This window comes from Microtus oregoni, unplaced genomic scaffold (genome assembly GCF_018167655.1).
Source record: "Microtus oregoni isolate MIOR12 unplaced genomic scaffold, Mior012 000043F_ref0000047, whole genome shotgun sequence".
Classification (NCBI taxonomy): Eukaryota; Metazoa; Chordata; class Mammalia; order Rodentia; family Cricetidae; genus Microtus; species Microtus oregoni.
The window spans coordinates 8,489,796-8,609,071 of record NW_024543210.1 but is presented as its reverse complement, the minus strand read 5'-3'; the positions used below and the strand labels follow the sequence as shown (position 1 = coordinate 8,609,071).

The 119,276-nt window shown below is 49.6% G+C and overlaps 1 protein-coding gene across 4 annotated transcripts; it reads right to left on the bottom strand.

The window, feature by feature from the left end:
* Nucleotides 1–2,863: 2,863 nt before the first annotated feature.
* On the bottom strand, nt 2,864–103,126 carry Clmn (calmin). 4 transcript variants are annotated; one of them, XM_041633427.1, is made up of 14 exons: nt 102,940–103,126; nt 42,636–42,697; nt 38,066–38,161; nt 35,380–35,463; nt 30,326–30,418; nt 29,021–29,211; nt 26,523–26,716; nt 25,501–25,583; nt 19,767–21,440; nt 15,754–15,950; nt 13,400–13,460; nt 12,721–12,791; nt 12,197–12,289; nt 2,864–10,915 (listed from the first exon to the last, which is right to left on the bottom strand). In XM_041633427.1, exons 1-14 carry the CDS (start codon nt 103,019–103,021, stop codon nt 10,744–10,746), a joined length of 3,153 nt encoding a protein of 1,050 aa, XP_041489361.1. In that variant the 5' UTR covers nt 103,022–103,126; the 3' UTR covers nt 2,864–10,743. The 4 variants fall into 4 exon arrangements, with proteins under 4 accessions (XP_041489361.1, XP_041489362.1, XP_041489364.1 ...); XM_041633428.1 differs by having other exon boundaries at nt 19,803–21,440; nt 102,940–103,124; XM_041633430.1 differs by lacking the exon at nt 12,197–12,289 and having other exon boundaries at nt 102,940–103,124.
* Between the last annotated feature and the right edge of the window lie 16,150 nt (nt 103,127–119,276).

Sequence of the window (119,276 nt, the reverse complement as noted above, 5' to 3'; positions counted from 1 at the left end):
AGGGGCTCCAAAAGCACATTGGTTTGCCAGGAAATTCCTGGGGCCTCAGATTTTCACTTCAGTTCTGCCCCTTCATTGCCACTCATTTATTTCTTTTACTCTTTGCCTCTTGCAGGATGATGCAGCATCCACCATAAAAGTTTGAATATTGAGTTGGGTGCTTCATAGCCTGGCACCTGGGAGAGGGCCCAGCACATGGCAGGCGTGTCCTTCATGATTCTCTCCCCTCCCGGGATGGTTTTTGTGCTCCATCAGAGGGAATGTAGCTTTACCACCTTCTGACCTCTGTCACCAAATCCAACCAGAAGGCTTGCGTGCTGAGGTAGCCAGCTGCCACAGCTGACCCAGCCCCTGACACATACTACCCAGGGTGCTTGCTGCTGTCAAGTACCCATTCCCCCCAAAGTTCATGAACTGAAGGCATGGTCCCCAGAACAAACAGTGATTACATATGTGGGTTTTGGAACATGGTTGGATTGTAAGTGCTCTGATTTCATCAATGGGTTAATTTATTGGTCTGTTCATAACTGGTGGCATTACTAGGAGGTATGGAAATGTCAGGAAGTAGAACCCCCCGGGGGGAAGCAGGTCACTGGAGCTGTACCTTTAAAAGAGTATGTCTGTGCCCTGCCCCCCACCCACTGCTTCCTATCACATGGTCTCTGCCATGATGCTCAGGCTTACTTCAGGTCACCTCAACGCAGCCATCCAGCTAAAGACTGAATAGAGACTGATGCCTTCAAGACTGTTAAAATAAACCTTTCACCTTGTGGTGGTTTGAATGGCAATGACCTCACAGGCCCATATGTTGGAAGGCATGGTCTTCAGTCAGTGGAACTGTTTGGCAAGGATTAGAAGGTGTGGCCCTGTTGCAGGAGGTATGTGACTGGGAGTGGTGGCTTTGAGCTTTCAAAAGTCCACACTATTCCCAGTTAGCTCTCCATGGATGAATTTGGGATGTAAGTTCTCAGCTATGGCTTTAGTGCCATGACAGCATGCTGCCATGCTCCCTGCCATGATGGTCATGGACTCGCCCTCTGAACTGTGAGCTCCAAATATATTCTATCTTCTGTGAGTTGCCTTGACCATGGTGTCTTTACGGCAATAGAAAGGTAAGTAAGGTAAGTTGTTCTCATGGGTATTTGTCAAAGCAGTGGGAAGCTGATTAACACACCAATCTTCACTGTAACTCACCCAACCCCACAACCAGCCAGTGAACAGTCTCCTTCCTCCTTGGTAGCTGTGGCCAGTGGCTTCACCTAGATAAAGAGACAAAGGAAGATATGGGGTGTGGTCCTTCTTGGACACCTGCAGTGGTGGTTCACAGCTACCTCTCCCTCCACTCTGCAGTCTAAGCTGTCTAAATATACAGCCTCCATTGTGGAGCATGGGGATGGGAACTACAGTTTAGAGATGACACAGCCACGAGAGATTCAAAAGTGGCTGGAAGAACAGGTCAGTTAATAGACGAATGGAGGCTGAAGGCCTCTCCAGACGGAAGTGAAAAATCAACCTTTTAAATATTTTTTCTATATGTATGCGTAGCACATGCGTGTGTGCACATGTGTGTGCCTGCAGCGTGAAAGCCAGAAACTGACATCAGGTGTCTTACACTATTGCTCTCCACCATATCATTTGACACATGGTCTCTCTCATGGAACCCAGAGTTCACTGGCTAGATTGTCTGGTCATTGAGCTCTGGGGATACTTCTGTCACTGCCCATGCCCCACCCTGAGTCACCTAAGATCACCAACAAACATATTTACATTATGATTCATAACTGTAGCAAAATTACAGTTATGAAGTAGCAACAAAAATTATTCTATGGTTAGGGATAACCACAACATGAGAAACTTTATTAAAGAGTTGCAGCATTAGGAAGATTAAGAAGCACTGCTATAGATCATAAACTAGATTAAAAAAAAATAAAAGGTTGGGGAATGCAGGCCTAGCAGTCTATCCAATCTGAGGATTGGATCAACTGGGGAACACACACACACACACACACACACACACACACACACTTGAATCAGTATTGCACATAGCATGGGCAGACTATCTTTCTGCCATTATTCCCCAAATAATATGATAACTGTTTAAATAAGCACACATGTCACAGTATCATGAGTATTCTTGAGGTGACTGAAGAATAAGAATGTGTGTAGCTCACATGACAGTATCACACCATTGTATTTTCAACCTGTGCATCTAAGTTCTGTGGCCTCTGACCAAACTCGGAGAATCAGCCTCATGTGGAAACTTGAGGATGATGCACTGCTGTCATTCCTTCTTGGGTCTTTGTTAAAAAAGACTCAAGGCAAGTGGTCAAAGCTGAGCAGGGTTTTTATTGCTGTGAAGAGACACCATGACCACAGCAACTCTTATAAAGGAAAATATTTAACTGGGACTGGCTTACAGCTTCAGAGGTCTAGACCATTATCTTAATGGTGGGAGGAAGCATGGTGGGTGCAGACAGACATGGTGCTGGAGAATGAGCTAAGAGTTTTACATCTTGATCTGCAGGCAACAGGAAGTGAACTATTTATCACACTGAGCAAAGCTTGAGCATAGGAGACCTCAAAGTCCAGCACCACAGTGACATACTTCTTCCAACAAGGCCACACCTACTCCAACAAAGCCACACCTTCTGACAGTGCCACTTCCTCTGGGGGCCAATTTCTTTCAAACCAACAAACCAAGGGAAGAGGGTGTTTCCTGTGAAGGCAGATGGTAAAAGTGGGTAAAAGTATTTTTAGGAAAAGAAGGACAGTGTCATTTCTGGTTGGAAAGAACACATACACACATATGCACATACATATCCCCCCCCCACACACAGAAATTAGTTATCAGAGAAAAGTGATCAGTTCAAGAAATTTATTTTGAAAATTTTTCTTAAGAATACACGTGATTTTACAAGGTCATTCATCATAGCACCAGGCCCAAAGTTCCGTGATAGAAAACTGTCGAGTAACAAACACTCCAGGGGTTTCCCACAGGTATAAATTATGCAAGTATTCATTTATATCTCCATTTACAATAATCAATAAATAAGAGTGCACATTCACACAGCGTATTTTTTTTACAAAGATCCCTTTGTTTTCATAAAGCTATAGCTCTACACACTAAATAGACAAAATACCCTTGTACCACAAAATAACACTTTGCTTTTGTCCCCAATAGTTCTGCAACTTTCAGGCATAAGCCATGAGATTCTCTGCCATGCCATTAAGAAAATATTAATTCTGTTAACGATATCCCAGGCCCCAAAGGAACAAAACACCCATCCCCATCCAAGGGGAATTCAAGACAGAATACCATCCTGTCTCCAGGCTTCACAACCTGTCCCAACAGTGCTTGGGAGGGAGGAACATTTTCCTGTTTGTCTTTGGCCAATATTATCAGTACAGAAGTAAATAATGCAGGTAGTTTGTAAGGTCCAGTTTCAAGGGCAGAACGCAGGGGCACCTCTCACTGTAGAGCCCGCACCCTCCTTACCACACCCTCCCCAGGGATGCTCTACAGAGCTCTCTTTGCTAGAGTAAGAGGAAAAGGCTGGGAGGGATGGAAAGATCCAGGCAGTAGCTAAATATTCCAAGAGCTAAATTCTTGAATTTCAAAGACATTCCCCCTGGGACACTGTCTGGGGTGCTGACTTAGAGCTCCAAAGTTTCACTTCAAACCTTGTAACTGTCAGGCCACCCACCTACACACACAAGGCACCTTTTTCAGACATGCAGCCTAATGCAAGCTCTAAGTTTTGGCAATTCACTCCTTGACACAAGCGCACTTATTAAGCGAATAGGCCACTTACAGAGATAAAAACAAGCAAGACTTTGCTAAGCCTGGAGCTTTAAGCCCTGAGAGGACCTTTGTTTGTGGTTCTCCAACCTTCCACCCTGAGAGGTAAGTGCATTGTCCGAGGTGTGATTCCCAGGCCAGGGTTGTCTCAAGAGTGGGAACTCCCCAACTTTCCTTTAAGACATTGTTTCTGTCCTCACCTGACATTCGAGAGCACAGGCATTCTGTGGCTGCTCTCCCCACACAGCCTTGCAGTCTAGGTGCCTACAGACTTGATGTGCTGGGAAAACAAGCATTCGCTGTCACCAATGAAACAAGCCTCGACTAAATGAGGTTTCTCTATTTCTTTCTTTTTAAATGATGCAAAAATTCGTGACTTTTAAACTTAAAGAAAAAAAATGATTCTCATGTAAGAGAGGGTGGTGATAACTTTATTCCACTCCTGTTTTAACGCTTGAAAATGTTTATTTGAGGGGCTTGAGAAATGGCTCCCATGACTCAGAGCACTTGCCACTCTTGCAGGCAACCTACATGGCTCGAAACCATCTGTAACTCCAGTTCCAGGGGACCCAGCACTCTACGCTGGCCTCTCTAGGCAGTGCACACATAGTACAAATACACACATACAGGCAAAACATTCACACACATTAACATACAAATAAAATCTTTTTTAAAGTTTATTTTGTGGGGATTTCTTTCTTTTTTTTTTTTGTCCATTTGGTTTTTTTGTTTGTTGTTTTTATTTTCTTCTTTTGAGATAGGATTTTGCTCCTTGAGCCAGGCTGACAATCTTCCTGCCCCAGGCTCCTCCATGCTAGGATTCTAGGTGTGCACCACTATGGCTGGCTTTCAATCCTCACTCTTCACTATGTTCTCCTAAACCCTTCTTTCTCTAGGTTTATGTTTGAAGGAAAAAGCCTGAAGCATGCATTGGAGGTGGAGACAGGGAGCAGTTGGAGGTAGGGCTCGGTGCTGGCTGAAGCTACTGAGGGGCTGTGGGTTTGGAATAGTGAGTTTTTGCTGCTACAAGCTAGAGCCAAACATATATATATTTGCTGTAAATTTACATTTGTAGGTTAACCATAGATTTCATGGGATTTAAGTAGCTATGCACAGGTTGGATCAAAATGGGCAAAAACCTGGTGGGAAGACAGTGGGCAGGGATGAGGTAAAGAAGGGCTGGCTCAGAGAATCCCACCCACTACTCCCAAGTAGACTAGAGCCCCCAAATCAGAATCTCCTTGGATTATCGCTTCATTTTTCTTCTTTTCTGGTGTGTGTGTGGGGGGAGGGGCAGATGTTCAAGACAACACAGGGTTTCTCTGTGTGTAACCCTGGCAATCCTAGAACTCACTTTGTAGACTAGGCTGCCCTTGAACTCCCAGAGATCCTAAGCAGTGAATCTCCTGCCAGAGTTAATTAGCTGGAGGCTGTGACCACCTTATCTCTGGAGCCAGTCTTTTTGATCCTCCCATAAGGAAATACTTCCCTGGACAGTTGGCCAAGTGAGTTTACAAGTAGACAATGGCTTAACACTTCCTCTTGTAAAAGCTGCTGGAAGATGAGGCAGAGTGGGCCTCTCGAGAGAAGCAGGCAGAAGCCATAGTCAAGTCAACGTCAGGGAGGAGGTGCAGTCCAGGCAAGGCTGTTCTGTCTCACTTTGGCTAACGGGTAAGGGAAAACCTCCACAGCAATTTTCAGACAATGATAGAGACACCAGCACCATGTCTTCAGTCACTCACCCAGATCCGAGATGTGCTCATGAGAGCATCCCCTCTCCGGGATAGACTAGAAGACTCACGGGCTACTCGGACGGAGACCCTTGGATGTTGCACCTGCCTCACCTGGAGTCCGATAGGAAAATCAGGGGTGATTCCTAAGGACAGTGTCTCTAAGCAAGAGAGAGAGGGAGGCTGGGCCTCAAACTGCACTCAGCCCTCTGGAGTTTGAGAAGATGAAATCTCAAGGAGGAGTCCATGTGATCATGACAATGACATTCACGGAAAGAGACTGCTCTCACCATGGAAGGCAGGCTATGTTCTTCCGAGGTGTCTCCTACTCCATTGGGTGACTTCTGGTGGTGAGATGCGCTCCACTGGTGTTCGGAGGCCTCACTGAGGGTGGCTGCAGTGTTATACAAGCCTTCCTTGGGAAGGAATGGCCATCCCAAAGCCACCGGCTAGAAAAGCAATGGGGCTGTGTGTTCTCGTTTTTGCTTTCTTCAGGTTTGGTTTATTTGCTTTTTGTTTTCGGTACCATCTTACTGTACTGCCCGGACTGATGGGGCAGCTATAGACTCACATGATCCTCCAGCTCAGCTTCATCTCTAAAGAGGACACTGAACCTTCACATGGTCCCCAAAGCCACCAAAGAGATTGTGACTTAGAGAATCCCTGCCTTCTCAATGCCACTGTTTACAGTGCAGGTGAGCACTGCTGACCGGGCTGAGCCCTGCAGTGGACAAACACAGGTCCTGGGTAAGAGAGCGTGTTGGAGTACATTTCTCCACTAAGGACACATCTGTCCAGCAGCCTCTAGACTTTGTCACTAACGCTAAGGAAAACCACAGCTTCTAAGGGGAAATTCTGCCCAAACTCCAAGCATAACTAGTAGAGAACCTTGTCTGCAAAGGCCAGTGTGGACAACCTGTTCCCTGCATGGGAGTTGGGGGTGGGATGGCAGGTATAGCAAGGGTAGAAACCATGTGACCTCTCAAACTACATCTTGTGAGGATTTTGGAGATCTAAGTGTTCTGTGAGAACAGGCAGCAAAACTAGAAAGGAAGGGAAGAGGAGGAGGAGGAGAAATGCTTCAAGCCACGACCTTCAAACAGAGCTTTCTTGTGCCACCTGATGCTCTCCCACCCTTGCTGTCTTATAGCTTCAGAAGATTCACCCAGGACACCGAATTTAGCAGGACAATGAGCCACCTAACCCACTATCAAGAAAACCCAAAGGCATTTATGGATCAAGATCACTGAAGCTGAGCAGGGTAGTGCATGCCTGTATCCTAGCACGTAGGAGAACGGGGCAGGAGAAACAAGAGTTCAAGGCCAGCCTGGGCTACTTAGCAAGACTATGTCTAAAAAAAAAAAAAACAAAACAAAACAGCAATGAAACTAAGTATACAGAACATATTGCTTACTTATTTTGTCAGTCAGAATGAATGTAAAGTAAAGAAAGTTCCGTAACCATGGACAGGAAAGAGTAGACAGGAGGCCACATACACCATCCATTCAGAGCTGCAGTAGAGTCCACTAAGACGGAAGGAGGGAAGGGTCCTCACACCATGTGCCTGCAAGGGCAACACTGAGGAACCTCCCACTTTGGCACCTAAGAAGGGCTTGTGCATAGGAACAGTGAAGGTGGGCTAAGACATGGTGCTAATTCTTGGGCCTCCTGCCCCTCCCATGCAGCCAGACAAACGCTTTGCCTCTCTAATAGAGAACAAGAAAAAAAAAAAAAACGCAACCTAGGCTCACAAGACTAAGCAAGGCAGGAGCAACTTCAGGTTCCATGGTGATTACTGAGACAGATTCTTCAAGGCCTGGACTTAGTACTCAGGGGTCTCTGGGTCCCACCCTATGGCTTATGCACCTGGCCAGGGGAGCATCTGGGAGATAAAACCCAGCCTCTGTCCTAGTTGAGGACTGATCTGCTCAGAGAAAAAGAAAATTGCCTACCTCTGCCAGTGAAACCAAGCGTGTATGGGTGGGTGGCTTCTGCCCAGAGGAGACAGGATTACTGCCCACAACTTAGCTCAGAAGCTGCAGTCCCCACATGCCCAAGACAGCATTTTCATGAAATAGGGATGCATGCATCACATGATCTAAATATACTGAGGAAACCCCGTATGGTACTGGTGAGAGCGGAATTCTCATCTAAGGTATTAGTAAGCCTGCTGTATGTCACACAGAAGCACAGAGGGGAATAGAAAAACAGCTTAAAGTGATAAAAGGGACTACCAGCACAAGCAAGCCTCAGGGGCAGCTGTCCTCATTTCAAACCTACAGCATTTTCTCATTTAACAGATGCTAAGCAAGGGTGGAGACATGACCCGTGGTGACAGGTGCATGCTGCTCTTGCAGAGGACCCTGCTTCAGTTCTTAGCACCCACACAGGGATCTGATACCTTCTTAGGGCCTCCATGGTACTTGTACTTATGTGTGCGCGCGCGCGCACACACACACACACACACACACACACACACACTTTAAAGTTAATCTTTTAAAAATGTCAAGGGATTGGATGGCTTGCCCAGCGGCTTTCCACAGTCACCTCTTCTATTCACCCCTACACTCCATGAGATTGCTTTCCCTTTTAAAGTAAAGCCGACTTCCTGCCAGCCTGAACCCAGCGACTCTTGAGCATCTTACCTGAAGACATTTTAAAGGCTGTTAGCAACTGTAGGAGGCGAGAGAAGCAGCGTGCAGACTTCTGAGCCAGGTCTAGTCCCATAAAACACATGATTCACATCTGGGCCAGCTCTTCTTTGGTACCTCATCTGGGAGAGAACTGCTGTGTGCGAGGACATAAAACATCTCACACAGAACCTTTATCATCTGTGCTTTTGAACTTCCAATAGGACCAGGGAGCTCTTTAAGTAAGTTCTCTTTCTAGGGAGCTTCAGGCCTTCAACCTGGAATTGCTCCAAGCTCAGAAGAGCTTTCCCCCTTGGAAGGCCTCAGTTCTTTCTGGGAAGGGAGGCAGATGTCAATTAAAATGGTTGAGAGGCCAGGTTTCTGGCCGTCATGACTCAATGTGCCACATAAATTGTTTTAATTTTATTTAAAAACAAGCAAGTCTTTGGCTTGCTTAAAGAGAATGACTCCTGGACTAAGAACAATGTTCACATACCAAAGGCAAGACGTGATGCTCCACCTTGTCGATTTGATGGCGTTTAGTATCACTATGGGACCACACCTCTGGATGTAACGCTAGAGGTCTTTCCAGTAGGTCTTAACTAAAGAGACACAGCCCACCCTGAATGTGGGCAGCACCATGCCATGCATGGGCTGGGCATCCTGGGCTGACAAAAAGGAGAAAGCGAGCAGCGTACCAGCGTTCGTGTCTCTCTGCTTCCTGACTGAGCGGTGTGACGAGCCAGCTCACAGTCCTGCTGCTGTGACCCCCTTTATCATGGACGGTGACCCGGGTACAGTGAGCTCCAAACCCCCTTCCTCAGTTGTTTTCTGCCACTTATTCTGCCACAGCAACAAGAGAAATGAGCAGTGCACAAGCCTTTACAGCTGTCAAGAACACTCTAGAAGGAGCTAAGGATAAGCCTGAAGGTTAAATAAAAGGTCGAAAACTGATGGCTTTGTTTGAGTGAGAACATTTTACTTAGCTTAGTTTTTTTTTTTTTTGCTTCCAGGACATTTGTGTACCTTGCTGGAAGTTTTCTCAAAAAAAAAAAAAAGGCGACAGTTCTAGACTGAGGGTCATGTGGTCTGTGAGCTCACGTCCAGTCTGCTTCTGGTGGGCTGTGTGACCTTGGGCAGCCTGCTTTGCCTCTCTGAGTTCAGCTAAATAAGATGTTCCCTGAGGCCTCCTCCTGACTAACAGCTTGTGGTTTTTATTATTACTTTTTTCTTTCTGTTTTTTTCAGACAGGGGTTGTCCGCATAGCCCTGGCTGGCCTCAAACTCGGAGATCTGCCTGCCTCTGCCTCCCAAGTGCTGGGATTAAAGGTGTGTGCCACCACTGACCGGCTCAGTTTACAGTTTTAAAAAGGGCTTTGTAGTATGTGCTTTTAGAGAGGGATGACAAGGGGAGGAGGGACCTAGAATCTTCTAAGACCTGAGCCTTTGCACAGAGAAGAGGGCAAGAGGATGCTGGGGCGGGGGCTGAGGACAAAAGTGGGGGTGAGAAAAGAAGCCACTCCTTTCACAAGCTGCCTGCCCTGGCCTATACACCCTGGTGCTTCCCACAAAGTCTTTTCAAGGTCTCCGTTATGGCTGACTATGAAGGATGCTGGTGCCAAGGTGTGCATCCTGAGTTCAGAAACCTGCAGAAACTCTTCCAGCTCCACCATGGGAGTTTATTCTGACCCCGGCACGTCCAGCACTCTGGGGCCCCACATGCAGCCTCATACGGACTTCAGATTCTGTACAGAAAACTCCGCAGGATAGGAGGAAGTCTCAGGGCTATCCAAGACAGCCAGAATCTTGCTTTTAACGCAAATCTAGACTGACTCCTTCTCCTCCTTCATCTGATGGGAGGTCCTACTGGTGGAGAAGGATTGCAAAGTACAGCTCCTCCTCAATCCAATCAATGCAAAAGTGAATTAAACACACAACCCTCCAAGAACACCAAGGTGAAAGACTGTGCCGTGGCTCACAACCAAGCTGGCAGAGAACCCTCTTCTTTGGAGTCTGCCAATGCCCAGGTGTAATTTCTGGGGAGCAGGCAGATGTGTGCCAGTGAACACAACAGGTCGTCAGGCTGGGAGAGGATCACGGGAGCCATAGCATCGTCACTCAAACACTCACATGTGGAGAACAGGGTACCTTCCTTCCTAGTATGGACTCTGTTCTTTCTTGAAATCAGGCAGACCCTCCCCTGAGATAAAAGTAAGTAACTCAAGCTCCTCCAGGAGCTTGGAAACCTACATGTTCACATGCTAAGCCCCAGGTTTGGGGTACACATTAGTAAGGACGCACATCGTTCAAACAAGGCACATAAGGAAGAATCCCGTTCACAAACCTAGTCACCAACCTGAGCTCAGAGCACACAGTCAGGGAGGGAAGCATGCTCTCAGGTCTTAGAGAACCAAGGGGAAACTGAGCAGAGACTGAACCAGACAGCAACAGGAGGTGGGGCCTGTGCTCCCTCTGAGGTCCTCCATCTCTGTAGAAGGGGCTCGACCCCGAACAGACAGTTAAGATGCAGGAGGCAAACTCCACCCGGGTTAGGGTCCTGTCTTTTTATTCTCCAGACACACGTTTCAGAGCCGGCTGACATCAAGTTGGGGGAAGAGCAGCAAGCAGTAGACCAGGAGCCACAGGAAAAGAATGAAATAGACCACGTCGGGCTGCTGTACGAACTGTGTCAGGGAGTCGTTGGGTGGGCTCTGGCTCCCCAGGGGCACGGCTTCTCCAGAGGAGTTGGTGCCAGTCCTGCAGAGGGACAGATAGGGGACAGGACGGTCACTGGTGAGGTCCCTAGGAGGAGCACATCCCGAACCTCAACCCAACTGCCACCCTGCAGATGCATCAGAAGGTCCCCATCTGTGTGTATGCTTCCGTCCAGGAAGCCCTTGGAATACCCACACAGATTCCATCTGTATCCATGACCCCTAATAGAAGGAGCTGTGCGGCCCATTTCACAGATGACCACAGTGATAGTCATGGGGCGGTAGTTGTCACAGGCCACACAATGACTCTGTGATGGAGCTGCTCCTGAGCCACATCTCCTGGGACACCCCAGAAGGAGGAGGTAGGACTACCAGCTCTCAGCTATGCCTCAGGTAATAAAGGAACTTAGATGATTTCAAAGCAGCCACCAGAAACAAAGTCACCCCAAGCCTTTGAGATATCACCTTCAGAGGAACTGCTAGCTTTGATTCGGGGTCAAAGTTACCTTTCTTTTATGTGGTGGGAGGCAGTGTTTAACATGCCATTTTGCTTTTGCCTGGCAGGTAATAAACGGTGCTGGCAGGAGAGTTTGGGTGGTGGTAAAAACCAAACCTCAGACCCAAATGTACCAGGGAAAAGGTAGAAGTGGTGGGTGGGGGACCAATACACAGAAGCCTGAAACATGAGCTTCTTGGGGCCATTTCCAGGCCTTGGATGGGGGCTGTGCGAAGCCTACGCCATCTCCCGACAATGACGGGTTAGTCTGTGACAGCTCCCATAGAGGGATTTACACCCGAATAACAGACACTGGGCACAATTTCTCTGGCTTAAAGTTGTCTGTAGGGAAAATATGAATGATATTTGTTTATATTTCCTAGCTGGAGGTAGGAAAAACTCCTGCACATGTCAAGTTCTTGTTTCTTTTCAGTGCCCTCCCTGATCAAAGCTAAAAGCACTCTCCCTAGCTGAAGGCTTTCTTGGGCAGAGAACTGAGATTAACATTTCTCTTTTAGGCCTGGGAAGAAAGCAGAGTGTCTTCCTTGTATTTGTCTTTTAGGAGCCAAAAGAGTGGAGGTCTAAAGGCCCCATTCCCGGGGTGTTGGGTAGAGACTACCAACCCCCATCATCTAAATCCTTCCAAGCCCATGCAAACCCACAGGAACGGGTCAATACGATGAGGTACTTCTGTGACTTAAAGGGCAGGGCCGCGTCAGCACTAAAGATTCTGTTCCCATCTCCAGGGTTCTAGGCGGACTGGTTGTTACGATAATTCGAGAACAATCAACTAGACAATCTAGCTCTCCACCAGTAACAAATACTTTCATAGACAGCCTGGCATGTTTGTATTCCCGCTTCATGTCTGCTCTGATGCCGTAAAACTGTAAAATCAGCTCAGTGAGCTTCTGAGAATTGTACCTGCAGTGGGACAGAAGGGACACAGGGTCAGGTGCTGTAGCTCTACGCAGGCGACTGGACTCTACCTCTGAAGTACTCCAGCACAGGTGCAGACTCAGAACCTACACCCATCTTCTCACTCACAGATTCCGAGCTCTGTTCTACCCCTCCGCCCTAACTCAAGATCTAACTTCCCCCATCAATTTACATTCATTTCATTTGGAATTAGCTATTTTCCCAAATAACTAATAGCATGATAAATAAGGCATAGTTTTTTTTAAAGGCCCCATGAGGTAGGACACACACACACACACACAGACATATGCACGAATATATATCCCCCCTCTCTATATATATCTATGTACAGATATATACATGTATCTAAATGAAGACATATGTGTATGTAATATATACACTTAAACCCCACAAACTCATGGAATGAGTTCACCAACCTGTTTAACACTCTGTTTCTCCGCTCATCCAGATCGGCTGCGTTCCTCAATTGAACATAGCTAAAATGGTCCTACAGTGAAATTTATAAACAAAACCCCGCAACCCAATTAGTAAAGATGAAATCTCTGAAACAGAAAACAAGGTGAGTTTAAGCTTACAAAGCCGACCGTGCCACGCTTTTCTCGATACTGCAGACATCTAGTTTCAAAAATCAAATTGCCAAACAAGAGATACCGCCCTGCCTCCCCCCCACCCTTGCCTCCCTGCCCGAGGGTGACTGGGAAGAGACCCACCCACCTCCTGGACAGGCTCTGAAGTAAGAGCCACTGCAGGTCTCAGCACCTGCAGATGTCATGAGGATCCTCTAGTGACGGGGCACCCTTAGTTTGACTGTGATCTTTCTAGGTGTGGGTGTAGAGTTGGGAAAGTGTCTTTTTTTTTTTTATGACAAAGAGGCCTTTGGGCTTTGAAATCAACGCTTTATTTACACCTCTTCTTGCCCCAACTGGATATCCAATTGGACTGTGCTTAACATGGTTTCAAGTGTGTCTGTCTTCTATCCCAGTGTAAGGTTGGTGCAGGTCAGTAATCCCAAAGCTCAGGGCTGGGAGGAGGGAGGATGGGCCGATAGGTACCGATTAGCAGGGGCCATAGAGAAGGAGAAATTCACATACTAACCAATTCCAAAGACCTATTAGCATGTCGCCGAATGTAAATGCTGGAGTCACTGTGGCTATTCCTGAAAAGCAAAAACACGTGGTGAATGGGCACCGCCCAGGGCACAAGGGGCCCAGTCACACAGTTACCCCAGCTGGATGCACAGTTGTGGCTTCAGACCCAGAGACAGCTTGTACCTACTCAGCCACACTGTTGAAGCACACAGCCAGGTGTTTCCGCAGACACTGGGCCTTCATCTATACCCAAATGCAAATCAGGGTTTTTAATAGAAAGCAGACCACATATTTCTAAAAAAAAAAATCTAGGATCTGGGCCAGGACTGGGGTCTTTATATACAAAAATTCTGAGGTTTGGGGCTTCACCTGCAGTCCCCTGCAGGTTAAGGGCAGGGCTGGGCCCAAGGCCCGGAGGCTGGACTTTCTCTTGCGACGTGGTGTTCCTTGCTATGTGGCTACTTTCTGACAATACAGTTCGAGGGAATACCACCATTTTTTCCTTTCCTACAGAAGGAGACTTTACGCCCAAATCTTTGAGGCCAACGTGGAATGCCCCTTGGTCTTCTGAGCAGAGCTGACGCCCACAAAGAGGGGCAGAAGAATCCTGGGCCATCAACTGTGGCTCCCGCTGAGAGCTGTCGACGCTAGTCGGGAACTGACATCCCTGTTCAGTGTTCTTCCTCTGCGGAATAATGGATCACGCCATCTGCTTCAGGATGCATTGGGTCTTGGCTTGCTGCCAAGCAGAACTAGGTGTCCGGGCTGTGCTATACACCTGACGACAATGTCATCTCACTTTCCTTTAAGCAATTTCTCACTACATGGCTTCCAGGAGCCTGGCCCTGGGCCTGAGCATATAATCTCAGAAAGTCCCTGCAAGTCAGCCTTGGTATCTTTCAATCCAGGTAGTATGACATATTCCGCGTTGCCACCGTTGTACAGGCATGAAGCAAAATGCAACCTCAGCGTCAAAAGGGACCCAGGGGTCCAGATCTCAGCAGTGTCCAGAGTAACCAGATCCTCCAAGACGCAGTGCTGGGTGCTGTAGAGCCCCTTCTTGCCCTCATGTGTGGGTAACGCTTCCTAACTCAACAGCGCATTCCTGGTGGGAGGGAACAGTGTCTCTGCTCTGCTTTAGCACACTTTCTCCTGGGTATTTTTACATTACAGCCCATCAATGTGAGCCTTGTAGTGAGTGTGAGCACTGCCCTTCACTCTCCCACGAACCAGGGGCTGAGGATCCATCTCCTGACCTCCAGAAGACAGGCGGAAGCAGGGCCAGTCATTCATACATTCATCTACCCAAAGAGTTGGGTGCCCGCTGCAAGTCAGGGCCATGCTAAAGTGAACTCCACGCCTTGCCTTTGCCTGGGCTGGAAAGTGAGTTCAAAGCCAGCCTAGGCAACTTAGATGCTTCCTCAAAATAAAAAGCCTAAAGAGGGCTGGGGAAGTAGTTCTGTGGTAGCCTAGCTTACTTGCCTAGCATCCATGAGGCTATGAGTTCAATCCCCAGTGCAGCGCAAAATGATAAAAAGATGAATGTTCTATTAAAAAAAAACACACAGGTGCTATGATACAAGAGTGTATCAAAAATAACCCATAAGAATTCCAGGACATCTGCTTGGAGGAGGTGTAATGGAGTTGCCCCCAGAGGCTGAGCTGGAGCAATCCAGGGAACAGAGTTGAATGCAGAGCGACAGTCCTCCAGTTTGAAGGAGCCTAAAGCAAAGTATGAACCCAACGGAGGATAGGAGGCCAGGACCAGAGGTGTGGAATACATGCATGAATGATCAGGGGGTCCTGTGGGTTCCTAGGCCAGAGGAAAGCTATGCAGGGAGTCCAGCTGAGTTGTGACCAGAAAGGTATGTATAGGAGAGAGGCACCCTGAGAATGGTCCCACGCTGTAACCTTGAGCCAGGTGACAACCTCCCAGAAGTTCTGTTTACCCTGGGGCCAGCAGGTAGAGGCTTCAGGATGCCCTCATGTAAGCTCACCTCAGTGCTACCTGTTACAATGGAGTTGCTGCAGAGCCCTCTGGGCTAACGAAGTTTATTTACCCACACCACAGCATCCTTAACCACAATGTGCCTGAGTGCGCTGGGGCGCAGGAATTGGGAGGTAACTGCTACCTGTTCTGTGACCAGTGACCAGACTCTGTGTAGGGTGTGTGGCCAAGCCGACGTCACACCCAGGGACACGGACACTTCTGTCTGTTCTCCTCAGCCAATATCTATTGCTTGGCTTTCTTGCACACACCCCCCCCCCCACAGTGATGTACTGTCTATTCAAGATGCTCACTCACCCTAAGAGAGTAAGCCCCTGCCTCAGTTTCTCAGTGAGAAGATCTCAGTGACGTACCTGGAAGGAACCTTGTGTTCACAGGGGTTTTCTTCAAGGTCATCTGAGGAGCGGACAGTCCCAGGGGCTATAAATAATGAGCTCTCTACTTGGTCCACATGTTTCCTTTTTTCTTTCTTTTTACTGCTAGTTGAGACTTCCATTGACTTTTCTTCTAATGGCTTTTCAGGGAGTTCCGGGTTTGGGGCTTCTTGGGGCTAGAATACAAAATAACCAAAATACAGGTCAGACTCCCCACTGAAGCAGATGGCATCATTGCCCGGGCTCTACTCTAAGCCACCCAGTGTCAATCCCTTCCGATGTGGATGGCCCAGGAGAGAAGCCCAACCCATCCCTGCTCCTTGTGCAGAGATCCAAGGCTCAGAATCGATGGAGGAAAGGCAGGGAGTTTTGGAGCCAAGAAGCTCAGTGATATGAAACCCTGCCCAACTCAGCTCCTTAACCTTAAACCACTGACGGTCACTCTTTGACCCTCACCCTCCCAGCTTTCAGATGGGTATAGTCACCATCACCCTCTTCCCTCTGCAGCACATCCCTTAGAGGGCAATGGCTTACAGCAGGCAATGGCTGAACTTGAGCCAGCTGGCCAAGTGCAAATGCAGAGTCTGTGGGAGAACACTGACATTGTGCCTTTGGTGGAAGGACCACAAGGCCACATCTAGTCCTTACTGGGAAGGGGACTATCTGGCCGCAGTCACACTGAGCACCTGATAGCCATCAGCCATGCCCCCCTGAAATCTAGAAGTGCGGGAACAGCAGGGAGAACCTGCTCAGCAGGGGCCAGATAAGGGATTTGGAGGCCAGGTCAGCTACCCTGAACAAAGCTCCAGGTAGGAACTGAAAGTGCTCTTAGCCACACGAGACCAGCATCCTTCATGGCTGAGCAGAGACCTTTCCTAGAGGGGAAATGATAAGAGGATCTTGTTTATGCTATTATTATTTTTTTAAACGATCAGAACAAGACAAACTTGCCATTTTCCCAGTCTTTGGCTTGCTCAGACAGTCTTTCCTTTTCTGGTAGGAGACAGACATGGGGCTCTCTACCACTATGGACTTTGCACATCCCCAGGGTAAAGTAGGGGCTGCGCTTGGGGATCAAAATGCCAAATGGGGTTGGAAGCAGCAGGCAAGCAAGGCTATGGGTCAGAGCCATGATGGTGTCAATATTGCCCCCTCTGGATGCAGGGCTGTGCTCAGAGCTGGGGACGGAAGCCTGAGCTGCTCTCCCCCTTCGCCCTCCCACTGGCCACCAGTAAGACATGGGGCAGGACGAGATTCTAAGTATTCGGAATGACCATATGGTTCCAACCCAGGGCTGCCCCAACCACCCTTAACTACCCATCGAACACTCCGCACACAGCAGGCGCTCAATCTGATTTCGGCAACTACGGGCAGAAAGCCTATAAAAATGAAGGGCCAGGCACTGAGGATGTGGCTGTGTTAGTGGAGAACTTAACAAGCAAGAAAGAAGCCCTGGGTTCTGTTCCCAGCACTGCATAAGCCTGGCAGAATGGTACTCAGAGGTGAAAACAGGAGAGTCAGACATTCAAGGTCATTTTTGGCTATAGAGTTAGTTTGAGGCTAGCCTGGGGTACCTGAGAGCCTGTCACAACCAGTAAAACAAAAAGAACGAAGGACCGGACTTGCATTTCCATAGGCTGCTCGCCCAAGGCCAAGGCCAGGATGTGATCTGCACGCTCACCCACCTACCTGCCTTGCCCTTCATAGCTTTTTGTCCCTGAGCAACCTGGAGAATTAATTATTCCAGTTGTCCCGCACATCTCCAGCCTAGACATCAGATCTCACTGAAGGCCAGGTCCAGCCCTGCCGGCTTCTGCCAGTTTCCCACAGGAGGCACTGCTGGGCAGAACTGGCAGCCCACGTGTGAAGAAGTGTGTGGATGGAGTGGCTTTCAGCACCAGGGAAAGGAGACAGCTGTGTCGGGCACCTCTGGAACCACCCACCAGCCCTCTTCTCCATCTGCCTTACAGCTGTGGAGCACATTGTTCTCTAATTCTCCCCGTTGTCCCAGATTGACAAACTGAACCACAGCAAGCTCTGATGATGGCAGTGTGCCATCTCAATCCTAAGCATCTCTGGGGGCTCCCCACACTCTCTTGCCTGCAGCCACGCCCCCCCCGAGTGTAAGGTTTTCTCAGCCCTCCCAGTACCACTCACGAGCCCAGCTATGTCTCCCCATTTATCCTCTTGTTTCATTCCCAAAGCGATATGCACTTGACCCCTGCATTTGACAGACTTGTCAGGCACCACACTGGTCTCTAGAGTCCAAGGATGAATAACAGATAGCTACTTACTCTTGGGATGGAAAACCAACAACAACAACAAAAATCCCAGCCCAGTGATGGAGGTGCACACCTTTAATCCCAGCACTCAGGAGGCAGAGGCAGGTGGATCTCTGTGAGTTTGAGGCCATCCTGGTCTACAGTGAGTACCAGGACAGCCAGGGCTGTTACACAGATAAACCCTGTCTCAAAAAACAGATAAACCCTGTCTCAAAAACCCAAAACAAACAAACAAACAAACCCCCAAAACCAAAACCATGGAAACAGGAAAGAACCGGCAGAGTGTGATTGGCCCCAGCTAGGGCAGCAAGATCTCTGCGAGGGCAGGACCTGGGAGGAGGCGACCATGGTACAGAGCTCTGAAGGGTGAATGGCCACTTAATAATGCTGCGAGGGGAAGGACCACACAGGGCATGGGTGTCTGAGAACCAGGAGAAGCTGGCTTTGCTGGAAGGAAGGCAGAGAGGGGTGGAGAGTCAGGTGGGAGAGGAAAGCGTGTCAAAGGTCATGTTAAGGAAGTGGGGGTGGGGAGAAATGAGATGACACTTGGGGTCTAGGGGCCCCTGTGTGGGACACTCCAGACTAACTGGGAGAGATAAGAAGTGAAATACAGAGGAAAAGATGAAGACAGAGACGGAGCTGATCTGGAATAAGCTGGTTCCATTCCTAGGCTGGTTCTAGCACTCAGGGAATGTCCCCCACCGTGTAGCTTTCCCACACTCTCCAGCCTCTCTGGGTCTGAGGAACCCTTTGCAGGGTTACCTCCACATCAGGTGCCATTCTGTGTGCACCGCTCTAGGCAGTGTGGCACACCTCTCTTCCCTCACTTTGCCATGACGCTGGTCATGATGGTTCCTTCAAAGGGCTGAGCCAGTGGTTCTCAACCTTCCTAATGCTGGGAGCCTTTAACAGAGTTCCTCATGTTGTGGTGACCTCCCAATCATAAAATTACTTTGTTGCTACTTTATACCTGTAATTTTGCAACTGTTATGAATTGTTACGTCAATATCTGATCTGCCGGATATCTGATCTGCAACCTACGTGAAAGGGTCATTTGATCCCCCAAAGGGGTTGCGATCCACAGGTTGAGAACCACCGCTGAGCTGACAGACAAGCTGCTGGAGCTGAGCTCAGGTCATCTTCCTCCCATCCATCTCTACATCCCAGCAGGGCTTAGAGACACCCCCTCCCCCACCCACCCAGGGTTCCCTGGGCTGCAAGGTATTTCTTTGTATGAAGACCTTCCCTGCTCCCCGGGAAGTCAGGCTAGGGCTCTGTGCCCCTGTACCCTCCTTGACAGAGTAGAGACACAAGAGGCTGACAAGTGTGTGCTCAGCTGCTTGAGATTAGAATCAGTGGCCCCCTGCCTGTCTATGCCACCCACAGCAAGTCACCAGAACACAGCCGAGGCATCTAAGAAGCATACCAATCAATGTGAGTTTGCCCTGTCCCCCGGGGGCCTTACGAGATGACCTGATAGTTCACCGTTAATGGCTGTTTTTAAATGATCACCTGCTGCTCTGCTGGGCCCTCACACACAATCTCATTTGTCCTCTTAGAAGCCCTTTGAGTAGGGTGTGGATTGGAATAAGATCAGTGGTTGCAAAATTTTAGCAGTAGCTCCAGTTTGGGTGTCAAGGCAGTACCTGCTGGAGTCTCGTGGAAGAAAAAATTAATTCTATGCTTATGGGATCATAAGGGAAGACTTACAGAGGGAGAAGCTCTTAGTTCCCAAACCTCAAGTACCTGCTGGCTCTCCACGGGGCCATTCTCTTTGGTTTCCCTCTGTTGTTGGTCCTCATAAGAGGGTGGAGAACCAGGTCTTGAGGTTGATGTGGGCCCCTCAGAAGTCCCATCAACATGAGACGCCTGGTCACCGGTGCTGGGGTGGCCGTTGTCAATAGGCGAGGAGAAGCTGCAGCTGCTTTGGGAGCTGTGGGCCTCCTCCTCCTCCCTGGAGTCCTGGAGATAGCCCTCTTCTGGCTCCCCTAGATCTTCGCCTTTCAAATCCTCCCCACCTTCCGCATAAGCCTCCAGTACTGCAGCCAGGGGCACCTCGTAGTGCGGGTAATAGAACAGGTCATGGGGGATGACGGAGATCTTCGAGAGTGGTGGAGAAGGCTTGAAATCCAGCCCTTCTTCACTGTGACTCCTCAGCGTTTCCAGGCTGACGCTGGTACTTGGAGGGTTGGATGGCACTTCTCCGCCGACCCCGGAGAGGCCTTCTGCTTCGCCTTCTTCCTCGCTGCGATGCCGGGTGGACTTTCTCTTGGCCTTTTCATACACTTCGGGTTTCTTATCTGTAGGCGTTTCTTCTGGGGGCAAAGGATGGTCTTGATCTTGTTCCGGGCCCTTGGGAGGAGGCTCATGCTTGTCAGCCTCCGACTGGGATTCAGGTGACTCTGTCTCTGCGTGGGGAGACTTTGATTTCCTTTTCCCCAGTTTCTCAGTGTTATTCTCTAGCCCCTCTTCCTCCCCAGGGGTCTTCTCAGGGGGTGAGGGATCCTCACCAAAAGCCTGGCTGGTGGAGGCAAAATCTGCGAGGTCCCTGTTAAACTTGGAAGCCTTCAGTGGGATGCCTTCAAAATAGTCATCTTTATCCATAGGCTCGACAGTAAGCAGCTGAACCTTGAGTTCTGTGGAGTTGGCCAGGATAGTATGATCTGCAGGAGATGAAAGAGAAGGGCCTTTCTCACCTTGGCTAGCTTCTACACTGCCATTACAGAATGAGGGGTCCTGAGGAGGCTGATCATGATGGGGCACACCATCCACACCAACAATGTCTTCAGGGCCCCTGTCTGAGGCAGTTTCAGGCACTGGCCTGGCTTCCTGTTCTGTCTTCTTTTCCTTGGCAACCTCAGCCAATGAGCCATGATCATCCTCCTTCGGCAGATCCTTTGCTGCCCTTGGGCTCCCCTCAAAGCGGAAGTCTGAGTTGTAGAAAGGGTCTTTGCTACATGAGGCATCCTTGTGCAAGTCAGCCTCAAAGTGGACGGATTTCTTGATCGGCAAAGAGTTGGACCTCCGGCCGTCCTTTCTTGTTGATAAGATGGAAGATTCTGGAACTGGCTCGGTGCTGGATCCGGTCTTTCCTGGGCTCCCCTGGAGGACTTGGTCAATAATCTGGTGCATAAACTCAGTCGCGCTGTCCGACAACTCGTGGCTGGGCACGACACCCAGACAGAAACCCTTCGTGCTCTCAGGCTGGTCACAGACGAAGACTTTGGCAGGAGGCGGGTGGCTGGTTTCATGGTTGACAGTGTAAGCTCGCTCTCCATTCTCGCTGAGGAGGAGGACCCGGCTCTCCTGTTCAGAAGGGCTTTCTTTGATTCGGACAAAGGTGGACTCGATGGGAGCTTCTTTGTCTGGATTCACAAACTCTTCCTGCCAAGAAACCCAAGATAACATGAAATCACAGGTTCCACCTTCAAGTACAAACCCAAAAAACAACAACAAAGCTACGTTAACCAGAGTTTTCCCGCTGAGATGCAAAAATCTCAGGTCAATAAAAACATGAAATACGTTTTTTTGAAACTACAGGTGCAAAGAGACTATCAATGCACTCAGTGGGGTGTTGGGTATACTTCAGTGAGCAGCACCTCAGCCGCTTTACCCTGCCAGAGAAGGAGCTAGTCTGCCTGAGGTAAGGAGAGACCAGTCACCTTTCTACTGACCATGTGGGTCACTAGGAAAGCCTGAAGCTAAAAGTGGTCCAGCAGTAACTCTCACCAGAGTCTCGTGATTGATTCCCCCCAGGGGCGTCTTCAGTGGGAGAGCCCAGGCAGGACTGGGAAGCAGTCCCTGTGGGGACTGCAGGGCTGTCTGGGGTTCTGGTGAGTGCAGGGATAGAGTGGACTGACCTCAGAACGCGAACCCAGACAGCAGAAATGAACTAGCACCAACACGCGTCTAGGTTCCTGAAAACGGTCAGACCGAGCAACTGCCATCTCGGGTTCAGGAGGAGGCTATATCCCTTGCTTGGTTGTATTCCCCAAGGGTGCATGTGTTAGAAGTTTGGTATCTAGCGTGGCTATAGGAGGCACGGAGGGACCTTTAATGGATGAGGCCTAGTGCAAGGTGATTGGGCCACAGGGAGTTCTAACCTCAGAAGGAACTGACATCCTCCTCATAGGACCCCAGTTCATTGTAGAGGAAGCTGCTTTCAGAGTGAAGAGCCAAGTGGCTCTCTGGCTGCCTGTCTTGGCTATGTGACCTCTTTGTCTCACACACACTTTGACTGTAATGCCCATGAGGTCCTTTCTAAGGTGCTGGTGCTAACTCAGACTCTCTGAGAGTCAAATCTCTCTCTCTCCAGGTTTATATATTTTTATTTTATGTGTATAATGTTTGCGTGTGTGTGTGTGTGTGTGTGTGTGTGTGTGAACTGTGTGTGTGCCAGGTGCCTACAGAGGAAGAAGACGGTGACAGATCCCACCCTGGAACTGGTTGCAGATGGTTGAGAGTTGCCATGTGGATGCTGGGAACTAAACTTTGTAAGAGCAGCAAGTGTATTTATCAGCTGAGCTATCTCTCCAGCCCCAAATCTCTCTTCATTATATGTTATCTAGCATCTGGCATCTTGTTGTAACAATGGAAGACAGAGCAACATAGAAAAAGAAAGCCTCAGTAGCTACTCTTATTTTGCATACTGTCTCTGCCAAGAAAGAAAACCAAATTAAGGAAATAAGCAGGAGAATGAAGCCTACAAACAAGGGAGGCAACAATCACCAAAAGTAGACCCACCTATAGCTCAGGATTGGAATTACAAGGAAGGCTCTAGAACAGCCAGCGTATGCTGCAAAAACTACAAAAGACATTCTTTAGGAAATGATCACAGATAGAAACCCAGACCTGAAGAGGGGCAGAAAGCACTCTCAGAGGGTAAAGGTGCTTGCCATGTAAGTCTGACGACCTCAGGCCCATCCGCTCCCACAAGCTGCCCCCTGATCTCCACGAGCTCACCATGCAAGCACACACTCCTGACCTTCCCCTACAATGTATACAACAACCAAAACAACAGTAATAATAAAATATATTTTACAGTTTCCCTTAAAAGCCTACTCCTACTGACTACTTAAAGCAGAAGGAGGAGGAGGAGGGAGGAGGAGGAGGAGGAGGAGGAGGAGGAGGAGGAGGAGGAGGAGGAAAAAGCCCAAACACAAGTATTAAAGACTAAGAAAGGAAAATCAATAACACAAAAGAATGTATCACACACACCACAGGCTGAAACAGGCTGCTCTGCGTGAACCAAGACCCTTGCTCCTGCCATCATGTCCTTCTCAATCTCTCTAGTCCTAGGCCTGAAGAAGCCACACTTAGATTTGCTGAATCTTGACCATGACCTTGAATAATCATACTGTCAACTTTTAATTCAGTGCTTCACAACCTTGGGTCATAACCCCTTTGGCAAACCTATACCTCCAAAAATATTTATTTATTTATTTTTAAATATTTATTTATTTATTATGTATACAATATTCTTTCTGCGTGTATGCCTGAAGGCCAGAAGAGGGCACCAGACCTCATTTCAGATGGTTGTGAGCCACCATGTGGTTGCTGGGAATTGAACTCAGGACCTTTGGAAGAGCAGGCAATGCTCTTAACCACTGAACCATCTCTCCAGCCCTCCAAAAATATTTAAATCATGATTCATGACAGTAGCAAAATTACAGTTATGAAGTTGTAATGGAAATAATGTTATGGTTGGGGTCACCACAGCATGAGGAACGGTGTTAAAGGGTCACAGCCTTAGGAAGGTTGAGAACCACTGTTTTAATTGTTTTTCGATTCTGCCTCTGGGTTGGGAGCTCAGGCCTAGTGAAAACCCTGCTACCGAAAGTGGAATTCTATAGCAATTACTGCCACCACCTCTTGTTGAATGTTCATTCTAAGCCACGAGCAAAATCAGGTTTTTCACACAGGTAGTTACTTTTTGCACAAGCCTAAAATGTGGGTGATGCTTTCCACGTTTGAAGGCATCTGATACAGATGTCAGAGAGGCCAAGGAACAAGCCTAGGTCACAGAGCTTCAAGTGGCAGCCCAGAAACTCCTCTTCAAAATATCATGGTGCCGGAAGAGGTGGGAACCACACATAAGGGTCCGGCAGTAATCTAACCCACGGCTCAGAGGGCCACTGGGAGTCTCTGCTGTATAGCATAAGGCTCCAGTATCAGTGGTATTTTTACGAGAGCCAAGAACATGAACTTGGGAAACACAGAGCTCCGCAGTCTGCCGTAATGCTGATTTAGATGACTGTGTGACCCTGGAGAGACCTTTAGGACTCTCTGGACAGTGGCGTTCTCATATGTAATAAGAGGATAAAGGAGGTGAACCATACAGGACCTTTGGAATGATAGCTGCGGACACAGCCTCCAGCTACAAGAAGGTCCCTGTCCCCTAACATTTTTTATTTCTTTAGGCGTGTGTTTTTTTTCTACCAAGCACTTAAGTCTCCTGGAAACTGTGATCATCTACCAATGTGTTAACTGCCTTCTTTGCTAGGTCAAAGTTGCATCACCCTAAGCCTCACCTGTCCAACTGACTTTGTCCTAATTTTTAACTTGTTTTTTTTTTTAAATGAAGTTTTGCATAACTGGAGACCAAACCCAGAGCCTTGTGAGCACTAGTCAACGTCGTAGCACTGAGCTATGGCCAGGTCCGGTTCAATTACTTGCTGAGTTCCCTGAGCTGGTGCTAGGTATGCAGTAAGTGGAAGATGGCTCCCACCATAGGCAATGGTTTTTGTTCTTATTGTTACTATTGTCTCAGGGTTAGATGTACACATGTGTGTGTTCAGTGAAACCATGACAACTTCATCCCTGTCCCAAACCTATCTTCAAGTATGATCTGGGATTCTAAACAGTAAAAGGGGTGGCCAGGGAACAGAGGCACATAATTGTATTCCCAGAGTGAGGAGATGAGGCAGGAGGATTGCTACATGCTCAAGGCCAGCTGGGGCTATAACATGAGATCCTTCCTCAAAAATGCTACCCCCCTCCCCCCCAAAAAAAATTCCCCCTAACACACACACACACACACACACACACACACACACACACATACACACCACACACACACAAACTCCACAAGCATGCTTTTGAATGGTCATTCTCTATTATAATTTTGAGCCTTGGTAAACATTGGTGAACTACTGGGCTGTTCCAGTGGGCATATTAGAGTGAAGTCTGGATGACAGGGAACTTCTGTCACCTGAATCAAGTTTGGAATTGGAAGAAGTATGTGTGAGATATGACTGGCTTTCTGTCCCATCGGAGAGCCTGATGTATGTCACAGATGGTTTAGAAATTCAAATAAGGCAAGGAACTTGAGGTCACTTTGTTGCCACCAACCACATAGAATGACACAGCCAAGCCCCTGCAGTGTCCCCTGGGGACCCAGTGAAAACGCACAGTTTTGAATTAAAAGTAAGGGAAAGAAACGTACAGGCTCCAACTCTGGAAAGCGTTCTAGAAACTGGGCCACATACGTCACAATGGACTGTTCATCCGGCATGTCAACCATGATGTCTGTTGAGAGAAACACAGCATTAGCAAAGACACATGCTTTCTCCATAGGACCACAGGGCGCTGGTGAGGAAGGCACACACGTGAAGAAATTTAGGCTCAGAAAGAGCACGATGCCTTTGGCTAAGGTCCCACAGCTGTCTGAAGGACAGATGAACTGACGTGGAGAACCTGGGATCCTACACTCGGGACTTTGCCCTCTTTCCTTGATTCCCTTCGCTGCGAGCAGTCAGCTCATTGCTGGGCCCATGAATAAGCACATCTGGTGACCATGCTAACCTGCTGCAGAGAGTCCCAAATTAAACACCCAATGTGGAGTGCAGAGTGACAAAACAGAGTTGTGCACCTTCGAAAGGAGTGTACTCCCCTAACTCTGTCATTCTGCAGGTGGGAACTGGTCCTTGAGGTATAGGCAAAGGCATGTTGGGTAAGTAAGATGTTTACGGTCATGTTGTATTAAAAAATGATCCTTCCTGCTTCCCTTCTCTTCCTCCATTTATTCTTTCTCTCTCCTTCCTTTTCTCCCTTCTTTCTTCCATCTACTGAATTGGAGATCTAAGCCATGGCCTTACGCTTGCCACAGAGCTATGCCTTCAACCCCCCTGAAAAGGTCACTTCTGAAGTAACTTCAGTGACTCAAATACGGAGGTCCTACAGGTACTATGCAGCCAATATAAATATATAACCAGGAGATTATAGAAATATACTAGCTAAATATCGATATTACATTTGATGAGTGAAAAAAGAGATAAAATTATATATATCCTAAATTATACCAATTATGTAACGATATTATAATTAGATGCACAGAAAAAAGACTATAACATAAAAAGTATTTTTTTCTTCATTAGGCTTTTATTTTTATTTTCTGAGTTTTCTACCTGGAAGAGCAGATGGCATATTTGTAATAATAATAACTAAAGGACAGAGAGGTCACTGTACCTTCCGGCTCCAGGAGCCTAGGGATGTGTAAGGTATCGTGTGCAATGCTGAAGGCCTTCTCCAGATTCTCCCGGGTGGAATCTTCCAGAGCCTGCTTCATGTCCACCAGGCTGGGATCAATGGCTTTGATGACAGCCAGGAAAGCCAGCCCACTCCTCCAGCTGCCCGCAAAGTCCTGGACCGCCACACCATACCTGATGGAAAGTAGCAAGATAGCAACCACCCAGACCAGGAAAGGAGCCTGATGAGGAGGTCTGCACGCAGCAGCCTCACTAGCTGACCTGAGAGGGCTAGGTGTTGTTCTGTGTCACCCTGAGAAGACACCCCGGCCCTGACCATCACGAGGGCCACCCTGAGAATCTTCCAATGGAGCAGGAGGTACACATTATCCCAAAAGGCAGCCAGACCCTTGGTTCCCAAGTCTCTAAAAACATGAAAGAGATTTTTTACGCTGCACCCATCACATGATGATGGAAAGCGGGCACAGGGGGATATGCTCTATTACAGACAGAGCCAGGAAGATCCAAGTGCCTATCTCAGCTGTCCCTCCATGCTTCTGCCTCAGTGACCTTGACTGGGCGCAGACCCTTTCTGAGCCTCTAACACTTTAGTTAGAAAACAGAGTGAACACAGGATGACCTTGTGGGGTACTGTGATTTGGAAGGGTGAAGTTCCCACAAGAATGTCCTCATCTAAAGCAGAACTTGGTGTGTGGAGCAGGAATACAAAAGGCACACGATGAGTGTCAGCCAGCAGCACCATGAAGATACATAAAATCACAACCTTTTTCCTTCGTGTGTGTGTGTGTGTGTGTGTGTGTGTGTGCGTGTGTGTGTGTTTGCATGTGGGGGAGGGGCACATGTGTGAAAGCTTGAGACCAACATCAAGGAGTCTTTCTTAATTGTCCTCCATTGTATTCACCGAGGCAAGGTCTCTTGCTCAAACCCGGAGCATACTGATGTGGTTAGCCTGGCTAGCCAATCTGCCCTGGGGATCACTCATAGTCCTCTGAGCTCTAGTATTACAGACGGGCTGCCGAGCCTGTAGACACTGTAAATATGAACATTCTTCCTCAGGCTCACCCAGCAAGTATTTTAATCACCGAGCCATCTCCCCGGCCCGAAAGCCGTACCTTCGAAAGAGAATGATGCCAGGTGCGGGTTCTCTTTAGACTCCATCCTTTCATGTCTTATTATGCTCATGGAATTAACAAAAATGTAACACCTTCCAAATGCTTCCAATGTAGAAGCTTCAGACCGACCCCTAACAGGTTGCAAACTCCCTAGGCAGAGCTCGTGCCAGCCTTGGCCCAGTGACCTGATCAGAGGACATTCTCACAGCCAGGCACCCAGACAATCTTCAGTAGGACTGTCAACCAAGCCAAAGTCACCAGCTGCCACATGCACTTGCCCAAGTGCAGGGACGCATGGGTAGCCACAGTGGGGCCATAGAACACTCCCATCTCCCCAGCTGCCAACTCTCGTTCACACTCACACTGGCCCCGACAATGAACTCTTTGGCTTGATTTATTTTTAAACATTTCCTGTCTTTTCATAGTAACCTATTCTAATTGTTTACACTCAACTCCCTCCTTCAATTCCCCAAAGGTCTAGCCTCTTCCCAGTCCCCGGGAGGTGTGCAGAAATGTATGAAGTGGCTGTCAGGAGAGGTACAGCTGCTCTCCCCAGTTCTGTCACAACTGTCTTGGAAGGCCTCTCAACAGGGGAAGCTTGAACAAGTAAGTGAGGTACCAGCAACTACCACCTAGGTTGTACACAGATGAGCTGTCTCCGAGTGGGTGTGGCTTCCTCTACACTAACTTGGCACCTCTGACTAAGGCCCAAGATCTGCCAGTAAAAAACCTGATAGAAGACTGCTATAACCAGGCTTAGAAAATAGCAAGAGTGCTGACTGCACAAAGCTGGGGACCTGAGTTTGAATCCCCAGTGCACACGCAAAAATCCAGGCACCGCTGCCAGTGTATGTAAGCCTGTCCCTGGGGAGCAGAGACCGGAGGATGCCAGGAGTTTGCTGGCCAGCCTAGTGGAAATGGCAAGCTTCTGATTTAGTGTAAGACTCTGTCTTGTTTTTTTGAACTTATAGAGGTCCACCTGCCTCTGCCTCCCAAGTGCTGGGATTAAAGGCGTGCCCCACCACTGCCTGGCAAAACTCTGTCTTAAGAGAATAATATGGAGAGCAGTAGAAGAAGACCCCTGATGCTTGCTCTGGCCTCTACATGCTCATGTGTGTGCGTGTCCCATACGCTTACATGCACACACCACACACAAACTGGAAAAGCACATCACATCCCTGTTCTGATGGCTTGTGAGAATCATAGGACCCGTGGATACCTAGCACCTCGGCAGATGGAGTTTGATGCACCTTACCCACCCAGGTCCATGTGTACCACTCCCTGGGCCTGGAAACAGCCTTATGGGGTAGGGTGTACCCATGGTGGACACCGGTGGGCCTGAGGCAGGTGATAGACGGCAGCTTACTTTCTTGTTTTCCGCTGCACCCACGCCAGCAGGGTCTTGATGGCCTTCCTCTGGTCTTTCACTGATACCGCCATACTCCTCTCTGTGGTGGGGGTGGGTGGGTAGGAGGAGTCGGAGTCTGTGCCCCCCGAGCCAGGTGACAAGCTGGAAGATGGGGAACTCCTGCTGAGGTTGCCCGTGAGCTCCTTTATCTAGAGAGGAAAGGGCAAGTCAGACCCAGTGATTCATAAGGGACCCCCGGCCAGTAGGTCACTCTGACCTGCATCCACGAGACCCTGGTTAGAGAGTCCAGGTTGTGTAGACATGGTTCTCAGTATATGAGAAGCTTCTCCTGAGATTCCCGTGGCTGTCACCAGCCTAAGCACACACACCCGTCTTTTGACCAGACTCTCTCTGTTCCCCTATAGCCTGGCACTCCCAGAATGCATCATGCTTCTTCAGGCTTCACCGTCCCTGTTCACTCTGGGCCTGTTGCTGGCTGTCCCTTTCTCCAGCATTGACATGGGGGGAAAACAGAAGCTCAGGCCTGCTCTACAAATTCAGACAGCATCTCAGCACCATGTACCTGCAATTCGTATGCACAGAACATCTGAGAAGCATCGCTCAGTGCACACTCCTATCCACACTGCAAAACACTATCTGGTCACTTCCTCGTGTTTTCCTCATTCTGGTCATCCCCTTATGTTAGCTGTCCCTGCTCAGAGCTCTTACAAAGCCCTGCTCACACCTCAGTTGTGACCCACATCCTCTAGTAATACAGCATCCACGTATCTTTGTGACTCCCCCAAGACGACAGAGTCCTGTCTTTCTAGCATCTGCAATACTGAAGAAACTCAACAGATGTTTACTGAATGAGCAAAGGAAGCTCTGGGGTGGATTTAAGGCATTTAACACATTTCCTGATGTTCCCGGCATCTCTCAGGAAGTCAGGTTAGAGTGACCGAGTCTTGTGCAAATCTCTCACATGGAGCATGTCTTGTGACCACTGTTGCATTTGCGGATGTGGGAACCTAGGCTCAAGTTTAAGGCTTAGACAGAAAGGGATTCATAGCTTCAAATAGTGCTTGTGCATGCACCTCTCTGGACAGCAGCAGCCCTAATGCCCCTGGAAACCTTCCCCTTATGGACCGCCTTTATATCTAAACCATGAACCTCAGTCTCCACTTCTTGGTTCTCACTCAGAAAATGGCCAAGTCTGACTCCATGGAAACTAAGCCTTATGATGTCCCTCGATGTGTGCATGCTGTTCTGTGGTTAGAGCAACGTTCAACATGACAACCACGTGCCAGAGAATAGCGGGTTTACCTGGAAGAAGAGAATGATGTTCCATATCAACCCGAGAACCAGCGAGGGGTTGCCATCCGCTATTTCTGCTGCATCGATGCTAACCAGCTTGACCTGGAAAGAAGTAGTTGATGAACGCAAAACCCCAAGGAGTCTGATCTACCACCTCCACCACCACCCAAGGCCTGACGCTGCTGACTGCACAGTTCTATTTGTCTTGGGGGACACCCAATATGTAAAACTGTATTCCATAAAAACATACAGTGCTTACCGTGGGTGGACGCCACCCTAAAGCTTTACAAGCACTTATGAGGACGGAGTCAGTTTACCCCAACCACAAGCCTATCATGTAGACACTTCCCTTACCGCTGTGTGTCAGGTGTCAGCAGGGCATGCACTGACATGCCCAGATAAATACAATCTGCCCAGAGCCACAGAGTGTGCAAAATTTCCACCATTCTCTTCCAAAAAGGGAAGGCAATAGCACAGGAAGCCTGTATGTCACACGAATACCACCAAACCCCCTGATTGAGCACACCCTTGACCAACTCAGAGCACCAACATCAGCCATCAGAAAGACAGAAATAGTGAGCCCACCACAGCAAGGGACTCTGCATCTCTACAGAATGCTCTACACGCCAGCCTGAGAAACTGTCCGGAGGTGGCTCATTTATTTCACCTGTGTCTGACCATGCAAAGATGTTCCCGATGAACCCCTAAGGCTACCTGCGGCCCGTGAACCTGCAGCATCCCAAGGATGTAGTCAGGGAGGTTCAAGTCCCTGACACCCACAGTCTGCACTTCGCATCTGTGCATGCGGAGGCTAGAGGCTGCTGTCCTGTCTTTCTCTATCAGGCTCCACGGCGTTTTTAAATTTTCATTTATTTACTTACTTACTTTATCTTATCTTATGTATCTTTTTGAGACAGGGCCTCACTGTGTTGCAATGGTTGGCCTAAAACTTGCTCTGTAGACCAGGCTGTCCTTGAACTCAGAGATCTGTCTGCTTCTGTTTCCCAAGTACCGGAACTAAAGGTGTGTATCACCATGCCGGGCTCTCTGCCTAATTTGGTGTTTTAAGTCAAAGTCTCTCAATGGACCTGGAACTCACTGATTTGGCCACACTGAGCTGTAGGTGTCTTCCTGTCTCTGTCCCCATTTGCCCCCTGGGTTGGGGGGGAAATGGAAGTGCAGACACAAACCACTGCACCTGTATTTTTTATACAAGTATTAGCTATCAAGTATCAGAACTCAGGTCATCTTAAGCACCATGTGTTTGACCCTTAACCAAGCCTATTCTGCATTTTAACACACATAGGGTTTCCTGTGTGGGCTCAGGATGGAGGGAGAGCGCCTACAGCCAGCATTTCATTCTGTGAACAGCATCTGATTCTGCATTTCAGCCTTCTGCCAACCTCTCCGGAAAGAGCCACGGAGTGAGTGCGGTGAGTGAGCCCATGCAGGCTGGATAGGTCTCTCTTCCATTTTCCTCTCCTTATTGAGCAACACTTCCCAAATGTACATAGCTGTCTTCAGGGACAAGGGGGATGAAGAGAGCCAATCAGAGCCACCTTTCAAAACCCACACTGCAAACTTCATCCTAGGACACTTGGGGGAGGAAAAACATAGAGACATTGTCATCCAGCAGTTTCTCTCTCCACTCTCCCTCTCCATCATGGGTTGTTAAACTGCTCTGGCTTAGGTCTCTGATCTTATCGGTTTATTGGGGGCTCTGACAACCCCAGTTAGGCCTGGGGTAGCCTAATTGAGGCTGACTGCCCAGCTCCCTAGTTGACGGGCCGTTCACAATCGCTGCCAAGAAGGTAATTGAGACAACACGGGCTCATCGCCGGCAGACTGGAGGCCAGGAAGGAAGTTGTCAATACTGAGAGGAACATAAGCCATCAAACTCAGGGCCAACATTCAGTCCGTGCTCCTCTGCCATCACTTGCCCCACATAACCAATCACTTGTTGAGGCTCTCTTGTCTGCTCTCCTACCCCCACGTCCCTTCTGGAAACATCCTCTGGTTTGCAGGTTATAAACCATTCCAGTCCGGTGAACCACAAGTGCTTAAGGGACTGCCATCCTCATCCTCAGTGTGGAGCCCCCCTTGGAGGAAAGAGCCTTCTTCCATTCTTGGGGATGGCCAGACGATAGAATCACCACTCTTCAGATCTCCAGGGACAATGTCCCCTCCTCTTCCCCCTAACCCAGCCTGTTCTGCCACATTGAATACCGATGAGTCCACTGGGTTATGCGATCATCCTTTCTGTTCTGGGAGCCAGCAGGTTTAGAGAGAGAGCTGACTTGGGATCTTTCATGACAATGAGCATTAACTACTGCAGGTGGCTTCCCAAGTTAGTTCCATCAATGATCTCAATGTCCCCATTTCTGAGGTGGCAAAACCAAGGCTTGGCCTGAGTAACTTAGTGGAGGTTCCAGAGCTGGTCTTATAATGAGGTTATCTGCAACCTACGATTGAAGGGAGGGAAGGAAGGGTGCATGCTGGCTGGTCCTGGGACTCCAGAACAGCAGGTTGGGTTGCTGTCTGCACCTACTTCCCAGTTCTGGGCACTGCCACCAAGGGTCCAGCAGAGCCACTGAGGCCTGCTCTTCCTGGAATCCAGGCAGTGGCACAAAGCAGGACAAATAAGGCTCCCTAAGTAATTCTGTGTATTCTGGGAATGGGACACAGCATGCCTTTGGGATGTTATCCTGCCCCCTCTCCATCACCAGCTTCCTCCTAGGAAATGGAACCAACGAGGGACTGAGCCAACAAGCATCCATGTTGGGATACTTCTAAACGTTGTTATAAAAAATTAATAAAAGGGAAGATGGGGTCAGTGCTCCCAGCTGCTGCTAGAGCAGACGGCCTGGAAAAGGCTCACACGTGGAGTACAGGAGGCCAGGTCTTCTCAGTCTCAGCCATGCTGTCCCATGGTACCATGGCAGGAACATCGCCACCCCCCATGCAGATCCTCAGTCCACATAGCCCCATCTCTGTGGGGCTGAGGCCCTTTTCATGCCCTGGAGTGTATGTTGCCTATGTGAACTTCATGCCCTGGAGTGTATGTTGCCTATGTTGCCTATGTGAACGCTCTTTCTTCTGGACTCCAACCATCTCCAGGCCTAATAGGCATCTTACATAACTTATTACCTGAATCTCCCCAAAGCTAGGTATAGCCCAGGCCCACAAAGACACTCAGATGAAAGCCTATGGCGTGCCTGGGTAACTGTGACCAGGCTCACTTGTGTGGCATTAACAGTAGGAGACCATCTCACGGTCAACTAAGGCAGAAGGGGAAGGGGTAACCTAGGCAGTTGCTCAAAGACCTCACCCATCTCCTCAGAAGTTCAGAGGAGACACTGCTTCAGGAAAGTAAATGCTAACAATGGAACATGGGTGAGCAGCGTCACAAGTTAGTCACCCAGGGAAGTGGCAGAAAATGCCCGCCCAGCCCTTAACAGGGGTGGGCACACCACTTCCTCGACAGCCCTCTGAAGAAAGATCTGTTTCGGATCCTTCTATTTAGAGAGGTATATGACTTTCCCACAGTCCCTAGAGATGAGTAGGGAGGCCAGGATTGGAAACTTAGGCCTGGTCACACTAAGGCAAGGCTGATCCTCACTCAGGTAATGGCTGACAGTGTCCCTGAGCCCAAAGAGGGAGCCCTTAGGTGAAGCTAGGAAGGGCTTGTGTTTTAAACGGCTTCACTGCATTGAGGCTGACATCGTTCAAGCCTCCCACTAAGAGCATTCGGTTCAGTGGGTCTGATGCGTTTGCCTACTTGTGTGAGCACCACTGCAGCAGACCGTGGACCACAGTCATGATTTCTGGACCCACCAATCATCATCCTGCATCCCTCTGCCTCCTCCAGACCTAAGCCACCGCTGATGTCCTGCCTCTAAAGCCGTTTCTGCATCACGGAAATTTCACATGGATGGAATCATGCAGGAAGCGCTCTTCATGTCAGTCTGCCTCTGTCACTCTGTACCCTGTGCTAGAGGTCCTATGCCATCACACACTCCAGCGCCAAATTATTTTTCACAACCAAGTTATATTCCTCGGGAGTGCTGATAAATTATGGGTCTGCTTCCATCTTTAGGCTCTGATACCAAAGGTACACCGGAGTGTTTTGTGGTCACCATGCTCTGAACCTTTCACATCTAGGACTTTCTCTACTGTGTGGTGACTGGGAGACAGAGCCCACCTCCTCTGTGGTGGTGAATGCGCTCCCCGTTCCACTTGCCTCTGGGCTGTGGCTCAGCCCAAGGCTTGACACCTACATCATCTTGCGTGGGATGACGCTGCAGTGATGGGCATCTTCCCAGACTCCCTGAAAGCAGCTGGAAGCAGCAGGGAAGGAGAGCAGGGTCACACCTCTTCCCACCCTTCAGCGGATTCTGAGATGATGCAGGCTTTCCCCAGGCTCCATCTTAGACTCTCTGGGTTCCTTCATGAGCTACTGGACATCCCTCACCCAGTTCCCTTTCTGCTGAGATAGCGCACAGCTGCCTGTCTTACATACAGAACCTCAAAGGAGACACATCTTGGGGTGATGCTTCATTCTGTGTCGACAGGTCAGACAAGCTGAAGACTTTTTACTCAGATCAGTTCAGAAACAAACCTAGTGAGAGAGGGCTTTAGGGTTGTCACCCCTGGGACTCCCCTTCCTACTTATGAAGGACAAGAAACAGTTCCAAATGCAGATCCAGAAATCTCCAAGACAGAGCCAAGCTGCTGCCTTTCCCTCTGCCACACTGACCGCCATGTCCTCGAGTCCCAAGGCTATGTATAGTTTAGCAATCAACCCCAAAGCTCTAGAAACCAAATAGCTGCCGGTCTTCTCTCAGACTGCCTATCCATAGGCACAAGCAGGGTGGGCAGGACGTTGGGGCCACATCCCAGAATGTAGCTTCTCCAAGTGACTTCCCTAAGCTTGGGAGGGGCTGGCTATTTCTGCTTTTAAGCCTTTCCATACACCCCTCAACACCACACCAAACTTGAAAATTCTGCCCTTTCTCCACAGGGCAAGCTCGCATTGCCGAGACAGATGGGCTTCAAACACTTACATTGCTATCTTCCAGAAACTTAAGTGCTTTTGCTATGTTGTTCAACCGAAAAATACGATGTGATGAGGATTTGTATTCATGCAGCTGAAAAACAAGAGAAGACAACACTAAGTAGGTGCTAGCAAGACAGCAAGCGCCCAGGACCACAGTGGCTTTCATTTATCACTTGCTCTTTGGAGAAGGTTAGCGATGGTGTTGAAAACACCCACAGAGGAGACATCCAAATGCCTGTGACACTGGGATCCTGGGACTTGACTCACTGGAGCTAGGGAAGAAGCAATCTCCACACGGGACAAATGTGTCCAGTGTTCTCCCCAGCCCTCCTCCTCTCTAGGGACCTGCAGTAACATGCTCTCATAGCACATGTGACTCTTTGCTTAGGGAAGCGAGCTTGCTGTCCTCGTCAAGGCTTGGCTCAGCTTCCCAGCAGCAGCAGACATGGCTGGTTTCTGGCTAAGAACTTTTGCAGCTGGGGCTTTGGGGAGGATGCACAACGGCCAGCTGCAGATTGGAGCTCCATTCCTGCCAGAGCGAGCACACAGCGAGCTCATCTCCAGAGCACACACGGGTCAGTTCCACCAGAAAGGACCTACTGATGGGCAGTAGAGGACTCAGCTTTGCTGAGCTGCAGGGCCAAAGGTCAAGGCTATGGAGGTTGTTGCCATGTGCCCTGGCTTCAAAGTGGGAGTCCGTCTACCGGGAACACAGAACAAGGGGCTGAAGTGTGCTTTCTTACAAGGCCTTTGGGGGCCCCTGCAGCTTGACTGAGACCTGCCAAGAATGCCTCAGCCCGCTGTGAACAGCTTCCAGGCCTGAGTGCACTCAATGGCATCTTTTACTTCCTGAGTATGAATGGGGATGACAGGCCTCTACCATGCATTTCGGAGTAGCGCTATTTGTGTGCTTGGTTGGTTGGTTTTCGAGACATGGTTTCTCTGTGCAGCCCTGGCTGTCCTGGAACTCACCATGTAGCCCAGGCTGGCCTCAATCTCACAGAGATCCACCTGCCTCTGCCTCCCGAGTGCCAGGACTAAAGGAGTGCGCCATCATGCCAGGCAAGAAGCCATGCTTTTAAAGTCAGTTCCAGAGCCAGCATGGGCTGTGTTGTGCGGTATGTGCCACGGCGTGTGCAGACAGGCACAAGGTCAAATCAAACACTCAAGATGGAGCCAGTTTCTCAACTTAAACACATCTGGCATCTAAAAGAAGGAAGATTTTATTGTTGTCTATATGGGCATGTGTGCACAGGTGCAGATGCCAGTGGAAGTGGTTGTAAGCCACCTGGTGTAGATCCTGGGAATCCAAATCCAGCCCTCTGTGAGAACCATAATCTCTGTTAACTGCGGAGTCATTTCCCAGCCCCTGTGACAGGCATCTTGGACTGGACCATTGGCCACCTTGTGGGGGAAGAGGAGGTACATCTGACAATGCCTGGGAACATTTTGGTTACGACACTAATGGGTGTTCCCAGCATTGAGAAGTTACCTCTTCTTAGCTAACAACCATGGATGGTTTTCCCTAAGTCTCAGCTGTAACTCCGGTTAACACAATGCTTAGTCCGGTAACTTGATCCTTCGGTTCCAATTCTGAACCATCACAGACTGTCCTCTGACCTCTACATATCCACTACATACTATTACATGTGTACCCTTTCCACACATGTGCGCACAAATACACAGTAATAAAATATTAAGAGAAAAAGATACTACTCAGTTACATATGTTCATATGTAACTCATTTTAAGATTCACTTATTTTTATTTTATGTATATGAGTGCATGTATGCATATGTACCGTGTGTGTAGTGTCTGCAGAGGCCACAAAAGGGCATCAGATTGGCCTTGAACTAGAGTTACAAATGGTTGTGAGCTGCCATGTGGTGCTGAGAATCGAACCTGTGTCCTCTGCAACAGCAGCCAGTGTTCTTTAACCGCTGAGCCATCTCTCCAGCTCTCATATCACTCTATTTATTTTAAATTTATTTGTGCATATGTGTCTGTCACATTGTGCAAGTGGCCTCAGAGGACAGAGAAGAATACTGGGACCTTCTGGAGCTGGAGTTAGAGGCCATTGAGACTGCCTGACGTCGGGGCTGGAAACAGAACTCAAGTCCTCCATAGGAGTAGGAAGTGTTCTTAGCTACTGAGCCATCCCACCAGTCCCACACTTCACATGATAAAGGATGTCACCCTCCAGCATTTCCTGAAGCTGAGGTACACTCTGTCTAGATGTGTGCATATATTTATTTCCCGATGTTATGGTTACATCTGGGATGTTCCCCCAATATCTACACACTGAAGACTCCAGGTGCTGCTGGCCGATACACACCAGCCTATGCGGCTATTGGCTGGTGATGGAACCTTTAGGGGGTGGGGCTTGGTGGGAGGAAGTCAGGTCTTTTGAGGTGTGCCCTTGAGAATAACGTTGGAATCCCTGGTCGCTTTCTTTTTGCTGCCATGAAAGGAGAAGCTTCCCTGCTACACATTCGTGTGATGTTCTGTCTTTCCTCAGGCCCAAAGCAACAGGACCAAGTGGCCATAGCCACTTCCAAACCCACGAGCCCAAACAAACCCTTCTTCCTTTAAACAGTTGACTTGGGCACTTTGTCACAGTGATGCGAAGCTGATGCCCAGATGAAGACGAAGCCTATGATGTACTTCCTTTTGTACTTTCTCCAACACACATACCAGATTTCGCCCGGAGAGGACTTCTAGCAAAGCCATTAGGATTTTTCCATCTTGAATATCAACGAATAGGTCCGTAACTTCTAGAGGTGGATCACACTGTAGGACAGGAGGAAAAGAAATCCGTTAGTGACCTGGGTGGTCAAGAGAGAAACTTGCAGGGCTGTAGACATGGCTCAGCAGTTAAGAGTAGTGGCTGCTCTTCCAGGAGGGCCCAGGATTCAATTCCCAGCACCCACACGGCAGCATGCAGAAGTCTGTGGCTCCAGTTCCAGGGGATCTGACACCCTCACAACAATGCACGTAAGATAGTTAAATAAATTATCTTTTAAAATAAATTATCTTTTAAAAAAAAGAGAGAAACTTGCAGGCAGAAGGATCACCTGAGAGCCAGAAGCCCTGGAAGGGACCTCTGGCCAGCAGGTGTAGGACTGCTTGGCATGAGAGCTGTATAAAGGAACGAATTAAGAGGCTTTGGAGGACCCCCTAACATGAGATCTCAGACCCCAAGGCTGGATCACAATCAGGCTTCTGTCTAAGGAGAGTAAGAAATGGCACGCCCCATATGTTTCCAAAGCATAAGGGAATTTGGGGTCCAGGGTGATGATAGCTCAGTTGATAAGTATCCGCTGTTGTACCAGCATGAGGACCTGGGTTCAAGCCTCCAGTGCCCACATAGACAGCTGTTATCCCAATGGCAAGAGGTTGACACAGGAGGACCCCTGAAGCTTGTTGGTCAACCAGCTTTGCTGAATCAGTGAGCCCCAGTCCCACCCAGTAAGGGATGCTATCTACAAAAAACAAGGGGGGTGGCTTCTAGAAAACACAACTGAGATTAACCTCTGGCCTCCACAGGCACTCATATTCTACCTATCTACATACATCAAAATAACACACACACACAGATACACAGATACACACACACACACACACACACACACACACACACACACACACGACTTCTGTTACGGCTCATGGAAAATTACCTAGTGCAAACACTCAGTTTTGATTTGGGGAAAGGGAGGAGCTAGGAGGCTGGGTGATCATCAAATAGCTATTTGGTAAAATCCAGTGTCCTGCATCTGGCCTTGAACAGTCGGAATGAATGCAAACGAGATCCAATGGGTCAGAAGCCTGCATTCTTGAGCTCCTGTGGCCTTGGAGAGAATTTCCCCTTACCTTTTGTCCAGGTTAAGGGAGTGATTGGATGCTTCATGAACCCTCAGGGACAATGGGAGGCAGTGCCCCTAGCTAACTGGGGCAGTGCAACTCTTCCCAGCACACACCCGGGGTGAGGAAAATCTCAATACAATGTTAGCTGGGCCAGCACCTTCTCTTCTGGGAAAGCTTCCTTCCTTCTGTGGCCCCTTGGTGGGATCATGTTTTACTGGTTAAGGAAGGTGGCATTTCCTCATCCTTTATATGAGTCCTAGTCTGCTGCCCCAGTTAACCAAAATATAGGCTGAGGCTATCTACAGGTGCACAGAAAAGGGCACGCTTCAAGGGTTTCAGGGAGTTTGAACCAAAAGGCAATGTGTTTTCTTTGCAAATCCTGCAGCCTCAGCCACATTCCATGCCTGGCAGACTGCTTCCTTTTAGGAGACCCCAACCAAACACCCCTGATGAATGGGCTAACAAAATTTCCAGTTAGCCGCCTGACAGGGGTAGAACCTGGCCTGGGGCTAATTTCCCTCGGCTGTTCCTGGAAGGGCCTCAGCATCAAACAGGACCTTGGCCAGAGTCCACCGCTGGACGGCAGGGGGTTAGGCTGAAACCACTCCAGTCCAAACACTCCCCGGACCAACATTCCCCAGGCTTCAGGAGTCTGCTACGGCCGGAACCACAGTACCCCTCACCTCCCCAGGGCTTTCTGCATGATCGAACTCCTTCTGTAAATTAAGGAATTTTTCCAGAAGCCAGAGACTCAGTAAATATTCCTGACAGCCTTCAAATTGCAGTTAAGCCCAATTCACCAAGGACTTCCTAGGTTTCCTTTGCATGAAAGGCTGTTTTTAAAAGTCTCGGGGCTGGAAACAGGGCCGTTAATTTCTCTCTGCTTATTACACATCGCTTTCAGGTGCTGTCTGATTTATCCTCAGAATGGGTGCTACATGCTACCTACCTGCTCCTCCCTCCCCCCAGAAAAGGGACAAGAGCAGGCCTGGCCAAAGAGAGTGTCCTTGACATGACAAATGCATGTTCCAAGAGGTTCACACTGGGTGGCAGGTAAGTGTGGGGCATTTGTTAGACGACTCTCGGCTCTTTTCAGTATTTATTTATTTTTACTATAAAAAAAAAAAGACTAAGAAAGACTTTCTGGCTCTACCCTGTCCCCTGCTAGGAATTCTCAAGCAGGCCGACATGCATCAGGCATTAATTTAGGGGCTTGCCAAACTCAAGATTGGGGACTGGTTTTCTTTTTTTGTCCTCCCGAAACCCCAGTAATGTTTTACTTTATGCGCAATGCCAAAAATGCGCCCTCAGTCAAAACAACCAGCAAAGGATTTATCATGCTTTAAGTGTCATCCCTTGTCGTTTTCCATCTCGTGTCCAAGATGCTCATGGGGGATATGACAGCACCATGCTATCCATTCTGAAGGAGGGACGGGGGCTCAGGAGGGGCGGGACACACATGCCTGCTCAGGACACAGGCAAATGTGAAAGAGAACCGCCTCAGTCAGGAGTTCCACTTCCTGCTTTCTAATAATGGCACGGGTTTCTTCCAGGCCAGTGGTTCTCATCCTTCTTAACGCTACGACCCTTTAATATAGTTTCTTGCACTGTGGTGACCCCCAACCATAAACCATTTTCATTGCCATTTCATAACTATAATTTTGCTAATGTTATGAATCATGATATAAACATCTGATAAGCAGGATATCTGATATGTGACCCTTGTGAAAGGGTCATTCAACAACCACGTACGTGGGGTCGAAGGTGGGGGTGGGGGTGCAACCCACAGGTTGAGAATCACTGCGCCAGGCCAGCAGTGGCTATGCTTTTACCTTTGAAGAGGAGAGAAACACTTTAAATTTCCTACAGTGGTGGGACAGCCAGCTTCCAGAAGACAGGAGAGACTGGGGGCGGGGGGGGGGGGGTGCGGGTGTAGATGGAGAACAAGAGAATGTCCATAGGGGAGAAGAGGTGGTGTTGGTACAAGAAACATCAAATTATCTGGCTTTCTCCCAAGATAGTCTCATGTAGCCCAGGCTGGCCAAGGACAACCTTGAACTTCTCATTTCCTGCTTCCATCTCCCAAATTGCCCTGATTACAGGTGGGTACCATCACAGCTGGCTTATGTGGTGCTGGGGGTCAAATCTAGGGCGCTGTGTATAAGCAAGCACTCTCCCATCCGCTCCCCATCCTCAGCTCCACAGATCAGCTTTCCTGAAGTGTGAATTTTCTTGCAGCCTCGGGGAACTTGGGATAACATATTCCTGGGGCCTACAGGTCCAGTCTCACGGGCACGGGGAGCTCGCATTTCTGCATGCTTTCTTCTCTTTCCTCACTGAGTGTTGATCACCTGCTCGCCCCTCCTCAGCTCCTCCTGCCTGAGACTGCGTCAGCTGCCTGGATGCTATGTGTGTGCAGCAGACGCAACAGAAAAGTCAAGCTGCATGACCAAAGAAGGTGAGAAAGGAAGGGACAGAGAAGAGCCCCTGAGACGCTGTAGAAGAACTCAGGGAGCTTGGGATGTCTGCGCACCTGGGTCCTCATTATAACAGTCTACTGTGGGCTGTGGGAGGACTCAAGGAGACCTGGCTGGCAGTGTGCGGCATGAGGCAGGCTGCCTGATGCGGAGCATGGCTCTTCACCAACCACGTTTAAGAGGCTTTGCTAAAGGATGTTCAGAGCTCTTGCTCGTGTCAGTTCAATGATGGCTGTTAACACCCCCAGAGTGGACAGCTGGATTGTGTCTGATGTAGGGTGATGGCCTTCTGCCCATGGAAGCCCTGAAATTGCTCAACATGGAATAGTTTCCATTGTCCACTCATGGATTTTCTTCCCCGGCTACGTGGGTAATCACAGAACAGCTGTGTCTGCTCTCTGTGTCTGCTCCATATACTGAGAGTGGAGAGTAGTGAGAAGACCCATGAAGATACAAATGCACAGAGCCATGAGTGCACTTAAGCCATGGGGATGGCTTAGTCCACGAAGCCTTTGTCATAGAAGTACGGGGACCAGAGTTCCAACACCTAGAACCCAGAAGTGGTGGCATGCATTTGTAATCCAGTGTACCTCAATTGAGACAGGAGGTGGAAATGGGAAAAGTCACAGAAGCTCATGGGATGGCTAGCCTGGTGTGTATAGCAGTGACCAAGAGACCCTGTCTCTATAAGGTGGAAGGCAAGGACTGATACCTAAGTTGCCCTCTGATTTCTGCATACTTACATATATGAACATAGACATGTCCATACACATACATACTATACAGTACACAAAGTCACACACATACACACACACACACACACACACACGGCAGGGATCATGTCTCCTCCATGCCATTCTACAGAACCACCAGTGTAGCTGCAGGTGAATCTGTGACTTACCCACTCCCAGACCCCCACTTGCCTTTTCCAGGTGTAGGTTTATCCATCGCGTAAAAGTCCTCTTCTGCACATTTTCCCTCTCAACTGCAAACAAAGAAATGCCGTTAGCCAGGGAACAGAAGAAACATGGGCAAAATCCTGGCCCCCTTTCCGGGGAAATTCCATATGGACAGACGACAGACTGAACCCTGCAGGGTCCCTGGCATGAGCAAAACCCTTCACAGAAGGGGCCCACCGGGGGCTTATGTAGTACCTGATCCCCGTTTTCCAGCCCAAGATTGAGCCTCTACGTAACCCCACAAATTCAGACTGATTTTGAGTGTCCAGCTACCTGGCTAGAAGGCGAATAAGCTCTGGTGGGAAGTAGTGTGGTCACAGTGAATCTACACAGCTGCCTAGAGGTGGAGGTACAGAGCCGTGGGATGGGGAGATGGTTCAGTGGGCAAAGCCCTTGCCAGGCAAGCGTGAGGACCAGAATTAGAATGCCCAGAACCCAGGAAAAGTCAGACACAGCAGAGTGCATCTCCAATCCCAGAGCACCTGTCTTCATCCCAGGCTGGAATAAAGACAGTGTTAGGGATTCAGGTGGGAGCTCTGGGATGTGCTGGGGTGTTGAAGAAATAGTCTCCCAGCGTTAGGGTCAGACTCCCTGTCACCTTCCAGTTCCTTGTGTTCAGGCCTGTCTCCCACCCCTACTTCCGCTCAGCAAGCTGAGGATGAAAGGCCCACTCCCAAGTTCACGGAGGAAACCTGGGGTCCTGCATTCCATGGTAATGCAGGTGTTTTTGAGATAGGGTCTAGGATGGCTTCTAACTCGGGACCCTCCTGCCTCGGCCTCCAGAGTTCTGCATGTGTCATCGTGCCCAGTTTTGTAGCTCTCACTTTTAGAGCTAGACTAGAAGATTCTGCAGGCACCTGCTGCCTAGCCGTGGTGAAAGGACAACCCTAAACCACAATGACAGCAGGGGACAGCACTCCCTCACAATGTTCCTTAGTAAGAAGTGCTCACTGTGCTGGGGGGGGGGGGGCACTGCCACCCATCAGTTACGATCTGGGCAGCTTCTGTTCATTTGTTTATCAAACTGAGACCTTATAAACCCTGCCCCTGCTAAGGAAAAACTGTCCTAAGGATGGGCGAAAGGAAACAGAGCTGGGAATCATCTCAGGTCCGCCCCACATCCGCTGTTGCCCTGGAGATAGGAAGTGTGTTTTCAGCTCCATCTCTCCCAATAACCGGTAACAGCAACAATGACTTATAAGAAATTCACTCAGCAGGGCTGGAGGAGATGGCTCAGTGGGTAACAGGCTTGCTCTGTAAGCATGAAGACCTGAGTTCAAATCGCTGGTGCCCGTGTAAAAGCGAAGTGCATCAGTGTATTTCCACAACCCCAGTCTGGAGAAAGGTGGATCCTGGGGGTCCTTGGACAGCCAGCCTAGATGGTACAGCAAGCCTCAAGTTCAGTTCAGTGAGATTGTGTCTCAAATAGGGTGGAGAGCAATAGAGGAAGATATCAAACAACCTCTGTCCTCCACATGTGCACACCTGGGTGGGTACACACCTACCTACATACATGTTTTATACATACCCTCATATATATGTGTGTGTGTGTGTGTGTGTGTGTATAATATATATATCTATATATATATAATATACACACACTTGTTTTATACATGATACTGACACATTTATATGCACACAGGTTTTTTACATACACATACAGATGAATAAACTGGGTCTAAATGCCCCATGCTTCTTCCCCCTCCCTCCTGAGCTCTGTGGTCCAAGCCATCCCAGACCCATGGAAGACCTAGGTTGTGTACCTCTGAGGGCCATGGCACTAGAATCTGTATCTTGATACATGGTGGCCTACGGTGGCTGCCACCTCAGTGTCCAGCCACCATGCCTCTCAGGAAACTTCCCTGAGGTGCTGAGGCAGACAACTCCTAATTTACCTGCAGATTACTAAGCTCTGGATTTCAGCACAGTAGAACATACTACAGACGCCGGAAAACACTTCATATTCCTTTAGCAAGGAGAAAATGAGAGCCAGTTTGTCTGCTGCCGGAGAATAAGGCTTCGCTTTTGCTTTTCCATAACGACTACAGTGCTTTTTTGGCCCTTGGCCACATGGTTAGGTAGATAGTGGCACCCATAAATCAGATTTTAATATTGTGCCCTTTGTGCTTTTTAATTGAAGAGCCAGCAGACAGTAATTACGCATGTGACTGCCTTCCTCTCCTTTGTCTCCTTCTCTAAAGAAGGTCACTGACAAGTAGGCATGCCATTTAAAGCTGTGATCCCAGCAGGCTGTGCTTCCAGGAGAGGGAAAGGACCGGTTGACAGCAATAAGAATTGAGACAAGGAGGCACTTGCTGATGTGACTGAGTCCCAGAACCCCAGAGACTCCTGAGAGCTGGAGTGGCCCATCTCAAGCGCCAGTTCAGAAATGTCCACCTCTGGACCTAGCTCTGTCTTGTTCCTTTTGATGGCTGAAGTTTTCCAGGGTACTTACTTGGTTGCCAAGCCCTGCTCAAAGGACGCAGTGACTACTTCTCATCTGCCACTAATAGGAGTGACACACCCATGTGCAGCTTTGCACCAGCAACCCGGCACACAGCTCTTTATGCACAAGCAAGCAAATGCATTTCTCATCCTTGACGGCTCCAAGTGGGGCTGCTGGGTCTTAGTGGTAGGCACATTTAAAATTTTAATAGCCACTTCCAAACTGCCCTCCCCAAAGGCTGCCCGAGTTTATACTTTCACCCCCATCTGTCTTTAAACAAGTTTATGGGGATTGTAAAGTATTTACACGCACACATTCAAACACCCAGGTTTGCTTCTCCAGCTGGCCTCAGAAAGAGCAAAGCACAGACCCCGAAACAGAGAAGCATTTAGTAAGAAGGCTGAGAGAGACCTCACAGCTGAACTGCGTGTGGGAATGCAAACGTGAACATGGGTGTTCATGCCCTACATACCTACCCACCTACCGTCAATCTACCACCACACAACCTCCTCATTCATCCATCCACCCAACCAACCACTTACCTCTTCCCATTCCTCCATCTATCTCTTCACCTACCTGTCACCTACCTCCCCACCTATCCACCTGCCCAACATGGCATCCACTTACCCACCCAGCCATCTATCTGCCCGTCCATATCCACACACTCGCCCATCCACACTCCCAGCTGATATTTATGCAAAGATGACTAGACGTTGGAACAACGCCAGGCCCTGTGGGTAAAACCAGCAATGAATTAAGTATTCACAGAATCTGCACTCCAAGAATCCCGGCAAGTGGGAGGGAGGAACAAAGATGGCATGTGGTACGAGTGAAAGCGAGAACGGAGTAGAAGAGCCAGGCTTACAGGGATGGAGAGCGCTGACTTTGCATCCCATAGGGTACTCTTCTGGGGCCCTACAGGAGAAGAGGGACAGAGGGACTCAGGCTGTGTATGTATTCAACCCCTGCTCTGATTCAGAACCAACCTTGAGTTGGCTTTGCTTCTGTCCCCAACAATCCCTGTGGGGAACACTGAGCAGAAACCATCTTTTACAGGAGGGGTTTGGTGATGATGATGGATAGCGGGAGACAGACAGACACAATCACAAATAGCGGACAGGCTCCAAGCTAAAACTGGGACACATCACCCAATCCACAGGACAGAATGTGAGGGACTCCAGACTGCCACACAACCACGTTGTGGCACACTGTACTGTACAACTGTGGGCCAAGTTCTCACTCTACGGAACGAGGACAGCCATGTCCACCTCCGAGGAACGCTATGGGAGCACATGAGGTCACCCTGAGATCATCCTGGCAGCCGCTGCCTCCAGGCCAGTTTCCCCGGCCCCTGGCTCACACAGCACACCCTGGACTTAGGGATTTTTGTCTGGTGTCCCGACAGAGGCCCAGTACACTTGCACGGCAGTCTCCATTTCAAAATGTGGCCCCCTCCTGCAGGCATTCCTACTTCGGGCCTGCCAAGACTCCATAAACTTTATATAGTTTCCATAAATCCAACGGCCCCTTTTTTCCTCTCACGTTGTAAAGGTGTAGGAAGCCGTTTCTCTGGAAAGGTCTGGCCTGAGCACGGAGTGGCTGTGGGGCCCAATGTGGGCAACAATGAAGTAATAACAACGCTGTAAAATTGCCATCCCAGCTCTGCCTGGCCTGTGGGGGTGCAGGAGGAGAAGGCAGGGGGCAGAGGCCCAGGACCCCAAAGACTAGGCAAAGGAGGGGCAGGAGACTGGGGAGGCCCTGCTGTCTAGCCCAAGGCCACAGCCCCAAATTCCCAGATACCAATTCTGCCTCCAGCTTGGCTAAAAACAGATTTTCTGAAAACGGAAGATGGGACATCCCTCCCGTCTGCAGGCACCGAGGGGTAGGCAGGCTTGGGAGCTGGCCATCACTGAGAAAGGGACACGTTCTGGGAGTTAAATTCCTTCAGATATAAGTGTGGTCCTCACCCCTCCAAAGGAAATTTCTCTTGGCAACAGACAGAGAACCACAGAAAACCGCAACCAATCACAATGCAGAGCTGTGGAGTCCAGACCCAATGGATACATCTACAAATCACTTCCCCACCTAAGGCCCAGGGACCGCTGTGCGAGAAAGAACAAGAGTGTGAGAGGCAGCGGGTCATAGAGTGTGCTGTTAAATTGTCTCCTAGGGACATGGGAAGCTACAACCATAAAGTCTCGTTGCCATGACTGCCAGAACATGAATAGAACAAGGATATAACATAAGACATGCTTACAATGATATGGGGGTGGGCCTGGGGGAGCCCAGGAGGCCTTAGCCCTACACAAAGAACTACAGACAACTAACAAATGTCAAGAGGGAGGAGAAACAGTCTCCCCCAAGGTAGAGCACACCAATTGGTTATCCAACACCAAATGGTCAACCCTGAAAACACACAGACAAATAATATTATACAGACTGAGAAAAAGTTGTCTTATGTATTTAAAAATCTCTCTCCCCCCCCTTTGTGTGTGTGTGTGTGTGTGTGTGTGTGTGTGTGTATGCAATAGCAATTAATGAAAAAAGAGGCTACGGATTTGAAAGAGGGAAAGGTGAGGTATTGGGAGGGTCTGAAGAGAAAAAAGGGAAGGGAAAAATAATGTAATTATACTAATCTCAAAAAATAAAAGAAATAATTAAAACAAAGAGATTCCTTTGCATTTATGGTCTTTTTGTCTCCGTGGTCATATGTCTCCAAAACTTACTTCACATTTCCTCTGTAACATATCTGTTCTTCCCAACCTGGGGGAAACACTTGAGAGCTTTTGCTACTTACAAAAAATTACATGATCTTGAAAGTGAAAATCTCTTTAAGTTTCATTATGCCCAGAGAAAACATAGACACACGCTATGTGCACACACAGCTAACATGTGGATCCACATTTAATCTCAGTGTGATGAGGGATGATTCAAAGTACTGCCTACGCTCACGGACAGGGCCCCTGGGTGACGGTTAAAATGATAATTTCTGAGCTCCGTTCAAAACTTAAAAAACATTTTATTATTATTTTTAATGTATAGTGTCTGTGCACATGTGAGTATGGGTGCCATTGGAGACCAGAAGAGGGCATCAGATCCCCTGGAGCAGAGGTTATAGGCAATTGAGAGTCAACTGGCTTGGATACTAAAAACCATTATGGTCCTCTATAGGAGCATCAGGCACTTATAACCTCTGAGCCATTTCTCTAGCCCACGTTGATTTTTTTTTTGAAACAGAATTTCACAGATCCCAAATTGGCCTCGAACTTCCTACGTAAGATAACCTTGAACTGAGAAAAAGGGCATTTGCTGCCTCACCTGACACCTGTGTTGCTAGAGGTGGAACCCAGGGTTTCATCCACGCTTGACAAGCAATCCACCAACTGAATAACATCCCCAAACTCTGTTCAAGACCCCCAGACTCACATGCTCTGAGGCAGGGCCTGGGAATCTGCACATCACATGTTCAGTGGCTAAAGAGTCTGCATCTTGGAAGAAGAGATAATCACAGATGGCGTCTTGGTTTTTGGGTGATGCAGACAATGCTAATAGGTGTGATGATGGGAAAGATCGAGAAGTTTCGTACCTGGTAAGTTGTACCAGGGCCTTTAAGGCCATCTGGCTCTCCCAAGCCCATAAGCTCAGGCTTAATTGCCATTTAAGCCAATCCAATATGAATTGCACTTGAGGAACGGCTTGGATGCACCAGGCAAGAGTCTTATTATTCACCCCTGAGCTCTGATGATGATGAAGATGGATGTCTTTATTGGTGAGTCTGAGAGGTTCCTTGGCCTGGGGTGAGGGGCGGTGGACCTAAATAATTTGTAAGGAGATAGGCTTTGAGGTCAGAGGCACTGCTGGACAGAAGGAAGGAGATAAAGGGGACCAGCTATAATGTCCTTGCTCCACTTGATGTCTTGAGCGACCTCTATGGAGGCAGCTAGGGGGAAATGATCTGGGCTGGCACAGGACAGAGTTCAGAGGGAAGACCTATAGTGCCACGTGGAAGACACAAATGGGCTTTCCCTCTGCCACAGGCTGTTACAGAGGCAGAGAGATAGGAATTATGGAGACTGCCCTGTCACTAATATTTGGGTGGATTTTTTAAAGTAGCTGGTGGTAGATTCCGTGTCTCCTGGATAAAAGCATTCTCAGTTATAGGCCCAAGACTTTCTATAAATCTGGCTTAAAACTAACCCCAGTTCATAGATGAAGAATGGGAGGCTCAGGGAGCCGAAGTACGGTAACCACTCAGTGGAATCCCAGGACTCACACCTAGCTCACCTTGGCTCCAGGCTGAGGCTCACCTATACCTGCACATGACTGGAAGTCCTAGTGCACACTCACAAAATGGACAGGGCATCAGCTCCTTAACCAAGCTTGGTCTCAGTGTCCCAGCTCACCCCTCTGTTGGTGTCCCTCGGCCATGCCCATGGCCACGAACATTTGAGAAAGTTTAGAATTCTTGAGGTGTGGCTCTTGGCCACTAATTACCAATCCAGGTGACTACTCCCACGAACACATGGCAATGTCTGGAGGTAATTCTGATTTTAACAACTGAGGGAATGTTGCTGGCATCTTCCAGGCCCACGGGCTGCTCAGTATCACATGATGCCTGGGACAACCTCCCCAACACATACTTGTTGGGTCCAGAATGTCAGCAGTGCTGAAGGAGCAAGCCCCGGGATGGGGTTGATGCTTTGCGGTGACTTCCCCTCTCAGACCTGCTCCAGGGCACCATAGAGCAGTGAGCAGGAAAGCTCTTCCCCATCTGAGGGAACGTGGGCTAAGTCATATCTGGTCTCCTGGCCTCTGTTTTCCCATCTGTGCAAGAGGAACCATAAAACCTACTTCCGGATATTGGAAACATCAAATTTATAAGTGCTGTGTTCTTACGACACAGGGTTTCACCCCATCCTGGCAACAGGCTCCTTGTTAAGGAAGGTGTTAGGCTTCCGGGGAGGGTGTGCAAGCAGGTAGCATAGGGAAAGCAGGATGGGCCAGTTAGGGCAAGACCTGAATGGAACCCTAGACTCAGAGAGCTTGGCAAAGGCCTGGGCACATAATTAAGTACCACATACACACAGTGTGGCTGCTGCGGTGCACCTGGGGCAGTTAGAGGCTGATTGTCTATAGACACAGTGCTCCCCTCCTAGGGCTGCTGGCAAGTGTCACTGCCTATGTATGTCACCAAAGACACTCAGGTAAACAGACTCATCAGTACCCATGGCTGAGCGTCAGGCTAAGACAGGTGCAGACCCAGACTGGCCTTCCTTTAGCCATCCACATAAGCCCACAGTTATTTTTATAAATTGAGTTGGTGGCCAGGGAGGGTAGAGCCAGCCCAGCTGGCAGAGAGCTGGTGGGAGGGTGATTTAGGAGTCAAGGCCCCTTCACTATCTGGAAAGTCAAGGAAGGCTGGGTGGTGAGATGCTAATATGTCTGCACTTGCACCCTCTCACTGTGTCCCACAAATCGTCATATTCTGCACAGAGAGCTGGTTCAGGTCACAGAGATTCTGCCTGTTAGAGACCATCACCAGGTTTCCTCTGATGCTCCCTGGACCAAAAATCTCTGGCCTAAATGTATACACAGTCTGGCTCCTGTTTGTGAATCTTTGGAGTTAATCACATTAAAAGACATTTTAAAATCTCTATCCAACTTGAACACAAACAGGCTTCTTTTTCTTGTCTATACAATGCAGTAAAATAACTGCAAATAGATCTTACATATAGGGTGCTAGGTATCACAAGTCAGTTACAGATGATTAAGGAACACGAAAATGTGTTTGCCCTGTGGAAACACTAAACCACCTAATACAGAGGACTAGAGCATCTCACCATTTTGGTACCCATGGGGATCCCGGAAGCAACCCCCCTTAGATACTGATGCACATCTACACCAGAGACCCTGATGCTCACTTGGCTCAGAGCCTCTCATCATTAGGGCTATTCTTGGTTCACTGCAGACATACTTCCTCATCCCCTTAGCTCAAGTTGGCTTTCCTCTCTTGGGCCCTTTGCCTGGTTTGCTGGGGACCCCAATGGCAACTCCTGTCCATAGCAGAGCGGGAGTAACAGTTCTCGAGCAGCTCCACCTCCCTCCTGTGCTCCACACGCTGACTTCTTGAGAGCCCGTGCCACTTGAAGAGGTCCATACCTGCTCCAGATGAGACGCAGCCTTCCTCTGTGGTTTCCCTCCTCTCCATCTTTCAACACCTCCCAGAAACACCACCTCATTACAGGGCCCCATGCTGGTTTGCTTGAGAAATAAAACTCAGAAACAAATTAAATGGCAATTTCTTTTTAAACAGGAGAGAGGCCAGGCTTTGGGAATACCAGGCCCACGTCCTTTGGTTCCAACTCTTGGGGACCACTTCCCCCAATGGCTCTCTGGCAGTATTAAAGTCAAGGCCTCTGTGTGGTTTCTCACTAGTCACGATTTCGCATTTAATTTCCTTTGTTTTTTCCTCTGTGAATATTTGCTCTGACCCAAGTCCCTTATATCGAGGCTGGTAATAAAATGTGAAACCCTCAGAGGGAGCACAGGCTAAGCAGCACAGAAATACTACAGACAAGGGTGCGGGCAAGGGCACAAGGCTCCACGCACCCTCACTCAGGATGCTCTTGCTACCTTCTCTCTTTTGTCCCTCCTGCGTGCTGAGGACCGTGTCCACAGGCAACAGAACAGAGAATAGCCTGCTCCAGTTGGTGCAAACCAGTGGTCTCTGTATATATGCCCCCTCTGACTCAAATAAAACTGCCAAGCTCATTCTAACTGGGGGACTTAGATCTAATTCTCTCACAGGTCCCAGAGGCCACCAATTAACATACCATGTCCTGCCCTGCCTCGCCCCTATTTCTCAGCTGCTCCAAACACATAACCTAGGGCTCCAAAGAGCTAGTCCCAATTACACACCAAATTAAATTTTAAGCTATATATGTATATAGGACCAGTGCCTGTAACTCAAAAAAAAACCCACTCCAGTTTCCTCTGAGAGTGACTCTGTCTAAGGTCAGCACTAACCCTCAAACCACCTTGATTTATGGACAGTGCCGCCAGCCAGCCATAAAACCATAAGCAGACCAACAGGGATTTTACATTTGACCAGATGGGCAGGCCTGGGCAGCGGGCCCAATGCAGGTAGACTGCCCCAAAGTGCCCAGCTATAACCGAGGCAGGCACATATGGTACTACACAGTCATTTATCAAGTTAGGCAGGGAGCAGACACCAGCCGATGACTACCCTCAACCATAAATAATAAGGCAGGGACTCCATCCTCATAGGCTCTTTGCTGCTCACTTCTGTGATTCCTGCACTCGGGATGCTGAGGCAGGCAGATCACAAGTTCAAGGCCACAGAGTGAGACCCTTTCTCAACAGAGTGAATGAGGAAGGGGAGAAGGGAAGGGCCTGGGACAGGAGGAGAGCAAGGGAGAAGGGGGAAAGGTAGGGGAGAGAAGGATGCTATGGTTTGATTTTACTTGTCCCCTTGAAAGCTAGGTACCAGCTGGTGATGCTACTGGGAGGGGTCAGGCTCTTTAGGAGGAGGCGGGGCCAACCTGAAGGAAGTTGAATCACTGAGGACACACTCTTGAAGAGAAAACAGGGACTGCAGCCTTTTCTTGCCTTCTGGCCACCACCAAGTGGGTGACTTTCCCCCAACACGTGGCCCTGCTATGAAATTCTGCCTCCCCGCAGATCCAAAGCACCACGCTGGAGCTGCCACAGTCTGTAAACCTTGCTTCAGTTTCCACATGATTTCCCCAGGTATTCTGTCACAGCAGCAAACTTCTTTACCGCATCCCAGGAAGACTCATCCTTCGGGTCTCTGACACCACGATCCCCAAAGGACTAAACTTTGTGAAAGCACAAATTTGGCAACCAGTTTCAAGCCAATTTTTCCACGTGGAAACCCCATGGCTTCTAAACAATAAAATGAGAAACTTCTAGATCAATGTTTTCCAAACCACATCCTACTTACTAAAATGCCTCCTTCAAAAGAGACTTAGTAGGTTCAGGCCATCTGGAATAGTCTCCCTTCTCATGGATATTTAGGATCAGTATGTTTAAAGCCCTGATAAATCTTGCAAAAAAAATTATGGGGCTGGGAAATGGCTTAGTGGTTAAGTGATTGCCACACAAGCATGAGGACCTGAGTTCAGATCCCCAGAATCTATGTTCTAAGATGTGTCTGTAATCCCTTGCTCCTACAAGAGGAGGGGGCAGAGACAGACTTCCTACAGGTCAATAAACCTGCTAATCTGGCAAAGGCAGAAGAAAACAGCAAAGAGAAACCCTGTCTCAAAGTAGAGGGAAGCTTGCCCCCTAACACTTTCCTCTAACCTCCACATATGTGTTACGGCATACACACATGCCCTCAAACACACACACACACACACACACACACACACACACACACACACACGAGCGACGAGAGAGAGAGGGAGAGAGAAAGAGAGAGCGCTTCAGTTCCACTCAAATCATATTCATTTGAGGCCAGACTTTTCTATATAAACCATAGTGTCCTTACAGAATCTTGCTTTGGAAACTAGAGAGACACTGACTGATGGAAGAGACTTCACTGGATCCTCATAGAGTGTGAAGTAGATGATAACATATATGGTGGCAAAAACTACTCTGTGACCTATGACAGATCCATTTCCTTCTCCCTGTGGGACACACCCCATTTTCCAAACTCCCATGTAGATGGGTGTGGTCCCATGGTTAAGTTCTGGCAAACAGGATGGAGTAGGGCTGAGCGCAAGCCATTTCTACCCCACCCTACAGGAACTGAGAGAGTGCAGACCCACAAAGGCAGGGGGCTCTGGAACCCCAAATCTCCCCATGGGAAGAGGAGAGCTACCACACAACAGTTGGGTGAGAAAGGATATTCACATCAAGCCCTAGTACGTGCTCTCCCTCCCACAACCTCAGAGACATTCCCCGTGAACAGGGACCCCAGGTCTCAGCTGGAAGGAATGGAGGTACAATTTGTCACCAGGTGCTTGCCTCTCTGTGAAGGGTACGAAGGGTACCACAATCAAACCTCTTGAGCCCCTTCAGAGCAAGTGTGTTAGTATGGGCCCTTCCAGAAAACCCGGCTTTGTGTGGTTAATGCAGTCCTAGAAGAAAAGCGTCCTGCGAGGCTGTCACTCAAGGACAGAGCTCCGTGGTCCCAACAGCAACAATCAGCTTGACCTCTGCACTGTGACTCTTCAAAACGGAGATTAAACACAACTTCGCATCTGCGCAGACTCACACACCTTGATTTGCCTTTTGAAGCCCCTGTCCCTGTCCCCACAGGGCTAAAGGTATCTCAGCAGGATGTTAGGTGTTAAAACTGCGGAAGTGCCAGGTACACTGAGACAAGTTTGTATCTAGTTCACCAGGCCCAGAGAGGGGCTGGCGGTGGGGGTTGGGGGGAGCAGAGCAGGTGGTGCAGGCAGAACAGGTCCATATGGAGTACAAAGACAATGATGGCAAGCTGGCTGTGCTCGCGTCAACAAGCAGAACAACGGTGGCCCCAGACTTCCCATTTACAGTTTCGGCCCGCCAGCAGAAAGTGACAGCAGTGTGAAGGTAAAGACTGCAAACTGTGACGGAGAAGTGAGAACTGTCACACCTTCCTCCATCAGGACAACGAGATTTTCATTAATTATCACAAGACAGGGCTACCGGATCAGAGTCAGGAGCATGGCAGAAGCCAATGTTCACAAGGGATCCTTTCTGGAATGAGGTCCTCTCAGGCGTGCATTCCCGGGGCAGATGCTCACAGGTCACACCACTTCTCAGGCTGGTGATGTGAGTGACAGCCCCAGGCAGAGCCTAGAGAAGATTGGGGCCTGGGGCTGTAGCTGCTACAGACTCCTCCGTCTTCCGCCTCTACTGCTACACTTGGATTTTTTGAGACAGGGTCATGCTCTATAACCGAAGTGAGCCATGATTCCACTATTGTAGCCCAGGCTGGTCTCAAACTCACAATGGTCTTCCTGTCTTAGCCTCCGAGGTGTTAGAATAAGGACCTACCACATCTGGCCCAAGGCAGGTGGGCTTCTGCTAATCCCCTGTTGAGTGAAGGGTCACCGTAGCTACCTCACTGTGAGTCTTAGCTGGAACTGAAGTCCTCTCTGCTCAATCTATTGAAATCCACTGCTGAGCCACCATGAAGGGATTCTGCCTCACCCGGTCTCAGGGAGTACGGGCTCAAGCCTGGCTTGCAGACACTATATCCTCAGGCTCACACAGTGGCTAGGTGGATCTCTGGGCCCAGGCTCTGGAGTCTCTGCATAGAGCTTAAATACATGGCTGTCCTCCAGGAGAAAGGAAGGCCTGCCTTATAGAGACGATGTACACTAGAACGCTGCCCCTCCACTATTGTTCTTTTGGTTGGTGGTTTCTGAGACTGCTGTGTGCTTTGGGCTCATTGTGGGACCCTTGTGTTTCTTCACATCTTCTCTCAGCTAACTTTTCTAGGAGACCGGTATCATTGCGGTGGGATCTATGGGATACCTCCTCCTTGTTATGATGCATGGGATAGATCAGGGGGGACCCAGAAACTGAGATCTCCAGATGAAGATTAGGCCTGAGAACCTGGGAATTCAGGCAGAGCTGGATTTCCGGCTGGTCCCTGGAAGGGAGGTGTGGTCTGGAGGCCACTTACCACCCCGTAGACTACAAAGCCAAAAGACCAAGAAGGATGCAAGCAAGAGCGGGAAAGATGGGGAGCCTGCAGAGGGATCATGGCTCTGGACCTTAGGTTCCCTGAGACCCTGGCGTGAGAGGAACACCAGCTTTTTAGCTTAGACATGCCATTGTTGGTTTTGGCAGGTTACAGTGAGAACCATTCTAGCTAGTTTCTTCAACCAGTAAACTTCATGCGGACAAAAATAAGAACCAGCAAGAGAGGCCTAGAGACAGAGCCTACAACATGTGGTCCTTACTGGATCCCGACTTAAGGAATCCAAAAAACTATAAAATGAGCAATTGCAGTCTGAAAGTTTACAACTAGAGCAAATGCCTAGGCTAGTCAGTGCCAAAGCTAGGGAATTTAAGTCAAGCAACAAATGTTTTTTTTTTAAAACTTTTATTTATTTATTTATTTAATTTTATTATGTTCGTTGGTGTGAAGGTGTCAGATCTCGTGGAACTACATTTTCAGACAGTTGTGAGCTGCCATGTGGGTGCTGGGAATCAAACCCGGGTCCTCTGGAAGAGAAGTCAGTGCTCTTAACCGCTGAGCCATCTCTCCAGCCCCCAAGCAACAAATGTTAAGGGTGATAGAAAGAAAAAAAATCCTTGACGGGAGTATTCTGGTCACTACTTTGAAACTGTATTAAGCAAGATAAGATGAAATAAGGTCACCCATTAGTGAATGACAGAACCAGGTTCTTAACCCAGCAGGGCCCCAAAGCTTACACCCCTAACCATTACATAATACTTCCCGCCTCACCACCCCTCTCTAGCCCCACTAAATCTTAACTATCTAAGTCCTTCCAAAGGAGGTCGCCACACCCAGCAATGCCGCTTGCCACTTGGATGGGTTCCTCTGCAAGCAAAGCTGTTTTTCAGCCATCCAAACTATTTCAGGTGGTTTTGCAAGGAAAGAGTCTCAGATTCAAGGCCTAGACGCTGTCAGGGGTGTTTCCTGGGAGATTTTTTTAGGCGGAGAGGCCTGTGGGAGGGACACTCACCTTTTATTGTGAGCCTGCCTGAGTACTTCATTTTGTATGTGTATGCATAAATTACATGAATTTTAATATATATTTAAAAATTAATTACTAAGCCAGACCTGGGAGTGCAGGCCTGAAGTCCCAGTTACTAGGAGAGCCTGTCTGAGCAATTTAGGAAGACCAAATTCAAAAGAGAAAGCAGGAAGAAGGCTGGGGGTGCAGCATGGCAGGAGGGCACTTGTCTTGCATGCATGATGCATCAAATAAACAAACAGATGATAGTTACTATTCACTCCTCCCAAATAGTTCATTTGTCTTCAATACCACCTATGCAGAAATATTTACATATGTCAATCATGTTATAAATAAACCCTGATTGGCCAGGTAGGAAATATAGGCGGGAAAACCAGACAGGAAGTAGAAATGATGTAATGAGAACAGGAGAATTCTGGGAAGGAGAAAGTTGATTCCTCCCACTCCAGCCCAGACCACTAAAGAAAGCAGCAGGATGTGATCTGCCCCACTGAAAAAAGGTACTGAGCCACATGGCTAACATAGATCAGAAAAATGGATTAATCAAGATGTGAGAGTTAGCCAGTGAGAGGCTAGAGCTAATGGGCCAATTAGCTTATAATTTATGGAGACCTATGTGTGATTTTCTTTGGGGCTAAACAGCTGGGGGTACCAGGTGGGACAGAAACCCCAACAAACAAGCCAGCCCTCCATGTTACACCCAGGGTTGCTGGGGAGGGGATGCAGACGTGTGCTGTGGCTCACGTTGCCCTAATATCTATGCCCATCTCCTTTCATTCCTAATAGAATTCCAACTTTGAGTCTGCAATCTGTTGCAAAAGCATTTCCTGAGGGTCTTTAATCCTGGCACCTGGTAGGCAGGCGGATCTCTGTGAGTTCAAGGCTGGCCTGATCTACAGAGTGAATCCCAGGACAGTCAGGGCAACACAGAGGAAACCATGTCTTGAAAGGTAAAAAATATATATATATATTTAAGAATTTAAGAAAAGGAAAGAAAAGAAAAAGGAAAGATTAAGCATTTCCTGGCCTCCCTCGCAGACGTGAACAGATGACAAAGTTCAGCCAATAAAGTGGAGGTGCAAATGAGGGCATGGCGCTTCCTGGAATGCTCTTTACAGAGAGAGCTGAGGACACTGTGCGTCTTTTCCTCTAAGCCTGGCCTTCCTAGAGTAGAAGTCCAAAGACAGAAAACCCAGCAATGGCCACTAAGGATGATCAAGAAGAAAGCAGCTGGCTCCTCTGTAGCCCTGGGTGCCAGAGCTGGCCCCGGGCTGTTCATCTTTGGGCTTCTGTCATGAGATCAGCGCTCTCTGAAAAGGCCTGTGTGCTTTGTAACTCACAACTGAACACCATCCTGACACAAGAGAGACTCTGCCACTGGTACAAGCCTATCGTTTGTGACTAAGAACAGAACTCAAACCAACCATGTGTCCATCGGCTGGCTATTTGCACAAGTGCCCCCTGTTGCTACTAATGGCCCAGTGATAAGCATTTTGATGCGTAAATGCCCACAGGCTCTTATATGCCTCTAACCCTTCAACAGTTGTCAAATTCTCACACCTGTTTTTTTGTTTGTTTGTTTGTTTCCCCCCCTCACAAAACCAGAGGAAACCAAGTCAAGACAGGATTCAGCAGTCCAGTCATGGGCAACAGGCTGTCCCTCTCTTACATCGCCATATCTAAAAAGCCAGCAGCTTCAGCAAATACGGAGCTGGAAGCTATCAGATACAAATAATGGCATATCCTGGGGGTTGGGGGGAGGAAATGCCCAGGTTCTAGAACTACAGATCAGCTCTGTCGGAGTTCACCTCTTAACCCAGAAAGCCTGTCTCCAGCCTCAAGGGCAAAGAATGGGGGAAGGAAGGAGATCCCTCATATGCAAGACTCGTAAATCCGGGATATTGCTTGGGGCCTCAAGAAACACAGAGGTTGAGCCAGCATCTCACGACCATGACTGGAGGTTTATATGGGGGTGTGGAACGGAAAGGACAGATGCAAGTCTAGGTGGCAAGGACCAGGAGACTGTGAAAAAGGCATTAGGAGAGACTGGTCCTCAGAGACAGCACAGGAAATGTGTTCGAGGGACCCCAGGAAGCCAAACGTCACCCCTGACCTCTCAGCCTGAATGTTACTTGCTGTTTGCCATATGGTGAGACGTGTGCATTTGGTACGTGCACTGAGCTGACCTGTCAGGGAAGGCGGAGCAGGTCAAGGACAATGTCGTCTTGGGCTTCAGGGGGTGATGATAAAACACACCATGTTAAATTTTGATAAGTTTTACAACTGTATTTGACGGTCATTTTGTGGATGGAGTTCCATTGTTCCAGCCGGGAAATGAGTCTTGAGTTCTCACAGCTGCCACAATAAAATCAGATATGGAGTAAAATGGGACTTGCCTCCTAGTCAGGGAGGCTTTTCAAGCTTTTTAAAAACGTGTATGTGCATGCGTGTATATATGTATTCATGTATCGGTGCACATGCATATATGTGTGTATGTGTGGCAGCCAGGGGCCAATGTCAGGTGCTGTTCTTCAGATGATTGTCTACCTTTTTTTTTTTTTTTTTAAAGACAAAGTCTCAGTTTTTACCTGGGACTCACCAGTTTGGCCAGGTTGGGGGGGGGGGGCAGTGAGCACCCAAGGATGGCGTCTCTGCTGTCCTATCATTGGGATGAGAAACGCACACCACCATACCTGTCCCTTTCTATATGACGTGACTTCTGGTGGGTTGAACTTGGGTTCTCATGCTCACACGCCCAGGGCTTTGCCGGGTGAGTCAGCCCTAAGCTAGTCTTTGCACTCTTTAAAGCACATTTGCTGCACGCTTGTTCGGTTTGGAATATCTTCATTTTCACAAACAGAATTCATTTATAAGAGTAAGGAGGACTTGAATGTAAACTGCAGATTTTCTAAGAAGAGCTTCAGATATGGAAACCAGAGCCGGTATTTGATTGATGTGCACTGTGCAGGACATGTGGGAGATGTGGATGTTAATATATAGCATATGTGTATGTATTGAACCCAGAGGTTCACACACGCTAGGCAAGCCCTCTACCGCTATGTCCCCAGCCCTGAGACGTGTACTACTATCTCCATGTCACAGCCGAAGAGACTGAAACCTGCAGCTGGAAGGGAGCATAGCACTCAGATCCACACATGGAAAAAACTCCTTTCTACACGTCTTGGACAGATTCCCAACACACGGAGGGGTTGGTGTCGCCCAGAGAATCCTGGGCTTCTGCTGGCAGTCTCTCCTCTCCTCTCCTCAGTCATCTGTTTCATTAGGTGCTCAGCTGGGTGTCTCTTGAGACACATTCTGTTTATTGTCAGATTTGGGCCCAGGATCCCAATCTCAGGGCCCAGGCTGTCTCCATGCTGGAAAGAGTTGTCTGTCCTCAGCCCCTGCAGAGGAGAGGGATTAGCAGGGCAAAGCCCAACTTGATTGGAAAATAACTTCATCCAGCCTGGTCTCCGGCTTCAGGCCTCTTCCAGTTCTAGCCAACTATGACCATGAGGCCCAAGACCTGTGAACTCAGGGTGGTCCTTCCTTCTCTGAGTAGCCGGAAATTAGCAAAGGAACACCAGGGGTGCCGAGCAGGCCATCTGACAGAGCAGCCACTAATTAATGGTTTTTAAAATTTAACAAGAAAATCGTGTGGGTGTGAGAGAAGGGTCAAGGGAGCGGGCATTCCGGAGCAGGGTGGCCTAGATGCCACGGTGATGGTTGGCTGGTTGCTTCCCCTCATGGTCCCTGTGGGGCAAATGATAGCCCAGAGCATCAGGGAATTGTCACAGGACCAGAATGACAGCCGGTGCCTACAAAGGGGCCCAGAACAGGCACATAGCTGAGCATAGAGAGTGCTTGGCCTTGCCCTGGGCCTAGCCACTGCCTGCACAGTCATCAGCTAACCAAAAGCCGTCCCTACAATATATCTGGGTGGAGAAGAAGTGCATATTCCTCAAAGAGAAATCAGGCTAATCTGGGTCACACTTATGACAAGTTCCTGCACTGGGTAGCTGATCACAATAGATACTACAGGGGGACTGGCCATTCCAGAAAGATCAACTCTGTGACTAAGTATAGAGGCTTCTCGTTACAGTTTTGGTGAGCCTGGAGTGGCAATCAGTCAGTCTGCCACGCATGTCTTACAGACAAGGTCACATACTGAAGGCGGGAGGGCAGTGCATCTGCTCACTGGGAAGAGACACGGCAGTTCTCCATTTGTGGTCCTCCCTGCAGAAGTCTGCTCCACGCAATCACTTTGGCTGGCTGGATTTTCTCCCTTCCCTATAAAGCATCATGCCAGTGAGAGAAGGAACTTTCTGTCATTCTAGAAAAATCAGAGAACGGAGGCTGACACCAGGGACACCTATGCCAGTCGCCAGTGTCAGAAACAAGGGTGCTGCGTGGAGACTGTTCAGAACCAGGACAGTCTGGCCAACTCTAGCCCACTTCCTGGACACAAACTTTCCCAGGTTCCACACCATACCACTAGGATCAGAAAGAACAGAGAAGCAGGGGAAGGGAACTAGCCATAGCACCGAGTGACATGCTTTCCTGATAAGACTGCATGAGTCCCTTGGCTTCCCACATCTGAAAACCGAAAGCCACGGTGCCCACTTCTCCAGGTTGGGACCTACCCAAGACTCATGGTCTGGACACTCGGCACATGCGGTCCTATCCGGAAACACATTTAGAAAGCAGCACTTGGCTGATTGCATTGGAGTGAAGCTGTGTAGGAATAATACCTGCATACACTCCACACACACACACACACACACACACTTGCACACGCTTATCTCAAACACCCACCAGCCCCCTTGGGGTTCACTGTGTATTGTGAGATATACACATCTACGCTACTGAGCTGAGCAAACCTAGATTCTGAAGCCGTGGGAGAATGGGACTGTATGTGGATACAGGACCTTGAACAAGGTGGTTCAAGTAGAGCAAAGACTGCAGGTGACTTGGATCCAATCTGACTAGTGACCTAATATGGGGAATGTGGATTCAGAGAGACACCCATGCATGGAGGACACATATGCAAAACGGGGGCAAGGACCCAGCCAACCGAAAGAGAAAGAGACTTCAGCAGATGCCATGTTACTTCAATCCTGCAGGGCTGGGAGTGCGCCGTGCCCGTTTCTGGTGCGAGGCCCCAGGCTCTGCGCCACACCCCTCCCAGGCCCACAGCCAAGGCTCTTTTATGGCAATGCGTCATGTTTATCTTAGTATTTATAGATTTCTTAACTACTTAGCAGGTGTAAAACTGTGTGGTTCTTGGGGTTCCCTTCAAATATATATCTCATCCCACTAAGGAAATTCCTGAGTGTTCTGCCCTAACCTCTCTTCCCCATATCTATCTCCTCACCAATGTGGTGACTCTCAGAAATAAATGTACTATCACAGTAGAAGTGGCAGTCCCTTGTTAAGTATGTCACCAAGTCTACTTCTTTAATTCTAACTCTCCTAAGCAATTTTGACCCTTACCTCCCTTTACACAAAAATCTCCATGGATGCACAGCTACGTATGAGCAGAACACAGACAGGAGCAGTATCTTGTGTGTGTATGTACATATGTATTCTATTCACATGTGTGCATATGTGTGCACATGTGTGTGGAAGTCAGAGGTCAGTGTCCAATGTCATCTTTAATTGCTTTCCATCTTAATTTTGGGGACAGGGTCTTTCACTAAACCTGGAGCTTGCCAATTCAGCTATACTGTTGGCCAGTGAACCCCAGAGAGGCTCCTGTCTGAGCCCCCTTAATCCATAAAACCAGGATTACAGGTATACACCATAATGTTTAGCTTTAAAAAAAATTTAACATAAGTTTTATGGGATCAAACTTGGGTCTTCAAGTGTTAAGCAGTTGAATGACTAGGTCATCTCCTTAGCCTTGAGCAGTATCTTTTTTTTAAAGATTTATATACATAAAAATATATATAAATAAATATATAAATTGTGTGTGTGTGTGTGTGTGTGTGTGCCTGTGTTTATCACACCACATGCTCCCAGGTATTTGTGGAGGCCAGAAGGGGGAATCAGATCTCATGGAACTAGAGTTACATGTTGTGAGGTTGTGAGCTGCCTGATATGAGTGCTGGGAACCAAGTCTGGCTCCTCTGCAAGAGCAGCAAGCGCTCTTAAACATCCAGCTCCTTCACGGTGTTCTTAACCACTAGGATATTCGGCGGCTATACAGCTGGTTGGGCAAGTGTACTAAGCCCACAGTTCACAGGCCACATGCGCTCCAGCATAGCTATGAACATAGTGCAACACAAAACCAGAAAGTTGTTTATAACACTGAGGTTCTTTTTGCCTTTTTTTTTTTTTTTTTTTTGCAACTCAAATTATACAGCTCTGAAGTGTGAACTTTGATAATGGCAACGTCACTTGCAACACCAAAAAGTTCGGCACACCTGCTAAAGGAAATGTTGCCCCCATGATGTTGCTCCCCAGGGGTAACCTCGAACCAAGACCGCAAACCATAGCACCCACTGGAGCCAGTCAGGATGAGCATCAAAGAGCTGCTGGCTCCACCATAAACCTAGCTCTATTCTCCAAAGCACAGGGCTGGATTGGGCTCTATGAAGGTTTGACGGGGCCCAGTTTTGTCAGCAACAAAGACTCTCAGAGGAGGCAGTGGCAGCAGGTGGCTTTGCAATTCAACATAAAGACAGAGCACACAATACTCAGCGTCCCTTCCACCGCATCTGTGAGGGTTGGGGCACAGGCTGTCCCCAGTGAGCCTGCTGAGACAGCTCTCCTGCTGCTGCCAGGCCCATTTTGCCTGTTTGCCACCTCCATTTCTCCAAGATCCATTCAGCATAGAACTATGCAAGCATGGAAACGACTAGAAGGAACACCAGGCAGCTCCTAGCGGGAGGTCCCTCAATCTTAAAAACCGAGCTGAACAACATGCAGCCACACCATGAAGGGAAATCAACTGATAGGGTAGGGGTGTCACTGAACACAACAGGAATCAGGCACAAGAGCTTCTGGTGCTCCCTGGGTGGGGTTGGGGCATGGGCTCGAGGCCTGGAGGGGGTCCACAGGGAGTAGAGACAAGAAAGCCTCCCCCAGGACTCCATTATCTCCAGAAAGAGCCCTAAGTGTGGTACCTGTTATCTAAGTCCTCTGTCAGCCCACATTCCTTGGCATGTGTGGGGAAGAAGGGACAGACACAGCCGGTGCGGGGGCACTCTGGAGAGTGAGTCACGCATGCCACCCAGTGGATTCTTTGAACCAGGGATACAATAAGGTCAATGCATAGATTCACTCAATTTCATCCTGGAATGAGGCTACTCTAGAATTTGGGAAACAGCCCAAAGCCAAAGCTGGATTAACCAGGTGACTCATGCGCTATCCATCCAAGTCAAACGACTGCCCAGGCACCTGCCTGGAAGGGAGACTATCATTCTCCCTTTTCCCTCTTCTCCCACTTGCTCCGGATCCTAGAGCCAGCTTGGGGTTGGGGATGTGGCTCAGTGGCAGAGCACTTGCCTATGGTACCCTAGACCCTGTGTTCCATTTCTGGCACAGGAAGCAACCGAAAGGGACAGATTTCAATGTTCTCGGAGAGAGCAGTGAAGGACACAGGCTGCGAGTGACAGTTTGTTCTTTTGACACAGACCCAGCAGGTGCCATGGGAAACACTGGGTTCAGAGGATAATTATCTGCTCAAGTGTTCACAATATTTTAACAAGACCTCATTAATCCAAATTAGTGTTCTCTTTCAAATAGCTTGTAGAAGTTAAAGGGGAGAGTGGGTGAGGAGAGGAGTCGGGCAGCTGGCCAAAGTCTCAGAATCAGCTCTATCTTGACAATGGTGGCGTGTTCACGGTCCCTTCCTCAGGGTCTCCTCTTTGCTCCTTGCCTCTCAGCCACTAGGCTACCCAGGGTGCAGGTACTGTGTACCCTCTCCTGGTCACACACTAGCTCTGAGGACCCAGGAGGGGTCAATGGGTTTCTTCCCAGGAGCCTTGCCCAGGATTCCTCTGGCACAGCTGAATTCGTGATACCAGAACTTCGAGGCAAATCCATGCACCGAATGACAGCCTCAGATCAAATACAGAGAAGGTCAAGTTCAGGCCCCTGATGTTGCCGTGCCCCCCCCAGGCGGCCACCCAGAGTCAGCTGCCCCTGCCCAGCTTGTACCTCCATCCTCATCTTTCCTAGAAGTCCTTACTCAGTTCCATTAACTCTGTGCTTCTGTGACTTGTTACCCCAAATTCTAAGACATGGCATTGTCCTTATTTCACTAATGAGAAAAACAGGACTCTGGACAGGCTCACAGCCACAATGCTAAAAGATCTCAGAGCTTATATAATCATCGGATCTTCTCCTATCTTTTTGGGCATATAGAAGGAAAGTCAATAACCTGACACTGTTGGTCCTTCTGATGGAAACAGAGACTATGGAACATTCCTGGGGTGAGAGATCGCCATCTGCAGACTTGTGAGCTTACTCCATCCCCTCCTTTCCCATACAGCCCCTTCTTCTTGACCACCCCTAAAGGAAGAGAGGACTCCAGGGTTGCATCCGGAGGGCCAGAAAAGAGAGCCATAGAAGGGATTCTCTGAGTGTGCGGGTGTGTGTGTGTGTGTGTGTGTGTGTGTGTGAGAGAGAGAGAGAGAGAGAGAGAGAGAGAGAGAGAGAGAGAGAGAGCGGATAATGCAGGACATAAAGGGTAGAACAACAATCAAGGCCAACACAAAGGGCTGGGAAAGGAAGCTGACCCTGTGTTAATGGCATAAACGGGCCTCCTTTCACCTTAAGCCAGAGGCAAGAACTAGAGGGAAAGGTTTGTCTGTGACCTCCGTGAGAGATTAACAAATCCTGTCACAGCTGGATCCTGGCCAGCTCCTTCTACAAGGCCAGACCTCAGATACCAGGGCAGAGGAAGACATGCAGGCACAACCCTCTAGTGGCCAGAGCATGCACCTCCTGAAGAACCTCCCCACTCCCCATTCCCTGTGGCGCTCTCCTGAGACACAGTTAGGGAGGAAACAGGTCAGGCCTGTGGTTCCCACAGAATGGACTGGCCAGTACAAGCCAGGAAACAAGATCTCAATCTGCAGGACTCCTGCTTTTGTGCCTGGCTTGGGGCCGGAAAGGAGTTTCCTTCTAAGCATCCCACCTGATCCCTGCGCTGAGTGCTTCTGAGGACACAGCCTGCTCGCCGCCTTATCCTGGGTGTCCCTTCCCAACGGAGAGCACGGAGCCCTGCCTGCCCCAAACCAAGAACATCTGCTGCCTCAGAAACACCAGTCCAGACACACGCACCTGCTTGTACGCACACTGCCTGTCCTGCCGGGCACACCCTGAATGCCCCACCTGCTGCCAGGAAGGGTTACACTCCCTCACTCCTCAACATCACAGCGTCTGTCCCCATAGTGACATCCTCATCACAAGAGCTTCTTGTTATTGTCTGGCATATAGCAGGTGCCCAGTGAAAATGCCATTCATTCATTTATTCGGTTCTGCCTTTATGTGCCAATCCATGAGTCCAGTATTTGTCAAAAGACTGTCACTATTGACATGACCTATTCTGAGCACAGACATTATCTGAGAGCATCCACAGCCTGAGAGGGTGCAGGCCATTGTCATGCATAAGAGCCACGTGGCAAAGTGACTAATAGCTTGTAGATATGTATTAAGTCAATAGCTAAGGGCACACAGAGTCAGGCAATATGAGACAGGAAAGATCCTTGGGAGCCGGTGTGACCATGGGAGATTTCCCAAAGAAAGTGGCTTTGAGTGAAGTGTTGAGTGACTGAGCTCCAGCTGATCCCTGTAGCCCCATTTGACTCTCATGTTTACACTGTATAATGCCCTTGCCAGCATTGAACTATAGGACCACCATTGGCCCTAGAGGAGATTCGTGATCGGAGATACTGTGAACTGCTGGTCACAGGTTTACATGAAAGGGTCCGGCATTCGATATAAAGAGAACTCATTTAATATGTGCAGCTGCCAACTCCCAGCAGCTCTACCGAGCGCCTGAGCACAGCCTACACAGCGCATGCCTGTCCTCCCCAAGGCCTTCTTGCAGGTCCACACTGTGCTTGGAGCCAATTTACAGCAATGACTGACGTCAAGAAAAAGCTCAAATCCAGGGTGCTTGAGGCAGAACTAACTGGACTGGCGGCTGAAGCAGTGCCAAGTCATTGCTGTGACCAGTGGTAGATGGAAGTATGCCAGGTTTTTAAACTTTAATTTTAAAAATTAAACGTATTTATTTGCGAGAGGAGAGCATTGCCATAGCATGTGGAGGTCAGAGGACAACCAGAGGGAATGGGTTTTCTCCTTCTTCCAAATAGGTCCCAGAATGACCTCAGGTTGTCAGACCTGGGGGCAGTCACCTTGACGGACTGAACCATTTTTCCAGGTCTCTCTCTCTTTCTTTCCCTCCCTCTCCCTCTTTCCTTCTCCCCCTCCCTGATTTCCCTCTCCCCTCTTCCTCTCTCCCTCTCTTCTCCTTCCTCTCCGATCCTTCCTCTCTCTCTCCTCGCTCCCCTCCCATGGACTACCACCATGAAAGAACTGTAGTCACAGACTTTGGAGTGACAGATAAATTTCTGTGACCTGGTGAGTTCTTTTTATTTATTTACTTATTTTTATTTGAATGTGCATTGGTGTTTTGCCATGGGTGTCAGGTCCCCTGGACCTGGAGTTATAGACAGTTGTGTGCTGCCTGCCGTGTGGGTGCTGGGAATTGAACCCAGATCCTCTGGAAGAGCCGCCAAGCACCATCTCTCCAGCCCCCAGAGCTGGTGAGTTCTTAAGTATGGCACCCTGGGAGAAGAACAGATTTAGGGGCTGGGGAGGTGGCGCCATGGTTAAGAGCACTTCCTATGCTTCCTGAGAACCTGAGTTCGATTCCCAGCACCCACATCAGATGGCTTACAACTGCCTGTAACCCCAGCTCCTGGTTGAGCTGACACCTCTGACCTCTGTGGGCATTTGCATTCATGTACATATACCCACACACATACACATAATTAAAATAATAAAAATATTCGAGACCAGCCTGGTCTACAAGAGCTAGTTCTAGGACAGGCTCCAAAACCACAGAAAAACCCTGTCTCGAAAAACCAAAAATAATAATAATAATAATAATAATAATAAATATTAAAAACATTGTGATTGACAACACACAGCAATGTTGAATGGGCCAGCGCTTCCAACCCAAGCCATCCTAAGCTGTTGCAGGTGTCTAGCTCCTTTATTTGTCACAAGGCTTGTGATGCTACAGAGGACCCAGGACCCTGCAGCTTATTCCTACAGCAGGAACCTGGAAGTCAGCCGCAGCCTCTCATTGTCTGCTCTCTGTGCGTCAAGAATGGATTCTAACCATCCCTGAGACACTTGATCTGCCAGGCATCTTTTTCTGGGATTTCTCCTGTGAGCAGGTAGCATCACAAGGCCAGATGACAAGCACTAGGGCTGGGCAAGGATCCATGTCCATGCCCCTAATCATGGCAAATCAATATGAATGCTCAGGAAGCTCCCAGTGTGGGGAATCAGAGATCCAGTGTTAGTCACTGCCTGTTCAAATGCATTAAAGCTATTCTCAGAGCCAGCCTCCATGGAGCCACTGTTTTCTCAGATGCCCTATATGCCCTGGGGTTGGCCAGTTACTCTTCTGCTATAGAAACTTCACCTTTGCCCAGCTGCTCTGCTCCACAAAAGGCAGCCACGTCCCTAAACAAAAGTCAAGCAAATAAACCCATTACCAACTAGTGGAGCGCCATGAAGCAGGAGCTGGTCTAGAAAACAATCCAGAATGAAGAGAGTGGGTCAAAAGGTCTTGCCCGTGTCCACTGAATACCCAAAGAGCTGCCCTTTCCTCAGTATGGAGCACGTGCCATGCAGGTGTGGCACCTGACTCACTCACGGCTGTGGAGCAGGGGTGACTTTTTCTGCATGAGCAGGGCAGTTAACGAGCCTAAAATCACAGGGCACAGTGCTGAGTGTGAACTGTCCGTGTGACAGAATTTAGAATCATCTGGGAGAAGGGCCTCTGAGTATGTCTGCAGGGGTTTATTCTGATTTCATTCATTCCAGTGGGAAGAGCTGTCAGATATGGGTGGCACCATTCCCTAGGCAGTGGGATCCTCGATTGCGTAAGAGTGGAGAAAGTAAGATGAACACTGGCATGCGTGCATCCATTGCTCTCTTTTCCTGCCTGGGGACATGATGCAGCTAGTTGCTTCAAGCTCCTGGCGCTTCAATTTCTCCACTGTAATGAACATAACCTGGAACTACTGAGTTAAAATATGTTGCTCTGTCAGGGTATTCTGTTACAGCAATGGGAAAAAAAACACTAAAACACATTGTTTGTCCTTCTGGGATTCTAAGGAAACCCCTTAGAGCCTTGCTGGGTCCATAACCTCAGGGTGTTGACTGGCACCCCATCCTGCTACCTAGAAGTCATATGACTTACTGGAGTGGCACACCTCACAGGCCTGTGTGATCCAGAAGGGAGAGCCAAAGTAGACACATGCACTCAAGGAAGAGACTGCGGGGAGAGGGAGGTAGCTATATGTCCCTGGCTCCAACCAGCTTTTGTGGGAGAAGGCCCTTGTGGACTTGCACTATGAACAAACTCACAACAGACATGTTGGCTGGAAGGGCATGAGCTGAGCTGGGTGGAGCCCAGAGTTGCTGGAAGAAAGGGCCACAGAGGAGTCCAGACATCTTGAGCCTGTCCTATGAGCTGTGCCTCAGTTTCCAGGCAAACAGAAATAGTAGTACTACACACACAGGGTGAAGAAAGGGTGCTGTAAGTCTTAAAGAAAGGAAACACGGGCCGGGCAGTGGTGGTGCATGTCTTTAATCCCAGCACTTGGGAAGCAGAGGAAGGTGGATCTCTGTGAGTTTGAAGCCAGCCTGGTCTACTGAGTGAGTTCCAGGACAGCTAGGGATATTATACAGAGAAACCCTATCTTGGAAAAGAAAAACAAACAAAAAAGGAAGCAATAAAGGGGAGGAGAGGCAGAGAGGGGTTCTATAGGACACTCACTAATCACTGGTTCCCAGGGCCACGGGTCAGCAATCCATCACATACACAGATCTCCTGACCCAGATTAAACATGCCTTCACCACATGAGCAAATCCTCACTCTGCCCTTGCTTACCCATTCAGTGGCCTCCCACTTCTGATCAATCCCTTAAGATAGCCTGAACTCACGCATGGGGAGAGAGTCTCAGAACTACCCCAAACCACGCAGAGAGGCTATGCCACAAGCACCCAGAGAACAGGCCTCCATCCCTACAAGAGGCGGGTGGCACAATTAATACTCAGCCCTCCTCCCATTCCCATGCCTTTGGGGACTTCAACCACTTCAGAATAACAACTAACTTCATGGGTCAACCTGACAAGTCCATGGAACACAAAGACTTTGGCCATTATTCTAGATGTTTCAATGAAGGTATTTTTCAAATGAGATGACCACCGAAACCTGTCAAGCTATCCAGAATGTGGGCCGGCCTCATCTAATCAAAGGATGAAGAGCATCAAGATGTACCACTGATGAAGAAGAAATCCTGCCAGCAGGCAGCCTTCACACTTCAACCAAACTTCAGCCTGCACACCTTCCCTGCAGAGTTTGGACCTGCGGGGCCTCCATCACTGCATGAGCTAATTCTTAAAATGAACCCATGTACAAACACACAAAGCAGCAGCTGCTTCCGCAGCCAATCTGGACTCCTCGGAATAGGTGTGACCGTGGCACAGAGGAGCCTGAGGAAGGGAGGAGAAAGCACGGCCTCCGCGTCAGACTTTTTCTGTGGGGAATGACTTGCTAGTGCCCTGACCAGATCAATTTCTCATTTTCACTTCCTGGTGAATCATATTCTGGCAGCTGGTTGGAATGAAAAGGAACAAGCCATTCTCTTCGTGCCCAGACAGAACTCTGTTTAACATTTAGTTTCAGGCAGCTTGAAGGTGGTGTGCGCGTGTGTGCGTGTTCCCATCCCAGTGAAATTCTCCAGCTTTGAGGAAAAGAACAGACTGCTTTAATGAGCAACAGTCTGAGCATCATCAGAGTTCTCCATAGCAACAGCCCTCATACCCCATTCGGCCCCTGTCTCCCCACCCCACACAGGCCTCTAGGAACACCAGCTAGCGTCCTCACAGAAACTGGCCATACCGGAGGTAGCCACTGCAGAAGCTACTGGCCATTCAGGAACCACCTGGGTTCTGGGTTTTACTTATTTATTTATTTAAATTTTTTTCAAGCAGTATATTTTGATCATATTCTTTCCCCTCCTCTATCTCTTCCTAGACACTCCCCATTTCTCCACCCACCAACTTCATGCTCTTTCTCTCTCAAAACAAAAAGAAAAAAAAAAACCACCATGGAGTCCATTTTGTGTTGGCCAACTGCTCCTGGGCATGGGGCCTAATCTGGAGTGTGACTGGTTAATAGACACAGTAAAACCCAACTAAGGAAAATTGACTTCCTTTTCCCAGCAGGTACCAATTGCAAATAGCTTCTTGGTTAGGAATAGGATCTCAGTGGTGGGGATTTTGTCTGTCACAGTCTCTCTGAGTTCATATTGAAAAGTCGTCCTATTGTGTCCATATCTGACGCTGCTTAAGTGGCCAAGAACCCACGAATGGACAGGTCATGGGCCTAGAGGAAAACCTGCTGCTGTTGATCTGCTAAGGAATGTAGCAATAAATGGCTCCTAACTGCGTGTTACTATACCCATAGATCAGTGCCTCGCTCAGCCCTGCTCAGAGGAAGTTTCCTCTTGCAGTAGATGGGAACTAACAGAGACCCACAAGTGGCAATATGCAGAGTGAGAGACTTTGGAGCACCCAGTCTGGATGTCTTCAACAAAGCCTCCCCTCAAGGGGACCCATGTAGAAGAGGAAGTGACAAGATTGTAAAAGCCAGAGGTGGTGGGTGACTCCAAAGGCTCTGCTTTAGGTCATAGCAGGGAGGCAGTGCTAAAGAAGGTGGGGAGTCAGAGCACCCCATAATAACACAGGCCACTCCTTCCACTACGAAACTGGAAAGTGGAACTGAAAGGCCCAACCGGGGACTGTGACAAAGGTCCCACATGTCCTGTTAGGGAGTGCCCTCATAAACACAGTGAATGACAATGTGCCTTATTGGGTGGGCTCCCTCACTTACAGGTAGGCTCCCTCACAGCTAGGCTCCCTTACAGGTAGGATCCCTCACAGCTGGGCTCATTCTCACACACCCCCAGGTTGGCAGGTGGGCTCCCTCACAGGTGGACTCCCTCACAGCTGGGCTCCCTTACAGGTGGGCTCCCTCACAGCTGGGCTCATTCCCACACACCCCCAGGTTGGCAGGTGAGCTCCCTCACAGGTGGACTCCCTCACAGGTGGGCTTCCTCACAGGTGGACTCCCTCACAGGTGGACTCCCTCACAGGTGGACTCCCTCACAGCTGGGCTCCCTTACAGGTGGGGTCCCTCACAGCTGGGCTCATTCCCACACACCCCCAGGTTGGCAGGTAGGCTCCCTCACAGGTGGACTCCCTCACAGGTGGGCTCCCTCACAGGTGGACTCCCTCACAGGTGGATTCCTTTACAGGTGGACTCCCTTATAGCTGGGCTCCTTCCCACACAATCCCCCCAGGTTGCCTGACCCTTTCTGTCTATAGCATGAAGACATTCATGGAGGCCTGAAATCTTCCAACCCCTGCCTCTTGTGGGATCAGGTGACAGAGTTCCAGCCAATGGAATAGGGACAAAAGGTGTGTCTCTTCTGGGCTGTTCTATGGGTGCTCCCTTCTTCCCTCCCCATGGCCTGAGGTCTCCTTCTGTCTCTACAGTGTACTTTGCATGAGTAAGAAAGTAACCCCTTCAGGTTTGGAGATGTAGCTTAGTGAACAGCATGCACAAGCCTTGGGTTCTACCTCCACTATGACAGACACAGAATATGGTAAACACACACCTTCAATTCCAACATTCAGGAAGCAGAAGCAGGTGGATCCCTGTGAATTCAAGACTAGGCTGATCTACATAGTCAGTCTTAGGCCAGCCAAGGCTACACAGCAAGACCTTGTTCAAAAAACAAACAACAAACAAAAAAATGGAAAAACAAAACAAACAATAAAGGAAAACAACAAGATTCTCGAGTACATAATGAGTTTGAGGTCAACCTGAGCTACATAAAACCTTGTCTCAAAAAATAAAAACAAACCAACTTCCTCTGAGTTTCTCTGATGCACTATGGATGCTCACCCAGCATATGTATCTGGCCTTCCTCAAACACGTTCCTGTAGTATGAGTAAGAAGCAGACCCAGGGAGGTAGGATGACTTGGTCAGGGTCAATACAGGTACCTGGAAGGGACTGTCCTTCCAACACATGCCTATCATCTGCCAAGTCATGAGGGCCATACTACTTTGGCTATCTATCTATGTGCATCTAATCAATGGTTTTCAGATACTTCGTTGGCAAATACCTTATTTCCCATTAGATCGGCTGTGTCTCTCATTTCTGGGATAAAATCAGATATGAACCTGAACACCTGATTGAGTACATAGTTTCTAGCCTGTGCATGAAAATCTCCACCCACCTCCCCAATTCGAAAACACTTCTTCGAGCGCTTGGGATGACTCAGTGGTTAAGAGCACTGTCTGACTTGTCAGAGGACCTAGGTTCTATTCCCAGCATCCACATGACGACTCACAACCACCTGTAACTCCAGTTCCAGGAATCTGGGACCCTTTTCTGGCCTCTATGGGCACTGCACACACATGGTATATTCACACACATATAGCCAAACACTCATATACATTAAACAAAATAATCTTTTAAGCACTTTACCCAAAGGTACTGTTAGATCTACTAGTAAGTCTCCTATTTCTTCTTGGGGAACCTCTCCAGCCCTAGACAGTCACATTGTCTGTCTCAAGAGACTTGGAGCATTTCATATCAGTTGACCCATATAACATGCAGCCTTTGTGACTGCCTGGCTTCCTTCAGTTCCCACAATGTGGCAACATCCATCAGCATTTCATTCCTATTTATAATATTCCATAGCATGTAGGTGGGAGCATCTCTCAGTGTTTTTCCGATCTGACTGATGAGTAATATTCCATGATATGGACCTACCACAGTTTAACGGTCCAGCATGACCTGCAGTTGGAGTTGTCGATGCACATTTGGGGCTGTGAGTCTGCCATGAACACGCGTGGGGTTTGTTGTATGTTTGAGACAGAGTCCACTGTGATAACCTCTCGTTGATGTGTTTACTGTCCGCTCCCCTCTCTTGAAGCGCTCCTGGCTCTCACTTCCCTCTCTTCAAAGCATCTTGGGTCACATCTCAGTCCTCCTACTCCTCGATTCTGACTTCCTCTCCACTGCTCTGCTTGGAAATGCCCAGCATTTGTCTTTCCTCTCCAAGCAGCACCACTCTATGCTGACAGTATCCAGGCTTCCTAGGGCTGCATGGTGTCCCCAATCCTGGAGTTAGTATTGGTCCCCATTCTGCCCAGACATAGTGGCTGCAGACCTGGGATGAGCTGGCATGTAATCATGTGATCATGCAGCAAACACACAGCCTGTTAGGTTCCTGAGCATCTGGAGACCCCACTCTGGCCCTGGGTAGGAGGGAGGCACCTCCCACTCCCTCCAATGTCAGAATGCTGGTCCCTCCTGTTGTTCAGTCCCTGCAAGCTTTTTTTCCCTCTCCATGCAGTGCTTGGGGAGGCTTGGTCTAATATGTGTCTGTGGTTCACTCAGCCTTTCAACAACATTTACTAAGCTCAGAGAGGAGTCAGCCAGTGGTGCTGGTTCTGGGAACACAGCCAGGATGCGCCCTCACAGGCAAGGTTGAGGAGTCCGGTACAGAGAGGTCACCAGGCAGTGGGAGAAATACATGCAAGGCACAGGTGTACAGGGGACAGTGGCCAGTGAGCAGGGAGACCAGCAGAGCAGCAGGGAGAGGAGGAAGGATAGGGAATGGGGCAAAGTAGAGGCTGCAAAGATGGAAACCCTGGGAGCCTCCTCTCTCCTCTCTCTCTCTCTCTCTCTCTCTCTCTCTCTCTCTCTCTCACACACACACACACACACACACACACACACACACACACACGGCGAAGACATCTAGCAATTGCTGGAGACACTGTAGGTTTTTACATTGGGAGGGCAAGAAGCTAATGGCATTTAGGTGTCAGAGGCCAGAATAGTACTGTCCAGCTGCAGAGCACAGAACAAACCCAACAAAGAGGTGCCCTGAGCACAAGAGCCCCAGTGTTGAGGAGAAGTCGTCACGGGATCTAGAGCCAGGCAAGCCAGAAGTAATACACACACACACTCGCATCCACACAAACACGCCTGTGTATATGCTTCATATGCAGATAATCCCCAACCCGTGACCACCCAATATCCAGTTTCTCACTTTCAAGGATGAAGTAGAAAAAGTCCCGTTTGCATGTAAACTTGGCTCCTTCCCCAAGCCAGTTATGTGCACTCAATCACGTCTGGATGCTGAGCTTCTCTAATGCCCCCGTCACAGCTGACCCTCTACAACACTCTCTGTGGTAGAGTTGAGACAGGCAAACATCGGGTAGAGTGGACACATTTCCGATGGGCAATAATTACAGGTCCGGAGGGCTTAATCAGGATGTGGGCCCATGCTAAGTTAAGGACTACCGACGTTATCTCTCCAGCTCGACTCGTATCCCCGGTCCTGTCTGGTTCAGCAAAGAACACATTGCAGCAAGCTCGAGACATGAAATCAACACACGGTGAGGATTAATTGACTGTAGAAGGAGGAAGGACAGACGGACAGAAGCAGAGATCAAGTCACCAAATGGTGCTGTGAGCCTCCACTGGGGCCTGGGGCCGAAGCCAAGGGGTTAGGGGTTGGCCTTACCCTTCCCAAGCCTTTCTAGAGAAAAACCTCTGATACCTGATAGACAGGTGATGCCACCAAATACTTCAGGTTGTCCCCTGTAATGAATCCAGCCAGGCTCAACTCCAGTGGCTGCTTGAGACCATGTATGTGGGTCTTGTGGTTCAGAGGCTAAGAGGTAGCCAGCCTGCTCACCACGCTCAGGGGTAGGCATCCCAGCACAGAGGTGCAGCAGGCAAGAAACACAATAACTGGCCCATATGAAGCCCCAAGGTGTCCTTTCCATCTTTGAGGGAGGTGTCTTCTAGGATGGAATTTTTATTTATTTATTTATTTATTTAAGATTTCTGCCTCTTCCCCGCCACCACCTCCCATTTCCCTCCCCCTCCCTCGATCAAGTCCCCCTCCCTCATCAGCTCGAAGAGCAATCAGGGTTCCCTGACCTGTGGGAAGTCCAAGGACCACCCACCTTAGGATGGAATTTTAAAATAATGTACCTTCCAAGAAGAAAAGCTCCCCCTGCCCCTCCACACACATGTTAAAAATACCAAGCCTCCCATCTAGAGCTGATCTTCCCCGCAGGAGGCTCTCGGCAATGGCTCTCAGGCACTCAGACCAGAATGCTCAATCCCATCAACCCCCAGGATAACACAGGGGACGACAAGCTTTCGGCTGATCATATTCTATGACCTTGTCACATTTTGAAGCTTCCCCTGAAAAAAATCAAGAGTCCCAGGAATCTGTGGATGTTTCCATAATCCCCAGTAGAGGAGACTCTATCAGATGTGACTGACTACCTTAGGGATCTAGGGTGGGTTTTTCTGTTCTCAGGATGAACCTTAGATAGCAGCAGAGGGGCCTGGGAGAGAGGGAGACAGAAGGAAGTTGACTCAGCAGACAGAAGAGACTCAGGCCTCTGACAGGAGACAAGATTCCCGGCTATAAAAGGGAGGAAGGAGTCGCATTCCAAGGAATGCACATGCGTCTCTACAGGCTAAAGACAGCAGAGCATCGGCTGGTCAGTGCCTTGACTGCCACCAGTGACTCTGACCCGCAGAACTGAAAGGTAAAACAGTGTGACAATCTGCACCAGTAGCCAGAGGAATCTTTCACACCACCCCATAGGGCTGGAGGTGCAGACTGAGGGGGCAGGCATCCTTCTAGAGGCTTGCTATCCTACCACCCTTGAGCTTCAGAATGCAGCGGGCACACTGTGCAGCTGCTTCTGTCATGGTGGCACAGGGTTAAGGTTGAAGTGAATGTGGGGACATTCAGAGCAGGAGGCTCTGACACCAGAGTAGACACCCCATGAAGAATGTGATCGAGACTGCCGCTGGCATCATGATCAACACCTCCCACACTTGCCTGGCCTCCACCTGATTCCATCAAATCCCCCACTTCTCCCCAAGAACAATAATAAAATAAACCGCCCTGGAAAAAATATTGGCTAGGGTGGACCACGGGGGCTATGATCATCTCTGGTCCCTTGTGACAACACCCACTCAGGACTAAGCACAAGTGGGTGCTTCCTGTCCATCTGGGGCTTGGCTCCCATGAAGGAAAACACCTGTTGGCTCCGGGGAGCCAAATGCCTCAAGTCTGGCCATGGATCCTTCCAGATTCTTCCACCCACCCGGCTCCATATCTAGAAGGCTCCTGTCTTATTGTCACTAAGCACCTTGACAGTCACAGCCTGTCTTGGGAAAATAAAACCCAAACACCAGCATGCTCCATGGAAATGTCCCTGGCCACAGCAGCTGCCTCCCCTCCCCAGAGGCTCCTTGTTTGCTGGAACAGATGCTTCTTCAGCAGAACTCTACCAAAGGGACCAGCTCACTGCAGAGGCTGCACCTGGCTCTTGCAAAGTGGCACCCTCCTAATAAAACAAACCGCCCAGGGTTAAGAGCCCCAGAACTCAGTTCCTGTCTTCTGTGACCAGTATCTCTCCAGGTAGGCACACATCCTAAGATATCACCAGAAATGGGAGGAATGAGAGAGAAGATGCCAAAAGCTCTTGAAACAAGTGGCCAAGAGCAGTCAAGTCACCACAGGGGGGCATTCACATGGCAGAGGGCAGCATGAGTCAGCACGGGACACAGGAGAGGTGGAGGCAAAAAGAAAAGAGCGGCATTTCAAAGTATATTACACAGATGTCCTAAAAGTAACGACAGAATGCTATGGTGCCTACTACACTCCTGGCACCAGCCAAGGAGTGATGAGTCTACCCATGACTGAGTTTGACATCAGTGAAGGCCTGGGAACAGCTCCCAAAAGCTGGGACCCAAAGGTGTCCAGGGCCTGGACATAGTTGAGCCAACATGAGGTTGCTGAGAGAATCAACCCCGCACTGCTCCAGTCTGAGCTCAGCATCCCCTCAGAAAGGTCTAGAAAGAAAATGTATCATGCGAACTGTGAGTCACACTGGGTGGCTGCGGGCAGATGATTTGATTTCTGCCTCTATGTTTTTGATACCATCCATAGACAGCGGACATGTACTGCTTCGCAAACCAGAACTGATGCTATTTTTACAAGTCTCTAGAGGGTTCACCGCCTCTCCTAGAATGTCTTAAAATAACACCACAAACTCCACTACCTCATCTCTAACCAGCTCCATGACAAGAGGTTCTCTGTCCCCAGGAAGGCAAAGAGAAGCGGAACACTGACAAAAACAGAGGCGAGGACAAAAGATGAAATGCCCCTAGCTGTGGAGACGAGGAAGGACACACATGGCCTCTACAAGCTAACAACAACAAGGAACCAGCTAAGCGACACCTGACTGTCAGCAGTGGCTGTATCAGACTTTGATCGGCAGAACTGAGAGATGATGATGCTGTTGTGACAGCGTGTCCCAATAAGTAGTCAGAGGAGTCACATACCTGTGCCTTCCAGGGTACTGGGAGCTGCTGGCTCTCAGGTCAGCTGCTGTCCTCAGGACTCCCTACCCTTGTGCTCCAGCACACAGTGGACGCTCCTTGAGTCTGGTCCTACCACACCCACGGTGCAGGGTTAAGGATGTAGAGGGTATGGAGACACTCAGAGCAGGAAGCTTGGGTCCTGGAGTTCCTAGACCCAAGACACACGCTCCTCACCCTCCTCACTCGCCATCTCGCCTCCTGATTTTTCCCTTGTTGTTAGACAAGGCCTTGAAACCTCAGAACACTTGGCTCTCACATGGTCTCGAGGGACACCACGCACCCTCCAATCTCACCTGCTCTCAGATCTCAGGCTGGCACAGAAAACGCACCTGTGTGCCATGAAAACCCTGCTCTCTTGGGAGCAGCTCTGACTTGACAGGGAAAGCAGAGAGCGCCGAGAAAGACAGGAGCTCACAGCACCAGGTGCCAGGGAGGCATGAGGCAGTCAAGAACATGACCGCTCTGGTCCCACACAGGTCACCAGTCATGTGCCAAGGCCAGGTCATAGGAACCCCAAAGAAGTGGGCAGCAAAGCGGAGAGCAGGGTTGAGGTCGGAGAACAGAGGGGGAAAGCGTAGGAGAGAGTAGAAAGGAACAGCCAGGAAATGGCAATCTTGACAGGAACAGAGGGGAAAAAAGACATCTTGACATCTCTCCCTCCCCCTTCCTTCTCGCCTCCTCTTTCCTTCCTTTCCACTCTCCTTTCCTAACACCTTCCTCATGTTTCAAATTTCTGTTGCTTGATCAAAGCAAACGCACATGCACAGTCTAAACCTCCAGTCTCCAACCCCATCCCTCATCTACCAGGCTACGGTCTTCATCAGCGATCTCTCTAGATCCAAGGCCCTGGCCCCATCCTGATGATAGAGCTGCAGGGTGTACAGGCCCGGGGCAGCTCAGAGGTCAGAGTCCCCCATCCCTACCCTGTGGGGCCCTCTGCTTGGAGAATGAAACAACAGAATCATACCATGAGCAGCACAAGGTTCAGCCCCTGCCCAGCTATCCCTGGTTAAGGATGGGGCCCAGGCACCCTCCGTCCAAGGGGATCTAAGGGTCTGGGGTCACACACAAGACTACAGTATCCAGGGAAGAGCACTGATATCCCACAGGAGGGGTGGGTAGAGAAAAGAGTCCAGTGCTTCCCACTCCTGCCAGCTCTCAACGTGCTGGTGAGAGCCTGCTGGATGTCAGCAAGAGGTACCAGTGCCATTGTGTGGCTGGCATGGTAAGCAGGGGAACAGCGGGACTGAAGGTCTGCTGCAAGCTTCTCTCTCCCCAGAGTCCTCCACCCCCTGTCCAAGCAGCTAGTGTCCTTAGCACCCTTCGCTGTTCTCAGTCCAAAGGGAGATGAACACGTCCACAATTCTGACGGAGCCAACATTCTTCTAACAAATATTTTGCCTCTTGGGCATCAGGCAATTAAAGATAGCAGTGGAAGAGAGCCAGGTTTCACCCTGGGCAGCTGCCCAGCAGAGGCCACAGGTATAACCAGCAAGTGGCACAGAGGGACAAGCAAGGCAAGAGCTAGAAACAGCAGAGGGCAGAGGGTTCTCGGAGAAATGACAGCAGAGCCACCCCTTGGGACACAAGCAGTTTTCTGAGATGAAAGAGCTTTCGGCATCAAAGGAAAAACCATGAGGACGGCAGTCTGATCTAAAGTCTGCGGGACAAAGGTCAGAAGTTTCATTTTGACCAAAAGACTTGGCCACCTACACTGACCTGGTCAAGAGCTTCCTGGCTTCTGGACCTTTGTTCTTAGTGTTTCCTCTGCCCATGGTACTTTTCTCTAGAAGTTTTGCCTTCTTTGTTTCCATCGTTTCATCCTCTGGGAGAAACTTTCTCTGACCACAGAGTCTCTCCTGCCATTGTTCCACTTGTTACTGTAACAAATTACCAAACACGGTGCCCTAAAACAATTCAAATGTATCTTAGAGCTCTGGAGGTGAAACGCCAGAAACAAGTCTCACCGGGCTAAACTCCAGGCTCCCTTTTGGGAATTTCAAAGGACTGTTCAAGCATTCTGTTTTCTCTTCCTCCCCCCTCTTTTGTTTGTTGTTGTTGCTAAACCGGGTCTCTCTCTGGCCTGGACCTCACAAAGCAGGGTAGGCTGCACAGCCCCAAGGACTTCAACCATGCCTGTGTCCAGCCCATAACACAGCATGTGGGAGGGGGTGGTGGTCTGGATGTAAAAGGTCCCCACAGGCTTACATGCTGAATACTTCGTTCCCAGCTATGGCACTATTTAAGGAGGCTCCGGAAATATGAAAGTCCAAGACCTGAATAAAGGAAGTAGGTCACTGAGGATGCACCTTTGAGGGTTATACCTGTCCCCAGTCCCTTCCTCTATCTCTGCCTCCCACCCATCACAAGTTGAGCAGTGCCTCCTCCCCACATGCCTGTCTCCTGAGGCTCCATCCAAGCACAAAGGACCAAGGGGTCACATCTACACTCTCTGGAACAGTCCTTCCTCCTTCACGCTGTCCCCTCGAGCAATTATGATCACAGTAATATAAAAGTAACTGATAGTGGGACTGAGGAGATGGCTCACTGGGTAAGAGCACTTGCTGAACAAGCCTGGGGACCTGGGTTCAAACCCTAAACAGTGTAAAAGTCCGGAGTAGGGGCTGGAGAGATGGCTCAGCAGTTTAGAGCACTGGCTGCTCTTCCACAGAACCCAGATTCGATTCCCAGCACCCACATGACAGCTCACAACTGTCTGTAACTCCAGTTCCAGGGGATCCAACACCCTCACACAGACATACATGCAGACAAACCACCAATATATATAAAATACAAATAAACAGACTTAAAACAAAAGGATTGGCGTAGACAAGGACAGTGAGAGAGCCGATGACAGGGGAATAAGACAAAGTAGATACAGCAGGACACCCAGCATCCTCTTTTGGCCTTTACATGTGCATGCATGATGTGGGAGGGTCTTCTGTCTGTGTGTTACTTTCATTGGTTAATAAAGAAAATGCCTTGGTCTTTTGATAGGACAGCAACTTAGATAGGCATAGTAAACTGAACAGAATGCTGGGAGAAAGAAAGCAGAGTCAGGCAGACACCATGAATCTCAGGCCTGAGACGGACGTAGGTTAAGATCTTTCCCCGGTAAGCCACCACCTCGTGGTGCTACACAGATTATTAGAAATGGGTTAACCAAGATGTGAGAATTAGCCAATAAGAGGCTAGAACTAATGGGCCAGGCAGTGTTTAAATGAATACAGTTCCCATGTAATTATTTCAGGTATAAAGGTAGCTGGGCGGCAGGAAGCGGCCCGTCGCTCCTCCTTCTACACACGCATGCATACATACATACATACACACACACACATGCACGTGTGCGCGCACACACGCTTTTTAAAAAGATAACTAATGAGCCAGGTGGTGGTGGCACACACCTTTAATCCTAGCACTCAGGAGGCAGAGGCAGGCAGATCTCTGTGAGTTTGAGGCCAGCATGGTCTACAAAAGCTAGTTCCAGGACATGCCCCAAAGCTTTAGAGAAACCCTTTCTCAAAAAACAACAACAACAACAACAACAAAAACCCAAACAAACAAAAAGTGGCTAATGAAGGTGGTGGGTATACAACTGAAGCCCAGGAGGCCATCAGCTGGCAGGTGACAGAGCTGGCACACACATCCTCAAACTCAGTCATGACTCTGAAGAATTCTGTTTTGATGGGAGGTGGCATAAGTCTTCATGGCCTTGCCTGGACCTTCTCAGTGAGTACGACACCCCTTTGCACATCCTACTCACCATCCCCTAAAGTGGACACATAGCTTAGCTCCTACACCGAGTCACAAACACCTGGGTGCATGGAAGCCTTGGCCTTACTACCTGGGTATCTTTGCACTGACCATATAATCGTGGTTAAGTCCCTGTCCCTGGAATCTACAGACCCTCTAGGCTCCATGGAGCAACAAGCAGCATGGCTGGGGGCTACTCACAGCACTGAACCACACAAGCTGCACAGAGGGAGCCAGCTGGCTGCCACATCCTTGTCACCCACATGGTGTAGGTTGAGTGCTGCGGGTATTAGCTTTTCATGTAGGTGCTAGGACTAGAACCCAGGTCCTCAGGCTTGTGCAGAAGTCTTGTACCCACTGAGCCATCTCCATAGCCCAAATATGAGTTACTTTCCCATCACTGTGATCATGGACCTGAGGGAGGCAAAGATGTGCCCCCCCCCCCCGCCCGGCCAGCATGTCCTCAGCTAACCCCGCTCTCTGTAGCACCTGGGAGGCAGATCGTCAACAGCCCGCGATGGAACACAGTGGAAGTAACGAACGGTTCCCATGCTGTGCCAGACCAGGTCACAGCCGTGCCATCTGTCAACGCTAGCTGCAGCCAGAGAAGATTAAGATGTAAAGAGGCCAGGACTGGATGGAGGCCCTGCTGTCGGAGCTGGGGGTTACAGAGAGATGCTGCTTGCCTCAGGAGAACCTCACTTGCGGGGGAACTCCATTAGTCAGTCTCCTTGGCAGTTTCTTGTTACTTACGTATCAGCCAATGAGACCTGAGGAAGAGTGCCACAAGGTAGTTTTCAAAAAATTTCCGCAAAACGCTGGCATTTACCCCAACCCTTATCTTCCTTCCTTTGAACTTACTCCCTCAAATGCTGATGTAATGGCTGGAGCTCCTGCGGTCACCTTGGACCATAAGATCAAGATCCATATGGAGGTGGGGGTGGGGGACTTGAGAGATGGCTCAGTGGTTAAAAGCACTGATTGCTCTTCCAGAGGATCCAGGTTCAATTTCCAGCATCCACACGGCAGCTCACAACTGTCTATAATTCTAGTTCCAGGGTACCCAACACCCATTATTTAAAAAAAAAAAAACCCATATGGGGGAGGGGGTAAAGTATGGCAGAACTGTGAGCTAGGAGCCTGGGTCCCTGCAGGTTTGGGGAGGACCTGCTCCATTGCTTTAGACTGTATGCACAGGAATGTTCTTCTGTTTACAATACTGTGATTTGGGGTTCTCTGGAAGTGACAGCTACATCTTATTAAGATGATCCAGAATGGCCCCAGGATCCGTTTGAGGCCGATGCCTATGTTCTTGAACCTTGTGTCAATCAGTGATAAAAGAATGTGTTCTCTTGGACGTCACCAGAGAGGGTAAAGGAAATCAGCTGGAGCTTCTGGGACAGCTCTGGGATGGGGGTCACCAGAGTCTGGGTGAAAGGCAAGTCAGCAGACCCCTGCCCCGCTCTCCTGAAGGTCCAGCTTTACTAGTCTTGGAAGAACCCAGTAGAGTCTCCTTGACAAGGGAGCTCTGTGCTGTGGAGTTTATTAGCGAGAGAGTTCAAAGGCCAGCTTACTTATGACGTCATCACAGCGCACAAACTGAGTTGTCCCAATCCACTCTTGTTTCGTCTGGGCCATACCACACGGAAACAGGTCTTCTGAGGAGCCCTGTAGCCCCCAGTCACAGGCCCCAAACAGAAGAGCCAGGCATGCAACACCCTCACATACCACTTGGGATGACCCCTCTTTTGGGGGGCTCGGGGGTGTTGGTAGTTCCTTGAGATCGGGTCTCTCTATGTAGCCCTGGTTGTCCTGAAACTCACTATGCAGACCAGGCTGGCCTTGAGATCTCCTTGCTTCTGCCTCCCAAGTGCTGAGATTAAAGGCATGTGCCAGCACACCCAGCTTCTGTATAAAGATGTCTCATAGCAAGGTGTGTGTGTGTGTGTGTGTGTGTGAGAGAGAGAGAGAGAGAGAGAGAGAGAGAGAGAGAGAGAGGAGCCTCTTCAAGTGACCAGCACTACTCTATAAACCAGTGCCTCAGGCACTGAGGACAGTGGCCAAGACTGTGAGTCAAGCTGACACCAGGCTGTCCATACCATCTGTCTTACAGTGCAGGCATGCAATGACCTGCTCAGGCCACAAGGCCCACTCAAACCCTGCACTCCTGCCCCCAAGTCCTGGGAGGAAAACCAGGAAACCTGAGGAATCCTCCGCTCTGGCTTCCCAGTCCTTTAATTCCTTTCTCCCTGTCTCCCTTTCTTCCGTGAGCTGACGATCAGGGAGGGGAGAGAGGGACCTGCTGGGCACATCTGGTTCTTGCCCACTAAAGCCAATGCAGCAAGAGCGGCAGGCCCAACTCAGCTCTGTGGTGGGGGAGGTGAGGCGAGGGGGAGGTGCTTTGCAGGAACGTTATTCCTTGAGTTTCAGTTTATCCACACAGAAACAGAGGTGGGAACAAAACACCGGTCCCGACCAGTCATGAAAAGCTCATCGGACCCTTTCCACACCTTGGCTACTCAGTCTACTTGGCTACTCAGTGGTAGCAGGGACTCTGGTTGTGAAAGCATCCCCCTTCCCAGCTGCAGTGTGTGGCGAGCACAGCGCAGGGACAGAAGGCTCACCTGGGGACTTTGTTAGACATTCTTGTTCTGGTGTGGCTCAGACACCTGCCATGTGAGGTGCCCTGCATGGGACAGGGTTTCACTCCCTGGTATTGGGGGATCATTCCCAATCAGGGGTTGATTTGTGCCTGGGAGGGTATTAAATGATACTGGGGCCTCTACCTCACCCCACCTCCAGTAGTGGGAGAAAAGCACCCCTGAAGTCATGAAACCGCAAACCCCTCCAGAAGTTACCAAGTTCTCCCTGGAGGATGACTCTGCCTGAGGTAAGAACTGGCCTGAAGTCTGAGGGCTCAGCTGGAGAGCACACAGATGAGGTCCCTCCCTGGGAACCCAAAGATTCCCACAGGGGAGGTGCCCCCTAGAGGGAAGCCCCACAGGGAACTGGAAGAGCACAGACTGGTCACGAGGTGCTCTTTGTTGACAGACAAAGGGGGCGGGAAGGAACCTGGCTGCCAAGGGGAGGAGCCAGGGCCGGAGCTCAGATATCAAGCTCTCCTGAGGCACCAAGCCCCTTCCTGCTAGAACCATTTCATCATCTGAGGGCCCAGCTGAGTCCCGGATCCACCCCTCCCTGTTTTCCTAAGGCCGCTAAGTCTTACCCTGCAGTCCCTGTTTCCTGGAAGTTCAGCCATTTGGCTCCGCCCTCCAGCCAGACTACCTTGGGGCCCTTAGGTAGCCAGAAAATGCTCACCCTGTGACCCAAGCCAGTAGAGGGAGGGGTTGAGAAGACCGCGCTCCAGTCTGATTCCCAGGTCTCCACCTCCTCTCACATTTGATGGGGTAAGAGGTCAGGGTTTTTTATTGCCTGGGGGAATAATGAAAATAGTGTTCCAGGACAGAAACCTTCTCCCAAAAGGCCGCAAGTAGAAACCCAGACTTTGAAATCTACCTCAGGCCTGGGTGGGAAGAATGGACAGGTAAAGGCACTGACTCCCATGCTGGGTAACCCGCGACACACAGAGAGAAGGGAGAGAATTGACTCCTGCCAGTGGTCATCTGACCCCCACCCAGGCACTGAGGCATGAACATCCCACCCCACCCCTGCTACATACAGAAAGCCAATAAAATGTAATAAAAAATCAACCCCAAATGTTGAACAAGAGCCAAGGTCATCCCTTTTCTCAAAACCCACTCTGAGAAAATACTACCTCATCATGAGGTAGCATTTCAGAATGAGCCTCACCTGGGGCAGCTCTGTCTGGAAATAGACAAATGCACCAGGAAGGGTGCATCCCACTGCTCAGCAGGGTACAGCCTGCCCACTCCACAGATGCTGCTGGCCACCAGCTCCAGGCCACCTTGGACCAGTCAGTCTCCAACAGGCAGCTAAGAACAGAGAGCAGGCACGGAAGTGACAAGAGCCCAGGTGACTGCCGAGAGCAGAGCGGGCTTCGTCTCCCACCAGAGGCCAGGAAGGGCCACCCAGTATGTCTAAGAAGACACCAGGCAAGGCAGATGGCAATCTTACACAGTGTGGCAATGGGTACCTGTAGATTCTATGATAGGCAGGCCTGAGATGAAGAGCGGGAAGGATGATAGAAAAGAAACAGGAGAAGACAAGACTGGTGGCCCAGAAAAGAGGCTATGTGGTCTGACAGTCATGTAAAAACGGGCAATGCTATAGAAATGTATAGACGAATAAACAGGTAACCGTCCTGGACGCTGTACAGTCACACCTGGCAAGTACTATCTGGTGCAGCTCCCCAGCAGGCCCGAGAGGTAAGTGCCTGGGGAGACCCGGGGACAGCCCTCAAACCAAACCTGGCTTCCATGTGTGATGGTCATGAATAAAGACTTCAATTTAAGACAGGACAGCACTGTCTCTTCACTCTTCAGGCAACCTTTTAACTATTTAACCTTATGTTCCAGCCCTGGATACACCAGATGACCCACAGATGGATGGAGATCTATGGCCACCAAGGTAGAAGTCTGGACTTCTCAAGCCCTTTGCATAACCATAAAGATTTTCCTATGGCAGCTGAGTAGTCAAATCTAGACCTACACACATACAAACACCCTGCCTCCAGATTAGGACAGCGGGCAGCACCTACCTGACTTTGCCAGCTGGACCACTGATGATGGAGGGGTGTGTCTCATTTGACTCAACAGAGCATTATCCCCTATGGATTTGACTAAAGAAATAGTATAACTTTGGGAATGCTGCCAAACATCTATGCCAGGGCTAGGGAGATAGCTCAGTCAGTAACAGTGTTCCTGAGAAAGGCACGAGGACCTGAGTTCAGATCCCTAAAACCCACACATAAAGTAGGGTATGAAGGTCTACACCTCTAATATAAGTGTTGAGAGACAGAGACAGGTGAATCTCTGGAGTTCTCTGGGCACTTAGCATAGATGAATCAGTGAACTCCATATCACAGGGAGAGACTGCCTCAAAAAATAAGGTGGAGAGAAATTTTGGAAGACATTGACCTCTGGCCTACACACACACACACACACACACACACACACACACTATATATATATATATATATATATATATATATATATATATATATATATATAAAACATGTACAGGCCTATACACCATACACACAAAGACAAATGCTTTGTGTCATAAGGGTGACAAGTGTCAGTCAGAGAACGCTGACCAGGGGTGAGAGGAGCTGCTGCCAAGTGTGGGGGCTCCATGTGTATCCTTTTACAATGTCAGTCTAGAGGAAGGGCAGCACCCACCAACTTTATAGACAGAGTCACACGCCATCAAGACTGGCAGTTAATGCCAGGGCAGGAAAGGTCTCTCGTCTGGTGGCAGCAGTGGTCAGGCTGGACAGCAAGGGGATAATCAGGGGAGCCTCCGGAGCACCACACCTGAGAGCCAGGAGCACCATGGTCTAGGAATCTAAGAACTGAAGTGTTCTCTGCAATCAAACCTGGCCCTCCACACTGGAGATACCTGGGCCGGAAGCTGCATGGGTCCCTTTCTGGTGCTCCTGTCATACAGACACTCATGTATGGCAACAGCAACATGGTAGTAAACGTGAGATCAATGTCAACTTCACTTCTCCCTTCATGTCAATCATCCATAACCCAGATGCCTGACACATTTGCGTTCTCAGCTAGGGGACAGATCTGCCTAGAATGGGGAAGGTGGACACTGGGAGGAGGACAACTGGGGTACTCTCTGTACCCCAACATACGAAGTCACCCCAGGTCTGTATGACTATATCCAGCTAACCTGTATTCTGTGTATCCATGGCTGGGAAGGCTCTTCTAGAAATCCCACTTAGAAAGAAGTGGATCCCAGACTTTTGAGTGCACAGACAATGGCCAGAACTCTGGGCCAAGGCTTTGATAGGTGGAACTCCAGTGCCTCTGCCTCGGCTTTCGGACACTAAGACAGGATTCCACAACTACGCTCCCAAGGCAGCCTTAAGGTCTAGTCCATGAGTCCCGTTGCTACCAGTTTTATCCACAGGCAAGCGGACTCCCTTCCTTCCAGCATCTTCCATCCACTCTTCCCATCTCAACATCAAAACACCTGACACAGAACCCTAGTTCAGGACCCTACCGTCATGTCCACAGCTGTCTCTGCTGGCGCATATCACAAAAGGGTCAAGTCCTTTTCTACCCTCAGTGCCAAAAGGACTCCGGCCGGGTTGACTGGAAAACAGTCCGTGTTTTGAAAAACAAACAAAAATTGCAGCACGCACACCTGATGCATTAAGTAATTTTCCATGGTGTCATCCAAAGGGTCATCATCATCATGTCCATATCTTGGATTCTTCCCATGACTGAAGAGCACTGAGTTATAATGGACACAATTCATGGGAGCTGTGACATCATCTGTTGACTTACCAGGGACCTCAGAGCTGGACCTCAAAGAGCCTTTTGAATGAGGAGCACAAGGATGTAGCTCCCCTGCGTTTGAGCTCTCAAGCAGGTGGTCCCATTTTCCACTGGGATGCTCAAGGGGGATTCTGATTGTATTATGACTGTTATTTTGTAGACTCAATTAAGGATGCAAAATTTCCCGCATGTCACTCTCAAAAGCCCTCTGGGTTCTGGAGCCGGTGGCACCCACATCGGTACTTGCCCATGAAAGAATGCTGGCCTCCAGCCAGGCATGGCTGCAGGAGAGACAGCGGCCCAAAGTCCACAGCCCTTTCCCTAAGCTCTGCACCCACATCACCATGTTCTCTTTGTCCTGGGCCGGACAGGCCACCCCCTGATGGCCACTCCTACACAAGCACCTTAACATCTCACAGCCCCTTACTCTCCCATGCCCACCTGACAGAGAGACCTGTCACAGGCCACCATCCACATCCTTCAGCCCCAGTATCTCGCCTAAGTCACTTGTGGGTAGAAGAGACACTTGGGGCTTATCAATACTCAATCACGTGGTCTAAATCAGAGGCAACACAGCACAAGCCCCAAACATTGCCTAAATAAGTCACCTAATCCAACTGAGTTCATGCAAAAGTACTCACCACCACACCAAAAGAAATGAAGAAACAACCCCTTTATTTCTGCATGCATATGTGCATGTGTGTGTATACATGTGTATATGTTTACGTGGGTGCAGATGCGCATGTGCACATGTGTGTGGAGACCAAAGACAATCTCAGGTTTTCCTCAAGTGGCTCTACAAACAAACAAATAGGATCTTTCACTGGCCTAGAGCTCACCAAGTAGGCTCAGCTAGCTAGCAGACCAGCCCTAAAGATCCAACGGTCTATGTCTCTCCAATGCTGGGATTATAGGCATGCTGGACCACGCTCGGCTTTTCATTTTTAAGGTGTGGTTTCCGGGGACTGAACTCAGGCCCTTCGCAACTAATCTATCTCCCTAGCTGCCACCACCACACACAGTTTATTTTAAAAAGAGAGAAGGAACAAATGTTGACTCAAAAGGCCCAGTGACATCACTGCATCCCTAACAGCACCAGGTGTACACCAAGTTGCTAATATCACACATCACAGACAGAAGGGACCAGCACACTACAAAGGTAGATACTGCAGCTAAAATTGTGCAGCTACCACAGGAAGGAAAACTCAAACCCTTGGCTGTCTTCAAGCCCTACTCTTCCCACTCGGCAGGAACAGGCTGGCCTTCCTTGTTTGTTTTGTTGTTGCTGGGTTTGTTTTGATCCCCGCCCCCCTCCTGCCCCAGCCGATCAACTAACTGTGTTTAAGCCACCAGGGCTGCAAAACAAAAGGCCTCATTACAGCAGCACTAAAGGACCACACATGGATTTGTCCTTTTCTGGAACCTCCAAAGGTCACTCCCATGGTACTCTTCCTTGCAGCTGGCCTGAACTCCTCAAGCATCTAGCAACCGAGTTAAGGTCAGCCTGGCAGCATCTGGTGAAGGCCAGGCAGTTAAGCTGTCATCTCACCAGAAGCAAAGATTGCTTTAAAAGCTTGGCGCCAGAAAGCCTACGGCTTCGGCCTGGGGCAGATTCATAAAAGTGGGCAGGGTGCCAACACCAGACAATGCAGAACCTAAACAAGGGTCCCACTGGCAGCATGCTTTCAAACCCCACTCTTCCTGGGCTCCCTGTTAAAGCAGCAACTAAACTATAATACTATCCAGTCAAAACTTTGCCTGCCAAGCAGGGCGGGGCTTGCAGCCCACTGGTGGATGAGTAGAAGCCTTGAGAAGGGGGGACCTGGTGGTAAGTGCTCAGCTTCTGCAGCTGCAGCCAACTCCGTTCCTAACTCCCAGGCCTTGGGCCACCAGTCACAGGGGAGCTAGGTTATGGCTGAGGAAACACCCATGAGAAGTGGCCAGCATGTTCCCAGCAATCCCATCTATTCCCAGGGGTAACCAGTATTCAGCAGCAGCCTGCAAACACAACCAACGGACATTGGCAGAGGTTGAGTCTCCACAGTGAGGGAGACCAGAGCACCCGCCAAGTTTCCAGCCAGCCGCACGGCTCTCGATATAGCAGCACAACATTGCTATCTATGAAGTTCATATTCAAGAACCGTGCCATCGAGTTATCAAAATAAAGAACTCTCATAATGACTTAAGTTTACGATTGTTGCGCCACTCCCATGGCTGGACACTGGGGTGGTCCAAGTGGAACATGCCTGCAGGCCCTTGCCTCCAAGATTCACACAATCATCACAGCTCTTGAGGCAGGTCAGTAGGTAAGGATGCTTCCCAGTTCATACGAGATGTCTGGAGAACAAAAATACCATCTGAAAATTTTTCTCCACACCATTAGAGCTGGGGTTCCAGCCCACTAAGTGGGCTGCTTCTCTAGGTCTCCCACCATCCTCGGGAGCACCATGTCCCCGTATGGGAGAGAGGGATACACCTCTACAACAGTTTCTTCAAATTAAAAATGCAATGGATGATAAAATGTAGAATCAGAAGTGGATGAAATCTCCTAGAATACAGAGCAAGAAGCAAAGGGATGGCAAATAGAAAAGATAAGAAAATTAAAGACGAAAGGCTCCCTGGGCTGCTATCTAAATAGAGTTCTGGAAGGTCAAAGAAAACCAAAAGAACAGACATCATAATAGTGTAATCAGAGAGAATGTTCCAGAACTGAAGGACAGTCTCAGATGGGAAGGATTCAGTAAATATTCAATGTAACAGGCAAAATGAAGCCAGTATCAAGGTGGAGTCCTTGAAGACTCAGGACACTGGGGATAGAGAAGACCCAGAAAGCTGCTAGAGAGAGAAAATAGTTTGTCCACAATGGTTCAGGCATAGATTCACACCTCCTAACTGCAGCCCTAGGAGCCCTTCCGTGCCCTGGAGGAAGGGGCTGCCAATACAGAACATGATGCTCAGCTAATGGAGCAATCAAGAACCAAAAGCCCGGTTCAAGTTCTCAGACAACATGCCCCCCTCCCCCCCCCGCCCAGTACCAATTCCCAGCAAGGGTATGCGCCAGTATCCAAAAACTAAATATATAACTAGAAGCCTGGTTCAAGTTTTTTGACAACATAACCCCTCCCCCAGGACCGATTCCCAGTGAGGATATGTGCCAGTATCCAAAATCAACACCATCAGAAGGCAGAAAGCAGGAGAGAGGTGAAGGGACGCATGGGTAATGGTGACTGGCAGCCCAGGTGACAGACAGGTCCCAAGTGTGGAAGGCAACAAATCCAGACTAGAGTAAGCTGAGGACCAGGATTTACTGAAGACATCAGGGCTGAGACAGAATTCACCTGGTGTTCCAAACAACCAAAGCAGCCATCTAGAGCAGGAAGAGTTTGGGGATAAATATATAAGCCCTTAAGTTAGCAACCAGATCAACAACCTGGGTAAGTCTAAACTCCCAAAAAAACAAAAGGCAGACTCAGGAGAGGACAGGCTGACCACACCTTCCAAAAGACTAAGCTTAGAGCAACACAGATAGGTGTAACAATGAGATCCCCCCCCCCAAACAGTGATGGACCTAGACAGAAAGTAGGGGTGGTGTCGAGGGTCAAAGAGGAGAGGGAAGCGGCACCCTTATATTTCTTAGGTATCAGAGCAAAAAACTGAGGAATCGCAGTTAAAACATGCAAGCATTTGATTGAGTAACAGGAGTAGAATATCAAAATCATTAGTGAAGGAAGTCTCCAGGGAAAGGACAATAGAGGGACCCAAGAGGGAAGGAAAGGGGGTGAAATGGGACCTCACTGATGCTCTAACAAGCAAGAGACCTGGGGGTTACTATCTCCTTTCACCAAGCATCAGTAGGCTTACACTCAGGTCTGCCAGAACCCAGAGTCTAGATTCTCCCCTCAGTTCCCCACTCTTATGTTCAGATGTGAACACAGCGTTCTCATGACAAGCCTGACACAGCTTCCAGTCAAGCCAGCAAATAGCTGGAATCCACATCTACCAGGACCGACCTGAGCCATCTTAGCTGTGACCCTTCTCCATTTCCCTGCCCACTCATCCTTCGTAGTGTGAGGCACCTCATGGTACACAGGGTCCTGAGAACCCAGATGAGGCCATCACCAGGGCAACAGCCCAAGGCCTTCAGCTTTGATTTGGAAAGTGAATGGGCTGGTTTCAATCAGGATCAAGATCAAATTAGACAGGCTCTCCCTGTCTATAACACTGGGCCTCAGCGTACGTGTCCGTACAGTGGGGGCATAACACCAACCTCACACAGTGATGTCAGAATGAAATGATGTAACATAAAGAGACACCGAGAGCTTTATAATCTGTCATCACCACCACACAGCCTAGGATAGAGTAAAGGACAGTTCCCATGACCACCTCTTGTCATTTCTGCCATCATTCAGGTTATAGGAATCAGATTCAACTTCTTAAATTTCCCAATGACCACCAATCAGGAACTATGGGCTAAGAGCTTGGCCTTTATAGTTGGAGTTACCAGTGCCTAGGTGACAGCAGCATTGTTATTGGAGTCCCAAGAGCCAGGTGACAAGCCCGCCTGAGGCGGTAACTTCTTGCCCAATATCATTTGACATTCAATCAGCTGATCCTTGATACCTGGCCAAGTTTCGACTCTTCCACCCAACCCTCAGGCCCTGCCACCACTTAGAGCACCTGCCCTAACTTCATCTACGCAGACTTCACTCGGATTCCTGATTCTAGGACTCAAAAGCCCAGCAGCCAACACTCATGGGCTTGTTTGGCCTCAATTTCAGGTATAAATAACAACCATCACCACTGGGCACAGCATCCCGCAGTGAAGTCACTCCCAAAATCCCCTTTTCCACAACGCAACTCACTGTAACGAACAAAACCACCAGTTCTAATTTTATTCTGTTCCCACGATGAATACCATGAATCAAAATAACTGAGGAGAGAGAAGTGTTTGGTAGGCTTACACTTCCAGGTCTCAGTCCATCATGGAGGAAAGTAAGGCAGGGAGTCAGACAGAAATCTGAAGCAAGAACCACGGAAGAAGGCTGCTAGCTGACTCAGCCTAGCTCCTGCCTAGCTAGCTTTCTTACACAGTCCAGGACCACCTTGCCTAGGAATGGTGCTGCCCACAGTAGGCGGGGCCCTCCTACATCAATTACCAGTCAAGATAATTCCCCATAGACTTGCACAGGCCAATGCAATCTAGGCAATTCCTCCTTGGAGGCTTTCCTCTCCGCTGACCCTAGGCTATGTCAAGTTGACCGAGCTAATTAGGACACCACCCCACACACAGCCTGCGTGGAACATCAAACATATTACAACAGAGCTCCAAGCTGTCTTCTGTAACACTGGCTATACAGTTCCTAAGTCAGCCTGACGACAAGAACGGCTAGCCCCAAACACGGGGCTTTTCTGGGATCCTGCCATCTCAGTGTACATCCCTGCTTTAGCAAACAGTACAGAGACAAAAGCAATGAGTGCTTAACGGGGATCATGACCAGCACCATAAACTCTCCATGGAGATGACCGCAGAAAAAAAAGAGCGACAAGGCCATCTATCTGACCACGTGTTCTACCAGGAAAGGAGGGGCCATGAAGACAGGAGGGAACTCTGGGCATACTCGTGTGGCCGTACAGATAGGCTTTCGCACAAGACAAGACCAGGACACCATTTTCTGGAAATGAAAGTCCCTTCATCCCTTACATATCCAGAACGGGGCTTTTTTAATTAGTGTATATTTATTGCACTATAAAATGGGTTACATTTTATTTCTATACATGTATATCAGGTACTTTGATCATATTCATCCCTGTTACCCTCTCTTGCTCTCACTGGTTACCCTCCCCTTCCCAAACAGTGTCCCTCCTACTCTCACAGTGTGTGTGTGTGTGTGTGTGTGTGTGTGTGTGTGTGTGTAAAACCATTTTTACATCTAGATTCCTCAGATGAGAGAAAACATTCGGAGTTTGCTTTTCTAGTCGGGATGTCTTCATCCAACATGGTGACCCCAGTTACAATGGTTTTTCTACAGATTCCAGCCTTTCACTCTGGAAAGCATGAACACCCAAACACTGAGGTTCATTTATCCAAGGAAGGAGGTTTGCCCCTGGGACAAGAATATCTGGCTGAGGATAGAGAGGAAGGTTGCAGGACTGATTCTGGCCTGGAGGCCCTAGGGGCAGCAAACCACAGGTCATACAAGGTGCACAGGGAAGCTTGTGTGAACCCAGGGCCGGGACTGGCCTAAGCTAGGTGACGAAGGGGGCAGTGGATAACGTCATCTAAATTCAGGTTCTTCCCCCATTCAAACCAGAAGTTTTGTCTCTGAGCCCCTCTCTACCTGGTGTCCCAGATCCTAACCTGAGTGCTCAGAGCTCTGCCTTTTAAGTATGTCATAGCATAGAGGATTAAAAATAGTCTAAAGAGAGAGAACTATAAAGTGGCAAAGACTCCAGCTGCATGAGCCCCCCCCCCACGCCCCAGAAAAACAGGAGTGGGGTGTGATGTCGCAGGGGTTCTATCAAATTCCACCGGAGTTCTGCAGGAACTGAAGCTGCTTCTGACCAGGGCTAGAAGCCCTCCTCAGCACCTTCTCATCCTCAAGCACTCTGGGTAAAACAACCTCCAAGAAGCATCAAGTTCCAGGGTGAAAACACGAGCGGAATACCAAGTGCATGGGTTCCTCTGGGTCCGCTGCCCAGCTCTCTCCCTCTGAATCACAGTTCTGGACTCGGCTTCAAGTGTGTAAATCCACTTAACAGCAGACCCAGGACGCACACCAGGTGTGCCCTCAGCCCTGTGCTAAGAATGCCTGACGGCTTTACCCACAGTAAGCGCTCCACGTGCACCTAGTTGGGAGAACTCCTTCCCTGGTGGGGATGCAAACAATGTCTACCCCTCCTTATGAAGTCCCAAGAACAAACCAAAGGACAAACCTGACAAGGTCCAATTTGGGGAGCCAATGACTTTATGGGCATGGGTGAGCGGTTGCTACAGGAGCGTGAGAGACCCCAAAGCTGCAGGATGGAGCAGCTGGAATGTCAGTTTTCTATGAAGGAATGTCAACAATCAACAAGCCTGTCTTGAGGTCTCCTGAGACTTAGTCACAGCCCACAGCCATTCTGATGAAAATGACAGTCGTTAAGCCTGGAGGAAGCATCCTATAACATATGCCTCTGTAAGTGACTCCCGCTGTCACATGCCATGGGACTGGCTCTCAAAACACACAGGCCCCACTATCCTACAGGGAGTTCTCCAGGTTGCCATGATACAGACAGGAAGTCTTCGAGTCATGCCAAAGCTGGACATGAGCTCCCTACTTTTGTCTCCCCAGGAAGGCTAGACACCTCACGCAGCTGATCCGCCTCCCTGGATATCTGAGTGTGTCCCCTGCTTTGGAAGAAAGGTGACCCCATATGCTATAGGTGTTAGCATGACATCAGGGCCTCACCCAGAACTACGTCTCCACAAAACCTGATGTGCAGCACGGAGGAGAAGGCATATGTGGTCAGCATGTACTTCAGACATGAGGCCTGGGACCACTTGGTGGGTCATGTCCAGGATGGAAGAAAATGACTTGGCAAAACCACCTATCTAACGATGGTCATGATTGGCACCTAAATTTTATCTACTTAACACATAAACCTCACTCTTCCCCACTCCCACACACCATTTCTCTTGAATTGCACTGTTTCTTCCTTCCCCAACTTCACTCTTTGTCTGCACCTGAATATATATAAATATACATTTGGCCTTCTGGGGACCTTCATTTCCCTATTCAACCATGGGTAATAACCAAATGAATGAGTGTTGCCACATGCCAATAAAACTTTATTTATAAAACAAGCAGCAGGCCAAACATAGCCTACGGCTGACGTCTTGGAATGCCTACTCAGCTAGTAGAAAATTAATCAAAGAGAAGCAAACATATCAGTGGGAAGGAAAAACTGTCAGGCTCTCCAAAGGCTGCTTCTGCTTCCTTCCATGACAGACATAATCTACTAATTTGTTTTTTTTTTCCAAAAGACACCAAGAAAGTGAAAGAAGGTTTCTATGGGAACGGGGAGTTTACTTTTAATGGCTCAACCATTTGAAAGACAATCGCTTTATTTTTCTTCTTTCCTTCAGACATAGGGTAGGCGTAACCTATGACCTGTTGGGCAGGATTTTGCCCAGGGCTCTTCTGTTCCAATAAAATATGAAATGCCACAGTGTTCTGCAGGCCAGAAGGATACTTCAGAAAAGCCAGGCTGCCTGGGCAAGAGGCACTTCCCTGAAATGGCTGATCTAGCCCCATGCACTGCCTCGCCAGCAGGCAGCTCCGCTACTCTCAGGGAGGTTAGGCCCCTCAAGTGACCAGCAGCTTTCTGTGTTCAATCACCTCACAGGGCAGTTGCCAAACCCCCAATAGAGGGCTTGCCTCTACCTCTACACACCCCATTTTCAACATGAATTTCTAGCTTTCCTGGCCCCTGAACAGTCTTGCTCCTGGGCACACATGCAGACAGGAGCCTCTGTTTGCTTGAATGGGCTGGTCAGTAAACCTCCCAGCTTGATCAGTAGGGGAGGCAGGGGTTGGTGGGTGGGAGACAACAGAAACCAAGAATGCCCACCATTTACCACTGTGTCTTTTCTATGGAAAGCCTGCGAACCGCAGTCTTTTCTGCACGGCCCCCGGGTGGAAATGAGTCTCTGGTACTTGAATTTGAAAGAATCCAGGAAAGCAGCCAGCAGAGCTGCATGGAGCCCAGAGCCACACGTGGGCAGCTCCACGCCCCATGTTCCAGGAGCTAGAATGCAAATGGCTCCCGGGCAGATGATCGATGCCTAGGCCCAGCCTCTCAACACCACCTTCCAGGAGTACCTCAGGGCCCCAGGGAGTCAACTCTAACTTTGCCGATGAGAAAACTAAGACACTGCAGGCAAAGAGATTTTTCCTGCACCCCACAATATCAGAGCCCAGGCTCTTACCATGGGCCTTCCAGGCCAGTTGTGGCTTCCCTAACTACACACACACAAAAAAAACACCCCAAGAAAATCCTGTTCCAGACCATGACCTTTTACCTGCAAACCAAAGATGACTCAGACCCCATGACGGGGGTCTGACTGCTGTAGAACCAGACGAGAACATGCACAGCACAACTCACACCTGGAAAACAAGCACACAGCCCCAGTGCTTGGGACCTAGCAAGGCAGCTCCCTAGGGACATAAAACTCCACATCTGATTTTCTCCTGGTTTTTCAATGGAACCTTCTAGGGTTCTAACTCTGCTGAGAGTCCAGGAAAAGAGAGCAGAAAGGCCCTTTCCTGGGCCCTTCCCTGTCTGTCCTGGTCCCATAGCACAGAACGTCTACAGGTGGGAGATCAACAGAGCGGAGAGTGGGCTCTAGGGGAGAAGGAAGTAACTAGGGGTGAGGCGGCTGGTGTGGCACCCCCAGCAGCCCACAGATGGCCTCAAATACCAGGTCATGCCAACTCTCGTCATGGGATCCACAGCCCACGATACTACTGGTCCAGGGGTGGACCAAGCAGCTACCCAGGTTGCGGATGCTGTCCTCCACATATCGCATGACGACTATCATCTTAATCAGAGTATCAAGACTATACTTCACAAGACAGTGTCTCCCTCTGGGCATCCCTGAGATGCCAGCCACACTGCCCTCTCCATGTTCCCATGTCCCAATCCAAATTGCACAGTCTCGAGAAATGCTAACGTAAATAGGAGGTGGAAAGCCAACTGAATGGGGACTTCAGCTTCCATGAGCTGTCACTCAAGTGAGAGGGCCACTTTGAGGCGATGCAGTTATTCTGGGACCGCCGCCCACAGTCCTGTAAGTGACAGCTTACCCCTGCTTCTGTGAATGAGGCCAATAAAGTCACTGCCCCAACCAAGCTCTATTTGGATGAAATCATTCTTTTGCTCTGCAGCTGCTAGGGTCCTATGTGGGTGTTTGGTCATGTCTTCTCAGGAAGAGTTAAACTAGCACCAGGTACCTGCTGCCACTAGCAGGTCAGGAAGCCCTTGCCTTAGTCCACAAACTCACAGGAGGGTTTGGTAAGGACACAGTGGGGTGGCTGGATGGTGGATGGATTGGAGGAGGTGAAGCTAAGACAAAGCCTCAAAAGGTCATTGAGAAGCCCAAGCAAGATCAGGAGAGCTGCTAGTGGGCCCAGGTCAGTGACAAGGAGAAAGCAATAGTATAGGAAAGCACAGATCCTTCTGGAACATACAAGCAATGCCCTATAGAGGACAAACCAGTCCAAGTGCAGTTTATGGTCAGCCTTCAAAGTCCAAAGTCAAAGCCCTCCTTGGACCTTCTTAGCCACCACCACTGAGGTTAGCAACCTCTTACCCATGTACTTATACCCATAGGACACTTGCCCCAGCCTCTCCTGGGTTCAAATACCAGCCAGATTTGCAAGTCACATGATCTTGAGGGGGTTCTGACTGAGGACGGGAATGTCTGTCAGGGAGAGCAGCCAGCAGGGTCCAGGCAATGGCAATGCTGCTGCCGAGCGCCCCTCTGAGAAGGGATGGGACAGTCCGTCCCATCCACTTCACCTAGCCCCTTCTCATAGCTGAGTCCCAGCCAAGCTGTTCTAGAAAAACTGAGGTGAGAGATGACAGCACCAAGTCTTTAAGGTACCAGACATCAGGAGAGGGCCACAACGCAGGGATGGCCTCCACACAATCGCATCAGGCAACTGAGCCCGTTAGCATGCAGAAGTGAATTAGATTGTGACAGACAGATCACTGCTTTTGCCTGTCAACACTAGCGGAAGTCTCTCCATCCAAATCATGAGCCCAAGAAGCAGTGCTGGTGCCTGAGATGGTGTCTGACTAGGTTCGATGTGCCTGGCCCTCATTTGCCAAGCAGAACAGAGAAAACCTGTGGACTGGGGGACAGTGACAGGCTCCCGATGAACAAGCGCCTCCCAAGCCCTGACTCAGCAGCCTTGTTCAGAGTGGGTCACTCCACTGAAGCGAAGAAGAGAGGGCAACCATGTAACACTGTCCTCAGGATGCTGGAGGCCTCCAGGGGACAGTCGGCAGAGAACTAATGCCAGGAGCAGGCACCTGGCCACCTCTACCCTCCGTGTCACCGGCTGCGGATCTGAGGACAAGTGGGATCCGCAGGCCTAGGCTTCAGACATCCTCCCGTGTGTCATTTTCTTCTCTGAGAAAAGGTCAACAGCTTGAGCCACCCTCACTTCCTTGCAGGGACCCTGGTAAGGTGTCACGGGAAGTCTCTGCTAAGGGATACCATGCTGCTCCCCAGCCTCGGTGACAAACACCTCAGTGGCCATCGTGGGCTCGCGTCAGAACAACATCATCTGCTCTGTGACTGATAATAGAGGAAAGGCCCCAGAGAGAAGCTGGGTTCTCCACCCACCCCATCTGGCCTCCCTCCTCCCCAGCGTTCCTCCAGGGAAGGTTTTCCATATCACAATCACAGCCTGGATTCTAGAACCTCACCGGCCTAGGTGGAATGCACGGGCATTAGTCAACAAGCTTCCTAATAAAGGTTGGGACACATGGGGAGGAAGAAGCAGCTAACTACAAGCTGTTCTCTGAAATGCAGCGTCCAGGGCCTGATCTCAACGGCCTTCATTGCTGACCCCAGAACCACCTTGTGCCAGGAACAGAAGACTCCAAACAGGCCTGATGGACTCGACAGTAGTAGCTGCCTGCACACGGGTACCAGGAGCCTCCATCCCTCTCACTACAGACCCTGAAGTCCCTGTCTCCAACTATGAACCCCGAGACACCATGGCTACCTTCACTAGGAGCAGTCACATGCTTCTACAGCAAACCCTGTCCCAGACTCCGCCTGCTGCCCCCACCCACAGCCCACCTGAGCTCAGATGAGCAAGGCCCTGAGACAGCCCCCATCTGCTCATCCAGACATAGCTGGGCTCCTGACATCCACCAGCTGGCTCCGCAGATGCTCTGAGATCAATGTAGGATGCCTTCTGGACTTGAACCTTTAGTGGAGACTTTCTAAGTACCACAGGAGCAAAAAGAGATAAATCTGTTGGGCTCCTATTACAGACAGAGAGATCAGGGAGAAAACAGACGATTCATGACCTGAACTCCATTCTCGCTTTTATCTCCTCAGCAACTGCCCAGAACTCATGTCCACCCCAAGACACAGCTGGCTTTGTTTGTTCATAACACCCCCCAAAGCTGCAAATAACCCAAAGGTCCTTCAACAGTTGACTGGAGAACAGAATGGTGGCACATCCACACAGTGGAATGGTACCCAGCAGTCAACAGGAACTATAGCTAAAGAAAAGACTGTTCAGATGGATCTCGCTAACATCAGGTTGATCAAAAAGGGCCAGATTGAGAGGATACACTGTACCATTCAACTGCAAGGCAGGGGATTAATAACAAAAGATCCGAATAAAGGTTACCTTGGTGGTAGGTAGGTGAGGTTACTGCCTGGGAAGGAAGATGAGGCAACCACGGAGGGATGTGGGAATCTATATGTAGGTAGCAATTACCTGGGTGTACCCACATCTCAAAGCATGTAGAGCTCACGGTTAAAATTAGTCTTCATTATACATCTGTGCAATACATATGACACTTGAAGTTTGCCTCTTAATAACAAAGTCCATTGCTGTTCAAATTATAATTGATATTTGCCTGAAAGTGTGGTAGGCGACAATCTCGAGAGAGGAACCATGACCCTTAATTCTGAAGTCCTAAACCTTCCAGACCCATCTCAAAGGGTCCCTACGCTGTGTAATCCTGTCCCTCTGTGTGACTTTGCCGTGTGTTCCTTTACAATAACTGATCTCCAGACTGGAAGCTGGTCCTGCAAGAAGAATTGGCAGCATCAAATAGCTTTGGCTAGTACATGCTCATTAAAATGTCTCGTGATTGCCCAAGGCACACCAGACCTGACAGCCCCAATCTGATACCAGCTCAGCAAAAGGTATGACTGCCCATCTCAGACCAGATCCTGGTTCTTTTCAGCACAGCGACTCCAACCCTCCTGCCACGACACAAATCACAGCGGCTAACTAAACAGCCGCAGAGTCCAGAGCCCAGAGTACCCAATGCCCACTCCCTGAGGCGCCTGCTGGCTCCTTTTCAGGTCACCTCTGCAGCCCCGCACTGTCCTTGCCAAACCTCAGCTGGAGAGGGCCACGTGAGCGCCCAGGAAACATTCTCTCAGGTGTAATGTTTAATCTAGACTACTCTTCCCCACCCCCAGCAGGGGCTCCCTGCCCTGTTAGCAAAGGGACACCCACAATCCTCCTGCCCCCACCACTGTCCAGACCTCCCAGCTGGATTCTTGCAGTTTCAACCTTGAACTCTCTACACACCCCAAGCCAGTAGGGGAAGTGGCTAAACCAACCTCACCTGTGCACAGGCCCCAGTGTGTGAAGAGGCCGGAAGTGGACATATGTCTAGTTCTGCAAAGCCCCGTAGGAGAGAGGGGGCTGGAATCACACTTCTGCCCCCATGGAGCTTGAGAGCAATGACCTTTTGGGAGTTGAAGGGGTGGATTTCTTTTCTTTAGGGGTGTGTGTGTGTGTGTGTTTGCTAAGATTCCACACCCAATACTTTCTTTTGAAAGATACTTCATATTCATAGCTGACAGAACCACAGAGCCCATGTCTGACACACGGGCCACCAAGAGTTTTTCCATCTTGTCAACAGCCTCAGCCAAGGGTTTTGGTCCCAACTCCAGCCCAGACTGTGGATTGGGTGGGCAAGGTCTCCTGATCCTCAGTTCACTGGGATCCACAGGGTGCCCCCACCACCCAGAGGCCCCACGGACGGACTACGCACCTCACTCCAGGTCCCCCGCCTCACAGGTACTTCAGAAAGTGCGAGCTAAGTCTGACACAGGCACACACCAGTGGCACTTTCTCCTGGCCCTAACCTGGGCCACCGCCCCTGAGAGTCCACGTACAAACTTCTCTGAACTACCAGAGGCGGGAGGAGGGGGGTGAGGGTCCCCTACAGGGATTGGGGTGCACACGTGCGCGTGCACACACACGCGTGCACACACTCACGCCCACGCACCGCCCCACCCCCTGAGCTCTGCAAGCCCGGCCCAGGCCAGCGACACCCGGCTCCGGGGCGTGCGAAGAAGGCGGCGGGGCCCACGTTTGGTGGAGGTGGCCCCTCCGGGGAGGCCGGGGCCGCGGTACCTTGCAGGTTCTGCACACGGATGTCGCTGATCTGGCCGATGAGCTCCTCGCGCTGGAACCAGTCCCACTCCTGAGCAGCCATGGAGTGCGCGCGGCGGGCCGGGGCGGCGGGCGGCGGGCAGCGGGCGCGGGCAGTGAGCGCGGGGCCGGTGGGCGGGCGAAGGGCCGGCCCCGCCGCGGGCGGACGGGCTGGCGGGCGGGCGCGGGCGGCGGAGCGGGGCGCCCGGCGCGCGCTCACTGCCCGGCGGGGGCGGGGGCCCCGGGCGGGAGGGAAGAGGGCGGGGCGGGGCGGGAGGAGCCGGCCTCGGGACAGTCCTTTTTTTTTTCTTTTTTTTCCTCCCCCACCCCTAGGGTGGATATTGGTTGGATTGTTTGATCGCCAACGCACAATGATGAAGCGCGGGGGTCGCAGCCCCCAGATTGTGATGTCTTGGGGTGCGGTGGGCCTAGTGACGCGAGCCAGGGTGCTCCAGGAACTGGTCGAGGATGTCTGCCCCTTCCCCATCCTGCCCCTCTGAGACCCTTCCAGTCGCTGTGGGAACCCATCCTATGCCTGGAGCACCTTCCTGCTAAAGGCTGACAAGCCCTGTCCATCCCTGATCCCCGAGGACCATGGAAAGTGAGTGATGGGCGAAGCAGTGTGGAGATGGAGTTTCCATAGAGGTGGGAGTGTGTGTGTGTGTGTGTGTGTGTGTGTGTGTGTGTGTGTGTGTGATTTAGATTAGAGGCCACTTCCGGTTCTGCCCAGCTGTTGGGAGAAGCGGCCACCCTCCCAGGAATGGGTACCTTTGGAGTCCCGGCCAAAAGAAAGGTAGGGATTTAGTGAAACCTCAAGGGCCGGCTGGGGCCGCAGTTCAGATGGCCCTCCACTTGCATGCCGGAAGCCTTGGGTTTGATCCTGTGCACAACATAAACCTGGCGTTTGCACACACGTGTAATCCCAGCACGCTGGAGGGAGAGGCAGGAGGAAAAGTTCAAGGTCATTCTTCACAGCTACCTGGATGTGTTCAAGGCCATCCTGGGATACCTGAGACAAAAACAGTCCTTTGTGGCTCTCCTCTGGGCCCCCTGTGTCTTTTAACCTGAGAACTCTGGATCTTATCTTGTTTGGGGCTCCACCAGGCCTGTGTATCTGCAGCCAGGACCCCTTTATTGGTTAGCCAGTAGAAAATTTGGGAATTTGTCTAAGGTGAGGGATGATTTAGGGGTACCAAGTCCCAGTGTCTTCCTCCCTGTTCAGCTGCTTCCCCTTTCTGGACATCTAAAGCCATCCAGAAAATGGAAAGTGTCCTTTATATGATGAATGCCAGGAGAAAGAAGAGAGGCAAAGCTCTCTGAGCATTTGAACACAGCTAGCCCTGCTGGCCATTGCCACGTCACCTATGAGCAAGCAAAGATGGAGGGCCCAGGCCCGTGTCTCCTGGGGAGAACAGGCCCTGAAGGGAATGAGAAACCTTCAAGTCATCTATGTTTAACCCAATAACCAACTGAGATGAGAATTACAGAGCTCCAGAAAGGAGGAAGTCAGTTTGGAGGGAGAAGCCGGTGTGAAGGGCAGCTCACCAAGGGTCCCTAAAACCTGACCGTGCAGGGGTCAACCCAGCAGTTCAGACTCAGTGGAGAGCGTGGCTGCCTGAGGCTCTGGTTGTCCCTCCTTGTCCCTGCCTTGATTCGTAACCGTGTGGTCACTTCACATGTGTGTCAGCCTCCTATAGAACCAGGAGAGTGTTAACAGGCGTTGTTAACACTAGCCCCAGCAAGCCAGCACACTCAAATTCCTTTTCTCTGATCCCTGGGGGCTGACGTTGGGCTGAAAATCACTTCCTTCACAAACCAAGTACTAAGAAAGTCAACTCCGCTCCATCATGACATGGGTGGCCAAGAAGTTGAAACAGTGTGGTCGGATGTGATCTGCAAGGACCAGTCATCTATCATGAACTATGATGCCTCTTCTTGGGAACAAAGGGGAGGGGCCTAACTCACCGCTGACTGAATAAAAACTGCAAATCAGGTGTTTCTTTGGATGAAAATGGGAGAAATTTGAGGTGGTTTTTCAAGTGGCCTGGGAGTCAGAACTGTGACGCTGGCCCCTAGCAGACCCTGGACAGTCGCTGAATGAACAGGACCCCTGCAGGATCTCTGAGGTCTTTGGGAGCACACAGGGGTCTCTGGTCTGTCCTTGTGCTATAGGATCCCTTGTCAACCATACTTCTCCACTCTGATCTAATGCTGAGTTGCTGCAGCTTCGGCCCGTCCCAGAGCTTGGGGGAATACTCATTCCGCCAGTAGCTTTGGGATGCCGACTTTAGGGCATGACTTTTGTCTGTGGATGTGATCTCTTAAAAGGAGAGAGACAGAGGCCACACGCTTCTTCTCGCCATGATTATACCTTGTCCTGTATCCGTGAGTCTGTTAGTCTGTTTTCCCCATAGCATCCCTTAATAAATTGATATATATGGATATAGATACCACATACATACATATATCTTTGTGGTTCTCGTAACACACAAGACCCTGGATGTCAACCCCAGTAGCACTAAATAAGGTCCCTCCAAATCTCTCACTTCCTAATTCCTGGGAGGTCTCTCCCTGTCACTCATTCCCACCATGATGTCATCACCACAGTGAGATATCATTCAGGGCCTCGTCACAGCCACCACCATGCTAAATGTACTTTAAGCCTTCAAAACTGACGAAAACAAACCTCTCCTACTTATTAGCTATAGGAACAGGAAACAGACTGATAAACATGATCACCTGGTATTTGCCTAACTCGTTCCCTTTTAAACCACCCCTGGCTTTCCCGGCTCCCAGCATATGCGCCCTTAAATCGCATTCACCTCCAGAGAGCTCATTTCTCCCCTCCAGCATGAAGCATGGTACCTGGCACAGAGGAGGGTCTCCAGTGCATGAATGGAGGGCCCTTATTGTAGGCCTGAACTTGGAAAGTAGAGGGACTGATATGACCAATGACTGAACCTCATGACCAGGCCCGAACAAACTCTGAGGAGGCAATCAAGATGTGTTTGCATATCTCTCACGGCAAAGCACATGCTGTGGAGAAGTAGGCACAAGTGCCAAGATGGGGGATATCTTCCTCAGGCATGTCCAACTTTGTGGAGGACGTGAACTTACAGGGAAAACTGGGCATTTGGCCTCTCGCATGACTGGATAGTACTCTTTCTTTTTTAGGTTTTAAATTTACAGGGAAAACTGGGCATTTGGCCTCTCATGACTGGACAGTACTCTTTCTTTTTTAGGTTTTGAATTTACAGGGAAAACTGGGCATTTGGCCTCTCATGACTGGACAGTACTCTTTCTTTTTTAGGTTTTTGGGGAAGAAAAAGTACCCTGCTGACAGACTTGGCTTCCTGGGAGTTTCCAACAGCTGATTTTTCTAGATGTTTCCCACTTTTCCCAGAATCTTGGTGGTTGTTCAGAACTGACTTCTTCCAAAGGAAGGAGGATTGCAGAGTTGATGTGCTAAACTTGGGACAGCATTGAATCCATTCTCCTCCCCTGGCCACCATCAAAGATTTCCAGTAGACCTGGCCCAGTGACCGTCCTGCCCACTGCCGGGGACTGCTGAATCCTGGCAGAGAGTTCAGATGTAGGTTCCATCTCTGTGCCCCAGCCTACAGAGCTGGTGTATGAATTCCAGAAGCAGAAGAATAAGATAACCCCATTGTCCCTGTGCAGACCCACTGAGAGGGGTGGGAGGGGGCCTGACTGGAGGGCAGCTGCCCTCTCTGGAAGCAGCCATTGTCCTATGTTAGCTTGGCTGTGACAAAATAACCAAGAGAAGCGTGGTCAGAAGGGTTTATCTGGCTGTTGGCTCTGAGCTTTAGAATGTCACGCTTTAGAAGGGTGTGGTAGAAGTAAGCTATTCTCGTTATGGCATTTGGGAACTGAAGGGACAGCCAAGAAGGAGTTGTAGACAAGGTGTATCTTTCTAGGTCACACGCCTTACTTCTGGGTTCCCACCACCTCCCAATGAGGTCATCATACTTTGAATCCATCAAGGGATCAATCGATTGATTAGATCAGAGCCCTCAGGATCCAGTTGGATGAGGATAAAGGCATATTGGGACCTTGCCTTTAATACATGAACCTTTGGTACACTTCTCAACAAAACTGCAATGGCCCCTTGTGTGTAGTGATAGTTTTCTTCCGCTTTGGAGGGGGTACCAGGAGCCATAAAGGTAGCAATCCCTATTAGAAGAGCTTTAAGTCTTCCAGTAGCCTGCCCAAGGGTCTGAACTGAACCCCTTGTCCTGTAGTCCCCACTCCCTACTGACAGCTCCCTCCAGTATGACTGGAGGACTCAGGCCATAGGCCACACTAACACTTGGGGATACAGTATTAGTTATACCTATAGGCAGGTTTATATAGTTTAAAATTATTACCAAAAGTGTGGTAGTCATCAGCATGCTAAAACCTTCAGGAGCCTGGGTAGTGATGCAAGCCTGTAATCCCAGAATTCCAGAGACTCAGACAGGAGGGCCAGGAATTTGAGGCCAGCCTTGGATACTTAGCAGAAACCAAACTTAAAAAAATTGAGTAGAACTTTATGAAGTTGTTTTCAAATGGCAAAAATTTCAAAGTTCGTGGATTCCCACTATTTATTGATTGTTGTTCAAAAAATATAGGCCAGGGGCCTATATTATGTTGTCACCAGGCTGCACTGTGGCATAAACACCTCCTGGCCACCTTCATTCAACAGTTCTTGGGCGAGCATCTCTCTGTGATCAGGGCCTGTAGATAGTGTGGCCGGCTCCAAAGTTTGACCTCAACACTGAGGTGGGAGCCTTTGACACTCTAAACAGGGTTCTTACTGCCCCTGGAGTCATGCTGTGAAAGATGGGCAGGTGTTAGGAGGCTCCAGCAGATGACCTAGCCAGTGGGTGTGAGTGATTGGCAGCCTAATCAAGCAAGGAAATAGATTCTTGAGCTATTTAGAAGATTTGGCAGAGCCAGGTGCCTGCTTAAGGAATCTTGAAGCACCGTCCATATGCCTCTGCTTCTAGCGTTCTGTCTGTCACGCCCACCATGGTAGCCAGCTTTCTGTGTCTCTCCCAAACACTGGAGCGAATGAGCTTTTGAAGATAAAAGGTTGGTTCGGGCTCACAGTTTGGAGGTCTCAGGCTCTGGTTGGCCCTGCTGCTTCAGGCAAAGCCATGGGTCATGGCGGATGTGCAGAGCAGAGGAAAACCAGTCACTGCACGAGCAGGAAGTGAAGGAAAGAAAGCAGCTGGAGCCCCTAGCTCTTTCAAGAGTGGGCTCTTAATGACCTAAATACTTCTCACTAGCCCTGCCTTAAAGTTGCCACATCCTCCCAGTGATGCTATGGCAGGGACTACACCTTTACCCCCAAGACCTCTGGGGAACACTGAGCTCCAAACTGCTACACCCACTTTACTCCAAACTCCCGAAAAAACTGGGATAGTTTTTCAGACCTTAACAGACTGATAGTCAATGCTCAGAAAAACATAAGTCGCGTGCACACACAAACAAATGGTGTTTAAGCTTTGTCCTGATCCTTACAGAGCCCAGGAGCCTCTAGCCAGTGCTTCCCCTCTCTGTCTCTCCAGAATTCGAAACGACTCAAAGACTGTCAGGAGAGAGGTGCTAAGACAGAGTCCAGGAGCAAGCGACAGGACAGAGGACATGGGGTGTGTAACAACAGAAATGGGTTTTCTCTTGCCCTGGCTCCTTGCTGGCTGTGCTACCCCAAGCAACTCATTAACCTCTCTTGACTTCTGTCCTCTTGACCATGAATTGAGGTTCACAACCTCCGCCCACTGAACAGTATGAGCTCAGGAATGTTTGCTACAGAAGGAGTCTTCAGTGAGACCTAGGACATTTCAACAGCTCAAAGCAAACAACATCTAGAAGATAAAAATGCCCCCTGGCTTTAGGAGATCGCCTATAACACACAAGATTAATGTGTTACCTAAGATTTTATTAATTTTTTTGGGTATGCAGAGGTGTTGTGGGTGGTTTAAAAAAAAAAAAAAAAACCTCTGTTTCCCTAGGTAGATGGTACCGGATGTCCCAATTTCCACAAATAAAACCCTTCATTTCTCCTGGTTTTGAATAGTCAAAGGCTGCTTCCCTGGAGACAGGGCGGCTAATTTTTTTTTTTTGTAGACATAAAAACTCTATTTAAGGAGCGTGCATTTTCCAGAGAAGCTAATGATAACCCTCACCACCATGTAATGTGGAAAGAGGGTGCTTTCTCTGTACAGAGAGAACACCATTCCTGCCAGATGTTTACAGCAACACAGCAGAGAGATTTCTTTTCGGCATTGGGCAATCAAATTTCTCTTGCAGAGAATCCCAGGAAAGATGTTTAAAAGTCAGAGTCAGTATGCATAACCTACCCCCTGGTCTTGCCCCTGGAGCTGGCATTCTCTGTACTGGAGAAGCCATTTCTAGTTTTATTGCATGTCTATTGTCTTCCTGTGCAGCTGGCATTTAGGACTTACTGCTGCCAAGGACCCAGTCAAGTGCTTTTATGACCTCATTCACTCTCCCCAGCAACTCCTCTGGGGAGGCACTATTATTGTCTTGATTTCAGAGATGAGGAAACTAAGGGTCAAAAAGTTTAGCAGTGTCCCCAAAGTCACTGAAGTACTTTAACCAGGAAGAGATTCAAGCCTAGATTTGTGTGTAGAAGACGCCAGCCTGATCTTTGTGTTTCCTGTCCTGTCTATGGTGGCTTTGAACTGGGCAGGCTCCCACATGGGGCTGGTTAAGGCAGGGCCCCTCTCTAGGGAGCATTTTTACTCATTTCTGGCCTTAGCTCAACAAGACAATCAACAAGCTCACCTCCAGGTCAGGAACAAAAGGGATCTGCATAGGTCCTAGGTCCAAGGGGGATCCCCACATCTGATGCTGGAGGGTCCTAGATAGCCTCATGTCCATGTTCAGAAACCTCAGAGAGGCCTTTGTAGAAGGTGAATTTGTGTGTGACATAATGAAGCAATACTGCCTGCATTCTGGTGAGTGCATTATTGCCAGTTTTGTCCTTGTGGGAGCATCCACACCTTCTAAGCCTGCTGTAGCATCACTGGGTGCTAGATTCCTAAGGGACCACCAGCAGGCATGTAGTTCATTGTTAACCAACAGGTTCTGTGGTGTGTGACTCAGTCTGTTCCATGCTGTGTAAATGGATTTGCATATAGATTCCTTAGGGGAAAAGGAAGAAGCCTTAAGCCGGTAACAAGCCCCACCCACTTGCTGATGATTTGTCACCCCGCCCCCCCCCCATTATCTGTCCTACCACCCCTCAGCTTTCTCTCCCCCACTCTTCATCCTGTTCCTTGGACCTGGGTTGGATTCCATGGCTTGCTTGAGAAAGGGAACATGGCAACTGTGATGCCCACCTGAGACTGGTCATAAGCAGCCCCGTAGCTCCTGCCTGGACTCTGTGAACGCCCCTTGGATGAGGGTACTGCCCTTTATTCATTCATCAGCACAAGCCTGAATACTGGAGGAAATGCAGGCATGTCCCATGATGCAGGATGAGCAGAAGAGAGAAAGGCCTGCCCCACCACCCAGCAGCTAGCGCAACTGAGTTAGCAGACAGACGACACAGGAGCTTCGTTCGGGAGCCCACGTCCAACCCAACTGAGCTGTGGAGGGTTCCAGCCCCAGCAGTCACCGAATTACACGAGAGATGTACAACATCACAGAAGAAAATGTGTGGATGCTTTAGAGTGCTAGATAGCATCGCAGAGAACTAGAAAGCCGGAACATAGCCCCCCCTCCCCCGTCTCCAGGGTCCTCTGTTCCAGTGACTGATACACCCCGCCCCTACTCCCTTCACCACTGCCTGCCTGTGTCATTTTCCCCTGAAGGCCTCCAACCTCTTCCTCATCAAGTTATCTTAAGTCACCATTAGAGACAATTGCTTCTAATCCTTGGTGTGTCCACAGTCCCTACCACACACACACACACACACACGGCCCTCCCCTCCTTCACCCACTCCATCCTCCCAGGCTATCTGCTCCTATTAGTTCCTCCAAAGTGCTGCTTATATGCAACCTCTTCAAAGGCCCCCTCAAAGTCTGAGGCTCCCCCATTTGAGAGGGCTGGGAATGTAGTTTGCTGTGGAGTGCTTGCCTAACATGCACAGAGCTCTGGGCTCTAGCCCTAGCAGCCACATAAGCTGCCATGGTGGCGCGTGCTTCTAATCTCATCGTGTGAGAGTGGAGACAGGAAGACCAGAAGTTAAGGTTATCCTCAACTACGTAGGGAGTTTGAGGCTAGCCTGGGCTGCATGAGACTCTGCCTGGGGGCAGGGGGCTGGCCAAAAGATGTGAAATGTGTTTGAGTGGTCATCACATTATCCTCTATAGCCTGAGTGAGACCCTTGACTGCCATTAGGAAGAGAATAGACACATCACAGAACCATGTTTATCAAGGAGACAGGAAGACACAGGTCAGTCTTAAAACCACACCATGAAGCCAAAGAATCCAGACACAGAAATGTGAACTGTTAAGAAGTCCCAGGGCTGGTGATGGAATGTAGCAAAAGTCCAGATGAAGATCTGCCTCGGAGGCAGAGGGGAAGGAGCAGGAAGATAAGGGCAGCCCCAGAGTATGGGGGAGGGGTAACTCGGCTTCTTACAGGGGCAGTTCTAATAGGCCGGTTTACCCATTTTCTGGGTGGATGTTCAAATGAGTGTTGGGGGGGTCTGCTGTCCCACCTACCAATCGGCTTTCACATTCACTCTTTGGCTCTCTTCTCTTGGTCTCTCTTTGGTGACCTCCTATGGGTTGCTCTGAGATAGCCCAGCTTCCCCCTTCTTCAGGGCAGCCCTTTTCCTATTGTATCAGACTGCTGTGGCCTCAGAACAAACACAGCCACGAGGAAAGTGACTGAAAACAGTGATTGTAAACTCACAATTCTGCATTTGGAATGCTCATGAGCCAGAATGTCAGATTGGAGGGCTCAATCCATACAGTTCTCAGGGATAGAACCATCAGGATATGACATGGGTCGTCTGTCTAGGCCCCTCAGTGACCGGAAGGAGACCAGACTAACGCGGAGATGGGGTTGTGATTGCTGGCGGGCATGGATTCCAATTCCAGCCCTACCACCTCCTTCCTGTGCCACTTTGGGTAGGCCTGAACTTCTGCCTTTGTGAAATGGAGTCACAGCAAGTTTTAGAGGCAGTAAATGGACACCGTGTGCAGAGCCGCCCCCTACACATAGTAGGTGCACAGCAAGGACCCTCCACTCTCCTTCTGTCACAGGCTAATGTCACTTGGAGGCAAGCACAAGGTTAGTTCCCTGGTGAGAGGGGATCCTGAGGTGTCCAATGGCCTTGGTATCCTCAGCGCCACAGTGGCTATGGCCTGGGACAGCTGTGACTAGGGTGTCCCTCTTCAGGTGCAGGTGCTGGGTCTACAAGGTCCTCTAACCAGCCACATTTTTGAGCTATTGCTGAGTCCACTAACAAGAAGTACTACTACAGTGTTTCCTTTGCTAGTTAGACAAACCCTCCAGGCGCCAGGTTAGCAATGCCATATTAACCTCACTTTAGGGCATGCCCTAGGGTGTGGGTCAGAGAGAACCAAGCACTGTCCACCTCCAGCAGTGTGGAACACAGGGTGTTGTTAAAGTTGGAGGATGCTGGCATTATCACTGTAGGGTGTGCAGGAGCCCTGCCCACTTTCCCCCTCCTCCAAGCATAGGAACTGGCTCACTCTCTAACCAGCTTCCCTGCCCTTGGGGTCATTCCCCAGCCTCAACAGGAAGCTAGAAGAAAAGATGGGAAGGAGGAGGAACTTGGGGACAGATGGGGTCAGTAGCAGTGACAGCAGGGACTCTGGCACTTATCTGAATAAGTCCCAGACTATCTGCCTAATTTGCTGTGCCCTAGTCTGAGAATGGGCTGATTTGTTTTTAAGCCCTTCTCTAGGAAGACCTGCCTATGGGAGTATCTCCTGCCCCACGGTCGGATCATTGCAGAAAGTACTGGGGAAAGCAGGAAGCTGGCTCCTGTCAGATGACTGGTCCTGAGGTGAGGCTCCGTCCTTCAGCTTCCCCATTCACAAGGGGCATTGTGTGGGCCACACACCTAGCTGCAGGACCTTCGCCAGCATCACAGCAAGAAGCCTCTTCCAAGAAGATGGAGACCTCACTTCAGGGCCACAGGGTCTCACTGCAGTGTGGGGACAGGTGTGGAGTCTCAGTTCCACTTGATCCTGACAGGACATGGGACAACTGTGGCCATAGACCTCATGGCTGACCTCATGGCTCGTTGATTTCATAGCAGAATTCATCTCTCAGTCCTGTACTACTCAAGGGGCTGCTGGGTACTCAGTGGAGATGCCAGAGGGTACGTCCACGACAGTGAGGCCACAAATAAAGGTGTTTCATCTGAACCACAGTGACACTCAGGAGGGAGATGGGGGGAAAAGTGCTTGGTATGGACAAGAATCTAAAGCTGTGAATAGAAGGAACCAGAGGCAGAGAATTCCGAAGATGGAAGGTTATCCAAGTGTGGATGGGGGGGTCTGACTATGGCGATAAAGACTGGCTTTATGCCAGTGGTGGTGGGGAAGAGGACAATCAGCAGCCCAGACTTTCCCGTCTGTCCCCTGTTGTGGTCTGCCTCCATCTTCCCAGGGCTTCTTGAGTCCTCCATCCCTTCCTTCCTACCCTTCTCACCTCCTTCACCAGGCCTCATTGGTACTCATTCTGTCAGGGCACAGGGGGTCCCATGCCAGTCCCTGCCTCCAGCATGGGACAGTAGGAAAGAAAAGGGACAGTTTGTCATGCTCCGGGTGGGTGGGGACAGACATGGCTGTAAGAACTCTTGCCTCGTGGAGTTAGACTTCCTTCCCTCATGTCTCCATTATAACTCCACCCAGGAGATTTGCTTTGTCCTATGGACATTAGCAACTGTGACCCACACAGAGACTTAGATAGGACTTGTGCACTCAAATTTGTGCCTGCCTTTCGGTTTCTTGGAATTCTGAGACCAAGGTGTGCAGAGCCCAGGTGAGTCAATTACCGAGGCCATGTGAAGCTGCCCCAGCAACTGTGAGCCAATCCATGCGAACCCTGCTAGATCATCCAGCCCTGGAGTATTCAGCTATGAGAGGCAATATCTTCCTCCCAGGCAGTGCCTGCACATCCCTGTTGATGGCCGACGGAGATCTGCCACCCTGGAGACTGGACTTCACGCACAAGCTCACTTGTTGCAGTTGCTACTTGCAGTTTGCATGCAGTCAGGGTTGATCATTGCTGAAGACTTACACAGTTGTGAGATAGCCCTTGAGGATGTATGGCAGGGGAGTTTGCAGTGGGAGAAGGAAGGGACCTGGTTCTGAGTGTGCAGTTGTTAGAGCCTCGGTTGCAGAATAATCAATAGCTCCTTGCCTGACCTGTAGCCCCATATCCAAGAATGGGCTATGCTTGCTTCCGGATAGCCTTGCAAGCTAGGAGTCAGGCCTGTGGATTGCTACTCAGTGGCAAAGGCTGATGCATATACTCATATCCCACCCCACCCCCAATGCAGACAGTTCAAGAAAAGGCAGGTAACCTTTTCTTAGTGAAGCCATGTGGCCAAACCTTAACCACCCTTCTTCTTCCTAACTGGTGAGGATGGCACTGTTTCTTAACTGCTGCTCAATTCAGTGACAGGTCTCAGGGAGGAGGCAGGGGTCTTGTCTGTTCTCTGAGACGTTTCCTAGCAGGGGTTCCCAGCAGTCCCTACCTGGGAGGAGGCCAGCTTCCTTGCTTGGACTGACCACATGCTGCCTTATTTTTACTTGGTTTTATATGTCCTCCAGTTTCCGGAACCATTCTTGTTCAAGAAAAGCAAAATTAGACGTTTATACCAGTCAGAATCTTTGAGGGGAAGGCCACAGGTAGCATCTGGTGGCTGGTTTGCCCCTGAATGTCTCGAATGGATCCTGATAATACTCCCTCGAAGGGAAAGCAGAGCCAAGTGTAGAGCATGAAGCTCACGGGGGAGTTCCTTGGGGATCACAGGGACATGGTGCCCCCATAGGACATGTGAGCTAATTACTCAGGCGGTCACCATGACTTCAGGGTACCTGTGGCGAGCATCCTCTTGAGCTCTGAGTCAGGTCCGAAGGGACAATGGACTGATGTGAGGAGGGGAGAATGTGAGTGTTGGGGTGTCCACCTCCTTTTCCTCATGGAAGGAGACAGCTTCTAAGCTTAGAGAAGTGGCCATAAGCATCCAATCTCAATGGCAGGAGCATACAACTAGTATGTCAGCCACAGACCCAGGGAGGCTGTCACTGCCACTGCACTGGGTGACACTCTACAAGCTGTGTCAGACACTTGAGTGCTCCTACGTTGTTCCATGTTTCCATGGGATAGGCATGACCATCTCCATTTCAGAGAGAGGAGACAGCTGATAAATGTTGGTTCTGCCTGTCCAAAGACCACTCCCTCTCCTTCTGGTGTAAGCATCTTGACTTTTTTGCGGGAGTTGCTTCTTACCTGGGAATGGGCTAGCTGGTAGGATTCTCCGCCAAGAGGCTCATTTTAGTCACCTATAATGGCTGTGAAACATCATAGCCAAGGCAACTTGGAGAAGATGGTCTATTGGTGGCTTGCTAACACTTTCAGAGGGTGAGTCTATTACCCCCATGATAGCAAGCATGGGGGTACACAGGCAGGCATGGTTCCGGAGTAGCAGCTGAGAGCTTAGATCTTGACCCACAGACACAAGGCAGAGAAAGCCAACTGGGAATGGCATGCACTTTTGAAACCTCAAAGGCCCCTCAGTGATACCCCTCCTCCATCAAGGCCACACTCCTAATCCTTCCCAAACAGTTCTACCACTGGGGACAAATTATTAAACATATGAGCCCATAGGGCGCGGGGATCATTCTTCTTCAAACTACCACAAGATTTATTTCCTATAGCCACAGATCAAATATAGGACCAGTTTAGTCCATCCAGAGCAGACCTCATATAAGTGTTACAACTCTGAGTGGGATCGTATCCCCAGTGCAAGTGTTACAGTTCTGAAGGGAAAGGTGTCTTGGCAGTTGGGAGCCAAGGAATACCACAAAGTCACACTGCACAACAAACCTCACGGAAGTGATTTATTGGGAGAAACCCAGGAGGGTAGCTGCCTCTGCTCAGGCAAGAAGTAACAAAGAACTGAGTGAGAGGCTGGCTTATCTAAGGTTTCTTGGGGATAGAGTTTTCCAGGATGGGGATTGGTGGAATTTCAAGTCCCCAGCTTAGGGTAAGCTCAGGGATGGGTAGGATTTTGAGCTCCGAGATTGGTGAGGTTTTGAATCCCGAGCTTGGGGCAAGCTCAGGGACTGGTAGGATTTTGAGCTCAGGGATTGGTGGGATTCAAGCTCCAGAAGTGAGCTTGGATTTCTTACCCCACACCTCGGTCCCTGCAGTTTCTGTCTTGCAGAGGGCAGCTGCGCTAAAATTGCAGGAAGCTGACTTGTCTAATAAGAGGACAGAGCAGTGACCCAGGAGACCTTCCTGAGGGCTCCTGCTGCCCAGACTGCTCCGTTCCACCCCTACCCAAGAAGCCAGAAGCCTGACTGGGGACCTTGGGCCTGCCATTTCCTGCATAAGCCATGCTGCTGTCTCTTGCTTGCAAAAGAATTCTGACACAGGAAGCGATTCCTCAGCATCCTCCTGCTGATGAGTAACTGAGTCAGAACCAAGCCCCCAAATTTCACCAGACTCCTGGGCAGACACTGTTCTCCAGTGCCTGTGGTTGATCTGGAGGGGGCCCTGTCACAGCTAGAGCCTTTGAAGAGGAGTGAAAACATCAGCCAAGGCCTGGGATGGGATGACGCCTGTCACCATGGAGCGGCCGTGGATACCCATGCTCTGTGAAGGCATTCGGCGGAAGCATGAACCACATGCCCTCCTTGCCTAGAGTTAATGGGATATCTTGATTGCTCCTGTCAGCAAGCTTCTCCACTAGTCAAGCCTTCGATTCATCATGTACTTTTAAAAGCAAAATCCTGAGGCCTCGTTTAAACAAGCTTCCTTGTTTACCTAATAATGGAAGCTTATTGAGTGACCAGGGACATTCTGTAAGGGACATTCCCTTCATAGCCTCCTGCAGGATCTGAGACAGGAGACTGGGTGGGGTGGGGTGGGGTGGGGTGGGGTGGGGTTGGAGGAGCAGCCCCAGGCTGGCTTGGAGTCTTGGAGGCTGCGGAGAGAGCTTCCTGGGCTGGCCTGGAAGTCACTTTTAGGCTGCCTAGGTTTTTTAGCACCCCTCCCCCAGACCCACTCCTGAGTAAGGCAGGAGTAGCTTCTGACACTAGCAGAGGCCCAGGGTTTTGTTCCTCTCACAACTCTTTGCCCAGTGGTCTCTGTGACCCTCTGATTGGGCTCCTGGAGCAGAAAACCAACATGCACCTCTACCGAGAGGCAACTGTAACCACCATGACAGCCAATCTCTCGAAGAACTCACTTCCCCCTCTCGCCTATGTTTCAAGGCCCTCTGATTCCTTTTAACCCAAGATGGCTCCCAGACTCCATTTTGCTCATCTCTGGACCAGTAATCCATCCTGAAGTCTGAACTTGGGTCAGCGGAAGCTCCCGACAGCCCCGCCACAGACAACTCTCACGCGGCTGTTAGACGCTCATCCCCTCCGCAGAGTGGAGGAGCCGGCAGTCCTCATGGTAATAGCCATAACTGTGGCCAATTTCAGTAATTTCAGAATTGCCAGGGAATTCCAGCCTGTCACAGCTGCTCCTTCGAGCTGCCTTTGATCTCCACTGGCCTCCACGAGACACAAAATACCGTTGTCGTCTTCAATTACTCGAAGGGACAAGGTAGCCTTGACCTTGCGATCAGGCTTCCCCAGCCCACGTGAGGCAGTAACTGTCATGGAGGACGAGGGGACTTCCTCAGACCCATTGTAGGGGCTGGGGTTTCCGCAGCCACAGTTCAGACTGTGTGTGAGCAGGGAGGGCCGGTGTCCTGCGTGGTGAAGTCCAGCTAGAGCAGGCTGCAACACCTCCTTTGTTCCGGCATGCTTCCTCTGGAACTCCTCTGCCAGGAGTATCGCTCTTTCTGTTTGCTGGGTGTGGAAACTGAACCCCAAAGAATTATGCAAGTTGGGGAATGGGTTAGTGGTCAGGCCATTGGCTCCACCCTGTTTGGCTGCCTCCAGCTCAGAGCTGTCTATGACTTCTTGGTTTGTGTGAGGTACCAGAAACTGAACCCAGAGTCTGATGCGTGTGAGGCAGCCACGTTGTCACTGAGCGGTATCCAAGCTCTGGGTTTTTGTTTCTTTGTTTACTTTTTATTGTGAGCCAGACTCATACCAGGTTGCCCAGGCAGGCCTTGAACTTGAGGCCCTCTGACCTCAGCTTGCCAAGGTGCCAGGATTACAGGCCATTGTTCACAGCCCTGGATCTGGGTGCATGATGAAAGCCCACCTTTCCTACTGGCTCTCCAAGATCAGAAACCGGGTCTCCCCCTCCACAGCCCCTGTCAGAGGGAGGCTCTGTGTTAGTGCACCCCAGTCAAGCTCTGGGCTTTAATGTCCTTTCCACACACTCATGTGTGTTCTTACTACCTATTGCTGTCTCAGCAGCTGTTCTCATGACCCCTCACCAGCTCGTCCAATCCCCAGGCCTCTTACCGTTCCCTCCAGAGCATCTGTTCTCAACCTGTGGGCTGCAACCCCTTTAGGGTCAAACAACCCTGCTACAGGGTCTCCTAACTAAGACCATTCAGAAAACACAGATATTTACATTACAATTCACAACAGTAGCAAAATTGCAGTTATGAAGTAGCAGAAAAAGTCATTTTGTGGTTAGGGGTCACCACAACATGAGGACCTCTACCAGAGGGTCACAGCATCAGGAAGGCTGAGAACCCCTGCTCCAGGACATATTCCTTTGCAGTCTCCCCAGCCTCAAGTGGGGCTTGCAGTCCTTCTGGGCAGCCAAGTGAAGGCCTTTGTCCCCTTCATCCCTCTCGCTTCTTCCTTTAAGCCTTAAGCTTCCAGTTTAACATAAAAACAAAATAAAATCCATAACCCATCATGTCTTCCTGACTGTGCTGCCTCCATCTCTCCTGGGACAATGGTAGCCACTTCCACCCTACTTTATCACTTCGGATCCATAACCGTCCCCCGCCCCTTAGATGCCAGGCTAGTGAGTGGCAACCTAATGATTTATGCTGTGGCTTGATCTGGCCGCTCCCCTACCACTGCCGCTCTTGGGGCTGAGGAGAGCTGGGCACACGCCCAGAGACCTTTGCACTGCGGAGGGTTATTTGGTGTCAAACCCTGCATCTTTCTTGTCCAACCAGAAGTTTCTGTGTACACAGCACTGTAAA

Excerpts from the sequence above, each read along its gene's own strand:
- Clmn (XM_041633427.1), bottom strand. The coding sequence starts at position 103,021 with ATGGCTGCTCAGGAGTGGGACTGGTTCCAGCGCGAGGAGCTCATCGGC. Across the intron at positions 35,464-38,065 it reads TCCTCTCCGGGCGAAATCTG|CTGCATGAATACAAATCCTC; the intron begins GTATGTGTGTTG and ends CTTGTTTTTCAG. Across the intron at positions 13,461-15,753 it reads GAACACAAGGTTCCTTCCAG|GAATAGCCACAGTGACTCCA; the intron begins GTACGTCACTGA and ends TTTGCTTTTCAG.